This window comes from Rosa rugosa, chromosome 6, assembly GCF_958449725.1.
Source record: "Rosa rugosa chromosome 6, drRosRugo1.1, whole genome shotgun sequence".
In the NCBI taxonomy this organism is placed as follows: Eukaryota; Viridiplantae; Streptophyta; class Magnoliopsida; order Rosales; family Rosaceae; genus Rosa; species Rosa rugosa.
The window spans coordinates 47,695,591-47,836,016 of NC_084825.1; the positions used below are offsets into that span (position 1 = coordinate 47,695,591).

Below are 140,426 nucleotides of genomic sequence, written 5' to 3' on the forward strand. Positions count from 1 at the left end.
CCTCTTCCAACTCACCTCACGTCCGGCTTTGTTCATTGTCTTCCCGATACTTCAGGTATTAGCAAAACTACATCCGTCACCATCTCTTTCAGGTTAGTATAATTATTTGTTCTTGTTGTGAGGTTTGAATTTAGTAATTACTTTTCTCAGTTTTGAACCTTTTATTGTGTATTGGTTTTGGATTTTATTTTTATTTTTGTGAATTGACATGAGCTGTACATGCCTTTGCTGAAGTGGTCTCAGAAGGATTTTGCTGCAGTTGGCTTGACTTAGAATATAAGCAAAGGAAGTACAGAAGAGGATGTTGGTATACTCACTGCACAGAAAAAAAAAAAATTCATGTTCCTTAGTCTTTACTTTTCTCAAACATAAAGTCATTAATTATAATTTGAATAATCTGTTGCTGTAAAACAAATCAGAGTATTAAGAGCCTTAATGATGCATCAACTTCACTAGGGCAGTTGAAGCTTGTGTTTGTTGGGGACAAAGAAAGCTCACATGCTAGGCCAGGAATTCTACCTGTATATATGGGAATTTCGAAAAAATATATATATTAAGTTTCTCCAAGCAGCACAACTTACTAGATTGCAATACAAAACGATTAGGTGCTGTTTTGTTTTAACAAGGATGATTAGATGACTTTGTGCAAACAAACGATCATAATGATTTCTAGTATAATGATACCATTCTTTCTGCTGGAGGCCAAGTGGCCAACTTTTAGCCTCCGGCCATAAGGGAAAAAGGAAAATTGCATTGCATCTTTGGATAAATTATTTACTCATTTTATATTAGAGTACTTTTAAATTATTTGATGTTTTTGCATAATCGGGAGGGTTCATTTTCTAGAGCACCGAATATCAATTATGTGAAGGATAATCGAACAATAAGTTGTTCGTTATTTCTTCTTATGATCGAACAAAGTTGTTTGATAATTCTTGTTAATAAATGAACGGTTTTATCGTAGTAAAGTGATTGTATGTTTGTTCAAACACAGTTAATCGAATTGCTATAATACATATAAACAAATTTTGTTCGAAATCCAACTAATATTAATTGGACTTCTATACTAAATAGGCGAGGCATTATTACCGTATATTACGTATTTCCATTTGTGCCATGTAAATGACAAACAAGTTCTAGATACATGCTTCTCTAAATAATAGCAACAAAAGAATTTCAAGCATTCTTTCAAACAAAATTTAATCATAGTCTATGAGCATTGATTTGTTCAATAGTGGAGGATGATAATCCACATTTCGCACGCATTCATGTCCTATATTAGTGAAATTTTGACTTGTATGAGCTTGAGGCCTTTTCCTTTTAACTTTGTGACTGTTGAAGCTTCCCTATCAAAATCTATAGAAACGAACAGACTGCCCACCTTAGAGTACTTCCATATCACCACCACAACCAGCTTCATATCACCCTCATGGCCTCATCTAACTCAGACCAAGACCCCAAAACTTTAAAATTACTTCTCTTTCCCTCTAATACTCTTTCCTGGGCCAATTTTGAATGAAGGAATATGAAGTAATTAGCAGTGGCTTCTATTAGACACAAGCAATTTGCACCTGAGAAAGACAAGTCTCCCTACACCAAATGCCAAGACAATTTCTTCGAAGACAAACCCATTTCACCAAACCACTCAATTAATTAAAAACAGAAACAAACTTAACCTAATGCACCAAATTCACAAAGCTCTCTTTAAGCTAGCTTTCATGTTTGTTGCTGCTCTTATATTTCATCTTCTTTCTTTCTCTCCCTCAGTTCATTTCAATCATTTCCAACTCTCTTTCTTGTTCTTCTTCCCCCCTCTCTCTCTCTGATTCATGCAGATACCTCGCAGAAAAACACCCTTCTCTTCTTCACCTGAAGCTTTCGCAATTATGAAGAGCCGCAAGAACAATAATCTACCAATCTTCGTCGTCGTCTTCTCGATTTTTCTGTTTGGGATTTTCATGTACAATGAGGACGTCAAATCCATCGCAGAATTCCCATTCTCTTCAAGCCCAAAAGCGCAAGAACTCCGAGAAGAGCAAGAAACGAAACAGAGTTCCTCTGTTTCGAAACAGAGCGACTCTGTTTCCGAAATCCCGAACAGGGTTTCTCTAAGCGCCACTTCAAGAACCCAATTGGAGGAAACCCAGTTGGAGAATCCGGTTTCTGAAGAGACCCAAGAACCTGTGGAGCTGAAAACGATCATGGAAGAGAAAGACGAAGACCTGGACAAGAAGATTGAGGTGAATGAAGAAGATGATATGGAAGAGATTGAATTGCCTCCTGAAGATTGTGACTTGTTTAATGGGGACTGGGTTTTCGATCCTGTGACTCATCCTTTGTATAAAGAAGACGAATGTGAGTTCTTGACGGCCCAAGTGACTTGTATGAGGAATGGAAGAAAGGACTCTCTGTATCAACATTGGAGATGGCAGCCCAGAGATTGTAATCTTCCAAAGTAAGCAATTACTTAAATTAATCAAATCCCTTAACTAAATTCATCCTAAATTTTGTTGTTAATTAGTTTCATCTTAATTTCCTTTTTAGGTTCAATGCAAGATTGTTGCTAGAGAAACTAAGAAACAAGAGGCTCATGTTTGTGGGGGATTCATTGAATAGAAACCAGTGGGAATCAATGATTTGTTTTGCGCAGTCTGTAATTCCTCCTGGGAGAAAGACCTTGGTGAAGAATGGATCCCTCTCTGTTTTCAGAATTGAGGTACATAATCATTTTCTTCTATGCCTTTTTTTTCCAATTTGTTCTTGATTGTTTTGACTTGGAGAGCAAACTTATTCAAGCATGACCCACCAAACTTTGTAATCAACTAGATTATATAACTATGACAGCAAATGAAATCCCATTTTATTGTAAATAAATTTAGAAATGGGGTGCAGGTATTTTCATGTCCTGCATGCTTGTAGTTTTGTATTCAAGTACTAATCACAAGAAATTGACTAAACATGAGGTATAGGAAATTGGCATAGATTACTAATGGGGTTTGGGTAAATAGGTAATAATTTGATAAATTTTCATTTTTTACATGTACCGATAATATATGGATCAAAAATATGTCGACTAATATTGATATTTAATACCTTCGTTTTAGGATTATAATGCTACGGTGGAGTTCTACTGGGCACCATTTCTGGTGGAGTCAAATTCAGATGATCCATTGATGCACAGCATACAAAACCGTATAATCATGCCCAAATCGATTAAGAAGCATGGTAAAAATTGGATAGGTGTGGACTACCTCATTTTCAACACATACATATGGTGGATGAACACTTTCAACATGAAAGTTCTGTAAGTAGCTACCTAACTTGCTGAATAATTTCATTAGTTAAACATCAACGCCATGGAAATTGATCTCATTTTTTCTTTGTTGGGTTTACTCGAAAAGACGAGGATCGTTCGATCAAGGAGCAACGGAGTACGATGAGATCGACCGGCCGTTGGCTTACCGGAAAGTTATGACAACATGGGCGAAATGGGTGGACAAAAATATTGACCCCAATCGTACCACTGTCTTCTTCACCAGCATGTCTCCTCTCCACATCAAGTAAACTTCACACCTTACCATAATGCTTCAAAGTTTAGCATAATTTGCAATTTTTTCAAAAAGAAAACGTAAAACAAAAGCATCGATGGAAATCATGACGTTTCTGCCACTAGGGATTTTGTATAAACAAGTCATTGTCTCATTGGTTAAGACAGTAACAAGAACAATTGGAAGTATATGTGTACACAACATGGATTGTGCACAGGTTAGTTTAGTCGTTCTTGTTGGCTTTCTTATGTCTTAATTTGTATTTGTATTAGTATTAGATTAAGCACATCCAGTTGTTCTCACAGCCAAATGGCACAAAATCATTGCAAACTGTAGGCCTAGTACATTCGTTGAAAAAGTGCCTTTTGCTTAGCTAATGATCACTTTTTTAAGGATTTAATTACTATTGGTCAATGTGTTTTAGGTAAAAAGAACTCATTCCTACATCACCGATTCAATTTGTTTCTTCAATTATTCTATAATGATTATTCACTTAATTTCTATCAAATCAATGTTTAAGCACAAATTGCACATGAAAAAATTCTTTGAACTTAATTTAAATCAATTTTAGAAATTTAAGCATCCCTTCATACATACATGATACTTTACAATTTATTTTATGTATAAATTTTTGACATAAATTAAGGGAAAGTGTGAAAAAGAATATAACGACATCCCATTAGGTGAGGATGAGCCTTGGTGGTTGAAAGTGGGTGTATGAACCATGAACCTCAAAGCTTTGATTTGAAACTAATATTTGGTCGGTAACCACTACACATTTTCCAAATGACGCTATCATATGTACCTTGGTGCTTTTTCACATCCAATGTAACATTAATGAAATAACGTACTGTTGTTGTGCATGTAGGAGCTTGGATTGGGACAACCCAGATGGCATAAAATGTGCCAAAGAGACCACTCCAATCCTGAACAGAACGACACCGTTGGAAGTGGGCACAGACAGAAGGCTCTTTGTGATTTCAAGCGACTTAGTGAAAGCAATGAAAGTGCCTGTATACTTTCTCAACATTACTACTCTATCCGAGTTTCGTAAAGATGCACATACCTCGGTCCATACCATCAGGCAAGGCAAGATGTTGACGCCGGAGCAGCAAGCTGACCCGGAGAATTACGCCGATTGCATCCACTGGTGCCTCCCCGGGTTGCCGGACACATGGAACGAGTTTCTTTACACGCGTATCATCTCGCGGTCTTGACACATAGTAGATCATCATACAAGTCTTGTTGTATAATTTTTGTTTTAATTTTTTGGGGTTCCATAATCACTACCTCATCTCATGTAATTTCTGTTCAGTTTCTTCTTTCACTGTTTTATAGCTTCAAACCTAGGACTGGACCTTTTTATTTTTTGGTTCTTTGCTCAGCCAAATTGACTGAGTGAGAGCTAAGTGAGAACACCCACATTCCTGCAAAACCTCAATACTTGCCAAGGTCGAAAAGGGGGCAGTTTGATACAACAGTTTGAATTGTATAATTCACGTGGAAAGGAAAATAATGAAAATGGAAAATTGTATATTAGATGTTAAATCTTATTTCCCCAAGTATTCATATGGTAATAACCAAGAATAACCATTAATTGAACCAATTCGAAAACAATTTAATAGCTACGGCAACTGACAACAAAGCTCTCATACTGCCGAGTATTTCAGTTATATTACTTATATCTGAATATCTAGTCTATCTAGAAGTTATTTGTAAAATTGGTGCCAGAACTTCTAAAGACACAGCCAATGATTACCAAGATAAATAAGAATTCCTATTTTAGTTGTCATTTTGCATATATAGCTTGAACAATGTAGATGTTACATTGGTTATACAAACAGAATAGAACAGATCCTACCTGGAATCTGGACATCAAAATCTCTGAACAAATCTCCAGCGTACCATCTATGCCTTATCTACCATTAGTGGATGAGAAGAGCTTATCTATCTCAGCAATAGCATTGACATGAGCTTTCGGAAATAATAACCGCAGAAAAGGGACCAAAGATGAGGATGACTTGAGCTTGGGCTTGACTTTGTCCACAGCTGTCTTAATTGCATATGGTGCTGGTACACAAAACCATTGAAGGTACCAAGAAAGAAGTATTGAACGTTTATTTCCCTGGGATTCTTCCGCATTTGGCCACTTCCCGGAATACATATAATTACAAAAATCATCCTTCAAGTCCTGAGAACAATCTAGGAGTGCTTCCACCTGCTTCCGAAGACATGCTATAAAGTTGGATTGAACAATGCCACCTCTCGAAGAGGTCAATCTTCCACTCAACAAAGCCTCATTGTATGCTAGTGCAAGCTGTAAGTAGAGGAAGTAATTGAATTCTTATGAAATGGCTTATGAGTTAAGTGCCATGTGCTATGCAGGTAACATGGATACTGACTCTGAACTCTAAAGCAATTAATACAATAAGGTCATTGTAATCTGATTACATTGCATTGAAAGTTATCGGTAGAACAAAAGTAAAGGTCAACAATCTACCTTAAGATTGGAGATAGATAACGAGTCACATAAAACAACAGTATCACTAGTTACTTGACCTGCCATTGACCCCATTGTCGTGTATAATGACAAATAGACCTGCATAAGTGTCGGGAGATGACTATGAGTTTAGTATTCAGAATACATAAATGGAACACCAAATAATTTTTGGATCAAGATGAAAAGCATATCCACTTGTGTTGGAAAGTGTCACTTGTAAACCTGTCAATCCATACATCTATGGTACCAAAAAACAAAAAAACAAAAAACAAAAAACAGAAAACAGACTTTGTGGTTACCTGTAAAAGAGCAGGCCTGTCCTTGCTCACACACTCAAATAACACTTGCAAGCAAAATTCCTGGAAGTCAATATCAGATCTGCAAATACATTTTGAAACTGATTATTTCACAGACCACAGTATGGAAAATAAAAAAGGAAACAAAACCACTTCGCATATATATATTTCTTTATTAAACAAAAAACGACTATCATTGAGAACTGATTATCAGAAGGAAAAACAAAAGAAAAAAGGATTATCTATGCTCAAACATACATAACAGTAAACGACCCTGTACAGGACTATATGCTTAACTCTACAAATTCAGTATAATAACCAAGTATGACTAGCATCTCTTTACTTATTTATCATCAAATGCATCACTGGAGTAAGGATTGGAAAACATAATATAATATTTAGCCATCAACATATAAAGCTACCATTTCCTGCATTCAAGAAAAGTAAAATTCAGTTTCCCTGAATAAATCTAGTGACCATTGCTGTATATCAAGGAAAATTAATTTCCAACCATTTTAAAATGGAAAGAATTAGTTTATTCTAATTCATTCAACTTTAAGGTATATAGACGGGGATGTGAGATATTTTGTCATGGCACCAGAGTATGCCAAAGGGATAATAAGTACATTTTTTTTTTTTTGTTTCTTTGGGTAGAATAATTTTTTTTTTCTTTTCCAAATCTACCAAACAGAGCAGGGCACATCATAGTAAATATTAATGTGATCTTACCAAAAAGGTTTCAACGTTGACAAAGAGAGGATTTATTGACCAAAAAAAAAAAGACAGAGAGAGGATTTAAGGTTATGGTACATTAAGGGATGGTTGACAGTGAGAATAGATGGATAATGTCTGAACCTAACTTCAATACCAGACACATATTCTAAACATAGTCAAGGCCACAGAGCAAAATGTGAAGATAAAAACCGGAAAAAAAAAAAAAAAATCTGTAAACTTGCCTGCTCTTCCAGGAAGGGTCACAGCAGAGTTGTGCAAATGCAATTAAGCTAGGATTGGAGGAGAAGGTACCAACCAACTGATCAACTGTAACTGAACCAAGTCCATGTTGGCCACTAGAGGATGGGCTAGGTGCTTTTAAACTTGTCAAACCAAACACCTGGATCAAGAATAATTTGATAACCACAGTATCATCCAAGGAAAATTACAAACATAACCAGCTGTAGAGAACTATTAACCTTATGCATTGCACGTGACAGCAACGACTGACACCCTACGGGATCATCAATATATGAACAAGCTCCAACCTTTCTCTTGATATACAAAACACCAGAATTAAATGGGCTATTCTTGTCCCCAGAGGTCCACCAAGGTTTATCTGTTTAAACGCAATGTGGATTAAGTCAAACATTACAACTCTATGAATTAACTATCAAAGAGAGCAAAGACTAAATTAAATTAATTGAAACATCATAGCTTAGCAAAGACAAGTCACTGAACAAGTGTATACCTTCAGGGACGAGATCTATGACTTGAGGCCAGTACCGAGGACCACAAATACGTAGTGTCTTCAACTGCAAACAGCAGCATATCAAGTTATCAGTGAATCCCCAAAACTGTAAGTTCTCTACTTGACATATGCAAAAGGCGGGCAAATTCATTCCAGGATGAACTCGACCATAGAAGTCTCACAGGAAAGTTTAAGTTACATATCCGTAAAAGCTCTACTGAAAAACTTTATTTAGTTAAAAGATGAAAAAATATAATCCAAATTTTATATATTATATTTTTTTTCAACTATTTTTCTTGAGAACTACAGTAGGTGTGGAAAGTTTTCATGCAGAGCCAGCAGCGGATTTATCTTCTGAATGTCTCAAGTTCATTTCAATAAATATCAGAGAGAGAAGGAAGATGAACAACTATTGATTTCCTTATTCCCGAACTTTTGAAGCTTACAATGGCACGCTCTGGCAGAAGGCACGGTGTAACCTCACAAAAACTTGTTTCTGCATAATGCTCAGTTTCCCTTATAGTAACTTCAAGGGGGGCATACACTGGTAGACCAGTGTCAACATCAACAGTCTGGATCCAGCGAGCTTCCGTTGCCAGTACGTACAAATGTCGAAATGCCTGAAAAGTACACTCCCCTCAGAATTCATAATACTAAATGAACAGACAATCAGGTATCAAGGAGTGAAGGAGCAATCTATTTCTATTGGCATGACCAATAAGAAAGACTTGAAGCTGTGGAGCAAAGTTATTTGACCAACAAAAAAAAATATTTAGTTCTAGACATTCTATTCAAAACCTTATAAGGGAAAATCTTCATATTTTCAGGACTGTCCAAATGTACCAGCATAAGCATTGTTGCATAGGATTAATAAAAGCCAGTTGACTGCACTTATCAAATCAAAGCCAACTATAGACGTATGTGAAGCCTGACCAGCCCTTTCAACTTTACTGTACCTGGAAATGGCATCTATTATCATTTGGTCCAGTTGGCAAGCGTGGGTAAAGAGTAATCAGCAAAGCGGCAACTGAACTGTTGCTTGTTGAAAATGTCTGCATTCCTCCACCAAGGAACAAGAAACCAATTGCTAGGCTTACCTAGAGTCACCGGAGTCACAAAGGAAACAATACTTAGTAGAGAATACAGCGGAACACAGTTGACTTTCAAAATTCAAAATGTTTACTTGCAACCACATAAATCTTGATTTCATCTCAAGTAACCTATGTCATGCATTCTGCATTCAGCATTCAGCAAGTCAAGGTGACATATAGGACAACTTCCAATGCATTTCACATTATTCTACTATTGAGGATCCCTCATCAAAAATAATAAGAATTTGTTACACATTACAGGATAAAACTAAGCAGCTTTTCTTATCAACGTATGTTCTGCTGATAAAAAATGAAAAGAAAAAAAAAATTCCTTATTTACTGTGGCTTAATGAACTTTGCATCATTTTTAAGGGGAAATGTAAACATCATAGATTGCATTGCTTGTCCCTTTGCAGTGTGTAATTATATGGAGTGAAAGAAGAACATGAATATTTATGTTTATATGGAGTGCAAAAACTTACAGCCATCTGAACGCCATAGTTAACATGCCCATCAGCAGAATTTCTGCTGCGGAGAAATCTCAATAGCTTAAAGGTTTGTAAATGCCCAGAACCAGCCATTACCTGTTCACTCAAAGCATTAGCACAAGACATTTTTCACATATCTAATAGAAGACAGAAGATGACCAAAATCCATTTACCACACACAAGGAAAGAACAATGAGATGCAGGCATATTTCCAGAGTCCCCCGATCAACATAGCGAGACAATCCCTTTGGGAAGCTTCCACTTGTAGCAGAAACTGGCTTGATCTGCAAACACATAAATAAACTAGTCACTACTAATTCACGGTTAATTCTAACTTTGACCAGTCTTGCTTTGTCCGACCTCGTTTAAAAAGTAAACAGCATAGTTGTAAAGTAACTCCTGTGCGTGCCCATCCTTTGTACCAGCGAATCTCAACCCTGCCCATGATAAAAGATAATGGAATTCAAGATAAGATACGTGGCCATTTCTGTATAGAAGTTTAAATTTTATAAAATTTTTGCAGGAATATACAAGTACAAATAAAGTACCGATTAAAGGCAATATTATATTTTCATGAAAAACAAAAGAAGTAATAGTATACAAAAAGCTAAATGTGCCCAGATATCTTATCATTGAACAATTTGAACCAAAATCTGCAGGAGGCAATATTCTTTCTAGCCTTCCCAAAAAAGCTGCATTAGATAAATTACTTCCCGCTAAATAAAAGTAAAAAATCTGATCAATATGCCTCCAATTTTGATACAATCATATATAAACTAGCCCCTTAACAAGTGCTCCGCACATGTCAATTGGCTTTTGCCTTTATAAATAAAATATAAAATATAAAAATTAAAAAACTGAAAACCATGTTTATAGTCTTTCCCAATCCTATATGAGGGAACTTCTCCATATTTTGTGGGAGATGTTGTAAATTTTTAGTATTTTACTATTGCATCCTGATTATTAAATCTTTTTTTATCACATAGCTTATTATTATGTGAGGGTATTATTGGCGTTTCAAAAATTTAACTATGTTAAGGGGAATTGGCTTAATATATAAATTATCAAGTATAAAAATAAAAAAAATAAAAATAAAGATGAAGAAGTTATCTTCATAACCAATTAAAACCTATCTAGACATCTTACCAAGAGAAATGCAGGCTCCAGCCACTATATTGACATATGCCTGAACAAATGATTCAGCATCCATTTCATCAATATCATCAGTATCATCCCCAAGGAATTTGACACCATTTTTGATAATATCCGGAATCTGAGACTGTACCCAATCTTGGGAAGGATGAATCCTATAACAAAAGGTTGTCAAATCATGTCTGAAGACTAGCTATATACATCTGGCTTTAAAAAACAGTGGTTCTGCAGTACCTGCTCCACATTATCAAATTTCGAGCAATGACGCGAAGCATAATGAAATCAGGCCTCACATATTGCAGCTCAAATTGTGTACGAGGAATAGAGAGCTTAGACACAATTGCCTGTGATTCGGTCTACAAAAATAAAGCTAGGTGAGAAAATTCTTCATGCAGACAGGTCATTTAGTGGAAGTATATAGTATTCATACGAGTATCATATCTAGTGGAAGTTACCCTTAAAAACATTAAAGCAAGAGCAATTGTGGCTCCAGGTGCTGTGACATCAACATTCACTGCAGTCCCTTCCATCATCTACAAGACAATATTAACATGGGAAAGAGGATCATATAAGCTGCTACAGAGAGGGGGGAAGGAACAGTATACATGTATGTTAAAAGAAACATTGCTATATATTGGAGTCTAGTGAAGCTAGTGGGAAGAAATCAACCTGCGCAGCAGCACGATTGTCATCTACTGATAGTGTTGATGAAATGGATCTATCCTGCTCCAGGTGAAAAGTTATATCCCAAGTTAGAATCAAATGGCACTAACATTAGGAAATTCCAGATTATACACAACTAAATAAAATTCACATAAAAATAATAATAATAAAAAAGATCCATTTACCAACATACATTAACTTCTTTTCCACCAATATAATGGAACAATTTGTCGACCACTGTCTCCATGAAACCGAGAGCATCTTCTCCCCGACCTATATTAAACATCCATAGTTAGTCATGACTCATGACCACATTTCATAATAATTGATTCAATTATCTAACTGTGCATACCCAATGCAAGAAGACCCAGGGAAAATCCTGCAGAAACAGCATAACCTTCCCTTTCTAGTACATTATCACCTGCAGTTCTACGTCCTATTTCCCCCTGCAATGTAATGTACAAAAGTCAGCTCCAAGGAAAGTTGAAGCAAGATACAACAATAGAATTACAATCAATCACCGAGAAAGAGACTGTAACAGAAAAGCACAATGACATGCAAAGCAGGAACACATCTTGTAGAACGCACATACATTCATAAGATTTTAAAGTTATCGACATTTAACTGCAGAGACACCAACAACATACTGTCATACTATATGCTTTTCACCATACAAGTAAAAGAACAGTATGAAAATTTATAAAATAAAATAAAATTAAAATAAATCAAACTAGTGAAGCAACAAGAATTAAACCAAGAGAATCTGCATTGTTTGTGCGTGCGCTGATCCTTCATAAAGAAGCCCAACTGACATTAGAGCTGCTGACTGTTAACAACAAGAAAAAAGAGTTCAGTGTTAGAATAAAATCCTGAAGGAATACCAAATTATCCAAACACACTAATAAGCAAAGCATCATCATCATCATGTGAAACAAGATAAGAAGCTGAGGAAAGCAAAATTAGCAAATGTATGTTTGCCAATGGAAGGGATGAGTTTACATATACTTATGAGTTATGATTGGTTAAAAAATATCCCAGGATACATAGGAGGCATATTCTGAGTGTACCATAATGATAATTGCACGACAAAATACCTGTAGAAGCGTTGGTAACTCCAATTCTGGAAATGAAGATGGATGTCGAGCAGGTATATGAACAAAAAGACACTGTCATGGAATTGTAACAAGATAAGGTTATACCACAGGATTATAGGCATATCAATAGAGCATGAAGAGAAGGAAGCTAAGAAAAACCTAGCTACATTGATGAATGACTAATCCATGCCTACAGATTCAATGGAAATAATATCCACACAGCTTCAGATCTAATCCGGTTCAATTAGCTCATTTAAATGCACCCCCTTCCCTCCCAAGTAGATTAAAAAATAGTGATGCTCCGACTACTAATACTCAATAATTGAAAGTATATTGAAAGACAACAAACACAATGCAGTTTGAGAAAACAGCAAGAAAGGAATTGAGCCAACTCACCCAACTATAATGACAAGCAAAAAACAGTTTATAGACATCATATTGAAACCTTTCAATCATACATATCAACATATGTATGGAGAGAGAGAAGGGGTAATTATAAATCTGATGTTCAACTGATAAGGCACAAATAATAGCACCCAGCGCTTTAATTGTGGAGCAAGAAAATAATTCACAAACATATGTCATACCTTAGATATTTCTGGTTGCATAGTCCCTCTATAGGTAGCTGCCAGGCCAAGCATTAGTCCTAGAGTTGTGATTTCATGTTCCTAAGAAATTGTCGTGTGGAATCAGACACTTAACTATATACAAAAGTACAAACAAAAGGCTAGGTATTCAACTTTATCAGGAGGAATCAAATGCAAATGCAGGCAACTCAAGGAACTGAAAAGCAGTGAAAACGGAATAAGAAAGAATTGGAAGTCATGGAATACAGTACCTGTCGAAAATACTGAAATATGTCAGTAATATTCAAAACACGTAGGTAACCATGTAATCCTAAAGCAAAGAGAAGTCCGGCATGAACAGCATTTGGCTCCTCTGGTTTATTATATTTGATCCACGTCTTTGACATCTTTCCCTGGAAATAATAAGCCAGGAATATGAGAGGAAACTTGAGAAATAAAATATAAATAATAAGACTGTATCTGTGTGTATCGGTTATGTTATATGGGGTAATGAACAGAAGCATGAAATTAGATGTTGTTGTAACCATAAGCAGGCAAACATGTCTATCGTCTATGTATAGTCCCAAGGTAAAAAGTACATGTACAAATGCTAGTATTCAAAAACAGAGCACATCTCGTAACATATGCCTCTGGATTTATAAGTACTATATGAAGTAATAAGGACATTTGGGGAGGAACCTGAAGAGGAGCCAGCCTTAGTCCAGCAGCAACAGCATTGTGGAATTCAGGCCAAGTTTTAATTTCTTCTACATTCCTCACATTCGGGTCCAGATTAACCTTTCATAGAAATACGAATCATCTAATATATGAGAGAATATACTTAAATGTCTTTAAAATTAATAAAGCTACAAGGAGAGAGGAAAAGTATATGACATAGAAACATTTAGTGTAATAGACTATTAATTATAGATGTTTCTCATAATTAGCAAAATATTTATACTCGAGATAAGAAGACCATGTATATCCTAACCATTCTCTCTGTTAACTATAATCTAAGATCTCAGAAAACACATTACAATGTCATAAAATTTGAAAAGTGGAAATATGAAAGTGCTCTTAAGTATAATATCATCGAATAAAGTTTCAATGGTTGATAGTTGAATTTGGACTCATAAAAACTCAACTTACTCCATGCATATTAGTGAAGTATGGTCAAGGTTGTGTCTAAGGGAAAATATGGAAAGAACAATCGCTTAGCAGGCAGGATTTTTCTGTGCTATCGGCTTACTCTTATGAAAAAGATAATAAGGAACCTAGTTTATAGTTCATACCAATTTCAGATACCAACCATATGTAGATATAATATTCGGGTGAAACATATATTCTCAATAATTTTGTAATAGATGAGACAATAAGTTAGTAAAAGCAAACTAGAATTCCAAGATCATGGCATGAAAGATACATTACGCTACTATAAGAGCAGAATCTGAACATACAGTTGCATTTTGCTGGGCAGGCAATCGACCTGCTAATACAATCTTCGGGACTACAAAGGCCTGGAAAAGAGAGAAGGGAAAGGAGAACCTGTTAGTGTATTCTTAAGCAGTCAGTATAATAAAAGTTATCTCATATGTGCAGGACAAGAACAACCAAAAAAAAAACAACCTCTGTCAGAAGTGTATATATGGTTGCAAGAGTGAATGCTCCACGGCCAAGAGGAAGGGCAGTAGTCCTTTGTGCAAGGTGCCATAGCTGGGCCTTCACAACAAAAGAAGAACATTTAAAAGAAAAAAAAGGAAATTAAAAATTGATTGAAATATAGAATAACAGAGAAAGGTGTACCTGTTGGAGGTCCTGATCAGACGCACTAGGATTAACAGATGTTTGAATTGCCACGGGTCTTGCAGAGCACAGGAGCCGTCTAACCTAGTAGAGGAAGAAATGCTCTCAGAAGTACATAAAACAATTGGATTCAGGAAACATTCGCTAACAATCATAACAAGAGAGAAAATCTGAGCAAAAACAGGCAAGACATAACCCAGCCACCTAATCACTATTACTGAATGACAATTGAACTGTACACACAGTAAGATATAACCATCAGTTGTGATGGTAATTCAAAAGAAGAAAACCTCAGAACTACAACAATGAGCATAAACACCAGAGAAACCACTCCAACAGTATAATTCAGGCCAAGTGATAGCATATCAGAAGGGAAAAATAAAGTAAAACGAAAAAAGTTTACCTCATTCAGTCGCAAATCACGACCATATCGCAACTGTGTGCTTGAGTTGAAGATATGCTCCATACCATCTGTCATAGACCCGTCAATCGAATCTGTGTCCTCAAACTTAGTATTGTCCAATCCATTTGTATCAGAAACTGCAGAAGGAATTGTCACCGGGTGCAAATGTAGCATGTAAGGTGCAGACATAGAGATGAAATTCACATTAGTTTCAGTTTCAAGTTCCTTAGAATTGCATGTTTGTGCCAAACATGACAAAGCCAAATCTTCACGGCCCAGAAGAACATATGCAGCTGCAGGCCAACCAGTGGGAGGAGATTCCCGACACTTAGCCAATGCCTGCAGAATACAGAAGGAAAAAAAAAAAAAAAGAGATCGTTTGAAAATAGGAAATTGAAGTTAAAAAAATCTAATAACATGAGAAGAAAAGAAGAGACCTAAATAATCTTTAATTGCAGAAACAAACAAAAGGTATTCTTCCTCATAAAGGTAAAAGAATATAACAGTTACTAGTCCTATACATTCGTCAAAGACATTTTAGGATCCTAGTGGATAAAATGATGATCAACAATCTGATTGTAGCCTTACGTGTCGCAAAGGAAGAGACATGCCAGAAGGCAGTGAGTCAAGCTGTTGCAGTCCAAATTTTTCCCCAACCATTGCTAGAACTGTGAGTTCCTCATTTGTGCAGTATGATCCCGTGGCAATATTACAGTAAATACCAGACGAGAGTTTCTTCCCTATTTCTTTGGCACCGGTTAACAAACTATAGAATAACACTATCTTCCGGGCCCAGTTCACGACAGACTTTCCCTCTTTACAAATCAATGGTGGAAGATCATTGGTATTAGCTGAGTTGTGTCCATATAGCAAACAATTTTCAAGCCATCTGAATAAACTTGGAGGAGATTCCTGTGAAAAGGATATTTCACATGTCCCAACACTTCCGGAAAGGCCAGGAAAGTCACGAATGTAATGGTCAACATAGCTTTCCTCACCCAGAAACCTAGCAATATAGCATAACAGAGATCCGAGGAGCTCCAAGTCCCTACATCGCAATATTATGGTTTAAGCAAATTAAAAAGCCACAAGTCAATAAATTTGTATTTGTGAGGCTAATAGGCAACATGTTATTGCAGTTTATTAAAGGTGAAACAGATAAAGTATCAATAGCTTTTCATATCTAATGCAACCTCCAGTGAACGAGTAACAAACTGAAGCTGCTTAACTCAAATGCTTTATCCTAGTGATGAATCTGAGGACCCGGCATTGCTTAATAATTTAGCATGGCAGGCACATATACTATCAATTCTACATAGAATGTTTGAGAAGATTCTTCCAAGTCACTTAGAGCAAGAATCACAGCATCTCCAGTGAATGCAATATCATAATTGTAACACAACATGCCACTCAATATTTACATTTGTCAAGCAGCACAGATCCCTAAAGTAGTATTTTTATGTGAAGATCTCAATATCAGAAAACTAGATTCAAGGGAGGGGCAGAAAATAATAATTAAAAAAAAAAGTTAAAAAAAAAAAAAGCAACAAGAAGATTACAAAACATAATACGCACCGCTTGCGAAGACTATTTAGTTTCAGGCTTTCATATACTGCATGCAAACAATGTAAACTCTCCATCAAGAGCTCAGAGTAAAAGGTTTTCTCTAGCCTTTGGGTGCTATTTGTATTTAACCGAGAGGCGTCCAGTCTTCGTACATCCAATGACATTACAGAAGAATTTTGAGCAATGAAGTTATTTTTGCAAAAAATTTCGTGAAATTTACTGCTAATAAGAAACTCCCAAGATGACTGAGGTATTGGGTTCGCGATCATTTTAGAAGTGGTACTTGATTGACACATTTCCATGATAATGCTGCGAAAAGAATCCCATTCTGAATGAACACTAGAATCAGCTTCTGATAAATAAGCGAAGTCGCCATCTTTCCATAGAAGACTAAGAAAATGGCTGTAGAAGCTGGAACTGAGTCCCTCAGCCATAGCTGTGATGCAATCATTTGCCAGAGAAGATGTAGGGCTTCTTCGTAATACACACCGATATATCTGGACAATGATGAATAATCAAAACCAGTATGATAGCTACCATGCAAGTATCTTATATTGATAAACATATCAGCAGGCTACAAATACCGAGACTACACTAAATTACGTGTTCCATCAAAAGGAAGTACAATAGTTTGACTATAAAGTACAAAATCTGAATTTGAGAAGTAATGACAACAATAAACCTACAAATCGAATTACCTGCCCCTTATTTACTGTAACATTGATACGCCCCTCAACAGCATCAGCCAATCCCACAATCTTCATACCCTGGGAAACGGATGTTTCTGGAAACTCCATACTATGTGAAAACCGGCCTTTACTAAAACAAGAAGGCAACATATACCTACACAGGCATTGCTTCCCTGACTGAAAATAAATAAATAAATAAATAAATTTCATGTAACGTTGCAAACTTATACAGGGCTATTGAGGGAGGGACAAAACAAAAATACAAGAAAAGACGAGAAAAAACTCACATGAAGACAATCATAGTATAGTTGCAAATCCAATTCTCAACAATATCAGTAGCTATGAGTAACTAAATTCAATAAGCTATCAAAGTTGCATCGCTTACATAGAGAAGAAGGGCATTTTCAGGTGCCAAAATGAGCATGTCCGAATATGGCAGCAGTCCTACTTTTGCTCTGAAAAAAGTAAATAGTGTAAGATGAAACCATCAAACAGACACAGCGAAAAAAAGAGCAAAAATCATGAATGCAACCCTACCTAGGGCGGGTAACAATTACAGGTACGGCTGCCACAGCAGGTATGCTCCAGCTCATGTCAGGTTTAATGTCAATGAGAAGCTCATTATTTATTTCAACAATTTGAAGCCTTACAGACAGCAACTTTTTTTGTTCTTGGTGAAGAAAGCAAATAATAGGAGCTGCATCGTCATCAGTCGCGAGGAAAACCTGGAATAAATTTCACAGCTGTTAAAATCAGAAGAAAAGAATCAACATATCACAAATGAAATACCATCACATCTATATAAACTCTGATTTTAGTGAGGTAGTTATCTCAAAACAAGGCTTTTGAACCTAACTTTTCCTATATTCTAAAACCAAAAGACAAACAAGCACCTTGCTAGCAGCTGTCTTCGCACCCTTCCCTTGCCATATTCTACGAAATGAGAAGTGTTTTGCTACAATATCAGTAGGAACTGCATCTACTAAGTTAGCATTTGCCAGATCAAGATTAAAATTACTGGTTTCCGCGACCCACACAGAATGTTGCATCTTTCCTATAAAAAAAAGGGTGACACTGTTACTATGAATGCAACAATGACAATAGAGGGTATCTGAAAATGTACGCATCTAAGCAACCTGTATTATATGATGCCATAAGGGGAATCCGATCACTTGTCCAGATAGTTTTTTCATCAAATTCCTTCATTATGTTTGACTTTCCTCTTTCTTCAATATATGCCGACTGAAATATTTGGAGCAACAAAAACATACATCAACTAAAAGGACAAGAATATCACAAAATAAAGAAGCTGCCATGTATAAAAAAAGATCCATTATCCACAAAGACAATAACATACTTGCGGTTCTTCCAATGGATCTTGCAGAATTAGATGTGAGGACATTGAACTTGTTTCTTCCTTGACAACATGATCAATTGCACTCACAAAACTGAAATTATGCTGTGGACTTAGTCCAACTTCTCTTCTCGTATGCAGTACTTCTCGTCTTAGAGAAGACACAGAAGGACTTGCACCAAACAAAGGGCTTGAAGATAACGAAGGAACATATGTAGTCAAACTCGGTTGAGCTGCTTGCTGGAGTAGTAAACCAAATGGTAGAGGCCATATCGATGTAATGGTTTCCGATACAGGTATTGATACTACTTCACCTGGTATACAAAACAAAAGAAAAATGCATTGTTTGAACTTTCTTTGAACTTATCTACACTAATATAATCGAAAATCGACAAGTTTCGCTCACCCGAGGTGTTGCAGATTGTTAAACAAGCCATTTGTAATACACAGAGACTAGCTTTAGTCCTATCACCCAGACGACACCAGCAAGCCTGGAGTTCATAGACAAATAGTTCTCAAAGCCAAACCAAATCACTGTACCAAATCAAATCCTAGCAAAATTGAAGTACCTTGATTACTGGAGAAGGCAAGGTGAATCTCTTACAGACTCGTGGACCTGTTGACCATAATATCCTGAAACAAATTGAGGAATTCAGATTACCTAACACTTCGAATTTTCATTTCTAGTGAGGCGAAATCAAAATCGGAGAAATTACCGATTGCCTCGAATGAAGAGCTCGTGGTCGCAGCGGTCGCTGAAGGCGGAGCTGAGAACGTCGTGGTCGTCGGTCTCGTCGCGATCTCGGACGGTGTCGGGGTCGAAGAGGAAGTAATCGTACTTGTCCGGGACGTCATCGGCGGGCTTGCCGTCGAGAGCTTCGGCGATTAAGCCGAAGGGCTTGAACTCGCCGAGCACGGTGAGGTGGCGGACGCCCATTTTCGGTTTGGTTAGAGAGAGAGAGAGGGAGAGAGGTCAGTGAAGTGAGAGAGAGAGAGAGAGAGTGTGTGTGTGTGTTCTCCGGTCTCTCCCGCTCTTTTTTTCGAGTGAATTAACGGGATAGTTTTGAACCCTAAAGTTTTCTCCGTTTAGCGGCGGGAGTATTCCAGCTAGGATCGATTAACTTTACTCTTATTAATTAACCGTTTGGTTAAGGATAATGCTAATCGAAAAATTACATCTGAAATTTTTTTTTCACCTGAATTTTTTTTTTCACAGCTTAATATAAGCTATGATATGTAGTGGTACAATTAAATTTGAAGACTTCAATATAATTTGGTCTTCATTCGTTACTTGTTAGAGGCTCAATATAACCCTCATTACTAAAGATGGTGTTTGTGGCTATAAATCAACTTAATACAACTTAAATTTGTATTTTTTTTTTAATAAGAACTTAAATTTGTGTTGAATTTGACTTGTCTCGAGTCGTTTTATGTCTAGTAAAGTACCAAACCGTTAAACACATTACAGTAGTATTGGTAGCTAAAATTTATATTTATAACTCAATATAGCTCTCATTACTAAAGATAATTTTTGTAGACTAGACATATTTCATTCATTACTAAAGATGATTTTTGTAGACTAAACATATTTCAATTCAATACAACTTGAATTTATATTAATTTCGACTTAACGTGTTACATATCTAGGAAGATATCAAACTGTTAAATATACAACATAAAAATTGGTGTTAATATGTTGGTGCGCGCCATTTTTTCGAATTTTTCATGAAGCACGAAGCTCTCTGAGCATTGCCTTCAGCCCTTCAATGAATGAGTCTAACCAAGAGATCATCAACCAATAAAGGAAAAGGACCTAAAAGCAAGTGTCGACCTCAAGGCCGGCATTTCGTTATGTTTGATATGAGCGTGCAAATTTGAAAACTTACTTTGCTCTGATCTTGAACGTTCATGCCAAAATCGCCTCTCTAGCTTTTCTAACTTGGGTATTGTTGAGACAAAGATTTAAGTGATCTTGGTCATCGGCAAACACGTACGCCTAGTTGTTACTACGTAAGATTCAAGTGATCGGCTACTGGTCATGGCCCGGGCGCGCGGCACGTACGCATACGTGTGGAGATCGAGCATGGAAAGACTGGAAAATGGAAATGATTACATTGCCAAGGTTTAAAATCTATATATACTCCCATATATATCAACTGATCTTATGTTGATCGAATAAGGTCATATTTTACTTGTCCTTATCTTCGAATCTCTCAACTTATATATAAGCTGATTAAAGGTTTATTTATTTTACGTACGTCGCTCAAGAAACTAAGTACCGTGCAATGACAGGATTCACAGCAATAGCTATCACAGGACCAGTTTATACATTCCATTATTCCAACTTCCCAAAACCCTAGAGTACTATCCGATACTGATTAAATACATGCACAACTTACTATATGCATAAGCTGCATTAAAAGTTTAAAACCCTCCTAGTCCTTGCTTGGTCTTGTACTTGGACTCGTCAATCGGAATACCCTCGATCCCGAGCGGCGCGTTCTCCGCCGGACTCGTCCCCAGTGCTCAGCCCTCCCTTGCGGCCCATTTCCTGGTACCCTTCCTGCCCTATCTGCTCCTTCCTCGTCTGCCCTCCTTTGCTCCTCCCTTAAACCATTCCAAAAACACGTAATTAATCAGCACAAACAAGGCAGAAATGTCATTCAACAAAAGCTAGTTGAACTAACCAAGTACCTTCAGCAAGGTGTTCCTGAGCTTCAAGGCTTTTGCCGCCAGTCCCGCCGGGGATCACAGTCTCTCCTCGCCTGGCCCTCTCGTCCAGCTCAGACCTTTCCTGCTGCGAAGTCATGCTTCTGATTCCTGGATTCACCTCGCGAAATGCAATGTCGTATGCTCGAAAACCTAATCTGTAATAACGTCGATGACCTCATGTGCTTTAGCTGCACAATTACGAGGCGGAGAGAATTATATAGGGCATGAAGATAAAGGAACAGAGCAAGCGGTGGAGTGACACGTGAGAGTGACGAGGCAAGCAATGGAAAGGCTCCTCATGACACGTAGATCCAAGGGCCCACAGAGTGTGACACGATTGTGCTGCTTGTTTGACAGCGATTTGAAACATACTTTTTTGAGGGAAATGGAATCAGGTTCCAATATATTACGACGTCACAGCATCAAGCTAGAGGGTTTTAAGAAACCACTCATAGTACAAGTACAAGCACAATACAAACTGCGCAAAGCAGCCATAACAAACTGCCAAAAGCAGCCAGATTATTACTAGCCAACAAAATAAAAACTTAAAGGAACTGCAGAAAAGAAAAGCAAATGAAAAACTTCCCTAACCCTACCCTATCTGAAGATGGAACCACTGTCCTGAGCATCTTGACGCCTAAGACCCAAATGGTGTACGTCGCAACACAACAACACAAAGCACGGTAACATCCAGAAGACAGAAATAAGGCTAGAAAAAAATGACTACTTCCACAAAAGCCCAATCCAACCCAACTAAGTGAGAAGGAAGAGGAGAACTGGGCCAAGGCCCAGATCACCAGACTGCAACCACAACCCAGTAAGGTAGAGGCCCAAGCCCACTACCAAATCCAACTTCCTCACACTAGCCGGACCAGACCAACCTTCACTGAAGGCAGCCCCGCCCTTCACCATTCTGGCGGCCTCCATCTCTCCTCCACCATCGTTGGGTCGCCTAGAGACCGGGCCGAAAGCCTATTTCAAAAAACGATCAACGGAGCCTGGTACCCGACTGAACTGCACGAACTCGCGTCACCCCAGCGACCAGAGCCTTAACAGACTGAACCACCGAACCCTACACCGGAGCACCACCACGATCGACTGCTCAGATCCCGATCTGCACCAACCGAGAGAGCCCCAATTGGAACAAACTCGGAACAAACCCCCTGCTGCCGGACCAAAGCTTGGAACGAGCCCAGACCGCACGATCCAGACCAAAATCCGCACCGTCGTCGCACACCACCCGAGAGAGCGCCGCAGCCTTGCCTGGTCGGGGGAGCGAAACTTCACCGCCGCCAGCAACACGAAACCCTAGGTTTCGTAAACCGAGGTCGCTCCAGATTTGAAACATACTTGAGGTGACGACACGTCGATATATTTGATGAACTTTTCCTATTGTTCTCGAGAGACTTGATGGATCTTGAAGTCTAACTAGAAAGTAAATTAAGACTGTTTAGTTTGAGCAGTGGCCTATTCTATGGATCAACACTACTTTGTTGTCAAACGTCGACAATTTGAGCGTTGATTTACTAGGTTTCCTATATATTACTATATCAACTTTTATATATTGTTCAGCGAGAATATTACAATAGTCACTGAATTATGACGTGTTCGACACTTTGGTCACTCAACTTTTGAATGTATCACTTTGATTACTCAACTTAAACATCGTCTATCACTTTAGTCATTACCGTTAAATTTACTATTTTAAGCCGTAATTTGAGGGTAATTGTGTCTAATCACTACTTTTTATAAGAGAAAATAGAAAAATTCTAAAATATCTATTGTTTTCTTTATTCAAAAAATTATAATTGAGGGCAGGCTTTTTTTTTTTTTTTTTTGAAAAGAAGATAAACTTAGTCAACAACATTTTCAATTAGATTTTTGTTCATGCTAGTCATTCATTCAAACAGATGGAGGATATATAACGGGAACCAACATTCCTGAGCAATATAGTTTCCTCGTCATCTCAATTCACGAATACTTCAGATCCTGAGCTATTCCGGATTCAAGGATCTCTGCTTCATCCCTTCGAATTATGGCTTGGGGCTGGAGAATGGTGTCTACACTCTACACAGTCAAACGCCGGTTTGCACTTTGCAGAACAACAAATCCTAGATACTCCAAGGAAAAATCTTGGGGGACGTGTATTTGATATATATATCCAGGTCTGCATCATGTCTAGGATTTCTTAATTAAACCATTTGTCTGGTAAATGGCTTCTTAAAGTTTGAAACTTTGAATTGAGAATAATTCCCTAATGGATTGATTCTCCTCTCCCCCATTGAAGGATATAGCTTTCCAACTTCATTTATCGATATCTGAGATCCAATTCAATATTTGAGCAGATAAACAAAAAAGCAAAACATGTATAGTCCCATTGGGTTTTCCTCCAAACCCAGATTCCAAATCCCACTTTTGCATGATTGCATCTAAGCCAAGCCAAATTGGAGAAAACGAAGCTCCAATTCCAAATGCCCAGCGTCATATTCTATTGGTTCACCAATTCAAACAATAAGAACTCAATGATGATGATGGAGAATTTGAAGGGTTCTCTTTCTAAAAAATCAAGTGGCTGCAACAAACTGGATCTGAGATTGCAGATGAATTTTTGGAGGAAGAGTGATCGAGTGAAAGAGAAGGGGTGTATACTGGTTGAGTTTTCAGATTATTGAGTGTATACTCGAGTGAATATTTAGATTCTTCTTGTTGATGCCATTTATCAGGATCTGATCATTTGTTTTAATGATCATGCAAGGGTTTCTGAAAATTTGGTCAAGCATGCGCAGATCAAAGAGTTCAGGCCGGGAGAGAGAGAGAGAAACAAATAAAAAGCAGTTTTTTTTTTTTTGATAATGAAATTAAAAAAAATAAAAAAAGCAGTTTAAGAAAAAAGAGAAGGAAAAAAAAAAAGTTTAATTTTTTTAGTAATTTGACTAAACTATCCTTGAGATAATATATTATTTACAAGATGTCAACAGATAAAATGGATGAAAATAGACGGAATGACTAAAGTGATAGTCGATATAACTTGAGTGACTAAAGTGATATTTTCAAAAGTTGAGTGACCAAAGTGTCGAACAGGTCATAGTTTAGTGACCATTTATGATATTCTCCCTATTGTTCAAGAATGGTTGTGTCTGCCTAGTTTCTCGAACATCATTTTCCTTCCGAAAATCAATAAGGATAGTTTTCTAATTTTCTTATATGGTTTTAGTGTTAGACCTTTAAATTTGATATTAATTTAGATCTATATTTAAATTTTTATTTCTATTATGCCCCTATAGATTACTGAGAATGTCAGGAAAAAAGAAAAAAACCAATTACACTCATGTCTCTTAAGAACAAGAGCTCCTCTAGCAAATCTATCTCTCTCTCTCAGCGCACACATCTTTCTTGGCATTATTGGTGGCCAATTCAATTTGCAAGACGATCGAATAAGACGATTTGCTAAATTTAGATCATAATGTTTCGTAAGATACTAATTCAAATAGTCACTAGCGTTTGAGTTTAAATTCAAACACCAATTAATGTCTCATTAATCTTGTAGAATGTGAGTAATGGTTTGATCAACAACTAATATATTGTCCAACATATTGAAACCATAACTCTATTACTTCGCCTTTTAATTTTTTAAGTAAATAACAATCCTACGTGCATGGGCACATGCTTTATTCTTAGTTTGTTTTATGTCTTTATCTGATGCCAATACCCAACTTGTTAGTTTGGGCCATCATCTAGATGGAATTGAATTCAAACCAACTGATAGCATGTTCATGAATATGAGCACATCCATGATCGATCTAAACAAAATGTAAAAAGGATGTAAAAATGGTAGTTTGGTGTGAAAATATTGAAGGAAATGTTCAAATACCAAAATTTGGAAGTCTGACTATAAGTCTATAACCACTCTATATATGATAATCCTAGCTTTCAATAAGTCCATCCGGTATTTAGGGCTATGTAAACGACAATAATAAGTTGAAACTAGGGCTGTCAATTCCGACACGACCCGATAATATGACTTGAAACCCGCATGAAATAAAGCGAGTTGAACCCGCACGATTAAAAAGCGGGTCGGCCGCAGGTCAATCCACCAACACGAAATCACAACCCGATTATGCTATACTTCTTCTTGAAATTTTGGACGCTGGGAGTATTTGATCATACGATTGGACAATTTGAAATATTTTACTTCATCATTATTTGATTTAATTATTTATGAATTATATATAATTATTTATATTCTTCGTCTTGTGAATTTTTTAGTGAATTTAATCAATTTATGCATTTTTTTTTAGTTTATGCCTTTATGGGTCACAATGTTAATCCCTAAATGAGTCATTTGATCCAACATGACACGACCTATTTATTAAATGGGTTAAACGGGTTGAAAACGGGTAACCCGTTTAATAAATAGGTTGGGTTTGGGTTTAAATTTTTGACACGATTATTAAATGGGTTGGGTTTGTCTCTTGTGACACGACAAATACCTTGACCCGACACGACCCATTGACAACCTTAGTTGAAACATGGGACATGATTTGTCATGTACAATATTCAACATCGATGTTTAGGGTTTTAAACAAAATGATGATAAAGATCAAATAAAAAGTTGTGGATAGATGTCGGTTTTAGGATAAAATAATCAATTTTTCGTTATTGCGTGCCATGCACTTCTTTTATTTGTGAGATATCATTTTATGAGATGAAGTGTCGATTTCAATATACTTAGGAAATCTAAGATTTAAAATATCAATTTATACGTATTTATTAAAACTTTTTTTTAAAAATGAGATATTATAAATATCGAGGATATATCAAAGATGTTATAGAAAAGAAACTTTTTTTTTAAAAGATTGAATTTATTGAATTTATATATGAATGGATATAAATATAAACTTCATCTATATATATTTCGAGGACTTCGGTGGCAGATCGGGGATGGAACTAAAGTGGAGATTTGGAAGCATAATTGGATTCCTGATGTGTATCCTCGCTGCCCTTCATCTCCACCTTCACATGATGCGCCCAGATTTGTAGCAGAGCTTATTGATCCTATTACTCGGATGTGGGATATAGACATGTTGCAGCGACATTTTAGTCCAGCGGATGTGGAGTTAATACTCACCATACCACTCAGCCAGGTTCCAAGAGATGATACACAGGTCTGGCATTTTAATAAGAAAGGTTTTTTTACAACTAACAGTGCTTATTATGTTGCGAAAGATTTAGCTTTGGGTTTGGTTCTTGCACCTAAACCCCCTATAGATCCTTTGAGGGTAGTTTGGAAGACAATTTGGAGTGCAAACGTGCCTGGTAAAGTGGCTCTACATGCTTGGAGATTGTTCAGCAATATTCTGCCTACTCGGGTGAGTCTTAGCGCAAAAGGATATACAGGTCCATTGGACTGCAGCTTATGTGTGCATAATTACGAGGACAGTAGACATTTATTTATGGACTGCCCTCATGCTACTGAGATCTGGACTCAGGCTGGTGTGCGTTGGTCGGGCGGGAATGTTGATTCTATCCAAGCGTGGGTTATGGCTTTAATACCTACTTTATCCAAAGAAGAATTGAATAAGGTGCTGATGATGTTGTGGGGTATATGGAAGAATAGAAATGCTCAAGTTTGGGAACAGAAAGGTAAGCATGCTTCTGACACATTGTTGTTGACGTTGGGATGGTATGAAGAGTACAAGAAGTATCATGTGGTTTCAAGAAGACAGAGGCCCCCACCTTCACATTGGATTGTTCCAGCTCCAGGCCAGTACAAAATGAATTGTGATGGAGCTTATCAAGCATCTTCCAGACGTGGTGGAGGAGGCTATGTCATGCGTGACAGTGCAGGCAGCTTTATAGCGGGACAGACGAAGCCATATGGCTTGCTTACATCACCTTTTCATGCTGAATTGCTAGCTCTTAGGGACGGTATATTGCTAGCTCGATCGCTGCATCACGAAGAGGTGGTGTTTGAGAGTGATTGCTCACTGCTAGTCCAAGCTATCCACTCTCCTTCGCAGGATCTAACCACTATGAATATACTAATTGAGGAAGTTAGACAACTGCTGCAAGATCACCGGGGATACAGTGTCCTGCATGTCCGGCGCGAAGCTAATATAGTTGCACATACCTTAGCGACCCATGCGCTAAGGTCTAGAGAAAGTCAAGTGTGGTTTGTACTAGCTCCCGAATTGATAAGGGATGCCATTCGAAACGATGTAATCGTTATCTGATTTAATGAAATTAATTTTCAAAAAAAAAAAAAAAAAAAAAAATAAACTTCATCTATATAAAAAAGAGACTCTAGGTGGTTGAGAAAATGATCGCTGAGTTACGAAAGTACAATAAACATATGAACCATATAATATAAAATGTAGTGATGAACATTATAGTCATATATCTTTTTGGAGCTGCCGACTATCCCCTATAAGTAAAGATGAATCCAACTGGATGACTGGTCATGTAATTCTCGACATTTATTATATCCATTAGCATTATAGCTAAATTGATTTTTGCATTCATGAGATTCATCTGAGGTCACAATATGCTATGTGCCTAAATTGATACAACATTAGATGGGGTACTTTGATCGTCTGAAACCTTCATATAATCGAGGGGATTTCTCCTTACGACCTTACCTGAATTTTCCTCAAGCAAATTACTCCTCACTCAGATTCGCTTTGAGGGGATTTATCCTTATCCGGATTTCTCTTGAGGAGATTCCTCTTCATGCATCTGAATTTTCCTTGAGGAGATTTCTCCTTACACAAATTTGCCTCGAGGGGATTTCTCACCTTACCCGAATCTACCTTAAGAGGTTTCATCTCACTCAAATTCCCCTTAAGGAGATTTTACCCCACCCAAAACCCTTCAAATTGTATCTGATTAAATTCAAGTATTGTAGATATTGCCTCATTTCCACCCCCAAGCATTTATTTATTTATTTCCTGTTTATAGACAAAAACCCATTATTTGCATCCGCCTTGAGAGATTTCACCTTGAAACATTTTTCCTAAATAGATGTGTTGCCTCTCTAAGTCTATATTAGGTAATTTCTATACTAAAAACCGTTCTTAAATTTTATACCCCCACATTAGTTCCATACTGTATGTTTCTCTATTAATAGTCGAGTAACTTTTTGAATAAATATATTTTTTTCTTCTAAAATTTTACAAATATTTCTTCATTAATTTTATCATGATATATTGTAATATGTCATAAATATTTGATGATATCGGGAAAATTTTGCAAAAACAGTGGAAGATGAGATATTTTCTCTTTATAATATGTCGGTCTCTCTAAAAAAAATATATCAGAAATTTTAATAGTCTATCTCTCTTCAATACAATTTGTACCCTCGTGTGAAAACAATCGATTATTTTATCATTATCGAGAAATTCAACAGCATCAAGCTAGGTTAGTTAATAAGTAGTTGTGGCCTACTAATTTGCTGACCAGGTGACTATTCTAGAATAGTTAACTTGTTAATTAGTTTCGTACAGACTACTTGAACAAACCCTAACCAGACGGCTAGACCTGTAAATTGAGCGGATTTTGCTCCGGATCCGTGGTTATTGGACCGATTTGGATTGAAAATTTTGATCTATTGATCCGTTAATTCGTTAATCAAACACGAATTTAGGTTGATCCGATCAGTTAATGATCTCGTCCGTTTTTATAATAATAAAATATTATTTTTTATTTATATGTTATTTTAAAAAATGTATATATAAAATATAAAATGTTAAGAATACTTTGGAAATTTAGTATTTTAGTTACCTTAGTTTATTGTTTTAGGGGATATTTTGATAATGTAGTTCAACTTTTAGCGATACCTAGCATCTTCATATTGTTTTAATATTTTATTAATGTTTTATGAGGTTTCATGATAAAAATTTAATATTATTATTTAAAATTAATATATGTTCGTAATTATATATGAATTGGATTAACGGATCGGGTATCCATTAATCCAGCGGATACGGATTTGGATTGAGCCATCAACGATCCGCCGGGTTAACGGAGCGAGTCGGGTTGAAATTTTTTATTACTAAACGGATTTAGATTTAGGTCGATTCGCTCTAAATCCAATTCATTTACAAGTGAGAGAGGGTCCTCTCCTAACTTTCTAATCTTCCTAACCTACCTAAACTTTTCATCACAAGATGCCACGTGGATAAAATCACATCTAATGGCTGCTATTACTTGAACTCAATTTTGATTTGTTTTTTTTTCACCAAAACTCAAATACAAATTAGACTTGGACTCTCTCTCTCTCTCTCTCTCTCTCTCTTCATTCATCGACAGAAACCGCTCCCAACCCAGCCATTCAGGAGCTGAGATTTTCGTCCAAGATATGGAGATTTTTGGTTTTCTAGCAATTAGTTGAAATCTACATGAGATTCTAGCTTGATTTTGCAGAAAGATATTTGTTTTTGTATATACCTGTTAAGTGTTTTGGATTGGAGAAGCTTTGATTGGGGAGAGTTTGGATTAAGAGTTAAGGAAATTTGATTAGGGATGTTGTAATTGCTCGGAGTTTCAAAACTTTTCTGCATTGAATTGACTTCGTGGTTTCTGGGTTAGGAACTAGTGTGGCAATTAGTAGGTGTGTAAGATTTAAACTTTTTTGGGAAATAGAAAATTGCTGGCTTGATTTGGATGCGGAGATGGTTTATGGGTTTTGTGATTTGAGCTTGGAATGGTGATTGTTCAATTGAAGAGTGTTGGTTTTGTGGTTGAGGGCAGAAGGAGGTTGTAGTTTGTAGTTGGGGATATACTGCTTGAAGTATTATGAGCTGAGAGAATGAAGACCAACACTTGCCGATCGTGTAAGTGAAAGAATAAGAGGAAAATAATAAGGGAAAGAAAGGGAAAACCTAAGCCATTATATGTTACATCTGGACACGTGTCAATTTGTTGTTCAAACTTCAAAGCTTAGGTAAGTTGGGAAGATTAGAAGGTTAGGATGTTGGCGTGAGTCCTACCGACAAGGATGGCCGACAATGCTGGAATGCTGGCGTGAATCATGCCATTATATTAGGAATATTTCTTTTGTAATAATATCCTTTTGTAATAGGATTTGATGTATGTGATGTATATATACTCTGTTCTTAGAGAAGAAATAAACAAGAAAATCTCCCAATCCTCTCGTTCTTTCTGACTTGGTATCAGAGCAGGGATCATCAGAGCAGGGATCCAATTTGGACTCTGTTCCGCTGTGGTTTTTTCTTTTGTTTTTTGGGTTCTTTTGATTAATACAGATCGGGTTCTTTTGAGTTCTTTTGTGTTCTTTTGCACAAAGCCATTCAAGAAGCTCAACAACTGAAATCCCAACCAAACCAGACACCAGAAACACACTATGTTCTTTTGGTCAATTAATCGTTTTTAGATCATACCTCTTGCTTGGTTCCGTTGCCGGTGTTCACCTCTTGCTCACCAAGCTCAACTGACCGCAACTGCTGCTCGAGTACGAACTGCTGTTATACTCAGAACTGCTGCTCTCAAACCGCAGCACGATCATCGCAGCTTCTTTCTGCCTTCAAACCCGACGTTGTGCAGAGCTCGATCCATAGATCTTAATCTCCGCACGCATCCAGCCTCCTGCAGCGCAGCCCAGCGTGCCGTGCACCGTGCAACACCGAGAGATCGTGCCTCCACCGGTCGCTGCATCGAGAAATCCCGCCTCCCTGACTGCAGCAGCCCTCCCCAGCGCGCGTCTTCACAGATTCCCGCGCCTCCTCAGTCCGCACAGCAGCGCATCAGCAGCCCAGCTCCCCACCCGTCACTGCCGCTACTAGATCACAGCCCCCAGCATTCACCGTCGTTGCTGCACCGGCCCCAAACCCAGAAATCGAAGGAGAAAGAGAAGGAGAGCTGTCGACTCAGCAAGAGAAGAAAGAGATTTATTCTGAGGCTACAGTTTGCAACCCGTGCAAATCAATGAAAAAGAAAGAGAGAGAGAGACAGAAAGAGAAAGTGAGAAAGTGAGAAAGAAAAAAAAAAAAAAAGTGAGAGAGACACAGTTTGCAACCCGTGCAAATCAAAGAAAAAGAAAGAAAGAGAGAGAGACAGAAAGAGAAAGTGAGAAAGTGAGAAAGAAAAAAAGAGAAAGTGAAAAAAAAAAAAAAAAAAAAAAAGAGAGAAAGTGAAAGCAAAAAGAAGGTGAGATTTTTTGCCGTACACCACCTACCGCACCTCCCAATTTCTTTCATAAAAAAAAAAAAAAAAAAAAAAAAAAAAAGTTTTTTGCATATGGCTTGTAACTATTGCAAGGAAGTTGGTCATTTCAAGAATCAATGTTCTAAGTTGCAAAGATTTCATTCCAACAATTCTGGTTGGAGTGGAGGGAGCAATACTGGAGGGAGCAATACTGGAGGGAGTAGAAGTCAGAGAGGCAAAGTTGCAGTCCAACAAGTACCAGAACCTGATTTCTACAGTGTTGAAGGGCAAGACCTCTCTAAGGATAATGTTTTCTTGACTAAGAAAACTCGAGGTAAAATTGGTATTGCTTTACATGTTTCTGACTTTACTGGTAGTGATACATGGATAATTGATTCTGGTGCGACTGATCATATGACCTACGACAAGTCTTTCTTTGTGTCTATGTCATCTCCTTCTATATCTCATGTCTTTAATGCAAATGGTGCGTCTTTTCCGGTCCTAGGTATTGGGTCTATTCAGGTTACACCGTCCATTGTTTTGCATGATGTCCTTTATGTACCCTCGTTGTCTCATCATCTTTTATCTGTATCTCAACTGAATTCACAGAATAAGTGCTCTGTAACCTTTTATCCAATGTATGTTGTTTTTCAAAATCTGTGCAATCGGGTGATTATTGGCAAGGGAGACCTGAGGGGGAGATTGTTTCACTTGGATTACATGTACGCAGGACAAACACAAGTACCGGAACAGCCTTTGGCCCTGACATTGAGTTCTGATCGATTGAGTGAGGTATGGTTGTGGCACAGACGTTTGGGTCATCCATCTTTTGGGGTTATGAAAAAGTCTATGCCTTCGTTATTTTTGGGAATAAGTGATTCTAGCTTGCATTGTGAAACTTGTGCTTTGGCTAAGAGTCATAGGTCTAGTTATCCTTCGAGCTTTCATTCTAGTATCATGCCTTTTGAGTTAATTCATTCAGACTTGTGGGGTCCTTCAAAACATTCTACCCTTTCTGGAATGCGATATTTTGTGTTATTTGTCGATGACTTTACCCGACTATCCTGGGTTGTCTTACTTAAGTCCAAAGATTCTGTTTTCTCTGCATTTACAGCATTTCATAGTCTTATTCGTACTCAATATGATGCTAATGTTAAGGTCTTTCGTTCCGATAATGGAGGTGAGTTTGTTAATCATTCTTTTCATGAATATTTCCAACACCATGGCATAATCCATCAAACTTCTTGCCCACAGACACCTGAGCAAAATGGGGTGTCTGAACGGAAAAATCGTCACCTTCTGGAAATGGCTCGGTCCCTTTTGCTTAGTGCTAACATGCCTAAGTACCTTTGGGGAGAGGCCGTTTTGTGTGCTTCTCATCTTATCAATCGCCTTCCATCCGCCCCTCTTCAAGGTCGGGTCCCACTTGAGGTCTTGTCTGACTACGTTTCTATCCCATCCTCTAATACTCTTCCTGCTCGTGTCTTTGGTTGTGTTGCATATGTTCATCTGTATAAGAATCAAAGGTCAAAATTGGATGCTAGAGCCCTTAAGTGTGTCTTTGTTGGTTATAGCTCTCATCAGAAAGGTTACAAATGTTATCATCCTCAATCCCAGAAATTTTATGTCACCATGGATGTTACTTTCAGTGAAGATGCTTGTTATTTCTTGCCTCCTGTGACTCCTCCTCAGGGGGAGAGGTCTTATTATTATGAAGATTTGTTCAATGGGCAAGATGAGAGTCTGGCATCTGAATCCTTAAGGTTAGAGTGTTTAGGAACAGAGCTGGAAAAGGAGGATAGAAGCTCTACCGACCCATCGTCTGATTTGGAAACGGAAAACAGGGGTTCGGCAGGAAAAGAAACCCCGGGCAATGTGTTACGGACTGGTCAATTGGATCAATCTGACCGGTCGGTCGAGGAGGCCGTTTCAGACCCTGTTCTGCAGTCTTCTGATGGTGTTTTGAATAATTCTTCTGTCTCTCCCTCTCCTTCAGCGGTCTCACCTGCTCAATCATCACCCGAGGTATGTCCTAATCCTTCCTTGTCTAATAGTCCTTCTGTGTCTGGTAGTGTTCCCACCAAAACCTTGCCCAGTCGTTCAACCCGTGGTCAGCCTCCGAAACACTATGAACCTGTTCTAAGTGCTAAAACTAAATACCCTATTGCTAATTATGTGTCGACCCATAGGTTATCTAAACCGTATGTAGCCTTTGTGAATCAATTATCTTCTGTGTCTCTTCCTAGTAAAGTGCAGGAAGCCATGAAGGATGAGAAGTGGATGAAAGCAATGACAGTCGAGATGGATGCTCTTGAGAAGAATCGTACGTGGGAGTTAGTATCATTACCACCCGGGAAGAAGACAGTTGGTTGTAGGTGGGTGTATACAGTGAAACATAATTCAGATGGTTCAGTGGACCGATACAAGGCAAGATTAGTGGCTAAAGGCTATACTCAGAAGTATGGAGTGGATTACGATGAGACATTTGCACCAGTGGCCAAAATTAACACAATTCGGGTACTTCTTTCGTTAGCTGCTAATCTTGATTGGTCTTTGCAACAATATGATGTTAAGAATGCATTCTTGCATGGTGACCTGCATGAAGAAGTTTATATGGATTTGCCTCCTGGATATGGTACTTCCACTGGAGAACAGGTGGTGTGCAAATTGAAGAAGTCGCTTTATGGCTTGAAGCAGTCTCCCAGAGCTTGGTTTGGCCGATTCACCAAGTTCATGAAGAAAATTGGATACCGACAGAGCAATTCAGATCACACCTTATTCCTTAAACATCGGTGTGGTAAGGTGACTGCCTTGATTATTTATGTTGATGACATGGTTGTGACAGGTGATGATATTGAGGAGATTCAAAGGTTACAAGGTCAGTTATCTTCTGAATTTGAGATGAAAGATTTGGGTAATTTGAAATATTTCTTGGGAATTGAAGTTGCTCGTGGGAAGGATTGTATTGTGTTGAGTCAAAGGAAGTATGTCTTAGACTTGTTGGCAGAAACAGGTATGCTGGATTGTAGACCTGTTGATACTCCTATCGAGCAGAATCATCGGTTAGCAGAGTACTTGGACCAAGTACCTACAAATAAAGGGAGATACCAGAGGTTAGTTGGACGGTTGATTTATTTGTCCCACACTAGACCAGATTTAGCCTATGCAGTTAGTGTGGTGAGTCAGTTTATGCACAATCCCAGTGAGGTCCATATGGATGCTGTATTTCGTATTTTACAGTATTTAAAGTCTGCTCCAGGGAAAGGATTAATCTTTTCAAAACACAATCACTTGGATGTTTTTGGATACACAGATGCAGACTGGGCAGGTAATATTACAGATCGTAGGTCTACTTCGGGATACTTCACATTTGTGGGTGGTAACTTGGTTACTTGGAAGAGCAAGAAACAAAAGGTGGTGGCTCGCTCCAGTGCAGAAGCAGAGTACAGAGGAATAGCCCGAGGACTTTGTGAGATGTTGTGGTTGAGAAATTTGTTGAGAGATTTGGGGTTCAATCAACAAAAGGCTATGCCGCTTTATTGTGATAATAAGGCTGCAATTGAAATTGCTCACAATCCAGTTCAACATGATCGCACGAAACATGTGGAGGTAGATCGACACTTCATTAAAGAGAAGCTGGATGAACATATCATTTTGTTTCCCTTCGTTCCTACTGAAGAGCAATTAGCAGATATTCTTACAAAGGCTCTATCAAGTAAAGCCTTTTATGACTCACTTGACAAGTTGGGCATTTGTGATCTGTATGCACCAACTTGAGGGGGAGTGTTGGCGTGAGTCCTACCGACAAGGATGGCCGACAATGCTGGAATGCTGGCGTGAATCATGCCATTATATTAGGAATATTTCTTTTGTAATAATATCCTTTTGTAATAGGATTTGATGTATGTGATGTATATATACTCTGTTCTTAGAGAAGAAATAAACAAGAAAATCTCCCAATCCTCTCGTTCTTTCTGACTTAGGAGAGGATCCTCTCCCTTCACAAGTCTACAGACAACTAAGACAACTATGATTATCACGTGCTACCAGAACGTACAGCTATAGTCTAACTGCTCCAATGACGCAACTGCTGACTGGATTCGGCTGCTGCGTGTAAACTCCATGGCCGAAATCCAATTCTTGTTCTGCGTGTAAACTGCGTGGCCGAAATCCAATTTTTGTTCTTCAAAGTCCACAAGCAGACTGTTATGTCCAATACAATCCCATACGTGGTGCTTTTGGATTGGCAGGTCATTGAAGCACGTTTCTTTGTTTTATCAACAAGATTTGAATATATGCATGGGTCTGTATGGTCTACATGACATGATGCCACTTAAACTAAGATTTAAGGGCACTAATACGAACATTAAGAGACTAGCTAGTTTGAGCATGTTCAACTCATTGTCCACGTTTTTATTTGTCTTATGGCGAACGCATTATCCACATTAAGGATATATATGAAAATATCTTTCTTTGAGGGAGAATAAGTGAAAGCAAGTGGGAAATCAATTTAATTATTACGGTCTTCATAAATACAACGCAAAATCAATCACCATGGGCATGATTTATCTTGTATGTTCAAGATCAAGGTTTAGATCGATCGGCTATATATATATATCATACTTGAGTTTCCATCACATACAAGTTTTTACAACCTTACTGATGACAAAATGCGTGCCAAATGACGTAGTGACATAGTGCGGCACATCATTTGTGTGAATTTGTTTTTAATATATATTTTTTAAATTAGGGTTTAAAATTTTAAGAATGAAGTAGATTTTGAGTTTAGTTCTTACTGGAAATTAGTTTGAGAGTTGAATCCTAAATATTTTGGTATACTATTCTATTCTTCAATATTTCATATTAAAGACGTTTCTAGCTATTGGATGCATGCTTCCAAACTAAATGAGTTATACGATTGAATAGTGATAATTTTTAGTCAATCCGAAAGTACGTGAAAGTTAAATCCAATGTGTAATAATTGACCTCTCTTAATTGTAATCAAAAACCTCTAGTGTGTATATAATTGGGATATTTTTTTTCTATCGAGAGTAATTTTACTCTCATCCCCAGACCCTAAGCACAGCCGCCGGGGGCTTTCTGCACGATCACTTTCTTCGTCCGGTGGTGGCTCTAGGCTGGCCTTTGGGCCTCGTCGACGCCGCTGCCGGACGGGGATTGCACTATACGATCGAACTCTGTGCGGGGTTGCTCGAAAGTTTTTGCAGGTGGGTTCAGATTTCGGTTTCTGGTTTGCCTCTCGGATTCTGGTGGCTTTGCGTCTGCGGGTTTTGGTGGAACTCGGTTCGGGCTTCTTCGACGGACGGCGGTTGTAGGGGTTTGAGTTTCAAGATCTGCAGCGGCGTGGGTCGGCGGGGTACTGGATTGAGGTGGCTTTGGTGTGAGGAAGGTGGAGGCGGCATGTTCTGCGGTGGGTCTGTTCTGCGGCGGCGGGGATCACAGCGGAGCGGCCTCATGCAATGCTTCACTGGAACTGCGTGCGGGGTTTCAGGAGCGGAGATGGCTGCGGGGCTGGAGTCCAGCCTGGCCTGCTGGGCCTTTGAGTGGGCTTTCCGTTGGAGTTCTTGGATCTTGGCTATTTTGGGCTAGGGTTTTGGCCTGAGCCCAACTCTATGTTAGTAGCTATGTTTACTTTCAATAATTCCCTATATATTTAGGGATCCTAGCTTTGGTACTTTGCCTACTGAATGATCGGTGATTCTACACATCTAAGTGCAAAGTTCTTTGGTGTAGCATTGGCACCGGGACCTTTGTCTGCTATTGTTTTTAGTATAGAATTATGTTGTTCTGCTAGGCTCCGGAAAAGGAGCGGAATTTTTTGTAAGTGTGATGGTACCAATGTATCGTGCCATTCTGGCCTGAGCCTCCTATTAATGAAACTATTATCTTCATTAAAAAAAAAAAAAAAAAAAACCTCTAGTGTGTATAAGTTTATTACTCATCTACATTTACGAATAAGTTTTATTGAGTTGACCAAAGTTGTATTTTCACAATCTACCAAAAACATTTGAAATTCAACAAGTCAATTAATAACCTTAAGCCAATATTGTGTATAAGCAATCATCATGTTTATGCATAGAAGTTTTATTGGGTTGACCAAGTTGTATTTTTACAATCCACCAAGAACATTCGAAACTCAACAAGACAATAACCTTAAGCCGATATATATTGTATATAAGCAATCATATTTGTCTCTCATCCATCCCTAGAAGTTTTATTGGGTTGACTAAATTGTATTTTCACAATCCAAGAAAACATCCAAAACTCAACAAGACAGTAACATTAAGCCAATATCGTACATAAGCAATCATATTTGCCTCTCGGATTGAGCTCCTCTAAGGTGCAGTTACTGTAAAGTTCATTAATCACCATCCTCTAAGTAATCCAATGCATATAATTATGCCACATCATTGTGTTTCTTCTTTTGTAACTGACGTTAAATTGCCGTCTTCTCCATCCGTTAAACTACCGACTTGCATCCATGCACTGTCAATCTTCCTCCTTTCATATATTCTTCTTCCTCTGCTCTTTTCTGTTCCTATGATTAATTGTGTTGGGTAACTGTGATATGATTATCCGAGAAAATAATTAAAGAACAAATAGGCTTTGATCAAAGGATCATGTCACCTCTGCATTTATGCTTATAAATTTATTTTTGGATGTTGAGCCTTGAATCTTAAAGATTAACCCTAGTAACTTATTTGTTTTCTACCAAAAAATTTCAATTCGATGATGTTAGCTTTCCGGTGAATTCAATCCCTTCAATGGCTAACGATAGATAAATAGGTTGTAGTGAGGCAGATGCATAAAACCTTTGGGTTCTTCACACAACTTTGGAGCTCCTTTTGGGGCTGACAGTTAACGCATCATCAATAATCACTACGGAGCCGAACAACATATATTAGAGATTTGTTAGACGTGGGTGCTTGACTTAACCTGTTGGATGAGAGCTAGGGGCCAGCATAGTAACAGGGTCCGCAGCTGCACCTCTTGAACTCAATAAAATCTTGAGTTCATAATGGTTGGTCGAAGCGTCTGGGGAGTTAGAGAGATGGCAGGTTGGTTATGGGTTTGGTCTCGATCGAATATCGGCCTTTTGCTAAAGTGAAATCCTTGGCTTGCAGTGACGCACCATTGACTACCTCTACCTCAATCATGTATATAATTATGATTTCGTAGTTGTACATTCCATTAAGATCGCACATCAATAATTTTGTAGAGATTTTTCTTCAACTATGGACGAGTATCCATGGAAGCACAGAGAAATAGCAAACACATGGTTGCAGCACAGAGAACGAATTTTGAAGCCTAAAATCACGTAATTTTTTTTTTTTTTTTGGAGTTAATGGTGTTTAGATTAAAATTTCAAAAATTAGTAGTGGAGTGAGGTGTAAACTATTAGAACCCTAGTTCTTGTAGAGCATCAAGATTTTATGAAATTGAAGTAAATTTACAAGCTCCTCACTTTAGAGGAGCCGGATCCTTGCCTCTCATCCATACATATTACATAGAGAGAAGTTCTTAATTGGGTTGACCAAGTTGCATTTTCACAATCCACACAAAAAATAAGAAATGAAACAAGACCATAACTTTTTTTGTTGTTCGACTAGGAACAAGACCATAACTTTGTTTAATTCAACAATAGATAATGATGTGCTTTAAATACAATAATAAGCCGGTCTCTTGAAGACACATCCAAAATTATGACTAATTCTCTCTAATTTGCATCTTTGTAAGTTTCAAACAATGCAAACATGATACAAAAATGTATTAATACTTGTACATTGCAATATTCAATGATAAATACTCAGTTCTGTTTTTAAACTCATTCATTGGTTGTACAATGCGACTATGTCAAGAAAAGTATTTTTTATATTTCGTGTGTCACTTTTATCTATTTGACTTTTGAAAAATATATTTGTGCAGACATAATTTATTTCAATCTTAAAATGAGACACCAATTGAAAACTTTATTGACAATAAACATTGTAATTTAAGTAAAATGTTGAAATTAATTATTATGTAGCTGAGAAACACAACTATTTTCTTTAACCAGAATAAAGAGATACTATATAATTGATATTATTATAACTCAGAGCATATAGGAGCCAAAGTTTGACAATCCCATAAAATTTATCATTCAAAAGACCAAAAATGAAATTATCAAAAATAAATATGATTTATATTTTGAACTAAAATAATACCATAATTTATAGTGAAGCATGAAAAAGCAAATAGTAGATTATTAGCAAAGCATCCACCGACTGTGGACTATAGACTGTAGTCCGCACTCCGCAGTCTTGTCCGTAACAGATAGCTTTTAGCTGGAGTTGGGAAAAATTGCATAAGCGATGATCACCGACGAGGACAAATAAGGGTCTGCCACGTGCAACCCAATAATGCAAGGCAGTATCTTTGAAAATCCATGAAATAATAATTAAAAATTGAAAAAGGAAAATCAAAAGTGGGAAAAACGGAAGAGAATGACGGAAATGCCAGTCTTAAGTCTTAACAATTTACTAACGTGTTTGACCGTTGAACAATGGCCATACCACTTGGCAAAATAGGCAAATACTTAGGTGGGGGTTTCCCCACCACGTGGCCGTAAGGCCACCCAATCAGAACTGCCGAAATTTTTCATCTCTGCCGAAAATGCCCCTGCTTCCTAAAGTGAAATACCCAAAACACCCCCCCTTCTGGGGGGTGATTGGCCCTCCCCACCATGTGTCCCTACGGGTGCCCCACGCAAGATCTTCTCGGCAAAATAACCGCCACCCACTCACCGTCGCATAAAAACTCTTTTCTTTATCCTTTCTTTTGTTAGTAAAACTGTTAAAATTTATACTATGCTTTAGAGTAAGTATATGATATTCTGAGTTTTTGAACCGTGTTACAAAATCAATAAAAGAAAAGTGGACTTAAGAGTTGGTTGGACTTTAACAATTAAATGCTTCGAATCATCATATTATTTTTAATTACCGTATTTCATTAGGCAAACTCATTTTTAGGAGTGTAACGAACTTTCACATTATAGAAGGTCTTGGGTAGAAGAAGTATACATGAGAGTTATGTTGCTTATACCAGCAAGTGATAATATCCACCTGCATTTGAATAATGAAATTTTGTATTATAATCTAAAGTTAGCTAGTTTTTCACTCGTTACAGATTTGCAAATATGAGTGACCATGTTGCCAAGATCACCTAATAAGCGTTATTACCTATATTAGTAATTGACAAAAAGAAGTTGAGTTTGACTCATACTTAATCGTTCGCCAATTTATCTAGAAAATTATCATACTTAATCGTTCGACAATTTATCTAGAAAATTATCAAACGGTTAAATATGAGTCAAACTCATATTAAGTAAAACCCCTATAAGTACGGTTGTAGAAAATTATCGAACGGTTAAGTATGAGTCAAACTCATATTAAGTAAAATTCATATTAAACGGCTCTATATACTTATATATAACCTAATAAGGTAAAACCGTAAATCACCATGCAATGGATCTTTCCCCTATATACCCGTTAAAGGGGAGAATTTTTCTTGCACACCCACTACGACCTAGCTTCTTGTGCAAGACCCAAACTTAGTCAATAACAAGTAATTACCCAATTTTTTTTTTTTTTCCAAAAAACAAAAACTCAGACAGTCACAAGTCAATTCTCAAATATGACCACGTCGCTCTCCGGCACCTCTCCACTACCATATATATATATCACCCAAGACCCGCCCTTGGATCAAAAGCAACACAAACGAACCGAGAGAGTTTTTCCGAAGCGAAAAAAAATTCACCGGAAAATAGAAAACACAAACGAAATGCCTTGCGCTTTAGCGGTACCAAACTCTCCGATCTTCTCACCGTCGAAAATTCCGTCCATTTTCTGCCGGTCATCTCCTTCTTCATGTTCTTCTCCTAGAGTACTTCTCCATGGTCCACCTCCAACGCCGTCGTCACGGTCCAACAACCCACTTTCGTCGCCGAAGGCTTTCCCGGCAAGGTTTCAGAGTCAGAGGCATGTGATTAGTAACTGCAAGAAGGAGCCGTCGGGTTTGGGCTCGGGTCCGGCTTTGGCTTTGAAGAGGAAGAGGCCGATGAGGATTGATATTCCGGCTGCGCCGGTGAGTTTCGGCGTTGACTCGCCGAAGGTTGAGGAGAGAGTGGAGGCGGTGGAGGTTGACGAAGATGGATACTCGGTTTACTGTAAGAGAGGGAAACGAGGTCTCATGGAGGATCGGTACTCCGCCGTGGTTGATCTTCATGATAATACCAGACAGGTAAATTTCATAAATTCCTGTTTATTTTTGGGTAAATTATATATATTTTGATTGTTGCTGAGAAAATTATGAAACTTGAAATGAATTAAAAGGTAACAACTGAAGTTGAGAATTAGAGGGTTTAATTCTGAGAAATATATATAAAGATGGAACTATGTTTTGAGGTTATTTTGGTGGGGGAAGTTGTGCTGATTATATGTTATGTGATCACAGGCGTTCTTTGGTGTGTTTGATGGGCATGGAGGTTCAAAGGCAGCTGAATTTGCAGCAAAGAACTTGGATAAGAACATCGTGGGTCGTTTGGCGAGCGGAGGAGAAGAGAAGGTCATGGAAGCAGTGAAAGATGGTTATTTGGAGACTGATGTTGAGTTTTTGAAGGAGGATGTTAGTGGTGGTGCTTGCTGTGTGACTGCGTTGGTACAGAAAGGTAATCTGGTGGTGTCGAATGCTGGTGATTGCCGCGCTGTTATGAGCCGAGGAGGGGTTGCTGAGGCCCTTACGTCTGATCATCATCCTTGTAGAACAGATGAAAGAGCCAGAATTGAAAGCTCGGTAAGCATTCAAATCTCGAAACTGAGTTGGACATTAATTTTCTCACATGGAAGATAAAAGATTTAGAATGAAAGTTCGTAGACCTTGTGACTGATTGGATTTTGCTACTTATCCTTTGCAGGGTGGTTATGTGGATTGTTGCCGCGGTGTTTGGAGAATACAAGGGTCTCTTGCTGTTTCAAGAGGAATTGGAGATCGACAGCTAAAGCAGTGGGTTATAGCAGAACCAGAGACTCAAGTCCTAAAAATAAATCCTGAATGCGAGTTCTTAATGTTAGCTTCTGACGGTCTTTGGGACAAGGTAATTTCAGAACAAGTCTTATTTCAATTGTTTTTGTTTGAAGCAAACTTTCAAATTGTTTGAAATTGGATCTAAACAGAACGTTTTTTTCGTTCTTCCAGGTTACTAATCAAGAGGCAGTTGACGAAGTTCGCCCTCTATGCGTTGGAATTGATAAGCCAGAGCTGTTTTCTGCTTGTAAAAAGCTTGTTGATCTTTCAATAAGTAGAGGTTCCATGGACGATACAAGCGTGATGATAATCCAATTAGGCCGTTTTGTTTCGTAATACGCTTTTAGGGAAAAGGAGATTCAGATTATGACAGGTGACTTTTCTTTCGATGCAAGTGGGTTTTTGACTAAACTTGTAGCGTTAGAAGCTAGAAAGACTACTCTTCTGTGAATGACCTTTAGATTATGCTGCTGATATTGGCTTTAGTACTGACAATATACAAAGAAGCATTGCCGGTACTCGTGAAATTAATCTTAACAGTAGAACAGAAGTATCAGAAACGCATTACAGATTGTGTTACTTGTAAATTCACTTCAAATTTTATAATAAATGATCATACGCTATTACGCTTACCCTTGATTCCAATTTTCGTTCTTATGGTCTTATATTCTATTCTGTTGCACATTTTTGACAATCTTCTTTGCCTTTGTCTTCTTTAAGTCAACCCCAAGAGCACATGCTTTTTATATAGTAGTTGGACCTGGTCAGTCCTGTTTGGCAGCTGCAGGCTTAACATTCTAGTCTGCTAGAACGTTGTTCAATAATTGTTTTGTAGTGATTCTTGACGCAGTCTCCACCAGTCTTATTGCACTTCGCTTTCAGTACCTTATAAGTTAGAATCTACTGTTTCAAATCCTAAGTGACTGCGTTGTTAATGGACATCAGGACATGCCAAACGTTGATGAGCCTAATGTCTAATGGATAGTAAGCGAACACGGAACACGTGATAGTTAGTAGCGAATGCAAAAACTTTTCTTTTGAGGCGGTATTTATAGCCTGAGACTGTTTTGCTTGTTTTGTTCACGTTGTCTTAGTCTCCTCAAGACAATTCATGGAACATCTTTCCTCGACCTATTTACATGTCGCCTACTCGCATTTTATCCCCCCGTGCCTAATCTCTATTTCGTGCAGTTGACCAGTTTCTTTGCTGCGGTACATGCTTATGGAATCACAAATGTCTACTTTGCTGTCTTTGCAGAACATTACCAAATGCCGATAGATGCATGACTGGACTGGGAATAGTCAATATTGGATAGGTATAACGAACTTGTAGCTCTTTCTACAAGCTTGTGCTGCATGATAAGTTCCGTACTGATAAAGATGCTTAAACATGAGCAACACATTGCCAGTCTAGCGACGATTTGGAAAAGAAATGTTTGACTGGTTCAGAGACTAAACAGCAGCATGCAATGATGCAAAAGAAGCTTCATGTTGATATAAATTTGCAAAAAGCCAAATACAGTTAAACATCGATCATTTGATCCGATGAGCAGCCGATCACACCATCTTTTTCTTTTTGTTGTCTTCTGTACATTTTCCTCCGCCAATCACGTTACATCAAGAACAAGGGCAACGACAATAACTATGGTTATATGTGCGCTACCAGGATAGAATGATAGATAGACGTACTTCATAGTTCATACATTTAAATTCATGATTTCATGCTAAGTAGCAGGAAGTCTTGTGTTATTCTCATGTTAGTTTCTTGATTTCGGAGGAATAAATGTTTGAAGGAAAAATTTCAGTTTAGTACCCTGAGGTTTGATGGTAACATCATGTCAATCCGTGCCATTTCAATTTGATCAACAACACCCCTGTGCTTTTAATTTCAATCAGCCGTGTTCAAATTTTACTGTGCCGTCCAAATAAGACGTTTAGTTTGACGGAGGGGCCCACTTAAAGGGCTAAAAATGTCATTTCAAAAATATTTTCTTCTTTTCTCCTCCTCTCTGATGGTTTCTCTCTCTTTCTCTCTTTCTCTCCTCCCTCTCTGTCCTCTCCTCCTCTTGTCTTCTCCGATCGAGCTCTCTCCTCACCTCAGCCTCCATCGCCTTCTTCTTTCTCTCCCTCCTGTACTCTGCATAGTCGTTCGACTTGGCTAGATCGTACTCTTCTGGCATCTTCATCTTTGTCTTCTGGGATTTTTCGGTTTCGTTTTTCCGTTTTGGTCTCTCCCCCTAGGAATGGATCGGAGAATGGCCAAACTGATTGGAGGTGTTTGGCTTGGGATTATCGATCTCCATAGACGACATCGACTTGGGATTGTCGATCTCCATAGACGACATCGTCTGGTTCTGGTTCTCTGTTTGGCTTGGGATTGTCAATCTTCGATGTTTCTGCATTTTCCGGTGACTCCGACCACTGTTTGACTTGCATGTGGTATGAAAATTGATCCCCTCGTCATGCACTCCACTTTAGTCTACTTAGTTTTTCAATTCGATCGATTTTGACTGATTTTGGTTTTGGGGTTGCTTCAGCCTCGTGGCTGTCTTTGACGCCGGCAAGTTTTTCCGGCACTTCTGGGCTTGTTCTGGCTTGACAACACTTGTGGATCAAACATTGAGAAGCTTGCGGGGTTGCAGCATCAAACATCATCAGTTCATCATCAACCCAGTTTCGGCAGTGAGTCAGGGGAGCTGAATTCGGTTGATCGATCGATGTCGATTTTCGAAGGTATTTCCCAAACTTTGAATCAAAGTGTGGAAGTTGAATGTATTGTGGTTGATTAAGTTCAGATCGAGTTCTCCCTGGTTATTGCTTTTATCAGATTGCAGTAACTATACTAGTTATTTGAGTTGAGAAGGAAATTTGGATGAGTTAATGAATTTGTTATTGGTTTTTGGACTGGAATTGGTTACTTGCGTTGTATGCTGATTGTAAAGTGTAGTAGAAAATGGTGATTTGAGTTTGTTTCAGATTTGGTGGTTAATTTGCAGGTGAATTGGGATATGTATCAATGTTAGGGCTTGAATTTTTGTGATGCAAGAGACAATCAGATTCGGTGTAGTGTGATCGCCGCTCGTGGCGGCGAGCAAGGAATCGAATTCAGGATTTGCCAAAAGTTGGCGGAGGCCACCTCAACATTCCCTTCATCTTCATTTGGATTTGTTGGGCGCCGGAGATAGTTGCGGGGAGAGGAGGATCAGAGGAAGAGAAGAATAAGAGTGTATTTTTTTAATGTGGAAATTAAGTGAAATGTCGAATTTACCCCTATATCTGGGCCCACTAGCTGAGTTTGTCGCTGCCACGTCAGCATTTAACGTCTAATTTGGACGGCACAGTAAAATTTGGACACGGCTGATTGAAATTGAAAGCACAGGGGTGTTGCTGATTAAATTGAAAGGGCAGAGACTGACATGATGTTACCCCCAAACCTCAGGGTACTAAACTGAAATTTTTCAATGTTTGAACTTAAGACTTCATTCAATATTAGGTAAAACAATACGACCAAGTGATTTTTGTGTTAAGAGTTAATTACTTTACTTAATTCAAGATACTATCACAGTGATTATGAAAATCTTAAAAAAATTTGTCATAAAGAAAACAGTTGTATTGTAAAGTATTATGTGACTTGCCATAGTGCTGTAATTAAACAGACGTTTAGGGTTACGGTTACGATTACTATTACATTTTCACTGTTCTTGTGACATATGCAGTGCAGCGATGTTGTTCGACATCAAGTCACATCCTGGTTACCTTTCATTCTAGATGCGTCTGTGCATCTTATTATCATTTATTATTTTTTCTTTATTATAGATGCGTTTGTGCATCTCGTTATGCTTTATTGTTTTCTTTCGATGCTTTTGTATCGCTCCATGTAACCCCCTGTTATCACTTAATATAGTCTGTCGTCTTTCTTTAAAAAAAAAAAAAAAAAAAAACAGACGTGCTAAAGTAATTTTGTTGAATAACTTGGTCTTTTGGTGAGAAGGAGAGCTAAAAAGCTCGGAATAATAACAATCTAAGTAACTATCCGATGTGACCTTAAGATGACATATTCTTTCAACTTAAACTACATGTACTTCTACATTTAACTGATTTAAGATTGTATACACACATATTGTAAGGAATATATGAGGACACATCAGGAGGCTATCTTGTTTTTTTCTTTCTCTTTTATGATAAAAGTCAGGAAAAATCACTATATTTCTTATGCAAAAAGAAAATATAGAAGGAAGGAAGGAAGAAAAAATGACCAAGAAATACACAAAGAGAAAGATTAGTTGTAGCACTTGAGTTGTTTATATGATCCAAAAAAAAAATATATACCTCCCAGCTAGGATGGGTTCCAAACCCCTTTTCTTTTCTTTTTTTAAAAAAGAGGAACGCGCCTCACGCTCTAAAAACCTAGAAGCTTTGCCCGTGTTTTCTTTCGTTCTCATCTGGATGTGCAGCTGCGCAGGTGCCGGCTTTTGGCCGCCCCGGCGCAAGTTGTGTGCGGCCAGACGGGTTGCCTGTTTTATGAGCGTATCCATTGCTCGGAGGCTGGAGTCAGAGAGTGCATTTCATCTCTCTCGGTGTAAGGAGGCCGTTGTATCTAGAGCTGTGTCGGGGTTGAGGATTGAGATCGGACCGACTTTGGATCTTAGTTGGATTAGAACGGCGTCTTGCTGCGGTCGGGGGTGTACCGAGATCGACGGTTTGCTGGTTGGGATCGTTTGCTTGACGGCGATTCTCTGTTGTTCGAATAGGGTACTGATGTAGATCCATGGGTTTTGGGTGGTTGGGACTGCGGCGGTGCGCTGGGACTGGCAGAAGGAGGCGTGCTGGTGGTGGGGCGACGATTCTGGTGCAGTGGTCGACTTGGGCCGAGAGGGGGATGCACCTTGCTAGCCTAGTTAATTGGGCCTAGGTATTGCTAGTGGACCTGGAAGTTGTCTTTAGGCCTCTTTTGGCCTGGTTTTTGTTTTATTGCTTTATGTTGCTGTTATTTTTTAGTTAGAAGTTAATAAGTCCCTCCCGAGTTGGGGTAGGGCGTAGAGGGCTGTGTTCCGAGCTGCACACCTTGTGTGCCTTGTCTGCTCTAAGTAGGCGGCGAGTTCCTTGGTTCGTCAAATGGTCGCAACCTCCTAGTGGTAGGGTGAAACTAAGTGTCGTCGGATTTATCTTCGGGCGGCAACATAGCGAGAAAGCTGTGCTTATGGTAATTATGCTACGTTGTAATCATGTTATATATCGAGTTATCTTTCCATTATGTCATCGCTATGTCAAAGCAAATAGAGTAGCCATAAGAGCACTATTTGCTAGTTGGTGTCTGGTTGAATACATTTTTTTGATAGACTCCTGATATTATTTCGGGTCATTCTCTAGATGCTTATTATAAGGGGTTTAGGCTCAATGTCCCCTTCTTGTATTTGATGAAACTAAGCTTGAGGGCAGCCTCACCAGCTATTTATTTTTAAAAAAAAATGCTTTACCACAATTTGTGTGGATGAAAATAAAAGAAAAAATATAAAAGTCAAACACCACGGTCTTTTCAAAGTATTTTCTATTTTTCATCGCAAAATCACAAAATCCAAAAATATAAAAGCCACTCAAACAAACCACGAGAAGAGTCGCATTAGGGTCGGGTTGAGTTCAGAAACCCGGAGAACCCGGCCACCCATATAAAACCCAAGCAACAAAAACAACCAAGCAAATGAAGTAAAGCGCACTAAGGAACAATTTTTAACACGTATTATTTTCCCGAACCAAGATTATTATTATTTTATATTTTAGCCTTGGGAGAGTGGCCAACACCTTCTTCTTATTTTGTGTTAAGGAAATCCCATTTATAAAATCACAAAAACTTCTCCCTTCTTACCCCCTTTCTTAGATCTCTCTCCCTTGTTCGCTTTTCAGAGAGGGTTCCAGATCTCGCAGCGATTCGAATCCCACCGCAGGGTTCGAAGCGCTCTATCTCCCTCTCTCTCTTTCTCTCTCTTACTTCGCTTGTGGATTCACGGCTTGAATCGCACCAGTAGATCCGAGCCTTCGGTTCTGAGCCGTCGATCTGCGCAACCATGGCGGCGGCTAACGCTCCGATCACCATGAAGGAGGCCTTAACGGTTAGTTCTCGGCTCTGATTCGATGCTCGATTAGTTCAATTTGTTGTTACAGCTCTGTGTTCTTAGCTCAGATAGCTGTTTTCTGGTCAAATTGTGCTCGATTCGTAGTCTGAACTTCGTTTTTTATTGCTTTAGTTCGCGTCAAGCTTCAGATAGATCTGTTAGTCTGAAGTTTATTGTCTCTGTTCAGATCTGATAGTTTAGCTCACTAGGAATTGCTTACTTTAGCCAGTAGCTTTTGAATACGAGTAGATGTATACTTGGGGGTTTTGACTGTTATGAAAAGTGATTGATGAGTTCATGTGATCTGATCTGATTGCAGCTTCCGAGCGTTGGGATTAATCCGCAATTCATAACGTTTACACATGTTACTATGGAGTCCGATAAGTACATATGTGTTCGGGAAACAGCGCCGCAGAATAGTATTGTGATTATTGATATGAGTATGCCGAATCAGCCTTTGAGGAGGCCTATCACCGCCGACTCTGCACTTATGAATCCAAACTCCAAAATCCTTGCTTTGAAAGGTAGGTTATAACTTATTACTATGTATTGACATTGATAAATGGTCATGGTTAGCTTTTTGGTATTGATCTTAATGTGGTGGATGCACGATACAATATGCTTCTGCTTCAACTTGTTGAACCTCAGTTTACTTAATTATGAGTGCATAATTTGTGTTACATTTAGTGGAACCATGAGCAACTATTATATGCAGTTCAAGTGTTTGCATTAGTTAAATTTCTGGTTCTTGCGTCTAATCAATTTACATCAAATGAGTTTTGATATGGTCAGTAGAAGATATACAGTAATTTGTTGATCGTTGCTTTAGTTTGTCTTTCCTTTTTGTTTAAATGCGTTGTTGCTTTAAGCCACTTCACAACACAATTCTAGTGTTGCATCTGTTTACTGTCCTTTTATTGGCATTTCGGAAGTACTTTGGTATTAGGGATCACTACTTTACATTTCAAAAAATTAAGGTTATTTAACTACTTTTTAGATGATCATTGAGACTCCAAAAAACTATTATATGGACAGTAGTGATTATTGTTGTTAGTGCTGGATTCTTGATATTCTGTATTAGTAAATTTTGCTCATGTATTTTCTTATGCATTTGAAGCTCAAGTCCAGGGAACTACTCAGGACCACCTTCAAATTTTTAACATTGAGATGAAAGCAAAACTGAAATCACACCTTATGCCTGAGCAGGTACTCACTTCATTGCTTACTAATTAGTACATGTTTTCAAATTGTAGTTAGTTGCATGTTTTCGGATCTGAACATATCCTCATTACTTTCTGTGTAGATTGTCTTTTGGAAATGGATAACCCCAAAGATGTTGGGTCTTGTCACACAGACTACAGTATATCATTGGTCAATTGAAGGTAAATATGCCTTAATCCTCTTATTTGAGTATCATGTTTCATACTCTTTTGGTTCTGTTATTGGAAACATTTACACTTATGGTTTGCATCTCCCTTGTAGGTGAGTCTGAACCAGTAAAGGTATTTGAGCGAACAGCTAATCTGGCAAACAATCAGATCATAAATTACCGTTGTGATCCTTCTGAGAAGTGGTTGGTTCTGATTGGAATTGCTCCTGGTGCTCCTGAGGTGTGTTGTTAGGTTTATTAATCCCTGTGCACATAAGAGTGACCAGTTCTCATTTAAGGACCTTCTTATATCTGCTTCATACGTGAAACCATGTTTTTTTACTGAAATAATACAATATTAATTGCATGGTGGTGGGATGTGTGATCCAAGCATTTGAATGGCTTTAGCTAGTGTTGCAATCCCAATAAACATCAATATAGGCATGGTCTTGCAGATTTTGTGCAGCATTTGCTAAAATTTTAGGGTTTTTCTTCATCCTGATTTCAAATTTCTGTTCTATGAATCTTATGAATGTTCTGAATGTCATCCGTTGTATAGACTCTTGCTTAATGAGTGTTTGTGGCCAGACATCTAATTGTCCGTTTTTCTATCTGTAATTGAATATTTTGACTTCTGCTCATAATTGTTCAGTACAATACTCTGGCACTATATCCTCATTTCTGATATAAAGTTTGCAATATCTCTGGAGACTCCTGAAGAAAATGCAACCTTTATGTTCTAAGACAAACTTTGCTTTACTGCTTCTGATGTTTAATCTTGTTTTGTTTTCAGAGGCCACAATTGGTTAAAGGGAACTTGCAACTCTTCTCGGTGGATCAGCAGCGCAGTCAAGCTCTTGAAGCGCATGCCGCATCCTTTGCCCAGTACAAGGTGTGCAACTTTCCCTATCGCATTCCTACTCTTTATCTATTCTCTTCCCCCTTTGCACACATGGACAAATAGTTTCGTTGAACTTTATTGTTTTGAACAGGTTCCAGGGAATGAGAATCCTTCCATTCTGATTTCCTTTGCCACTAAGACACTCAATGCTGGACAGATTACATCCAAGTTACATGTTATTGAGCTTGGTGCCCAGCCAGGTTGGTGCACATATTGTACTAAAAGTTACATATATGCTAGCAACACCTGGATTATCGTTGTGTTTGAACATGCATTTGTTTCTTTATCCAAAGTCTCCCAGTTTGTGAGGACAGATCATATTTTCTTGTATATTGGACTAGAAAACCTTATTTATGATTAGTGGTAATCAGTTGATGAGATGTTGACTACATCTGCTGGGACTCCTTTTAGAAGGAATTTATAGGGTCATAAGATAGATCTAGAATGGGTAAAAAAATTTGAATAGATGGTAGTCTTTTTCCTACGTATGTATATCTCACTGATTTAAAAGAAGAAATAATGAGTTTGACTGTGTCTGCAGGGAAGCCATCTTTTACAAAGAAACAAGCAGATCTTTTCTTTCCTCCAGATTTTGCAGATGATTTCCCAGTTGCCATGCAGGTATGGAATTTGCTGATGCTTCGTACTCATCTTGGTTAAAAATTATAATATACGAATCTCAACAACAAATTTGTTAATTTTGCAGATGTCTCACAAGTACAGTTTGATTTATGTAATTACAAAGCTGGGGCTTCTATTTGTATACGACTTAGAGACAGCTAGTGCAGTTTACAGAAATAGAATTAGTCCAGATCCAATTTTCTTGACGACAGAAGCTTCATCAATGGGAGGGTTTTATGCTGTTAATAGGCGGGGCCAGGTGTTGTTGGCTACCATTAATGAGCAAACAATTGTGCCTTTTGTCAGTGGTCAGGTGTGTTTGAATTTTTCTCCTTCCTTTTGTGGTATCACATTAGCAGCATTATGTGATGTGCTTAGGTACTTTGTTTTGATTTCATTTGCAGTTAAACAATTTGGAGCTTGCCGTCAATCTGGCAAAAAGAGGAAATCTTCCTGGTGCTGAGAATCTGGTAAGCCATTTTAATTTTCGATGTTGAGTTGTGTAGGAAATAGTCTTCTATGACAACTTGGAAATCTTATGTTATTTCTGCTGTATCTCTTTTATTTTTTATTTTATTCTTATTTTTTTAATACCGTATGAATGAACTAATAGAGTAGGATGAGGGGGGTAAGGTAAGGGATGTTGGGCCTTAATTTCTAAGGTGGCCAGCAACTTCTCCTTGGTCAACTGGGTTATACTTGGCTATCTCCCTGATTTCTGTCAAATTCCTGATATGCCTACTTGAACATTACAGGTTGTCCAGCGTTTCCAAGAACTGTTTGCCCAAACCAAGTACAAAGAAGCTGCCGAACTGGCTGCTGAGTCCCCACAAGGAATTCTTCGTACACCGGATACAGTTGCTAAATTTCAGGTTTGTTTGCGTAAAAAGTTGTATATGTTTTTCTTTTGCTATTATTTTTGTAGGTTCAGATCATACTTCCTTTATGTTTCTCTGGAATGAAATTCAATATTTTCCTGTAATCTTGCAGAGTGTTCCTGTCCAAGCTGGGCAAACACCCCCTTTGTTGCAATACTTTGGGACACTCTTAACGAGAGGGAAGCTCAATGCCTTTGAGTCATTGGAATTGTCACGTCTTGTTGTGAACCAGAACAAGAAGAATCTTTTGGAAAACTGGTTGGCAGAGGACAAACTGGAATGCAGTGAGGAACTAGGAGATCTTGTGAAGGTATTATTTGCAATATAAATTAAGCACATTCTTTTAGATTTGTCCATATGTGGTCACTGTAGCCTTAACATCATGTCTGATATTTTCCTTGCAGACTGTGGATAATGATCTGGCTTTGAAAATATACATTAAAGCCAGAGCAACTCCAAAAGTTGTTGCAGCTTTTGCTGAGCGAAGGGAGTTTGATAAAATCCTGATCTACTCAAAGCAGGTGAAGAAATTTGTTTTATGTTGTAATGGCTTTTTAAGTTTTGTTTATGTGTTGATTTCTAATGATATCCATTTTTCCTTGCTTTAGGTTGGCTACACACCTGACTATCTGTTCCTTTTGCAAACAATTCTCCGAGCAGACCCGCAGGTATTCAAAGAATATTCGATACGCTTATAGTTGCTATTCTAGTCCTTTAAAGTTGAAGGCATAGTAAGATCTTTGGTCATTTGTTCTGTGAAGGTTCTGTTCACATTGAAGTAGTTTGTTAAGAACCCAAACAACTGTATTTAGGTTGGGGTAGAATTTCATGTTAGATCTTTTTAATATTTAATCTAAACTATGATTTTTGAATGTAGGGTGCTGTTAATTTTGCATTGATGATGTCCCAAATGGAGGGTGGTTGTCCTGTTGATTACAACACCATTACAGATCTCTTTCTTCAGGTTTGTATATTAATAATTAAGTCATATACTATGCTTTGTCATATTATATCAGAAGAATATGCCTCATGCTTTTTTTGTTTCTGTAGAGGAATCTGATTCGTGAGGCAACCGCTTTTCTACTGGATGTTTTGAAGCCAAATCTCCCTGAACACGCCTTCCTGCAGACAAAGGTTTCTATGCTCAAAGCTATGTATTACTTGATTGTAGCCATATCTACAGATGGTTGACCTTTTTCATTGGTCCAGGTCCTCGAGATTAACTTGGTTACTTTTCCAAATGTGGCTGATGCCATTTTAGCCAATGGTATGTTCAGTCATTATGATCGTCCTCGAATTGCCCAGTTATGTGAAAAAGCTGGTCTTTATGTGCGAGCTTTGCAAGTAAGATGTCTTCTTCTGATTTCATAGATTAAGTTTTTTCTCTTACCGTGTTTTACCTCAAAATGTCAGCGACACTAATTTTTTTTTATTCTGGTGCAGCACTACTCCGAGTTGCCTGATATTAAACGTGTCATAGTGAATACACATGCAATAGAGCCGCAGTCACTAGTAGAGTTTTTTGGTACCTTGTCAAAGGAATGGGCATTGGAGTGTATGAAGGATCTCTTGCTGGTCAATTTGAGAGGCAACCTTCAGATAATTGTGCAGGTACACTTTCTTCTTGCCACTGTCATGTTTAAAATATCTAGAGCATTAAATGAAGAAAACTAAGGCATGTCTGCACAGGTTGCTAAGGAGTACTCTGATCAGTTGGGTACTGATCAATGCATGAAGCTGTTTGAGCAGTTCAAGTCATATGAAGGATTGTACTTCTTCCTCGGATCATTTTTGAGTTCAAGGTATTCTGTTGTAGAATATAGACTACTGATTTACTGTTCCCTCCCTTTTTTCAGAGGAACATCCAGTTTATTCTTGATTTTGATGTACTTCCTAATTGTTGGACAGTGAGGATCCTGAAATCCACTTCAAGTACATTGAGGCAGCTGCCAAAACTGGACAAATTAAAGAGGTCGAGAGAGTTACTAGAGAATCAAATTTCTATGATGCAGAGAAAACAAAGAACTTTTTAATGGAAGCTAAGCTCCCTGATGCACGACCCCTTATCAATGTTTGCGACCGTTTTGGTTTTGTTCCAGATCTCACCCACTACTTGTACACAAACAATATGCTCCGTTACATTGAGGGTTACGTTCAAAAGGTATTATATTCGTCTTTTTTTTACTTTTAAAATTGTGGAGTAATTATTCTTATATTGATGCTGTTTTACTGATTTCATAGGTGAATCCTTCAAATGCTCCTTTAGTTGTGGGACAGTTGCTAGATGACGAGTGCCCTGAAGATTTTATCAAAGGCTTGATCCTTTCTGTACGTTCATTGCTTCCAGTGGAGCCCCTTGTGGAGGAATGTGAGAAGAGGTGTGATACTAATACTAATCTGTCCTTTTTTTTGGTTGAATTCTCACTCTTTGGATCATGTTTTTCCTCAATCTATACGGAATTTATTTTTCTTTTTTCTTATCATTAGGAATCGACTTCGTTTACTCACTCAGTTCTTGGAGCATCTTGTGAGTGAGGGAAGCCAGGATGTGCACGTCCACAATGCGTTGGGTAAAATCATCATTGATAGTGGAAACAATCCTGAACACTTCCTTACCACAAACCCATATTATGATTCTCGTGTTGTGGGTAAATATTGTGAGAAACGTGATCCTACTCTGGCTGTTGTTGCTTATCGACGTGGACAATGCGATGATGAGCTTATCAATGTTACAAATAAAAACTCTTTGTTTAAATTACAAGCAAGGTCAGTGATACTTTTTATCTTATATATATATATATATATATATATATATATATATATTTCTTACATCCGCGGCTTTTTTGTTTCGGCATTTTCATTTACGAATTATTTGTGAACAGATATGTCGTTGAGAGGATGGATGAGGATCTTTGGGCTAAAGTTCTTGACCCTGAGAATGAATTTAGAAGACAACTTATTGATCAAGTGGTTTCTACTGCCTTGCCCGAAAGCAAGAGCCCAGAACAAGTTTCTGCGGCTGTTAAGGCTTTCATGACTGCTGATTTGCCCCATGAATTAATTGAGCTTCTTGAAAAGATTGTGCTTCAAAACTCTGCCTTCAGTGGGAACTTTAATCTGCAAAATCTGCTCATTTTGACAGCCATCAAGGCAGATCCGTCTAGAGTTATGGATTATATTAATAGGCTAGACAATTTCGATGGACCTGCAGTTGGGGAAGTAGCTGTGGAAGCCCAACTGTATGAGGAAGCATTTGCAATTTTCAAGAAGTTCAACTTGAATGTCCAAGCTGTCAATGTCTTGCTGGATAATATCCGAAGCATTGATAGGGCTGTAGAATTTGCATTCCGTGTTGAAGAGGATGCTGTTTGGAGTCAGGTTGGAAAGGCTCAACTCCGGGAGGGACTTGTGAGTGATGCGATTGAGTCATTTATTCGGGCGGATGATGCCACACAATTCTTGGATGTTATTCGAGCTTCTGAAGATGCAGATGTTTACCATGACTTGGTGAGATACCTTCTGATGGTTAGGCAGAAGACAAAAGAGCCGAAGGTGGACAGTGAGCTCATTTATGCATATGCCAAGATTGATAGGCTGGCTGACATTGAAGAGTTCATTCTTATGCCAAATGTTGCCAATCTTCAAAATGTTGGTGATCGCCTATATGATGAGACCCTCTATGAGGCTGCAAAAATAATTTATGCTTTTATATCCAACTGGGCCAAGTTGGCTGTCACACTTGTCAAGCTCAAACAATTCCAAGGTGCTGTTGATGCAGCACGAAAAGCCAATAGTGCGAAGACATGGAAGGAAGTTTGCTTTGCTTGTGTTGATGCTGAGGAGTTCCGCTTAGCTCAAATATGTGGTCTCAACATCATTATACAGGTAATTTGTTGTGTTTATACATTTCTCTTATATATTTTTCAATGGATCCTCAGCTACAGTCATTGCATGCTCCGAGTTGGTTGGTGGCAAGTTCCCATGCTAATTGTATCCGTCTTGCAGAATATTTGCTCTTGCTATTCTAACAAGGCTGTGTGTTATTTCAATTTATAGGTGGATGATTTGGAGGAGGTCAGTGAATTCTACCAGAATAGAGGATGCTTCAATGAGCTAATTTCTCTAATGGAAAGTGGTCTTGGCTTAGAACGTGCACACATGGGAATCTTTACTGAATTGGGGGTTCTGTATGCTAGATACCGTCCTGAGAAACTTATGGAGCACATCAAACTGTTCTCAACTCGTTTAAATATTCCCAAGCTCATTCGAGCTTGTGATGAGCAGCAGCATTGGAAGGAGCTAACCTATTTATATATTCAATATGATGAGTTTGATAATGCTGCAACAACCATCATGAATCATTCCCCTGAAGCCTGGGATCACATGCAGTTCAAAGATGTGGCAGTTAAAGTTGCAAATGTGGAGCTATATTATAAGGCTGTGCACTTTTACTTGCAAGAGCATCCAGATCTCATTAATGATATTCTAAATGTGCTTGCTCTCCGTGTAGATCATACACGTGTGGTGGACATTATGCGAAAGGTAATTGATTTTGCATGCACTATTCAATGGAACTTTGGTTACTAGGGAAAAGAGACTGGAAGTAGTTTCTATTTGGCTATCATCTGATATTCTTTTGCATTTAAAATGTCAGGCTGGGCACCTACTCCTTGTGAAGCCATACATGGTTGCTGTTCAGAGCAACAATGTCTCAGCTGTGAATGAGGCTTTGAATGAGATATATGTTGAAGAGGAAGACTATGAAAGATTGCGTGAATCAATTGATTTACATGACAGCTTTGATCAAATAGGTCTTGCTCAGAAGGTACGGCTCATTTGATTTCTAGCCTATTATCTGTAAATGTGTTAATGTGCAGGAGAGTCAATTCCTTTGTCCTAATTTATACATGTGGCAAGAGCCTTACACCATTTCTTTGGTCAGATTGAAAAACACGAGCTTCTGGAAATGAGGCGCGTTGCTGCTTATATTTACAAGAAAGCTGGAAGGTGGAAGCAGTCCATTGCATTATCAAAGAAAGACAAACTTTACAAAGATGCCATGGAGACAGCCTCACAGTCTGGTGACCGTGAACTTGCGGAGGAATTGCTAGTTTACTTCATTGAACAGGTACAGTTTATTATCAGAAAAAGGCTGATGTTATCAACTTGACAATTTTGATGATTTATAAGACGCTTATGCTTATATATGTGTATGTACTTTTTTGTCAAATTGCAGGGAAAGAAAGAATGCTTTGCGTCATGCCTCTTTGTCTGTTACGATTTGATTAGGCCGGATACTGCCCTTGAACTTGCTTGGATGAACAACATGATAGACTTTGCCTTCCCATATCTGTTACAGGTAATTCTTGTTATCAACTATTTATTGGAAGTAAAAGGGGCTAATCAGTTGTCTGCTTTGTATGTGGCATTTGGAACAACCTTCTACGGTTCTACCTTTATTAATGATTTGTTATGATTCTGTTTTGCAGTTCATCCGTGAATACACTGGTAAAGTCGATGAATTGGTGAAGGACAGAATTGAAGCCCAGAAAGAGGTCAAGGAGAAGGAGAAGGAAGAGAAAGAAGTTATAGCACAGCAGGTACTCACTTTGAATTTCCCTTCTCCTATTCCTTTAAAGAAAGTGGCTCTTCTGTAAACTTCTTTTCCACTCTTCTTTCTTCCTTGGTTTACAATGTGGTTTATTGATTTGTTGTTGCAGAACATGTATGCACAGTTGTTGCCTCTTGCTTTGCCTGCTCCACCAATGCCTGGTATGGGAGGAGGGTATGGTCCTCCGCCTCCAATGGGAGGAATGGGGATGCCTCCGATGCCGCCTTATGGCATGCCACCAATGGGCAGTAGCTACTGAGATGTGTTGAAATATTGTTGTGAAACTTGATGGTGAATTTGGTGTTATAGTAGGGCAACCTGTCTGATAGAACATTGCATTTTAGTGTAATTTTATGGGGCTTCCCTGCTCTTCGTTTTTGTTTTTGTCGTCATTTGTTTTGATGGGTTGAGAGGGTGCAGTTTAAATAATTGTGTCAATAGGTTGTGTGGATAGGAAAGTCTTGTAATATTCTTTTGTAGCACAGAGGCATTGTTCTTTTTTGGATGGTCAATGAGGGCGAGCTTAGAATTTTCTCCTCTGTATTAATTTGTTCTGTTTTTCAATCTTTCCCGAGTATAATACAAAACAGTACACTGATGATTTTGGAATGCTTTAGTTCCACTATTCAATATATGTTCAAATTGATTTAACTGCAGCGTTTTTACTCATATACCTTGTGCTGCACCTTTCTTTTTGCGATTAAAGAACGAAACATGGAAATTTGCAGATAGCTTATATAACGATCATTAGGTAAATGGGTGTGGCTAGGGTTGTTTGCAGATAGAGTTATATAAGCTATCTGCCTCCATTGTAAGAGAATCTATCGATGAATGAAAAATCAGTTTTATCTACTTATTTTCTTTAGCTTTCTCTTAGTTCCTTTCCTTTGCAATGTCGTTTCTTTCTCTTAGTTCCTTTCCTTTGCAATGTCGTTTCATGGCTACGATCCCGGGGATCGTAACATAGCTCTGGTGGGTATTTCACCCAAGGCTCCAAGGTCGAAGTGTGCAGCAGAGAAAAAGGAAGGTAGAAGCAAATCATTATGAGGAAAGCCAAAGTTTGAGGGCGCAGCAAAAACAAACGGAGGTCCGACAGTCGAACCAACCCACAGCTGCTAATTAGAAGATACCAACACTCTAATCACGTGCTCGGCACGTGACCGTAGAATGAACGCAACTCAGTGCCAACTTTTGCAGATTTTGAAAGATTCTGTATCACTTTCTGATAGACTGATACAGAATCCGGTAATAAAATTATGTACCGTATTTGAACCTATGCCGAACTTGTAATGTCAATTTAATTCTCTCTCTTCTAATTTAGATTAGGAATGTCGATTTCATTTGTATAGAAACTAGGATAGCAAATTATTCGTTTCCTATTAGGAATAAGTTTGCACCTAAAACAACTCTCTATACAACGGAATATTAAGATTTATGTTCCTATAAATAGAGAGCTCCTAGCTTCAGTTATAGAGGAATCAACTCGAAGCTAGGATAGGAAACTGCATGCATACTAAACTTGATGTTACTCGATTTCGTGCTATTTGTCAACAAAAGCAATCGTCTACTCATATGGAGGAAATCAAGGTTCCCATCCAAGTTCGCATTCAGGATCAAAATTCGGTATACACATTTGTCTCATCCTTTTCAAAGAAAAAAAAAACTCCCAAATAATGAGTGATGGGAAGATATATATAGGAGGAGAGAGAATTGAAGGAAAGTAAAGGAATAGAAAAAATTAGTAGAGGATTGAATGAGTGTGAGGGGAAATAAAAAAAAAGTGTTATAACTATGATACACGGTGAATTTAATTTTAAATAGGAGTCACTGTCTAATTCAAAGTTTAGGGCATGTTAAGAGAAATATAAGGAACGATTCTTTCTGTCGACCCTAAAGGGGTGTTTCGTTTTTGTACTGCTTGCTGAATTTTAATGAAAGGGCTGACCTATTTCCATAAAAAAAAGAGAAATAGGTTAGGATAGGATCCAAATTCATATTTCTTCGTTTTTTTTTTTTTTTTTTTGACTTTGTCAAGGGGAACCCAAATGCTTCCTATGCCCAAGATAAACCCCTTCGTTCTTCTTACTTATATCTATATACATTAATGGTTCTTCAAAGCTAAGTAATTGCTTTAGTTTAAGTCTTTAATTCCTAAATAGATTGTCAACTATATACAAACTCTTCTACATTTAATTTCCACCTAAAAGGATACTATGTGATTGTATTCTTCACTTCTACATGGTACTTGGTGTTCCACATCCTAAATTTCTACAGCTGTTCTTAAATTTGTTATGTCATTGATTGTTCAAGAGAAGTTGCAAGAAACGGATAGAGAAATAGAAAATAAATGGGCATATGTGGATGGTAAAAAGATGGAGGTAATATTTAGTAGAGATGTCTTTGTTTTTTTTTTTTCCCCTCGACCGTGTTTGTTGTGATTTCTTATTATCATCTTAAACAGGTGTCATGCTATCGAATTGAACCACCTAGACTATTTATAGGCCGTGGGAAGCACCCAAAGGTTTATTAGTTTTCTTATTTTATGAGTTTTCATAATTTAGTGTTGTTAATATTCTTTTATAAACATGTATATGTGTTGGACTTGATATTTACTATTGTTATGGTTTCAGAATGGAATGTTAAAAAGACGAATCAACCCAAGTGATGTTATCATCAACATTGTATCTCCAATGTCAGACTCCACGCTGCCCCGTTCCTAGATGGTATGTATAAAGTTTTCCTTTACTATTCTACATATCAAATACTTTTATGAGACAACATGAAATTAATATGTGATATATATGTAGTTGGAAGAAAGTTGTACGCGATCCTCATCTTAAATGGCTCACATATTGGAAAGATTCAATTTCCGGGAGAAGAAAGTACATGAACTTGAAATATTGCAGCAGTATGTTTGACATTTCAAAATTTAACACCGCGAGGGAACTAAAGGTATTGAGATGAAAATAATATTTTAATATTTTCAAATAAATTAGAATTGTGTTGTTAACTTGTTGATATCAAACCTTTATTTTGAGTATAGATCAATCAAGCAAAGATCAAGCAACAATACACAGTGGATTTCACAAGTCCAAATCTTGTGGATAAGCAATGTGCAATTGTTACATATCTTATTGATACATTAGCTTTAAGACCTGGACATGTTAAGGTAACCGTTTCTATTCTAAGTACAAATATAATTGAAATTTGTTTTCCTTTATGAAGTTGAGTTAGTGCTTAAAGTTTATACATAATTATTTGTAGGACGAACAAATTACTGCACCTACTGTTGGATGTTGCACGTTAATGGTGAAAAACGTAATTTTACATGAACGTACCCTCATGTTTGGAGGTAATGTGTTTATAGGAATTTGAATTAAAGTTTATGACTTTATTTACCTCTTTTAATGGACATCCAACTTTGTTATTGACAAAAATCAGTTTCGCTTTACTGGGAAAACATCAGTCGACTACGAGAATGAGGTTGAAGTTGAAAACCTTGTATTTAATTGCATTAAAGAATTCCAGCTTGGTGAGTAGATATGTTACATATGTGAAATCCAAGTCCAAAGTTAACTTTTATTTCCTGGTCTATTTGTTAAAGGGAAATCTCCTGAAGACAATTTGGATGCCAAAAAATTGAATAGATATTTACAAAACTTGGGAAAACCTTTTGGCCTCCATTTTACAGCAAAGACATTCCGCACATTTCGAGCATCTGAAATGATGGATGATTTGGTATGCCATTGACTCAAACCTTTATTACTTGTCCTGATCTTTGTTGCTAAGGGAAAGTTTTTGCGGTCATCAGTTACTATATGCTTACTTTTTTTAAAAAAAAAAAATTTGTTTTATTAAGAAAAATAGAAGTCAAACTTATAAACAAAGTATCCACGGAAAGAGAAATTGGGGATACAAATCGCTTCACCCAAAACAAAGCGGTGGACAAATTTTGCTACTACTCCGACCAATTTTTCATTTTTCTAAGCTCTTAAACACAAAGTATTGCACAAAATTTGTCATTGATATGTTGTTTTGTAGCTATGAAGAATTTAACTGGCATTTCCAAACAATTTAGGCTTCACCAATGTTCCAGAGCTTGAATTGTCTGGGAATTCAATTTGATATAACATTACCCAAAAAAAAAAAAAAAATCTTAGGCAAAAGGTATCTAGTTCATTTAATACACTTGTTTTCAATTACAAATAATATAAAACAATGTTGTGTCAATTCGATGGTTGTCTTCTTATCGTACCTAGTTCTTTTTTTTTAGCTTTTGGGGATCTAGATTAAGATTTGTAAAATGATAAAAGAGTACAATATTATTGGAAACCAAGTTGAACTTGCACAATACATCACAACATGTCAATGGTTTTTTGTGGGGCATTCGCATGGATGTAGCCATGCTTTGTGCCAAACATGACATGATTGAGTTGTGTCTATACTCTAATATGAAGCATGCTTGGGATGAGATTAAGTGCTTAAGAGCTAGGGGTTTCAAGTTTACCAATTTAGTTTTGTTAGTAAGTAGTCAGAAGTCTTGGTGGAAAAATTGTTTCGTAAGAATTTGGAGCCTCTTGAACGAACACAATACTTTGGTGGCATAATAGGAATTAACTCGTGTTAGAGGTCTCAAAGATGCATAATTCAGAACCAACCTTACAGTAGCTGCAATACAAGGTATGTTAGCATTGGTGTCAAAAACTTCGTAATGTAATTTGAAGAAGTTTGGGTGTATATAACAAGTCAATAAGGTAGGGATCTATGCTCTGTAATACAGATTTCAAACTTTGCAATAGCCATGGTACAACACACAATAGATTATCATAAGATTAGAGTGGAGATATTATTTACATATATTCGATGAACACAGTATCGGTATTGGTTGTAAGTATCACCTAATGTTCTATATGCACGCTACAATGTAACTTTGGGGCGTAGGACAAGAAGAGTGATTTGCAAGTTTTAGATTGGTCAACGAGGTTTCTCCATCAAACACTTCTTCCATTAAAACAGAGTATATACTCAAACTTGAGTGTTTTACTTGTTGGATATAATGTAATGATGCTTTTTCATGGTTTTGATACTTTAGTTTATGTTGGATATTAATTTGGTAGGGTGCATCTCTTTTAAAGTATCTAGTAGCTGTACTTGTAGATTTTTCTGGTACACTCACTACTGATCTTGTACTACCAGAGGGCATCCCCTCTATCATAGTCCTTTGTGTATCGGTATTATATTATTGTGCAAGAGTGGTTTGTCCGTTTTGAAAAAATTAAATTTACTTCAAAGAGTGCTTCCCTAACCATATAGTTTCACAAAATTTGTCCTTATCCCCCTTGCCCAAAGTATTGAGTCCATGAGAAATATCCCTCCACAGATTTTGTCTAGAGGTTGCTGTTCATGTGGATTAGTGTTAATTTGCTTCGTTTCTTGACAGTTGAACAAGGAAGACTTGAAGGAGAAAACAGAAGAAGATAAGCTTGCTGTTTACTGGAATGCAAACAAGGAAGTTGCTATTTTTCTAAATCATCGGAGAGAAGTATCAGATTTTGAAGAGAAACAAGCTTGGGAGCTTAGCATACAGATCTTTGAACTAGAGGCAAGTATTATATCTCATTTTGCCAATTTTTGTCCATTCTTATCAATAACTTAACATACCAAATTATTTTTTGTGGGCTATAGGCGCAAAAATCAAAATTGGAGATTCAAAAAACTCATCCAAGTAATGAGTATAATGCCTCAAACCTTGGAAAACTCGAGTAAGTAATTGTTGTCTTCTTTGAGTTACTGTTGCATGGTGTCTACGACATAGGATTTCAGTTTCTAAGGTGAGTTTTATAATTTTTTTTTTCTTCAGAAAAATGGTACTCGTAATGATTGCTTTACTCATCTGATCGTTCCTACTAACATGCATCTTAAACATTGCCATTTACATAGATTTTTGACTCGTTTCTCCGAAACAAATTCATGTGGGCAATGAATGTGGAGTCTGATTTTAGATATTGAAAATGAAATCTCTTAGGTCTGTTATGTGATTTTTTGTTTTCTTTTACTAGAACTTGTTGTAGATAAAATTTCACAATTCGTTATCTCTAATTTTGTTTCTCATGTTGCAATGATATGTGAGCATTTCTTTTGTTCTGATCAAAGTAGTGGTTTTTTTTTTTTTTTTTTTTATCACATCAACAACTAGTCTTTTTGTGAGTCGAACTCACAACCTCACACTTACAAAGGGGAGACTTATGCCACTAGATCAAAGTAGTGGTTTATTGAATATTTCTTTAAAATAGCAAAAATATGAACCAAATCCAATTTTGCTTCAGAAACGCAAGTGAAAAATTGAACTTTATCTAAGAAAAGAGCATACCATTTTGACCGTTGGAGAAATTTTCAAAATTCATTTTGAGTTTTGAGTTTATTTGAGTGAAGTAATACGATAAAAGTTAAATGGTACAAATGAAAAGGTACCTTTCCATTTGAAGGGTACATATACTTCTATATAAATGATTCATTATCTACAGAATGAGAGAATCCCAGATAGTCCCAAGAAGATCCAAACCTCCAATATTCACCAGTTTCATGTTATATTACACATAAAAAACTAGTTTCTAGGGCACAATTAGTTTCTAGTAACCTTGAACCATCTTGTAAACTTTTTTTTGAATGTAATTTAGGTTGGTTTTCTTGAGTGCAAATCGAAGACCAACAACAATATGTTGGACTTCATTGTATCCTAAAGACATTTTCCCTTTGCACGCTCGATACTGTCTTAAGGAAAGTATTGCTACAACGTTCCTTAGAAGCATAAACTCTCTCATGATTCATACCCACAATTATATTCTAACATTGACTCATTGGTCAATTTTCAAAAACTTTAATGAAGGATCCTCTCTCTTCCATATTTGTCCAGGCTGTAATTGACAACAATATGACACACCACTTGCGTTCTTTCTCCCATCTATTCTTTGATTTCCTCTTCATAATCTTTCTTTTTAACAAGCAAGCTAGCTTATTTTAAAACACGTTATCAGTACGACTCTCGTATAAACTCCCGGAGATTCAAGAGTCATATGGTGCAACTTCGTTCCTACTAACCAATATCTTCATCTAAGAGTTTAACTTGCTTGTTCTTAATTTCTATAGTATTCTCCAATATTTACTATGTCAACCCAAGAGGATATGCACAATTCCAATAATGCAATAATGCAATTGCATCTACAACATTCATTGTCCCAGTCAGCATCAATAATCATGATGTTCTAAGCACCTTGCTAGACAGACATATCAATGAGGTAAGTATTATATGATTGTCGGTGAGCTATGATATGTTGGTAAGTTTTAATTCCAACATTATAAAGGTTATGGGTTCGCTTCTCACTGATATATGTAAGGGTGGGGTGGGCAAAATTTTTTTTAAAAAAAATATTTTTATAAGTTTAAATGAGGTTGTTTTTATATCCTGCCTATGTGTGTTTGAATTCATTTATCAGGTACCCATGTTGAGTTGTGTAGTAAATAGGTCTTCTACATATTGGATATATTTTGTTATTTCTGCTGTATATATATATATATATATATTTTCACCCTATGAATGAACTAAGAGGTTAAGGCGGGACTTCCCTTAAGGTGTAAGTGCCCAACAGCTTTTGATACACTGACGAGTGTATACTTATTCGGTCAAATTCCTTCTTTCTTCATACCGAGAACCTTATCAAATGCTTCCTTGTGAAGTTAACATAGAGAAATCATTGCATTCCAGGAGACTTGATTATGTTCTGCCATGGTATTAAACATCCTACATGACTCTTCAATCTCTCCGAACTTGGCACATACATGTTAAGCAGAGATCTACTAACAAACCTCGATCTCACATTCAAAGCCTCTCACAACAATTCGAGCATGCATGCACCATGCATTTTTCCCAATTCAACACAATCTAGACCAATAGATGTCTGGATAATCGCGGCATATACAAATTTGTCAGGTAAAACTCCATTGTTCACCATCTCCCTAAACAACTCAAACCCATCAAACAACAAACCATTTTCTGTAGACCCCAAAATCATGATCGTCCATGAGAACATGTTTCTCTCATACATTTCATCAAACACCTTACGAGCTGTGCCAAATTCCGAGCATTTCGAATAGGCATGGACTACATGGTTCAACAATACGAGCAAGTCTTGCTCCGAAAGATTGGATTTTGGCGCGAACCCATAAAAAGATTTTACTTGTTTCACCGAAAGATTAAGCTGATAATCAAATCTGCACGGAAGAAGAAGAATAGAAAAGAAAAGGAGCGGTATTGAGTAATTCTTTATGGAAGTTGAGGTAGGCAGAAGCAAAGAATGAGCAGGTTGAGGAAAGCCAAAGTTTGAGGGTGCAGCAAAAACAAACGGAGCTCCGACAGTCGAACCAACCCAGAGCTGCTAATTCCAACACTCTAGTCACGTGCTCGCCGTAGAATGAACGCAACTCACTTGGCACTTTGGCAGATTTTGAAAAGATACTCTCTGATACAGAATCTGGTAATAAAATTACCTACCATATTTGAACCTATGCCGAACTTGTACCCCAAGAAAGAGGGCAATTATATAAGAATGATGGTGCTTGGATCAAAGACAGCGCTTTTGTTTGTTCAGTTTTCGATAGCTTCAGTATGGTTTTGAAGTTGTCCGTGAGGTTTCTCAAATTTGCAGCTGATGTTGAGGTGACGATGGTGAAGGTGGAAGTCTCTAAGTCTGATGAGGTAGTAAAACTACGGAAGAAGCTAGAGATGACGGGCTTCCCTCTCCCACAAGATTATATTTTTATGCACAAAATGTCCGTGATGTTCGAGACGACAACGTTTGAGTGGCACAATATGTTGGACGACGAACATCATACTATAGATGTTGTTTCAGTGCCGAAGCAACCATCAACTATGGGGGACTCTATCACGGCGCTGGTGTCCATCCGTGGGAGTAAGAGTATTTCACAAAGAGACTATGAAGCAACTCAAAAGTCAAGCACAATCGTACCTGACTCCTGCCGAAAGAAGGGGGGTTTTTGGTCATTGTTTCATCAACTAGCGACAACTAGTGGCCTGTGCTTTGCTAATTTGCAGAACAACAGGAAACTATCTACGTATCCTGCTATTAGCGACAATGATACTATTTACGTTGTTGATATGTTCAAAAACAATAAATTTAAGTTGAATGTCGGTGTCATTGTCGAGGGCGAGGAAATTATGGTGAAGCTGAATCCTTTCAAAGAGGTGAAGCAGCTATGGGCTGAGCTAAAGAAGAAAAAGAGGTTATGTCTCCCACAACAGAATTGCTTCATCATGGTCCTCAATAACTGTCATTATCTTATGGACGAGGAAGTGCAGTTTGCGTGGTACTTGATGTATCATCATGGTGAGGTGGATTTGAGATACAAAGATGGTGTAGTGCAAGTTGGCAGTAGTCATACAGTTAGAGTAAAAGTCTGTCCATATAATGAGATCCTGAACAACAACTCAGAGAGCCCAGCTTCTTTTTTCGCAGTTGGACGATAGCATTCAAACATAGTATTTATTTTGTAATCGAGATAAAGAATTCCATTTACTTATATGTCATACAAATAATCTCTGTATTTTGTGATCCAATTTTTAGCTACAATGAAATAATCTCCATCTTTTGTGAATTACTAGCTACATATGTAGATACAACGTTGCTTTTGTCCTATTTTTGTTGCTCGAACAAACATAATGGCTTCGCTTGTTTGCAACGGCGTGGTTTTGCTGTCGCCAAAAACTGGCCTTTCTTTTCAGCGGCGCGAAATCTCACCAGTGAAGCACGACCTGGTGGTGAAAGTGATGGGCCGGACTGGATCCATAGGTCAGGTGACCCACGGACTTCTCAACTTTCTTGATGAGCAGAACCGGTTCGTCATGAGGAACAGATGCGGAAGCCAGAGAAGCAGGTGTGGTCCTGGCTGTGGAGGAGTGTGGTGGGGATTGGGTCAGGTTTCGGCCTGGGACGGGTCGGTTCGAAGTCGGAGGCCGATTTGGGTGGAGTGAGTTTCGAAGGATTGAAATTTAGAGGAGGAGAGAAAGAAGTCATTGTTTTGGAAATAAAAAATCTGTTTTGGAGGATTGAAATCTGGGATGCATCTGGTTTGAGCTCGTGGAGTCGTGGAGATGGACGTAAAAAGTAAAAAAAAAAAATGTTGGTTGGTGCATGCACCCCGTCGGTGCATATAATCCTCTCTCTGATGCAGAATCTGGTAATAAAATTACCTACCATATTTGAACCAATCCGAACTTGTAATGTCAATTTAATTTGTATAGAAACTAGGATAATTTGCTTTCATATTAGGAATAAGTTTGCACCTAAAACAACTCAAGCGAATCATTAAGATTTTATTTCCTATAAATAGAGAGCTCCTAGCTTCTAGCTTCTTAAGTTACAGAGGAATCAACTCTAGCTCCTAGCTAGCTTCATTCTAATATGATGGAAAAACTTCCTAATGAATTAATCGAGAGGATAGGGAACTGCATGCATACTAAACTCGATGTTACTCGATTTCGTGCTATTTGTCAACAAATGCGATCGTCTATTCCTCCATATGAGACCAAGGTTCCCAGCAAAGTTCGCATTCAGGGTCAAGATTAGGTATACACATTCGTCAAGAGCATCGTGTATCATCTTGTACAACCAGCTTCAAAAGCTTCTAGTTCCAGTTCAATGGAATGGGTTGTTAAAGTCCGAGACGTTGAACCCGAAAATCGTTGTCTTTTGTTACATCCACTTTCCACCTCGTTGCCTTTAGAGCCGAATTCAGAGTCGTTTCCAGATGAATTAAACGTCTTGGAATTTCAGGTATTGGAATTAGCAAGATGTTATAGTCTGCGTAAATCCAATTCCAATGAGGCAGAACACAAGGTGGTCGTATCCTCGGATCCTCATTGGCATGCGCCCATGGTGATGGCTGAGGCAAAACTATACTACTGGGATTTCAGTACCGCTAGTGTTGAGATTCAAGAGTGCACCTTAGTACGGGATATACTCTTTGAACACCACGAATTCGAAGATGTTATTTTTCATAAGAGCAAGTTCTATGTTGTTGCCAAGAATGGTACTACTGTATCCATTGATTCATCCTTGAAGATGACACAGGTCGCGTATCCAACAACTTGTTCTTGCAGTAAGAAATTGGTGGAGTCATTGGGGGATCTACTTTTAGTTGTGAAATGTGCGAGGACTTTGAGGTGGAGATGTCCTCATAATCCAACTCATCATGGATGCAAGGTTTACAAGTTGAACGAACCTGAGAAGCAATGGGTTGAAATGAAAAGCTTGAATAAAAATCGAAGTTTGTTTGTGGGTGACTACACCAGCTTCTCTGCTTCTACTCTAGATATTCCCAGATGCTTGGGGAATCACATTTTTTTCTCATCAGATCCATACTTAGGGTTTCATCGATCCAAGATCAAGTTGTTCGTGAGGCTTCTCATGGATGCGGAGGTGGTAGTGGTGGAGGTGATAGTCAACGAACACGATGAGGTAGGCCGGGGATCTCAGGGAGCATCTACAGGTGGCAGACTTCCTTCTCCCTCCACATTATCTCTTTATGCATAAAATGTCTGTGATGTTCGAGAAAACTCCATTCAGCCGGCATGACGTTCTCGAAGGTCATACTATAGATGTAGTTCCGGTGCCGCAAGTGCTGGAACAAGAAAAAGATGTAAAGGTGTTGGTGACCTTCCGTGGAAGTAAAAATTACTCTGAGAAGGATTTTGACACGGGAAAAATAAGTCGTCTCTTACCCAATTCCTGGTTCAATTCCTGCGTACTGCGTATGCCTGGGGTGTTCCATGAACTAATGACATCTAGTGGTCCACAGTTTACTCACTTGGAGATCGAGAGGAGGTGTAATACGTACACTAACATATGCAGCGGTGATACAGTACAAATTGTTAGTTTTTCAGGACTAAAATCATTACGGTCGTTCAAGGTGAATGTGATTGTGGATAATAAGGGAACTGTGGTGGATATGAATCCTTTTGGTAAGGTGAAAAGGCTGAGGGAGGAGCTGAAGGAGAAGAAGCTACATCTCCCGCGACGGTATTACACTACTAGAAAAATAGGTACTTTCACACGGATGGATTCTGTGTGAATACATTGAAATACACACGGAAATCTGTGTGTATGGGCAGTTTCACACAGTACAGTCACGGATTCACAATTCGTATGTGTTGCGAGCGTTGCTAAACCATTTTCACACGGAAAGCTTGTCCGTGTGAGCTATATTAAGTGGGTCCCGTATGAATCCCAATTATATTAACTTCCAAATTTACAAACATTTAATTGAACTGTAGCATCAATGTTTCACACAGACAGCATCCTACACACAGATGATATAACCGTGGGTTTCTTTCCAAAAAAATTAAAAAAAAAATTCTATTAAATAAAATTATACAACAGAAAGTTTAAAGATACAACCCATCTTCAAAAGCTTAACTATATTCTTCAATATATACAATGGTAACTGCTGCACTAGATTAATAACTAGAAATTTTTAGACAAAAACATACAGAATCTAGATGTCATTAAACCAGGATCAAAACAACAAAAACATGATTAAGTTAAGAGCAACAAACATCATGATGAAGTTAGATTAACTATATTCTTCAATATATACAATGGTAACTGCTGCACTAGATTAATAACTCCTAGAAATTTTTAGACAAAAACATACAGAATCTAGATGTCATTAAACCAGGATCAAAACAACAAAAACATGATTAAGTTAAGAGCAACAAACATCATGATGAAGTTAAAGAGCAGCAAACATGGCTGAGCAAATCATGTCCTTGGCATTTCCATCAAGTCTTGCATTTTTTTCATGTTCTCCAGATATCATCTGTAGTTGATCAGCTCTTATCTTATCCAACTCTGCCTCACGTTGTTTTTCTCTCTCAGCAACTTCATTCCTTTCCCTTGCAGATTCAATTCTCAATCTTTCAACCTCCATCAATGCTCTTGCAGACACACTTTTTTGTTCCTCCACAGCAGCCCTTAGTTCCTCCACCTCTTTTGAAATCCCTTTATTTTCTGTATGGATAAAAGGAACATCAGCCCATTTATATCCCGTTCCCATTCCTCTAACTCGGTTCCTCCTCTCAACACCAAACACGTCAGCATATATATCTTCTACAACCTTAGAGGTTATTTCTATGTTTTGGTTAGCTTTCTCTGCTTCTTTTTGTTCAAAGATAAGCTACAACCATTGAATACAAACAATCATATTAAGCTGCAGCAATTTCAATTATAATGCAAATAATTGTAGTCAAATTTATAGTACTAACCACAGCTTGCGTTGATGCTTCATCAATGTACTCTGTTTTAGATCCCTTCTTTAGGTGGGTTATCTTGAATCTCTCTTTACGGTTAGGCGGTGCATCCTTTTTGTTTTCTACTTGCTGCCAAAATCAGTACTAGTTAAAAATAGGGTGTTGGTGCAATTAATGCAGATAGTTTATTATATAATTAACCACACACTTACATATAGAAATATATAATAAACTGGTTTTACAACTGAAAAATTTAGAATTATGAAATCAATTAGGCAGTGACAGTGACAACTCAAAAAAAAAAAAGAAAAAAAAAAAAGGCAGTTACCTGGGAATCAAATGCTTTCAAGTTCAGATATTTGATCTTCACAGTCCATTGTGGATGAGACACCTGATCCATAAATTTCAGCGGTATGTTTAATATCAATAATGGACATGTAAAAAGCAATCCTCTATATAAACAAAAAACATAGTAATACATTGAAACAAGAGTGATAAGAAACAATAGATAATAGCAATTTATTACCTTTTCGAAGTACAGTGAAGCCGTCATTCCAAAAACTTTTGGCTTCATACTAGAACTGTGATAAATTCCTGCACCCAAAGAGAAAATATTGCCAAGTTGGTCGACTACAAACGACATAACTATGCATATCTCTTAACAAATCACAACAAAGAAATGGGAGGAATACAGCAACGAAATCAACATTCATTATCTTTGTATAAGGGTGGCTTCCGGTAGCCTGATGACACTCATCCATAATCATCAAGCATACTGCTTCTATGGTCAAAAATGCCTTTCTTAAGGCATCCAAAAGAATCTGAGGCGTCATAATAGAAGTATGTCATGTGCCTTATGAATAGTAAGATATTTTGAGAAGCTAGTTCAAACAAATTACACTTGTTAAGACTTTAGGGCAAGTTCACCCGTTGGGTCACCAGGTCACGGTCACCAGGTCACCAGGGCAGGAAACTATTCACTGCCACTGGATCTTTGCTTCCACCCGTTGGGTCAGGGTCACCAGTCAGTTACTGTTCATCGAATATTTTATTAATTTTTTTTTAGAAAATGAGAAATGTATAATGTAAATAAATAGTATTGATAAACAATTTGGAAATCCAACCAAAGAAAATTTTATGGATAGAAAAATGATATATCCACCGACGAGTCTTTTTTTTTTTTTTTTTAATAACTCCATTGACATTAAGTCTTATGCACACAACCGACAATTTGTTTTTAAAAGAGTGAAAATCTACCGACACTTTTATCTGCATGAAAAATTTCAATAAATAGACATGATCTTTACACTACATCATTTTTGTGTGAGAGGTAAAATAGGAGGTGAGGTATTTATACTTTTCCCTAAATTTTTTTTTTGCCCCTTTTTTTTTATCCGCAAACCTAGTTCATAGTCCATAATTCCATAATTGTAAACTGTCATCCCATAATTAAACAAAACAACGGTCCAGATATGTGGACCTTACATTCAAATTCCAAAGGAGACCAATGGCTTCTTGCCACGTCGGCCCCCCACATGCTGCTACATGACAAAAACCTGCACTTCACGCGCATCTGGGTTTCCCAGCACTACGCTCCAAGCGAGTGAACCACATGCATTTGTCCTAGCGCGTCTGTCCTCTTCGGCCACGTTGGAGCCCTGGGTCACGCCCTCAGTCACCCTGCTGCCCGAGCTCGTGTCCTGGGCCACGCACTGTTCGATTGCCCAAGCCCGGTGGAAGCTTCAATAGTTAGATTTTGGTGACTTTGGTCACTTTTTGACGTGGAGCCCGGGCATAATCAAGCCCGGTGAACTTGCTCTTAATGGCTCTTTTCAAATGTGGTTCTCACTATGCTAAAAACAGAAGGGGAAATACAGATAAAAACTCAATAATCATGCAGAAAAACTAGAAACAAAAGGATTAACAAAATGAACTGTGATAAATTATACTACATGATTTCTGAACAAATTAAGTAATTTCTCATAACTAGCTAATAAGCAAAGTGAGCACGGATCAGCTTGTTACTTCGTCAGCAATAAAAAAGATGCCATCTTTCAAATCTCAACGGACTAAGAATGTTGCAGACAGTGCAAAGATAAGGAGCACTGACATATAAGCATGAACATCAACCTCATTAATCTAAACTACTGGTCAAGATTTTCAAAAGAAGTAAACTTACATCACGGGTTTTAAATTCCTTTTCCCAATGCTCCTTATCCCACGCAACAACCCCCTTGGCTCCATAATACTCCTCTTTAAAAGTAGTGTGTTCTTTAATAACCTCAAATTGCTGGCAATACCAAAAGCCATTCAGTTCAACAATCTTTGAGACAACCAATGATCCACATTACCAAAAGGGGAACAGAAAAGAGTACCTGACGAACAAGATGAACAGTTGGGGCCAAGAATATGATCAATTTGTTGTCACCAGATGACTTGATAGCTTGACCAATTTCATCAATGAGCATCACAGCTATGTGGATTAATACCATCTGCTGACAATGATCAAGTGATTAACACAACCCACAGAGCATCGTCCACAATGCTTTCATATTCATATTTGGAAGTCTGATCAATAATGATTCATATCAAGCATCAGAAGCACAACATTACAACACAGTATGTATATTATTCTCAGTCCAACAACACCCCACAAAACAAGTCTACGAACAAAGAAAAGTACATTTCAAAACTACCAACAGCCAATTAAAAAGTTTGAATTCATTAGGCTGCATCACATGAACTCCAAGCTATTGCATCACACAAACTCAATACATTGCTAGACTGATCAAAATATGGAAAATGTTATCCGCCTCTAGTATTTTCTTTTAACAGTTAGTAACAGCCTTCACTAATTTGTCCATTGCTTAACAAAAGGAACAGCCTTTCAGACTTTGTAATCATATACTACTTCATGACCATGATTTCAACCTACTATAGGTCCAAGCAATTAAAATTTCACACCTTACCTCAGCCAAAAAAGCAAATCACAACTTAAAATTTGAATCTGCGAGTAAAAAATAAAAGCCCAAAACAGAAACCAAGTAAAAAGAGATCGAGAACAGACCCAAGACATGGACTTTGAAGAATCAGAAATTGAACCCAGAAAGTTTTCTGCTTTGCTGCTTAAGGAAGAGACCAACCAAGAGTTTGAGGCTGTTTGTCTGAAAACCCAGAAAATCATGGAGATGTTTATGAGAGATAGATCGATTGAAAACCTAGAAAGTAAAAACCTAGACAACTTCTTACTGAGTTACAGTCGAGGAGAGCGAGGGCCGTCGACGCCTCGACGGTCGAAGAGAGGGGCTGAGAGGGGGAGGCCCATGGAGAGAGAAAGGAGAGACGGCGACAGCGGCTTCGGCTTCGGTTTCTCGACTCTCAGTAATTGGCAGATTCAGTGGATTTCAGAAGAGAGATGAGAGAAGGAGGAAGAGAGAGGTCAGAGGCGTAGAAGGAGGAAGAGGAGGTCGGTTGTTGGAGTGGTGTCGCGGTGGTTAGGTTTTGGGAATGAAAATTGACGGAGTGTGGGAAAACGGTACTCTGTGTATAAACTGAAAAGCAAAATTTGATAAGCTGAACGCTGATATTAGAATATTATGCTTTTACATTTTCACACGGAATACAGTGGGTAAATTAAAACTACACTTATTTGACATGACTAAAAGCTGGTGTTGGAATCTTATTATTCATATTTTTACACAGATATCCGTGTGAAGCAATATTTCACACGGAAAACAGTGTGAATTTTTAATTTACACTCTGACAAATTTAGAAGATTCTCTGAATTGTAATTTATTTCACACGGACTCCGTGTGTAAATTTGATTGAAAAATATTAGGTCCCAGTTTGAACCTTATGTAGCCACAATAGTCTGTGTGGAAAATATATACACACTGATTTCCGTGTGTACTATAGCACTTTATACACGGATAATTGTCCGTGTGAACCTCTGTGACAACACGATCCGTGTGAAAGGACCTGTTTTTCTAGTAGTGTTACTTCATCCTGCTCGTCCAAAATGCTCAATATCTTATGGACGAAGAAGTGGAATTTGGATATTACTTTACCCATGATGTACGATGAAGATGGCACGATCAAAGTTGGCAATACGATTACTGTTAATATAAAGGTTTGTCCATACGTGATAATCAATAAGAACAAGAGAAGAAGGTTACGTTACAGCCTGTAGGGTATCCTGGTATTGGGTGTTTAGAGGAATGTTGTAAGAGTCTGTAATCTGTATCAACATATGTCGATTATTATATTTTTGCTCATTCGTATAATAAAAATTTCTGCTTTCTTGGAGTATGTGTTAAATTGTTATTCTTGAGTCGATGGCAAAAGAATCAAATACGTATATATGTACTTTTTTGTTCAAATCGCAGGGAAAGAAAGAATGCTTCTCGTCATGCCTTTTTGTCTGTTAAGATTTGATTAGGCCGGTTACTGCTAGCTCTTGAACTTGCTTGGATGAACAACATGATAGACTTTGCCTTCCCATATATGTTACAGGTATTTCTTATTCATAAATTCAATTCTTGTTCTCTACTGTTTCTTGCAAGGCACTTTGTTTTTTTTTTTTTTTTTTTTTTGGTTTTAAAGGTGCTAATCAGTTGTCAGCTTTGTTCGTGGCACTTAAAACAATCCTCTACTGTTCTGCCGTTGCTGAAATTATGCAATGATTTCTTATGATTCTGTTTTGCAGTTTATCCGTGAATACACCGGTAAAGTGGATGAATTGGTGAAGGACAGAATTGAAGCTCAGAATGAGGTCAGGGTTAAGGAGAAGGAAGAGAAAGAAGTTATGGCACAGCAGGTACTCACTTTGAATTGCCCTTTTCCTGCTCCTTTAAAGAAGTGGGCTTTTCTGTATGCTTCCCTCTCCACTCTTCTTTCTTCCTTGATTTACACGATTTATTGCTCTGTTATAGCAGAACATGTATGCACAATTGTTGCCTCTTGCTTTGCCTGCTCCACTAATCCCTGGTATGGGAGGTATAGGAGGAGGGTATGGTCCTAGCTCCGCCGCCTATTGGAGGAATGGCAATGCCTCCGTTGCCATGGCATGCCACCAATGGGCAGTAGCTGCTGAGATGTGTTGAACGATTGTTGTAGAACTCGATGGTGAACTTGGCGTTATAGTCCGTAGAGCAACCTGTCTGATAGAACATTGCATTTTAGTGGAATTTTATGGGGCTTCCCTGCTCTTCTTTTTTGTTTTGTCGTCATTTGTTTTGATGGGTTGAAAGGGTGCAGTTTAAATAATCTTGTGTCAATAGGTTGTGTGGATAGGAAAGTCTTGTAATATTCTTTTGTCGCAGAGCGAGGCATTGTTTTTTTGGATGGTCAATGAGGGAGAGCTTTGAATTTTTAGATAGAATTTTCTCCGATGTATTAATTTGTTCTGTTTTTCAATCTTGCCTGAGTATAGTACAAAACAGTACACTGATGATTTTGGAATGCTTTTGTTCCACTATTCAATATATGTGCAAATTGATTTTACTACCGCCTTATACTCGTATACCTTATGCAGAACCATTCTTTTTGGGATTATAGTTGCATGGAAATTGGTCAAGTCAATCCTATGTTATGTAAATTATGAATTCTACCTATGTTATGTAAATTATGAATTCTGTCATAGAAATGAACTAGCTTCCTTACACGTACCATATTGCTAATATGGTATTTCCAGAATGTTTCGTATAAAAAAGGAACTCAGTCATCTCACAACTCATTTTTCTCTCCCACCATCTTTTATCTGCAATAATCGTTTTCTTTCCACTACATTTTCTTTTTTATTTTCTTTCAATAAAAAAAATTACTTTACACATGCAGAAGGTATGAATGCTAGTACTAATTAGTAAACCCAACCCGGGTTACAAATAATTAAATATGAAATTGCTATTATTAAAACGCTAATTATTATAAAAGAAGGCCAAAGAACTCGTGCATACTCTGTTATACACAAAATTGCAAGGATCAAATTGAAAGAGCAAAGGAATTCGAAAACCAGTTTACTGATGAAACTGAAGTCTGGAAGCACATCTCGTGACTCTCGTCGCAATGATATACAGACAGACTAGTTCTAGTAGTCCCGATCCCAATGACATCCCCAGAAAAGAAGCTCCATTTTTGTGGAAAATTCTACTGGGTAATGACAGAACCGCCTGAAATTCCTCCTCCTCTAAATCGAAGGAGATTATTTTCAAACTATATATAGGTGCAAGAAAATCCGCATGGGACTCGTTCATCGTCTCGTTTATACCCTAACCAATGTAGAGAACCGTTTAATAACTAATAAGCACCCCTTCCCTCTCAAGCTTACATGCTCGAGACCTTTAACTCTCCTCCATGAACCAGTTTTCAGTGTACAAACGGCAACTTTGGTCGTACGGGAACCTCTCGCCGATGTAGATTCACTGCCCACTATGACCTTGTAATCTTTGGTGGCGAAATCATAACCGAATCCATAAAACATAGAATCTGAAAAAGATGTAAGCTTAGGTAACATCTTGGTCTCCTAGTACAAGGGTTCCATAAGAGAAACAACCTGCTTGAGACTTGTAGACACATCAACCCATCGTAAGAACCCACGATTGCCATTTCACTACCACAAAGCCTAAGAGAAAATACGTCAGCAAAGAACCATCTTGGTACATGATATTATTAGGGTAAGTAATTAATCCTATTATAATCGGAATTCAAGGCTTTACTCTGATGATTGGATTGTTCAAGTGAGAAGACACTTCTCTACGTACATCCATTGGAATTTGATACCTACTTTTCTTTGGAATTTGATACCAGGAGCTCAAAACAAGGTCCATGCCAGTTACTGAAAAACCAACAAGGAGAATTACAGCTCAACCCAAATCCACATGATAGAGCAACAGACAAAAATGGGTCAGAGGGGTAGTCTTTCGGGATGAGATAAAATGACAAGGAAGCGATCGGCGACGTGTTTCTGGAAGTGTGAGGTTGTGAAACTTGGAACCTTGGGTCACCAAAACGAACACGTTTTAGAGAGAATGTGGAAATGAATTGTAGAGAGAGGGAAAAGATGTTTAGAGAGAAAAAAAATACATAAAGACGTAGTAGGACGAAATTATTATTCAAAAAAACAATTCTTAAGTTCACCCCTAGGGTGAACGAGCATATTCATCTCCATTATCGATTAAGGCATAATAACTTTATAATTTTCAAATCCGACCATTCATGTTGTATAACGTAATACAAATATTAACTCTGTAAAAAACCAATCAAATTGAAGATCTTTTAGTTATTCATTTTTATGAAATACATAGACGGTTCATCATAATAGTAGTAAGTGTTGTTAGAACCATCCATTTGTTTGATTCAATTAGATAATTAAATGATTTTTGATTCGATTGATTTTTTACAGAGATGATCTTTAAAGGCTTATTAAGATATGAACCGTTGGATTATAAATTTATTAAGTAAAAGTATGTTAATCGACAATGGGGGTGAATATGCTCGTTCACCCTAGGGGTGAACCTAAGAATTGTTCTATTCAAAATATGCCAGCTGACATATGCCATAACGGAGTTGACGGTTCTAAGTACTTATGTTGGGTCGGAATCAAAACCTTAAGTATCATTGTGATATTTTTGAAACTTAAAAGATAACAAACTTACAAGTAACCTTTGGTTTTGTACGATTTTCCCGGTTATAATCGGAAGGTTCTTTAGTTCTTTTCATTAGAACTAAATTTCACAATTGGTCATGGACCGCATTAGCCTTGGGCTTAATTGCGAAACCCAAAAAGAGTGCAATGTCTGGGGAGCATCTACGTCGTCGTTTTGACGTTCCAGAACATCTCTCTCTTCAGGTTCTTCTTCTTCTTCTTCAAAGCTCTTTGTATACAAACTTCGGTCTTGTAATGCCACAGCAAGAGACCCAATTCTACATCGACTAATACCCAATTTCCAAACCAAAGAGAAAGATCGGCCTCAATGCCTTACCAATTCTTCCTTTGGCCTCTGATCACTGTTCTATCCGCCTTAATCCTCAGAATCTCTCTACAAATTTTCACCGCCAGAAGCAACCGCCACCGCGCCGTCGCATTCTTCCACCCCTACACCAACGACGGCGGCGGCGGCGAGAGAGTGCTCTGGTGCGCCGTCAAAGCCATCCAGGACGAAAACCCCAACCTTGACTGCGTCGTCTTCACCGGCGACCACGACTCCTCCCCTGACTCACTCACTTCCCGAGCCGTCGATCGCTTTGGAGTCAAACTACTTCACCCACCAAAGGTACGGTGCTCTCTCTCGTACTCTATCAATATCTCTAATTCAATTTCCATTGATACCTAATCCAATTGATTAGGTGGTGCTTCTGTACAAGCGGAAATGGATCGAGGAAGCCACCTACCCGAGATTGACTATGATCGGGCAGAGCCTGGGCTCTGTGTATCTATCATGGGAAGCATTGACCAAGTTCACTCCAGCTTACTATTTCGACACCAGTGGGTACGCCTTTACTTACCCAATTGCGAGGCTATTTGGCTGCAGAGTCATCTGCTACACACATTACCCTACAATCAGCTTGGACATGCTCTCTCGGGTTCGCCAGCGGAGCTCCATGTACAACAATGATGACTTCATTGCTCGGAGGTCTGTTTTGCACGAATGGTACATTGATGATGATAATGCAAATTTAACAAATATGGCTGAGTTGTTGGTTTTTTTTGTTGTGTTGTTTTGTAGCAATTGGTTATCGCACTGCAAGATTGTGTACTACAATGTGTTTAGCTGGATGTATGGGACTGTAGGCTCTTGTGCACATCTTGCCATGGTCAACTCTTCGTGGACTCAGTCCCATATACAGAAGCTGTGGAAGATTCCGCAGCGAACTAAGCGTGTCTACCCTCCTTGCGATACTTCTGGACTTCAGGTTTGTGATTATAATTTTGTTTGAGAAACAAGCTTAATTCGGTTATGGTTAAATTTTTAGCATACCTCATGTAGTTGTTAGAAAGTGCCTTTCTTGATCTTACAAATAATTTACACAAACATCAAAGGAAAATAATAATAACTGAAGAAGGAAAAAAGTAGGGAAAATGTCTCGAATTGAAGAAAGAAGTGAAGGTAGCATAGCATGGTAGGAGTGAGGACAAGAGTTTTCGGCTAGGCATACTAGTATGCACAATTTTGATTAAAGAAGTAGATGCTGCAGGCATAGAGCTGCATAGGACATGTGGACTTCAAATGGTGGTATATAGTTCACAGTGCAGCAGCTCTAACTCTCAGGTGAATGCACTATGCAGATCTTAATGAAAATTGCCAAAAAGAGTATGGAAGGATCATTATGAGAGCAAAAAAAAAAAAAAGGGAAGGAACAAGGTTACTCATGACACCATTACTTCTGTTTTGTATCCAAAGAGTTCAGAGAAATTAGTGTTGGTTTAAATAGGAAGCAAGGAAGGTAATGATTTCCTTGTTCCTCTAGGATTTTCTCCCAATGAGAGGGAAGCTGGAATCTTAGGATGAAGATGTACTGAATCTATTAAATCTTTTGAATTACAGTAAGAAGCATGAAAATGTTGAAACTAGAAAAGGTGATGACAGTGAGATGATATGAGGCCAAATTTGAAATCTGGCACTTTAATTGCAGAAGAAAGTTATTTTAATTAAAATTTCATTTCTTTGAATTTAACAAGTGGCTGTCCACAGGTGCTTCCTTTGGAAAGACCAGCTGATCCTGCAAAAATCATATCTGTTGCTCAGTTTCGGCCAGAGAAGGTGGGCATATAAACCTTAATTGAGCACAAGGTACTAATAATTTGTGGCTCATTTAAGGAGCCTTTATTTGTTACTCCTACTGGCAAGTCCTTTTTACCTTTATCTTTCTTTTCTCAGGCACATGGTCTCCAACTTGAAGCCTTTGCAGTTGCAATAGGGAAATTAGATGCACACTTGCCCAGACCTAAGCTGCAGTTTGTGGGTAGTTGTCGGAATAAATCAGATGAGGAAAGATTAGAACATCTGAAAAATAAAGCAATTGAGCTGAAGGTGGACGGGGACGTGGAATTTCATAAAAATGTCATGTACAGGTCTGTGCCGAGGATTTTATGTTCTGCATTATTTTAGGGTCATCAACCTAATCTAGTGACATGGTTATGTGGACATCTAGAGAGCTTGTTTCTGTCCTACATCTCTTATAGTGCATTGTGTATTAACAAGTTGAATAGCTTTGGCTGGCTTGATCTATTGATTGCTTCCTAATATATGCTTGAACCATATAAGTAGACTTGGTATATTACATAGCAATAGCTTCTGGACATATTTGCTTATGGAAAGGACTTGAGTTTTGTTTTCCACTTTTCTCAGTTCGTCAAATTAGTTAATTATTGTTGGTTTCTTACTGTACGTGAAGTCAGGGTTTATAGTTTTCCACCTGTACTTCTATGTAGAAATTTACTTCAACTTTTGTTAGTTAGCTATCATGCTTGTAATCATCACCCTATAATGGATTTGTAATTGCTTTCTTAGCCTCGGGTGGTTTTCAAATCGACAGGGACTTGGTGCAACTTTTGGGCGGAGCCGTTGCAGGAATCCATTCAATGACAGATGAACACTTTGGAATAAGTGTTGTGGAGTATATGGGTGCAGGAGCCATCCCAATTGGTGGGCGTCTCATTTGTTATTTGAACTAACAACCTTTGTCCTGCCTTAGTTATATCGTACACTGATATTTTTCCCTTCATTCTTCAGCGCACAATTCTGCCGGCCCACAGATGGACATTGTTTTAGCAGAAGATGGGGAGCAAACAGGATTTCTTGCCCGCACTGTTGACGAATATGCAGATGCCATCCTCAGTGTCTTAAAGATGCCAGAAACTGATAGGCTCAAGATGGCTGCAGCTGCAAGGCGACGGGCTGCCAGATTTTCTGAGCAAAAATTCTATGAAGATTTCAAAGCTGCAATCTCTCCAATACTACCCAGTAATTCCACATAATGACTTATCACAGTATACGTGTACCTTAATAGAAGAGAATTTTCACTAGCCTTTAGTTTTACAAATTTTGTAATCCAAAGTTGGACCAGTAATTGAGAAAAAGTTGCAATTGGTGATAAATATTCTTTTTACCAGATGAAATTTAATTAGTAGTCTTGGGCTTTTTGATTGAAATTGGGTGTCAATCCATTAAAGTGCAAATGAGGGAACATTACTCTTACAGTGTGTTTGGATGGGGGAAAAAGTGAGGGAATTTAAACAAAAATAAGGATTTCCCAATTTCTTAGGACTGTTTCCAGCGTTTGGATACTTATCCCATGAAATTAGCAATTTCCACGGGAAAAAAATCGTGGAATTTGAGGGCGCAGATTCCTGACTTGAATTCCTCTCAAGGTAGGTGTCATTCTTCAATTCCATCCCAGCGGGAAATCTCATTTTCCAAAGCGCCAAAATCAAAACATGCCGCGCTAAGTTTTGATCCAAAACCACTCTATATAAAGCCACAAAACTTGCAAGACCTGGACTCTAAAATTTGCGATTGTTCTCATATCTGAGTTTTCTTCTGCTGCTAAAAAGGTGGGTTCCAATCCATATCTTCTTATGTGTAATTGTTTTATGTATTGAAATTTAATTTTTCAATGGGACTTTGATTGTGGCTAGGTTTTGCAATCGTTCTTGTCGTTGAGTTTTCTTCTGGGGACCCTCTCTACTACCGCTAAAAAGGTTAGTCCTTTTGTTGTTTTGTTTTGTATGTCTGATTCTTTTCTTTTGCTTTCTCTAGTCTTCCGTGTGCCTTGTTCTTTTGAAGTTTAATTGTCTGTTGGATTGCTTCTTGATACATTTCGAGAAACAAAATAGCTAATTTATGTATAAGGTTACAATTGAGGTAAACTACCGGGTTCCCATTTTGTCATATTCCACTTTTAAGTTCCTTTACGTATGCTTTGCTAGAGTTTGATAGGCCTTAGGTATTGCAAATCTTCATCTGCTTATGTGCCTCCATCTATTTTATTTTTAGTTCCTGCATCAGCGGGAAATCTGCATCAGCAAATTGAGCACATATAATTACATAAAGAAGTGGTTGTTTTCTATTGTTTTCATTCTCATAAATTTAATTGCTGAGAATCCAAAATAGACATAGAGAAGTGGTTGTTTTCTATTGTTTTCATACTCATATATTTGTATATTAAAACGGTAAGATCCTTTATTGTTGTATTCTCCTTTCTCTGCATATACAGATCGTTCTTTAACCAAGTTGAGAAGAGATAATTGAACTTCATGAAATATAGATTGTATTAGGAACTTCTGTATGCTAATGTTTACAAATTGATATGTGAATATTCTGTGAGTACATAGATCAGGAAGACAGGACCTTGAATGCTTGCTATAGTTTGATTCATTTACTGAGTTGTCTATATCTTTCATATACTGAAAAGGACTATTGTAAGTTTTGATTACTGCATTGTAAGTGGGGAGTGTTTATGTTTCAGATACTGAGCATTGTCTATATCTTTCATATACTGAAAATGACTATTGTGAGTTTTACATTTTCATTGCAGTATTGATTATGGTATTTCTTCAATCAGTTTATCGTTTATTTATTTGATTCGATTTAAATTCCATTGACAAAAATTAATCCAAACACTAGAATTCATAATTCTTGTCATTTTAAAAATTCTACATTATGAAATCCAAACAATGGAATTCTCAATTAATGGAATTTAAATTCATGAAATTGTAATTCCCATGATTTTAGAATTTCTGTGGAAATTTAAATTACTCTATCCAAACACACTCTTACAGAAAAATCTAAATTACTAGGTTCTTAAGCCCGAACCGAGCAACAAAACCTAACCCTAGAATATATGAAGAATCCTTAGCCACCACAGTTTCGTGGCCTATATTTTGAGAATGTATGAAAGTACTAGTCTATACATTAAAACTTTGATAAATTAATAATTTCAATTAAATAATAAATATCTCTCATCGGTTCTATCATAGGTGCGACTCCTAGTTCACCAAGGATTAGTGTCTGATAAAAAGCACTAGCTAATGGAGATCTAGTCTCTGTAAGTTGAGAATTTGGTTAATCAAAGAGTTTCGGGATTATGATGGCGGACTGTAGGAAACCAAATTTGCCAGAACTTCCCATTGACATTTTTGAATTGATTTTATCAAAATTATCCCTGAGGTACAAACTGCGTTTGAAAGCAGTTTCTCGTTCCTTCTACAACGCTGTCGACTATGTGTTACAGACGTTGTCCTCATCATTCACTTGCTTAGCAGAACCTGTAAAACCATAGTTACATGCTCACAACATATGCATAACAATCATAATAGGTTTAAGGCTTACCTTCTGCAATTACTGTCATGGATTCCATCTTATGCAGCTGCTAAACACGATCACTGAATATGGTCTTCTGTTACTTACCAACTTGCTTCTCAATGGACAGAACAATATGCAATAGTCGTGGTAGTAATCAGGGACCAATTCATCTGTATATATATGAGACTTAAACCTCAAGAAGCTTCCCATTAAAGCATTCCTTGTCGGTTTAGGTTTCACTATTAGATTCCTAATGTATCACAACTTGTAGCCTTTCTTGTCGACTAAGCAATGGATTACTATCCTTAATGAATTGATACACTATTCATTAAGTTACTAGTATTGATTTACTGTTTGTATCCATGTTAAACTAGGATTGATATTAAGCTAATCATCAATTACTTTATGATGATATGTGTTATGTCCATATTTGATCTTACAATCTCCCCCTTGGACTCACACATATCATGCTCGATGATTTGCACCAGAGAACATCAAAACCTACTTAACTTACTGAAGTGCGCGCCAGATAACAAACTCAAATCGAAAATCCATTCCAACATGGTCAGATCACAGTTACTTATGCAGAGCAAGAAACAGTATACATTTTAACAAAAATGCAGAGTTTCAAAACCACTAACACAAGCTTCTGCAATCCACATATGTTCAACCAGAAGTGATACAATATATGTTAATGTGTATCAACAAGTAAACATATATTAGGTCCTACTTTATGTTTCTAAAACCAGAAACTCAAGCAAATTCACTGAACACTGATGGCTTAAAAATATTGCTTGAACCTTAACATCATGCTTCACATGATTTAAGCCATCTGATAGCAAGTATAACTTTAAACACAAAATCGATAATTTTCAGAACATTCAACAAAAACTGCAGCAATAACCAGAATCTGAAAATACCTCAAAATTTATTAATAATAAAATCTGTCATTACAAATAAGTTGTGATAAATAAAGTCAAAAGATCACAACTAAAAAATACAAGAACTCAAAAACCTTAGAAATTTAAATTGCTCCAACTGGATTAACTCTATACTGAACCTAAGCATCTAGATTAGCTAAAACTCCAATGCTGGCTATATGTTTCTGGAATGCTGCTACTGACAAGGCCTTGGTGAAGGGGTCTGCTAGCTGCGAATTCGTGTCAATGCTCAAAACAGCTATCTCACCATGCTTAACCCTTTCTCTAACACTGTAATACTTTAAATCAATGTGTTTAGAATTATTTGACCTTTTACTGTTCTTACTGAAGAAAACAGCTGCTTCATTATCACAATAAATCACAAGTGTGTCTGCCACAATGTGACTTAACACTTTGGTCTGCATCAAGAAATTCCTGATCCAAAGTCCTTCACACACAGTTTCATATACTGCAATAAATTCAGCTTGCATGGTGGAGGTTGAAACTAGTGTTTGCTTCATGGTTTTCCAAGCAACTGCACCTCCTGCTAGCATGTACACATATCCACAAGTTGACTTATTGGAGTCTGGATAGTTCCCTGCGAAATCAGAATCTGAAAATCCAACGAGTTTCAGATCCTCCACTTGCCTATAAACTAGCATGTGATTCTTTGTTTTCTGCAGGTACCTCAACACTTTCTTCCCAGCTACCCAATGTTCATGGCCTGGATTAGATTGGAATCTCGATAAAATCCCTACTGCAAAAGCCAAGTCTGGCCTAGTGCAGACTTGTGCATACATGAGACTTCCTACAAGTCTAGCATAAGGCTTTGACTCCATAATTTCTTTCTCAACATCACTATTAGGACTCTGCTTCTTGGTTAACTTATCACCTTTGGACATGGGAACTTCTCCTGCTGCACACTTCTCCATACCAAATCTCTTCAAAACTTTGGTAATATAATTCTGTTGAGACAAACCAAGTAGTCTATGTGCTCTATCTCTTTTAATCTCAATGCCTAGTACATAGGATGCTTCTCCTAAGTCTTTCATGTCAAAATTCTTTGACAGAAAGCTTTTGGTGTCTTTAAGCAGTTTAATGTTACTGCTAGCCAAAAGTATATCATCGACATAAAGTACTAGGAAAATAAAATTGTTCCCAACTGTCTTCAAGTAAACACACTCATCAACAAGATTCTCTGTAAATCCAAAAGTAGAAATCACAGAATCAAATTTCTTGTACCACTGTCTAGAAGCTTGTTTAAGGCCATAAATTGATTTTCTTAACCTGCATACTAAGTTTTCACTTCCAGCTTGCACAAAACCTTCTGGCTGCTTCATATAAATCACTTCATCTAGTTCACCATTCAAAAAAGCTGTCTTAACATCCATTTGGTGTAGCTCCATATCAAAATAAGCAACTAAAGCCATGATTATCCTAAACGAGTCTTTTGTAGAAACTGGAGAAAAGGTCTCAGTAAAATCAATGCCCTCCTTTTGTGTAAAACCCTTGGCAACTAATCTTGCTTTATGTCTCTCTACATTGCCATTTGCATCTCTTTTGGTTTTGAAAACCCATTTACAACCTATAGGTTTCTGATTTGGGTCAGGTTCAACTAATTCCCAAACTGCATTTTGACTCATGGAATTAATTTCTGCTTCCATTGCTAGCTGCCATTGATGAGATTCACTACTTTCAATGGCCTGGTTAAATGTAGTTGGATCATTGTCCTCTGCACAATCTATTTCAATTTCTGCTTCTTGCAGATAAACAATGTAGTCACTATCTTCCCCCCCATAAGTTGGTTTTCTTACTCTCTGTGATCTTCTAGGCTGAGGGTTGTCAGTTACGTGGTCAGTTACCTGACCAGTGACAGTTACTTGGTCAGTTACTTGGTCAGTGACATGACCAGTGACAGGTACTTGACCAGTTACTTGGTCAGTGACATGACTAGTTACAGGTACTCGACCAGTGACTTGGTCAGATACTTGACCAGTTACATGGTCAGTGACTTGTCCAGTGACAGTTACTCGGTCAGTGACATGGTCAGTTGCTTGACTAGTTATAGGTACGTGATCAGTTACTTGGTCAGTTACTCGACCAGTGACTTGATCAGTTACTTCTTGTTCTAAAGGCAATGCTACGCTTATATTCTCATCCGACACAATTTCCTCAAAATCTGAGGATAAATCCTCAAGGTTTGTATTGTGAACTTTTTCACTTAGAAACTTTACTTGATGTGTTTCAAAAATTCTAGGTGAATGATAAGCAGAATATAATTTATAGCCTTTAGATTTATCTGGATAACCTATAAAATAGCAACTAATTGTCTTAGGATCAAGTTTATTCAAGCTTGGATTATAAATCCTAGCTTCTGCATGACATCCCCAAACATGGCAGTGATGAAGACTAGGTTTTCTGCCACACCAAAGCTCAAAAGCAGTCTTTTCTATAGCTTTACTAGGTGTTCTGTTGCAAATATAATTTGCAGTTTTTAAAGCCTCACCCCACAGAAATTTAGGCAAACCTGTTGTACACATCATACATCTAACCATGTTCAAAAGAGTCCTATTCTTTCTCTCTGCAACACCATTCTGTTGTGGGTTATAGGGTGTTGTATATTGAGCTTTAATTCCATTGTCTTGCAAAAACAAGGCAAATGGACCCTTTTGTTGGCCGGATTCAGTGTACTTGCCATAGAACTCACCCCCTCTATCTGATCTCACTGTTTTGATTTTCTTTTCTAGTTGGTTTTCTACCTCAGACTTAAAAATTTTAAAGGCTTTCAATGCTTGTGCCTTTTCTGAAAGTAGATAAATATAACTGTATCTAGAAAAGTCATCAATGAATGTGATAAAATACACATTCCCACAGATAGTTTGATGCCTAAATGGTCCACATATATCAGTGTGTATGAGTTCTAATAAATTTTGGCTTCTATATGCAGTCTTCTTTCTAGTATTAGTTATTTTTCCCTTAAAGCATTCAACACAGTCTGTTAGATCAGAAAAATCAAGTTCATTTAGGATGTTGTTTTTCACCAAAATTTTCAGTCTCTCTTTTGAAACATGGCCGAGTCTTCTATGCCATAAAAATGCAGACTTTTCATTTAGTTTGGTTCTTTTAACACCTGTTAAAGTGCTAGTACTGTTGGTGTTATTTTCAACAAGTAAAATTTCTTGTTGAGCCATTGAACAATTTAACTGTAAATAATCATTCATAATAACACCAGAACCAATTTGAACAGAATTTTTAGAAATAAGAATTCCATTACTATCCATAACAAGTCTACAACCAGATTTTACTAAAAGAGAAACTGAAACCAAATTCCTTCTCATGGAAGGTACATAAAAAACATTGTCCAGAACTAATAATTTTCCTAATCCTAAATCGAGCTTTAAGGTTCCAATAGCCTTGACTGCCACTCTCATGCCATTGCCTACACACAGGTTCACTTCATCACTTTTTGGGATTCTCCTCCTTATGAATCCCTGCAAAGAATTAGTAATATGAATAGGTGAGCCTGAATCTATCCACCAAGACTGTGGTTCAACATTTATAAGATTAATTTCTAAGGAAAAAACTGTATTAGAAAAAATCTTACCCTTTTTGGCTAACCAGTTCTTATAGCCAGTGCAGTCCTTTTTCATGTGTCCTACTCTTTTGCAAAAGTAGCACTTGAACCTGAATGGCCTGTTTTCCTTGGCCACTGCAGCTGTTGAACTCTTAGTTATGGCTTTGATAGGCTTGAGCTTATTCTGGGGCTTTTTCCTTTTAGGCTTCTCAATAAGGTTAATGGTCGTAGCAGGTTCCTTTTCTTCCTTGATCCTAGATTCCTCATCCACACAGATGGATATAAGTTCATCTAAAGTCCAGTTTCCCTTTTGTGAATTGTAACTGGTTCTAAGATGACTAAAACTGTTCGGCAAGGAATGTAGTGCATAATGCACTACCTGCTCATCCCTAACCCCCATCAAGAGTTCCCTAAGTCTGCCATTTATATTGATCATCTTCATAATATGCTCTCTAACTCCCCCTGAACCCATGTACTTCAAATCATGAAACTCTTTAGTCAACCTAGCTGCTTCAGCTTTTTCACTTTCTTTAAACTTAGCACCTATGTGTTCCAGAAAATCTGATGCTAGCTCGGGCTCTTCAATACTTCCTCTGACAGTTTTAGACATAGAGGTTCGAATGAGGTTCTTAGCCATTCTATTGGATCTATACCACTTCTTGTAAAGATCAGTTTCCTTCTTAGTGCTCTTTTCAGTTAACTCTTCAGGTTTGTCCTCAGTGAAACAATAATCTATGTTCTCATGCATTCCCATATAGTTCTCTACAGAATCTAGCCAAGCTCTATAGTTGGTTCCAGTTAACATCAAGACACTGTTCAAGTTCATGTAAGAGTTACCTAAGGAGCAAAACAAAATTCAAGTGAGTTCTCAATTTTGTAAAGAAAATTAATTTTAAGTTTTCTGTGTTTTATTTAGCTTTAAGCAACCAAAACAAGAACATACAGAAAACCTAAACACCATACTTGCATTCATGTCAGTCCATAACAAAAACAATATTAAGCATCACTTTTGAGCAGAAACTTAATATCCTGGAGTTCTTTATCAATATGCCATGTTCAATGAAAACAAGTTATCCAAAGAAATTTATCCACATCTTTAGACAGAAGAAAAATTTCTAAGTATCCGTATTTATTTTCATCAAGCATGCATACTGCTGTTTTGTATTCTAAAACCATACTTAACCACTTCTTTGGAAGATAAAACTGAAGCATAGTTTTAAAACACAAAACACAATTTCAGTTTTGTTACTCGATCAGGTATAGTTACTTGGTCAGTTGCTTGGTCAGTTACTTGACCAGTTACACGTACCTGATCAATGTTTTCTGCCAACATCAATGAAGGATGCTTTGTGCATCATAATCACTTATGCCAACAGAAAACCACAAAACATATGAGCTCTTTTACTTTACATTCTATCCAGATTCATCCTTGTAAGAAAATTAAGCTCTTGTATCTGTCAACTTTAACGTGTAAACAAAATCTGGGAGATTTCTGTTCTTCATACAATTTTACACAATCACAGATACAATACCATATCATCAATCAATTCAACATGCATATTCAAGCATAACCAAAATTGATTCGATTCCAAGAATCCACAGAACAATCAAGAAATTGTAAATTTCATCCGGTCACCATCTACTCTAACCTAACGCACGCCGGGAATGCTTCTAGGGTTCTTGAGCACAATCAAAACTTAATTATCATGCTATGAATCGAAAACAATTTTCACAGAAAAACCTGTTTTTGCTTTTTCCCCAATTTGCTGCTTAAAAAATCATAGCGGAAGCGTGAATTTTATATTTAACCAGATGCAGCAATCGACTTAAGTAACTTACCTTTGATCAGGTACCTGACCAGTTACTTGGTCAGTTACCTGGTCAGTTACTTACTTGGTCAGATACCTGACCAGTTACATGACCAGTGACTTGGTCAGTAACCTGATCAATTACTTGACCCGTAAAGCAAAAAACTCTTAAAAAATTTTATGTTTGTTTTTCAAAACCCTAAAACGATTTTTCATATTTGTGAGCCTATGCTTTGATACCAATTGTAAAACCATAGTTACATGCTCACAACATATGCATAACAATCATAATAGGTTTAAGGCTTACCTTCTGCAATTACTGTCATGGATTCCATCTTATGCAGCTGCTAAACACGATCACTGAATATGGTCTTCTGTTACTTACCAACTTGCTTCTCAATGGACAGAACAATATGCAATAGTCGTGGTAGTAATCAGGGACCAATTCATCTGTATATATATGAGACTTAAACCTCAAGAAGCTTCCCATTAAAGCATTCCTTGTCGGTTTAGGTTTCACTATTAGATTCCTAATGTATCACAACTTGTAGCCTTTCTTGTCGACTAAGCAATGGATTACTATCCTTAATGAATTGATACACTATTCATTAAGTTACTAGTATTGATTTACTGTTTGTATCCATGTTAAACTAGGATTGATATTAAGCTAATCATCAATTACTTTATGATGATATGTGTTATGTCCATATTTGATCTTACAGAACCGCCATGGCTCTACCTTGGCATCGATGGTCATGGCTTTCGTTTTCAAAGTCTTCATCAGGAATTCAAGTTTTACCACTTGAATCAGAACAACATGGCCCAGGAGTTTCGCGATCACGTTTGCCTTGGATCGTCCAGAGGTTGGCTGCTTCTTTTGAGCAAAACCCTAGATTTAACGCTCTTGAATCCTTTATCCGCAATTCAACTTCCACTCCCTCCCAGTACCACTTTTTACAGACTTCATACTGGATACTGATTGCTTATATTATCGTGCAAGGTTTAGCACATTTAATGTATTGTCTTTGCAACCTTCTCTGGTTACAATCATGTACAGTGGCAAACGCTTTTATGCAGGGCCATACAGCATTGCATTTTGTACAACAGATGCAGATGGTAAGTGGACAAAGCTGGATGAGCGTGAATGGTACTTAAATAATTGTTGCCATCATGATCAACTCTATGCATTACGGCAAGACATCAGTACGGTTGAAGTATGGGATTTCTCGACTTCCTTTCCCATTAAAAAGATGGAAATCCGAGCGGATCATGCGCTTGGGGAACGAATAAACTATCATCAAACATGGCGGCAACCATGCTACATAGCCAAAACAGCAGAAGATCTACTCCTTATCGAGTTTATTCAGAAAAATTTGTGTTTTTAAGCTGGATTACAATTCCGATGGTAGCTACAGATGGATAGAGACAGAGTCCATTGGCAAGGGTGAATTGTATTTGAATAGGGACCAGTCACTACTAACCTCAACAGCCGATGATGCTTCAGAATGCAATAGGAACTCAATTTACTTCACAGACTTGTTGAATTCCGGCAAAGGTGCCCTTTGGTTTATTTGCGTATAGTTTAAGAAAGAAAAAAGAAGAAAAGGTCCAAGACTTGGTATTTTGGATGCCGTATGGATCTATTTTGTTTGATCCTAATCTTTCATTCTTTCTTAGGCTTTAATTGAGAAAAAGTTGCCATTTCAATGATTGCAATTTTGTAATCTAGTAGAAAGATTTTGGTTAGAAAATGAGAACAAGAGATTTTAAAAAGTGTGTTGTAATCCACAGTTTCGTATGAGGGTTTAGGTGAGGAACCAATGGTTGTGGACGATTTTTTTTTTTTTTTTTTTTTGTTAACAAATAATAGAACTAGTTATAGGGAAGATAACGAGTGAGGTCAGGTTATCATGGTTGCACACACTACGTAAACGTGTCGCTCGAATTTCAATTTGCCCTTATAATCGTGGTTTTTTAGATGGATTTTGGAGATAACCTGTACGTAATTTAATGATTTAATCGAAGTCGAAAGACCTTTGGGCCCACAAACTATTGTCGGGTTGGGGCAGGCAAGGCTCAAACCCAACCCAAGCCCAAACATAGTTTTCTTTAGCCCAAACACTTTCTTTCGGAGTTTCGGGTTGTGGCGTTGAAATGGATCCAGCCCAAGTTCTATCCTTACAAGAGTAGGCGTGCTAGGCACGCGCTAAGATAGGCTGTGGTGCCATCAACTGATCAACTTCTCATCCCCTTGGATTACAGACCATCCACTCCATTGCACCACAACACAGACACAGTAACTCTCTCTCTCTCTAATGGTTGGGCCGTAGACGACCAGAAAATGGCTGTTTCATTCAACTCAGTACTTGGCTTCAATTCTACGGTAATTCTATGCTCCTTATTTCCACCATTTGTACAAACTAACCTCATTATCATGGTTGTGTTGGAAGATTGTCAATTGGGTGTATTTCTATTATGAAACTTTGGAATGAGCAGCCATGGATTGTTTTGTATTGAAGTAGATATTGGGTGGTGTTCGAAGTTAAAACTAAACAATAAAGGAAGAATCTTGGCTCAAGAATGGAACTATACATAAAACTAAGCTCAAGAATGAGTCTTGGCTTTTGTTTTGTGTCTTGAGGTTTGTAACTGTTAGGTCCTAATATCATACTTGTACTATATAGCTGCTTAATTTGCTTTGAGACAAAGATTCTGGCAGGAAAGGAAGGTTCCTTGGTGATTATGGACTGAGTTCCTGAAATTTACTTTGGCTGAACTAATATCACTCAAAAAGAAAAATTCAGAAAACCAATTAATCTTATCCTGAAGGTTGTTTTGGTTCAGATAAGTTAATTCAAGTTTTAAGGAAAATTAGGGCTGTCCTTCTGTACACATGTTATATTCCTATATCTTTATGTAGGCAGTAGGTACAGTTTTTTTGGTTAGTTATGTACTGAACAGTTCTGACAAAAAGAGAAGTACTCTAGTCCAGTAATCAGGAGGGTAAAAATTTCCAATCTTTTTACCTTTTGGAACTTGGTGTGCTTTTATGAATGGAGATAGGCTTCACTAGTAGACTTGATCTTTTGATGTATGCAGCAAATGCTTGTGTGTGCGCTATCAACTATGTTGTATTAGTGGAACAGTTCAGAAAACTTAATAGATGATTGTTCGAAAAATGGTTCTGCTTAGGGCAATTGGTTTTATATCTATATGAAAGGCTAAAATCTCTCTGTTTATGGTTATTGGGTTTTATGTGATCTATATATAAGTTGGCAACTTCTGCTTGCATTGATAATTTACAATAGTTTTGTACTCTCTATTTGAAGTTACAAGCCAAGTACCAGAATGTGTCAAGATTTTCTGCTGGAGCTTCTACACCAACAGTCACACAATTCACATCTTCGTTTGGAACATTTCGGTCAAGAAGGCATATAAACCAAAAAAGATGGGGTTTATGTCTTTCCGTTGCAGATAGCAATCAGCTTACCACAGAAACTGGTGATAAGGCTTCTGAAACCACTTCAACTTCTCCTTCTGAGGATCCATTACCAGCTGTGAGTTCTTCATCTTTGGGTACTTCTGCCAATGATAGTCAGTTCCAAACTAGTGCCATTGACGAGCCTAGTTCTCAAACCTCTAAGGCTTCCAATGGATCATCGGTTAATTCAAGTCAGAAACAGGAGGAAGCATCACCTCCACCAAACTCGCAATCTAAATCAAAAAGATCACCACTAACAGCCAGGGAGAGACTGAGGGCAGCCAAGGTTCTCAGCCGTTATAACACGGAGTCAAAGCCAGCTAGAAAGAAATCAGATAGGAGCAAGACTGTACTAGACGCTGCTAGAGCGAGCGACGGTGGGAAGAGAAGATCTGGACTTCCACAGGCCCCTACAAACATTTTCGACGACAGCAAACGAGGAATGCCAAAGGATGGCCTAACTTGGGATTTTCCAGGGGGTGCTGATTTGTTTCTAATCGTCTTCTCGTTTGTTTTCATCAGCACGGTGATGTTTGCTACCACTTACTTTGTCTGGAAAGTTGGTGCCATCCATTTTAATGAAAATTGAGTTGAAGAAACTGCGATTGGCTTAGTTTCATCCAATCAATCCACCTTGATGCATCTCAACATTTTTGACAAGATATACATGTCAATGTACAAAGATTTGCACGGTCAATATTTGTATCAGTTACTTGAAATTTACTGCTCCTACACTTTTATAGCTTTGTTTCTTTGAAGTGGAAAATATGATAGAAGCTATTAAATTCCTTTGAACCCTGCCTTGATTCTTTACCTCTACTGATTGAAAACGAACCATTTTACGCAAAATCTAGGTGAGCCTAATTTGTGTACTAGCTAGATTTCTCTGTTTGATCCAACATTCAAAGAACAAGGCCATGTGTATATCATCTTTATCGTGCTTGTGTACTTGTAATCAGTCACATGGTTCATTGTTATCATCCATGAACAGAGTCACCACAGTAGACTAAAGCTTAACCGCTTAGCCATTCGTCGATTTAATCATGGCTCCTGCCGACGATATAATTTTGCAGAAATTGTTGAAGGAATGGGACCCGAAAAGACTGCTGCACTTGATATTTCGATTTGGTGTAGACACCACACAAATTATGAGAAGAAAATGGGAACTCTGCAAAGCGAGTGGTTGATCAGATGTCGAATCAATCTTTAAAGTCCTCTTTATGTCGAATTACAATGTTTGAGTGAATTCGAGGGCCCTATATATCTCCGGCCGGTGATTTCTTATTGAAGCCTTTTGTCAGGTTGTGGAGTACAGCACAGGAAGAAGACAAACCAAGCCACTAAAACTGGTGGCAACTTGAAGCTTCAACGCATACAAGAAATTTTTTAGTTGGATTTGTGAAGATACAAAATTGATAAGAACTTGTCCTCTTCCTACATTAATTAATACATTATTTGCGTTACCATTCACAGTCTAATAACATAACATACAAGATGAGTATTGCAAAACGAAGAATAATAGAGAGGTTCATAGTGGTTCCAAGGTTACTACCTTAGATACTTTGGAATGCATACCCCAAAGAAGATAGTACGGGAAGAAAAATGATGCATATCCTGGAAACAGGCTTGTTCTACCAGTACAAGAGGTTTTGCCCCAGTACATCAGATGATACAACTCATCGAACGGTGCAAAACCATATTGGAGAGTGGAATTTTTCTGTGTTTCTTGGATTTCAGACGGCATCTAGTTCTAGTATATTGAAAATCTACTTGTCGGGATATCAATCCCTAAGTTCATGATCCTTGTTACTCACAAGTCACAACTATTACCAAGTCAATGTATAGACAACAGTTCCTATACAATTATTTAGTGTAGTATTTCTATGTCATTTTCACTCTTTTCATTTTTATCCAATTTTCATCAGCAATATTCGCATTTGTGCCTTGGCAATGCATAACTCTCTTTCTTCTAAGAGCTAGCACTGTTATTTGTACTGCAACTTTCATTGGTTGAGACGGTCACTTTCTGAATTATGTCATAAAATCTCAACAACTATATCATTTTCTAAACCCAAATCAAAATACAGTGAAATTAAACTGGTGATTTGAGAAAATACAGTAGAATTTATAGTGTACTAAGCAATAAAGGAAAAGAATTCATATTGAAATGACAGGCAGATACTGCCAAGAAGAATTTTCATTTGACAAATTAAAGGGGTTTATGGATAACCACTAGAAATCACTTTCAAGATGTGGAGATCACACATTATTTTCTTAGTGCAAGGAACAGTAGATCTTGATTGTATGAAATAAAAGGGGCAAAGAGGGGTGGGAGGTTCTAACTTTTGGCCATGGAGAAATGTTATTATGCTGAAGGGCCAAACTGGGTTAATCAGCACCAGACTGCAACAGCAGTGAGCAATGAGTCTTCTTCTTTCCAAGTTCCATGGCCTCATGTGAGTCATGTTTCTAAGCCTACTCAATTCCAGTTCTCTGGACGGTTTCCACCTTCATGGTCTTCAACGGCCGAAGGGATTGCCGAAGAAGATAGAGCTGCGAGTGCTTCTAAGAGCCATAGCCAAGCCGAGAAGCGGCGCAGAGACAGAATCAATGCGCAGCTTGCAACTCTTAGGAAACTAATTCCCCAGTCTGACAAGGTAAATTGATCTCATCTCCCTCTCACACACCAACATGGAAGATCTTGCATGCGACCGTTTTATATAATCCGTGTCTTAAGTTTTGAAGGAGTCGCATGTCAGTTATATGACCAAGGTTGTGAGATAGAGGTTGTATGCATGCATCGATTACACTTTTCATATTTGCTACTTGAATAGTAGGTTTATCATCTCTAAAATCTGTTTGTCACAATTTTTGAGTGAAATATATAGCTTACAAGTGGTTTGATGCTAGGCTAGCTTTAGGTGTGTGTTTAATTATGTACATGTTCAACGCATTAGAAACTGATATGGAACCTTGATTTGATTGTGAAGATGGACAAGGCAGCTCTATTGGGAAGTGTGATAGATGAAGTCAAGGATCTTAAGCGAAAAGCTATTGAAGTGAGCAAAGCCTTCATGGTTCCAACTGAATTTGATGACTTGACTGTTAGTCAATGTGATCCTGCCCGTGAGGGTACTCTTATAAACTCCACCAGCATCAACAAAATCAAGGACAATAGTATTATGATAAGGGTATCTGTTTGCTGTGATGACCAGCCAGAGTTGTTCACGGAGCTCATTCAAGTACTCAAACGCCTAAAACTGACTGCAATTAAAGCCGATATTGCCAGTGCCGGCGGCAGGATCAAAAGCATTTTAGTCCTTTGCTCCAAGAACAGCGAAGAGGCCGTCTCCATAAGCACTCTCAAACAAGCTCTTAAGTTGGTCTTAAGTAAAATCGCTGAATCATCCGTAACCCCAAATTGTCGAATTAGAAGCAAGAGGCAGAGGTTCTTCTTGCCCTTCCAATACCCAAAGTAGATTTTTCTCAAGATTCTCGAGTCCTTTGGTGATTTAATGTGTTGCAGTATTACTCCCTATTGCTCATTGTGTTCTTCCCCCGGGAGACATGATTCAATTATGCATTGTATGGACAGGTGGAATGCACAAGGTGTGAGACATAAGACATAAGGCAGTAGGCACGATATATACTGATCATCATATTGCTTCCCTACCACATGAAGAAGTGGAGTTCATTCTAGGACCACTTATTTTTTTGCTTCATTGAGAGCAACTATGCCTTTCCTCATCTCAACATCATTAGAAGATTGAACAACAAGTAGGTGATTTGCTTAGTTCATTATCTTCTAAGAAGTTTTGCTTTCTGACAATTTTGCATAAATTGTGATGGAAATAAAAGAACAATGTTATTTGCACTCTTTATTTCTTGTTATGCACTCTTTATTGTTTATATAAATTTAAAATAAAACTCTCAATTAAAAAAAAAAAACAAACAAACAACTTCACACGACCATTTCTACTCAAAATTGTGGATTATAGCACACGAATTTTGGCCAGAATTACATATTCTAATTTTGCTCCAAAATCTTTTCACCCTCAAATAATAATTTTTAAACACTTCTCAAATTGGCGGGACTCAAAATTTACTACATTTTTATGATTTTTCAAGGTTAGAAAATAGTAAAATTTATATAAAAAAATTCTTTCAAGGTTTCAATATTATATAAATTGGAACACATTCTAAAAATCATGCCTAAGAATTTTGAGTGTTTTTTTTTATATAGGAAAATTTCAAGAAAAAATAGTGTTAACAAATATTTATGGTGGCTTTCTCCGGATACCTCACTCAGAATGCTATACCGCCTGGGGTATCGATCCAACTCTTCAATCCTGTACCAGGAACACAGCGTTAGAGGGATAAACCGTGTCAGAAGGTTTATGCCCCTCCGATGTCTGAGTAAGATACTAATATATAAATGAATTATATAAATAGTGGATAAATAAGTTATTACCCGTAAAAGGTGGTTGTGCTGATGCCTTTATACTTGAGCATGGGAAAGGAGTTTCCCCCATCTTCGATGTGGGACGCAGGTTGTTCCTCTGACGCCATATCAGCCTTCTGTCGTGTAATTAGATGGGTTGTGCTGGCCATGCCCCGGGCCTCGGGTGCCCGGGGTGACATCCTCATGGGCCCCGTCATGGTGGGTTGTGAACCCGGCCCATGGCATGGTACCTGGGTATCCCTACGGGCCCCAGCAGATAGTGCCAAACCTAATGAAGATTTCTCTAGTATGTACAACAAAGTTTAACATATTTCGTCATGTCATTGCATTCCACGGCAACTCTATATGTTCTCATGACACCTCTCGACTATAGTTCCCTTTATAGTGTTAACAAAGTTATAGTGTCCTCATGAAACCTCTCAACTTACTAAACCATGCAAAGTCCATTTCTAATTTTCCTTTTCAAATAGTCATGTTCCTTAAATCACCATTGGAAAGCATGACCTTTAGAATGTGTTCAATTGACAGAATATCAAATTCTCATACGGATATTTTTTTATGATTTTTCAAAATTGGAAAACAAGAACTAGTAATAAAAAATTAATTCAATATTTCAGTGTTCCGCAAGTTGAGACATATTTTAAAAGTCATGCTCTATAAATACTACAGCTAAATTCAACTCATGTAGAAGTCTCACTACACCCTTATAACTAATTTTTCTTCTCTATATTCCTATTTTATTGTCTCCCCTCTCATTATCAACAAGCTGAAAGTGTGAATATAATGGGCCAAGCTAATTGATCTCTAATGGGCAGCATTACTTAACCCAACCTGGCCATGTCAGTATGCCACACATGGTGATCCAATATAGCTTTAGCAAAGACTAGACCACCAAGCCTGGTTTTTATAGGCAAGAGATAAAACAGATTCTAGATAATGAGAACAAAAATCAAAATGAAAAGGGAGAAGAGGATTAAAACTTATTAACTAGTCATGTTTACCACAACAGCTATTTTCTCTATTCTCTGACTACTTAACTAGAACACATCTCCTAGTCACAGACTTTGGATCAGATTTTTAGTGGGTAGTAGTTAAAAGAATAATCTAGTTGTAAAATTAAACTAACATGTTATACCTACTTTTCCATTCCAACTCCATTTTTGCTTTGAAACTATGACCTCAAACATATCAAAACAATGATCAATAAAAAACAATACATATTTTATTTACTTTTTAACCGCCTAACCAACTCCCCCCATATGAGTCCATTTTAACTGAACAGTAGGCTGTTACGGGTGACGACACTATCACTGTCACTCCACCTAATTCCCGCCGTAACGGCGTACTCTCCGTTTGGTCAGTTGCTGGGCGCGCACTTAATGAGTTCGGTTCCGTTTTGCTTAGAAACCGACGACCGTTACACCTCCTCCTCTACTCAAACTCTTCTTCCTTGTCATCACCACCGTCATGCAGAAACAAAGTCATCAACATTGACGGATAAGATGAGTCGTGAAAAATTGAAGAGGAAGTTATATATAACCTCCAGATACCAGAACCAAAACGGCAAAACCCACTCCTTAAACCTCGAGTACTCCTCCTCCATCATGATGATGATGCAGAAAATGAAAATGAAAATATATAAAAAAATGGAAACAGAAATTGGGAAACGCGTTTGAAGTTAATTTCTGTTATGTGAATAAGAGAGCGGTTTTACGGTTCATGCATGCCAACAACCCCTCCATTCATTCATCAAAAACGGTTAAAAAACTCATCCTCTCTCTTCAACTCCATCCCCCATTTCTTCTTCTTCTTCTTCGAAACTCACAAAGGGCACCATCTAAATCTTCTTCTTCGTCGAAACTCACAGACGCCATGAGCGGCGGTGGTGATAATAGAGTGAAGGGGTCGTGGAGTCCTCAGGAGGACGCAACGCTGATCAAGCTGGTGGCGGAGCACGGCCCGCGCAACTGGTCCTTGATCAGCTCCGGCATCCCCGGCCGGTCCGGCAAGTCGTGTAGGCTGAGGTGGTGCAACCAGCTCAGCCCCGACGTGCAGCACAAGCCTTTCTCGCCGGCCGAGGACGCCGCGATCGTCCGGGCACACGCGCTCCACGGCAACAAGTGGGCCACCATCGCCCGGCTCCTCCCCGGCCGCACCGACAATGCCATCAAGAACCACTGGAACTCCACGCTCCGGCGGCGGAGGCTGGCCGAGTCGAGCTCGGCCTCTTCCGAGTCCAACTCGGCCGCGTTGAAGCGGTTGATTGGCGCCACGTCGGGCGACCCGGAGATGAAGCGGCAGTGCTTGCGTGGGGCGTCGGCGGAGGAGGATAGTTTCAAAGCGGTTGCGGCGGGAGTGGAGGGCGTGCTGACGTCACTGACGCTGTCGCCGCCTGGGGAGAAAGTGGAAAACGAGGTCGTTTTGAAGAGTGAGGAGGTGGGGGAGGAGGACGAAGAAGACAATGATGATCATCAAGACGAGGCGGTGGATGACGAGGAGAAATGTACGGTGGAGATGGAGGAGACGTGTCTGATGACGATGATGCAGCGGATGATAGCCCAGGAGGTGAGGAACTACATCGAGAGCTTACGGGCCGAGAATGGGCTAGCATTTGGGCTACAGTCGACGGTCCAAAATGATCCAAAATGTTGACGAAAGGTCTCATCGGAATGTTTCAGTCTTTTGCTTTAGTTCTTGTGGCGTCTTTTAGTTATGACTTGAAATTCTGAAATTGTTGACTTAAGCATCTCCAACAGTAGAACTTATATTTTAGTTAAATTTAGCTAAAGTTAAGAAATATAGCTATTTAATTTAACAATGTTGCTCCAGCAGTAATAGTTATTTGTAAATGATATACTATATTTTATCGAATTATAAATTGACATGTGGACAAAAGAGAAGCTATTCTTGATTGTCTAGCTAAATATAACTAATTTTAGCTAAAGTTAAATTTAAGGGACAATGATAAAAGATGTCATTTTAAAGTACTTTATGATAATCCAGACACCACAAATGTCCTCGTGATAATTAAGGTCAGCTATTAACAACCTACCACTAGAGTTAAACTTAATTACAAAAATTGCCACCGCTGGCTCTCTCGCCCTCCCTTCCGTTAATATGTTATCCGTTCAGATTCAACCCTTTACCAAAATCTCTCTCTATCTCTCTCTCTCCACAAACCCTTACCATCCCAAGTTCCCAACCTCCTTGACCGTGACTCCTTGAGACCTTCCTCGACTTCTCCGACTCGCCGCCCTTCACCATTGATCTCTCCTTCGAGTGGATCCTCGACTCTCGTGACTCCGACACCGATCAGATCAAGCTCATTGATCGCGCCCTGCAGTTGAGATCGGTGCTCCTCGAGGTCGGTAAGAGCTCGGCGAGACGACGAGCCTCCAAGCACAACTCCATCTCCTGGGCTCTCCCTCTCGACCTCACCATCAAGGTAAGCCCAGGTTTTATTGTTGAAGTAAAATTTGAACTGTAATTGTTGCCGGAAACTGGTTTGATCGTGTTAGTTTTTGGGCATTCCGATTCTTTCGTTTCGAAGCTGTACTTTTCCGTTTTCAGTAGCAAAGCAAACTTGCACAACTAATTTTCATGCTAATAGAGATGCAAAAACCAAGACAAAGGCAACGAACACCACAAGTGTTAAGGTAGTCTTCATGATCTTAGTTCATAAACCTGTAATTTGAACCACATACAATTAACCAGAATATTAAGTACAAAATGATCATTTTTGGTTTACATTTGATCTTTTAGCTTCCTCATTTCACCTGTATTTACATTTTCAATTTTGGAGGTGCAGTGCATTATTTCTCATTTGTAGTAATGCTACTTTGAGGATATGATACTCTCATTTTGATTGTATCTTTGATTTTCTATATCTGATTTAATTTTGATTACAAGTTGTGGCTCAAAAATTGAAGGAGGCAGAAATTACCGAGCAAGACTCGCTTCTGGTTCCACTTTCCTCTTCTAGTTGACCTCTCCTCCTCCTCCGGCAACGATGACCTCAAGAACTGGGATGCCGACTTCGTCAAGGTCGACCAGGCCACCCTTTTTGATCTCATCCCGGTCCGTATTACTACTTTAATCCTATTACTACTGGTTTCTCGTTTATCGCTGCCGTTGATACTCTTTAATTCGCTTAGGGTCTCATGTAATTTTATAAGAATTTTGTTGTTTGATCATGAAAAATTGATTTTCTTAGATTTTAGGACATTCGGTTCTCGATGAATTGTTGAATAAATTTATTGATAATAGTTCATATGCGTAGCATGATTAGTGATTTCAATATATATATATACCGCCGCGAATTTTATAGGAATCTAGGACAGTTTAGCTGTATGTAATTGGTGAGCACTAGTCCTTTTATTTGTAGAGATATGGTGTGAAAATGCTATTATTATGATCAATTAGGTTCGTTATTATGATATCACTTTATTGCTTTGAAACTTGAATTTTCTTTTCATGGGCATCAGTTGGAAACTTTGTTAAATACTGTAACACAAGTGAAGGAAGAAATATGAGTCTGTATTGTAACTCTAGCATGATTTACAATTAGTCAATCAATGAAAAACATGACAAGTTCATCGCAAGTAAAGTAGGAATTGAAGAACAATAGTCAGTGAATTTGAGTTCGAGTTTTATGCTATTGTCATTTGTCAGTAAGGACTAAGGAGTATGCTTCTATTATATTTCACCTTTACAATGTGTGTATTGCACTTGTACTTGCAATCATTACGGATTTGAAATTTCTCTTCCCATTGTTGTTGTTATTCATGTAGTGCACATGGTTCTTTTGAGTTACTATAGTGTAAGTGATTGACTGATGAAGGTGGGAGATGACCATAAGTGAATCATTTGTCAATTGGTTTTCAACTGAACCATTTCTAGGGACTTGAGGCAGTTGCCTCATATACAGCCATTGTAACATGTTCGGAATATTTATTTGTTTTGCATGTTTCATTTCCCTTTCTAAACATAACCAGTAGCCCTAGAAATCTGACATCACGAAACAAATCTGGGCTGATATGTACTTGGCTTAAGTATGTAGAACATTTGATTATATATATATATATATATATATATATATGTTCAAATGGGTTTTTTTTCTTATTGTGCTTTAGGTGACTTCCTCTCTAATAATGTGGGATGATTTGATTGCAGTTTAAGCAGTAGAGGAGTTTATGAGCGCAATGGATGAGCAAGGAGGGCAAAAGAGTTAGTAGCAAACAAGAACAACATGAGATACAGACCCCAATCATATAATCAAGGATCGCTGAAATGGAAATTGGGGACTTCTTATCATTCATCGTTTCATTGAAATTTATTATAAAAAATATTAAGATTCAAACACGTGTAATTATAGAGTATCTCCTCCTTTCCAATTCATAATCCAAACACCAGATTGGTGCCTTAGTTCGTCTTTGTAGTGAGTGTGAAGTATTTTGCTGTTGTATTAATTCTTGATTAGTTGTGTTGTAATACTACCACAAGTCATTGTTATACACATGTCAGTGGCCAAGTCACATTGTATGTCACTGGTCATGTCACCGGCCAGTGTAGTTATTAGTCAGGCCAGGTCCCTAGTTTGTGAGATTATTGGTCAGGTCACTGTTAATATTAAGGCACTGGTTATGTCATTGGCCAAGTTACTGGTCAGGTTACAGTTTGTAAGGTTATACACATGTCACTGACCAAGTAACTGTCAAGTCACTGTTATACACGTCATTGGCTAGGCCAGGTCCTTAGTTTGTAAGGTTATTGGCCAGGTCACTGTTAACCTCAAGGCACTGATTATGTCATTGGCCAAGTTACTGGTCAAGTTACAGTTTGTAAGGCTATACACATGTCACTGACCAAGTAACTGTCAAGTCACTGTTATACACGTCATTGGCTAGGCCAGGTCCTTAGTTTGTAAGGTTATTGGTCAGGTCACTGTTAACCTTAAGACACTGATTATGTCATTGGCCAAGTTACTGGTCAGGTTACAGTTTGTAAGGTTATACACATGTTATTGACCAAGTAACTGTCAAGTCATTGACCAAGTCACTGTCATATTGCATGTCATTGCCTAAGTCACTGACTATGTCACTGGCTAAGTCAGTGGCCATGTCCAATATTGATCAAGTCACTGACCATGTCACTGAAATTGGCAAGTAACTTGCAAAATAACATGTCACTAACTAAGTAAGTAACTGACAATGTCACTAACCAAGTAACTATCAGAAGCCAAATCACATGTTAATAGCCAAGTCACTGTTAATCACATGTCACTAATTAAATAACTGACCATGTCACTAACCAAGTAACTGTCAGTAGCCAAGTCACAAGTTAATAGCCAAGTCACTGTTAATCACATGTCACTAACTAAGTAACTGACCATGTCACTAACCAAGTAACTGACCATGTCACTAACCAAGTAAGTAACTGACCATATCACTAACCAAGTAACTGTCAGTAGCAAAGTCACAAGTTAATAGCCAAGTCATTGTTATTAGCCAAGTCACAAGTTAATAGCCAAGTAACTGTCAGTAGCCAAGTCACAAGTTAATAGCCAAGTCACATGAATAAAAAACATTAATTAACTGTGAACATATAGGAGTATTATGAGGGTCCTGACTCTATAAGTAGAAGAGCTACATCTGTTATTGAACAAAGGGAATACAACAAAAGGCAGAAGGACTACAAATGATATAAATATTGCACATATGCATAAGGTTAGAGGCCATAACTAAAAGCAGGCTCAGCCAAATGGATTCCTGGAACGATATAACGACCAATGAATCACTGGCTACAAGAGAACTAAGTTGCAGAACATAAACTCCAGCATCTAAGGAGCATTAGCATATACATATCTAATTTCACGCAATATGACGGCCTTAAGCTATACCATCATTTAACAAAAGCTCCAAACAATAAGTTACCACATGACATCTAATATTAACCCTACTACCAGTAAAGTGGGAAGTGTGAAACAAGATACTTCAAAGCGTCAACCTTTCCATCCAACCATCCATGTTCTTTCATGAATCTACAGAACTCCTGCGTCAAACAACAATCACATTATGATTAACTTATTAACCCCAGTTACATGAATTAACTCCAGTAGGTAAGTAAGTAGAATTCATTTTACATCAAACATATCTCTTGTGAGGTGCAAAAAAAGAGTAATCAGGAACTTAGATTGCACGCGTGGAAGCATGCACAGTCAACTGGGTCTCATATGCCAATACAATAGGTTACATAAAAAGCAGCTAATAAAAGGAAGGGTGCCACACTGAGATCCTAATAAAGTGGAGATGACTGTGCAAGAAAGTTCGATGCCAGATAGGGGATTTAGCAGAAAAGGCCAACAGAACTTACTAGTCATTAGTTCACAACTCATGCAAGAAAAAGGGTATCAGTCTCATCTCATATAACGACACATATCAACTTAGAATTAACACTGCAATAGAGCAAAGTTGACCATTTAACTTTAAAAAAAAAAAAAAAAAATCTAAATAAACTGCAGTTAGTTGGTAGTATATCTTTACAGAATTATAGAAGCTGACGTACACAATACGTGACCTCTACCTTTTCAGCAAGATCAACATCAAGGCGGCTTGTAGCAAAGTAATCAAGGAAAAATAATGGCTTGGCTCCAGAAGTGACAATATCATCGACACTCATAGCAACCTGAGAATTGAAGTTGATCAGTACAGAAATCAAAACACGTACACAACCACATGACTCATCTTGGGTATTAGTATTACCAAATAAATACCAATGGTCTCATGAATTATGCAAAACGCTAACTTCATGGTGACATAAATCCTTTGTATGAATTCCAAAAAGGAAAAGGTTTGTTTCATTTGAAACCTGGGGATGTCTAGTTTTGAAATGCTGGTTCCTCCAAGCATGATTGAATAGGAAGCTAGTAAAAGAAATACCAAGAACATGACAGTGCTGCTGTCTAAAACAAAAATCATGCAACAGACCTGTAACTTTGAAAAATCATAACTAATTCTAGAAAAATAGTTTTCAAGAGATTCGAATTTTGAAATGATCTATAAGATGTCTACTGCAACTTTTATGAAGACACCAACTTCAAATACCCAACCAAAATGTACAGTTTTCAGTAAAAAGGCAACTACATCAAAAGCCCAGAAACACAATTTCAGATTTGCATATCTTTGTTCTACCTTGAATTTACCCAATGAATTGTAAATATAAGAGCTGGAACATAATGAAACAAATCAAAGAACATAGAATCAATTAAAAGACATAACAGAATCAATGAACATAGCATGGATTATGGAAAAAAAAAAAGAAATTTATAATACAACAAACACAATTATATGGATTACAGTACAAACTTTCTTGATAGTTCATTATTCCCACAGAAATTTCAAACCTATACTTCAAAGGCAAACTACAAACTGGCAGCCCAAATGCAAGCTTAAGTTTAGTTCCCACACCATCAGTACCAACCAAAGATATGAGTCACTTATTCACCATATAACTTGATCATCCCAAGAACAAGCTCCAGCTTACAGAGAACCACAACTGTTACTAATTGCATACACACATAATCAATACCAATGGTCTCATGAATTCCAATATCAAATGCAAGCTACATTTAATGGGAATTTAATTTATATCATGCATGTTAAAGCTTGATCTGTTTAATTTGAGATGTTTCCGTTTGATTTGCAGGATCAGAACACGCTTACATGAAAGTTAATTCTTCTCTCATATCACTATGAAAGCTCTAGCGATGTTAATTTTTCAACTTCGATTGTAAGCAAGTCTCTGATTCCGCTTAAATCCCAACCAGTACAAATTGAAGCAAGCAAGCAAGCTAGTGCAGAAATTAGTGGTACTAGTTCATCATCACATATCAAGTCTGAATGATGCATACATATAAAAATTGGAACATAATGAGAAGTGTTGGATTCAATTAAGCGATTCGATTACTCTGGTCATAGGGATTCCTTTGTTGATCGCCATGTACGGCTACCAAATCCCGGAGTCCGGCAGCCTTATGGTCCAGGTCATCGTGCTCTAGTGCATCATTTGGTATACTGCTCTGTTGCTCTTCCTCTTCGAGTACCGCGACGGCAAGCTGCTAATAATGGAGCAATTCCCGGAGACCGCAACCTTTATCGTCTCCTTCAAGGTCGACGCCGGATCGACCTGAACGATCTGGAGCAATCCGATTACCGGCGAGTCGGTCCCGATACTGTAGAAGTAGGTATCGACTTCGCCGCGGTGATGAAAACGAAGAGATCGGAATAAGCTTCGGTGCAGGTGAGGTCTGTGTCTGTGTGGAAAAGGAAGAAGAGAGAGAGAGAGAGAGAGCTCCGATCAAGATCGAATCAAGCTTTTAGGTTTTGGAATTTTTGATCAAAATGGGAGGTCAAATTTGAATGCACGGTTATAAACGTGTATTAAGCTTAAGGGTAGAATGAGAATCAAAAAAATTAAAAATTGACCTTTTTTAACATCACTTTATTAATAAGGACTAAATTAATATTACTAACAATTTATAATGGATTTTTTAATCAAGTGAGAAACTATGTGACCTTTTTATCATTTCACAATCTAATGTGACATTTTCCATTATTTCCCCTAAATTTAACTTAGCTATAGCTAATCTGTTGGACTTGAGTTTTCCTTCAAAACTAGTTATATATAGCTAAAAATTGAATTTAGCTATTCTGTTGGAGCTGCCCTTTATCTCTCTTATGTAGAGCTTGTTAATGACTAGGAGTTGAATTTCAGGTTAGCAATTTGCTAACTGTAGCTCAAGTTTCCCATTAGAAAGACAAAGACTGTCTGCCTTTCAGACTACAACGGCAAAGATTTACTCATATAATGCGTGTATTGACTACAATAGGGCGTATCAGCTAAATGAATAGCGAGCACAATAGTCAAATTTCCAAAACTAGGTTACATAATGATGTTAATTGCTTCATTAAACAAACCGCTTATTGAACTGTGCCATACAGACTTCAAGTGAGGTTCTCTGGACATCACAACGATCACATTAGTATTAGTGTTCCATAGACGTAATAACTACTGATCGCTTCACTTTTAAAAGTCTTATATACTAGCCAAAATGGTAAAATTTCCACTTCCCATTTGGAAACAGTGCCTTCTGAAAGACTGAAATGACCAAAAATAACATAGATGCAGGCAATTATGTGTTAATGCAACAAAGAATATCAAGCGATCATGCATTTTCCAAACAATCACACCACATATAATTGCATCTGTAAAGGGTGCATAAACAGCTGATAGGATCATCTGAGTGATCAACATTCGGTCACCATAAACAACCAGACAATGCTCAATTAAGTACAAACACAGATTAGTTCTAATTCTGAAAGAAGACGGGCAGTTTCCAAATTTTGCATTTCTGCTGAGCAACAACAAATATTTTACCTAGGCAGGCAGCTAAGACACTGAAGAAAACTATGCATATCAGCTGGACAAGATTCTGAAAAGAACCCAAAAAAAAAAAAAAAAAATTTGTCTACTTCTAGTATCAGACAAGCAGCTTAAGACTCTGAAAACAACAATGTGTATTTTCGCTGAACAAGACTCTGAAAACTCCAGCATTCAAAATTGACCTGCTGCAGGTCATTCTATTTTCTTCAAACACAAAACAAAGCAAGAACCGCATTAGAATACTGCCTAGGACACAACTCATTCAATACTCTAAACGGAACCGTCTTCACAGAGCTATTAATGGAATCAAACTCCGTTTCCTATACCTATCAGAGCGAAGATGACACACAATAACCTCCATCAGCAGAACCAATACACTGATAACTCAAATCTCTAAATCACAATAAAATCCCATTGGCAATATAACACGAGATCCACCCATCATCACAATCAAAAACACAAACCAATATATCATGCAGGAGACGGCAATAGATATCACAAAAAGCAAAAGTAAGTTCAAAATCCGACTGAATTAAGCAAAATGTGTTCAAACACAGTACAAATTTATAAAACGTTCTACTACAACTGAACTAATCGATGCTGATTACTTGATTAGAAACACGAAAACAAGGAAATTCCGGCGAGCTGAACGTCGATCGATGAAGGCAACTACTTGGATCTCTGTCTCATCTTTCGGCGCTTCCTCTTCAACCTCCTCATACGCTTCTTCTTCCACTGAAAGACCACAAAAAAACAATCATGAACAAAGAGAATAGCAGATCAAGATGAAAAATCGAACAAGACAGAGAAAGCTAAATCACTGAGCTAGAAAGAGTTTACCTTGGCCCTCATGGCGTCGCTGAAATGAGATTCGCTTCCAAAACCCTAGTTGTGGAGAGAAGGCTGCGCAGAAGGAAAGGAAGTGATAGCGGCTTTGGGAGGGTCGGGATGAGGGAGCGTTGCGACCATTTATATTGAAGGAAGAAACCCTAAAGGGCTTAGTCGGCATTAGATTTGGGTTGGGCCAGTGCTTTACTACCCGCCTAAATTCTGTTACGAAGTCTTGGCCCAATATTTCAACTCTGGGCTAATGGGAAAGATGTGTTGGACCATCCTAATTCCTAATGGAATATTAGGCGGGTTTTGAAAGTGCGAAATTGGTGGCAGTAGTGATTGGGCCTAGGCACTAAACGACTCAGTTTAACCCGGCTTCAAGTCGAGGTCCGAATGAGTCGGCATCAATTTTCAGATTCTATGGAGAATTCAACACTCATTGTTCGGAAAAATTGTCTTGGGCGAGTTACATATTGCGAACTTCCCGTTTGTTTTAATATTTTGAAAATTTTATTTATGTTGTATTTGTTTTATTGAACTAAATACGGTTGCAGATTTCTTCGCAAACTTGGGCCAATCATCTTCAAAAAATTGTATTTGGTTTACCGATTACACTTCTTCTGTAATACCGCTAGTGGTTTTGGATGCTATGATGTGCAGGATCCCTAGAAGATCTTCTCTTCAACGTATTCTCTTTAAAGGAAAAAAAAAAAAAAAAAAAAGTCTTTCTAAATCTACCCAGCAAATATCTAAATACACACAGCATTCTAAATATTATTATATATTTCCCGTTTTACCCTGATTTAAACAAACCCAGCAACCTTGTTTAAATAAACCCAGCAAACACAACACAACAGCCAAAGTCAGATCAACTTGAGTAGCTGAAAATGTTCAAGACAATGCTGGAGCGCCTTATAACAGTCTTATAAATTTCCAAAACTAACATATCACCTGGTTTGAAGGAGAAGTTAGGTTTATACGAGAAGCAGATAATAAATTTTATTAATACAAATAGACACAGGAAGCATGTTTCTTCTCTGCAGCCAGGGCAGCTCCCCCACCGTATATGCAGTCCATGCAGCAGTCACAATCCCAGATTCCTCAAAGTGCAATCTCATGAAAATCAGATGAACCCACAATTGCAATCCCTGAACTTGCAAAGTTCTGTGCCAACAATGCAGCAGAACAATATGACTAGCTTGCAGCAAAATTCTATGTCTTCTTTATCTCGGTGGAAGCCATTTTCAGTTTAAGGGCAATAGGAACTGCCTCGATCTCAGTTGTTTCTTTTGTTTCGGATTGTCATCGGTAAACAATAGCAACCGCTACACTTGTGGGTTTGTGTATGCTGGGTGTATTATAATGAGGGCAAAATTGGAAAATTAGGGACAATTTTTAAGCTGCTGGGTCTATTTAGAAATTTGCTGGGTTCAAATAGAATTGGTCTGAGCACATGTTGAAAATTTGGAGTCTAACTTCTTTGCACCGAATTGGTCTGGTTTCCATAATGAGTATATGATTTTTGGGACAAAAAATCAAACTAGATTGTATTGATTTTTGATTCAATATCTCATGTTTTCTTTGTCTACGTGTTCCGTTATGATATTTCTTTCTTTTCGTGCAAGTGTTCATTGTACGTCGACCAAGAAAAATCATAGTTGATAAGATAGACAAAATAAACGATTAAGACACCTGTTATTGGAAATTATACATGTCACTTGAGAAGTCAAATTTGATGTAGCCCTCTTAGGCATACTATAACAACTTGCTGAAGTTGGGGAACATAGACTATTCTGTGTATGGGTTAGGTTGGATCTAGGTAAACTTGGAGGGGCACAAATATAAATTGGCAAATCAAGGGGCTGTGTAGGTCAACAAAAACCATCGAAAGGAATAGCACACCGGATTGGAAACTTTCCTCTGGCTACAAAACACCGGCGCATTCGTTTTCTTTTAAAGCAAGAAAACGACTTTGGGTTGTGACTTGGCCAGTTGGCCCAGTAGCACACTTGCATGCATATAACAAACTAGTCGCTAATCATAGATTCCCTTCAAGTTTATATTCAACAAAGCGGTTTTGGACATTCTCAAAGAAAAAAAAAGCAGTTTAAACAAGAAAAATGGCAATAATTATACCAGAAAAGAGATACTATTACAAGAATTTAAACTATGCTAAGATAATAAAGAATTAAATTGAAGTCGATGAAATATACAATTAGTCACTGTACAACAATTTGCAGAGCGTCATCGGAGGTTGACCGGAGAGAAGTACGGCAGAGCGGGCAACTGGACTGAGCGCTCAGCCACGTATCGACGCAGTCAGAGTGATAGCAATGGCGGCACTGAGGGAGAACCTTAACCTTCTCGCCGTCTTCGAAAACTCCGAGACATATAGAACACTCACCGCAGCCAGCCGTCTCCGAATTGCCGGAGGACTGGTACAAGATTATCGGCAAGCCTCGAATCAGGGCAGCGTCGAGGCCGCGCGGCTTCTGCGGCTGCGCGTTCGGCGCTTGTGAAGAGAAAGGTGAGTTGGAGGGGCGGTAGCGGCAAACCCATCTCGCGTAGAGCAAGAAGACGGTGACGAGGAGGACGACGGTGAAGAGGATCACGACGAAGAAGAGGGTGCGGCCCTTTACTTGGAACTCTTTGTCGTCGAGGACGGTGTAGTGGCCATGGAAGGGTCCAGAAGAATCTTTAGTCGACATTTAGGGTTTTGGTGGTGGTTTTTGATTTGGTTGGAAAAGAAGTGGTGGTTTATATAGGCAGTGGTGGAGGCGGCATTTTGTAGTAGTAAAGCTACAAGTAGAATTAGCTGGTGGCTTCACACAGTTCTTGGATGAGTGTTTAATTTATAAAAAGAAAAAGAAAAAAGAGATAAGTTTTTGTAAGAATCTTGAGAGGGGCTGGGATTTCTACAATTGGAGGGTCCATTGAGTTGGAAAAGATATTTTCTATTTTCCTAACTTTATCCTCAAACTCAATCAATTTGTGTCTCTGTGTTTTCAAGGGCCTCCTTTGTTGATTAATTTTCAACGGGATAGGGTTTGTTTTCACAGAAAGAGACATGCTAACTCATCTTTATTAGCTTTTGGTCTTTTCAGTAATGATTGCCCCATCGGTTATTAATCAAAATAATTATACTCAATCACCTTTATATGTAAATTCAAACAGTAAAAAATAAAATAATTCAACTTAAAAATAGTTTTTTTCACCATTAAATTAACATTTACAGGTGGTTGAATATAATTTTTTTAATTAATTACTTATCAGTGAACATTATTATTAATCTTGTAGTGTTCTAACAATTGATAATTAAACGGTTAAAATTTAAATTTATGTGGGTGATTTTAGTTCGTTCGAAGAGACTAAGCAGTTAAAAAAACTAAATTTGATTTATGTGGTAAGAGATAAGATTTGGATTGATAGCTGTGGTGATTTCTCCTGCCAGCTACCTCTTTCATCGGAGGGTGTGTGGATGTTTCTTAATTGCCTGGTATTCTCATTGCAAGGAACTGAAAGAAGTGATGGAAATTGAGTGTTACTCATGATTATTGACAGAAGACTACGTAGGCCTCATCAAAAAAACCCGCGGATCAAGTGGGCCGATGGAGGCCCGCCGACCCTGAGGGCTAAAAGCCCGGCCCGGCCCGTTAAAAAACCCGCAAAGCCCGCCTCGGGTGGGTAGTGGGCCGGCCCGCAAAAAGCCCGGCCCAGCCCGTAGGCCCGGCCCGTAAAAGCCCGTAAAAAATTATATATATATATATATGTATGTAGATATGTGTGTGTGTGTGTGTGTGTGTTATATATAGATATATCTATATATGTGTGTGTGTTTATATATATATATAGATATATATATATTTGTGTGTGTGTTTATATAGATATATATATATATATATATATATATAATAAATATGTGTGTGTTTATATATATATATATATATATATATATAATAAATATGTGTGTGTTTATATATATATATATATATATATATATATATATATATATATAGATACAGAGATATATAGATATATATATATATATCAATATATCATGTGTGTGTGTGTTTATATGTATATAGAGATATATCTATCTCTATATACATATAAACACACACAAACATACATGATATATTGATATATATATTTGTGTGTGTGTTTATATAGATATATATATATATATATATATAATAAATATGTGTGTGTTTATATATATATAGAGATATAGAGATATATAGATATATATATATCAATATATCATGTATGTGTGTGTGTGTTTATATATATATATATATGTGTGTGTGTGGAAGTTCTTATACTTCTATATAAAATATGTGCATATATATATATATATATTCTAAATATTGGTTGACCAATTCGATCGGATTCGAAAATATGGTCAAAATTGGCTAAATTTTTTACCACACTCATAATTTATTGTAATAAACTCATCTAACGGTCGGTTTTTCCATTTTCTTTGAATTGATAGGAGTTGCTCTTAGGAGTGTATGATATATAAATATAGGTTTATAAGAGTAACTACGTTTGACCTAGTTGATCGAATTTGAAACGATAACCAAATTTGCTAGATTTTTTACAACCACCATAAAATATTACAATCTCTCAATCGAGCGATTGGTTTCTCCAAATTCATCTTCCACTTCATGGTTGTTTTAGAATGGACCTCAACAATTTAAATGCAATGTACAAGTCATACAACTTTAGGAGACAAATTAGTATAGGTCAACGTATTTGTAATTAAAAATTAAATTTTTTATCTTATGTCCACACACATCCATCGATGAAATATTTACAAACGTGATGTAAAAAAATAAGCAAGTTTTGCGTTCATCACGCCATCGGTCAACCAAGAAAACATGCAAGTGACTACGATTGACCAATCCGATGGGGTTTGAAACTATGGTGAAATTGACTAAATTTTTAAGCACACTCTTATTTTACTGTAATAATCACATCCAACGGTCAGTTTTCTCATTTTCTTTGAATTGCTATATGTTGCTCTTTGGAGTGTATGATGTATAAATATAGATTTATAAAAAATTAGTGCCTTTAAAAATTTATTTATCAATAAATTAGTATCTATATATAAATAAATATTTTTTTTTGGTACAATATAGAATTATAGATATGTTATCTTTGATTGTATTTGATCATTATCCAATGAATTTCCAAAGCTTGATTAAAAAAAAAAATATTTGTGTCTTTAAATATTTATTTATACATAAAGCCCGCAAGGCCCGGCCCAAAAAAGCCCGCAAGGCCAAGCCCGGCCCGGCCCAAAAAAGCCCGCAAAGCCCGCTTTATATGGACGGGCTTGGATCCGTCTATTTTTAATAAAGCCCGGCCCGGCCCGGCCCGCTATTATTTAAAAATATAGCAAGGCCCGGCCCGTTGACGACCCCTAGTTTACACCAGATAGGAAAGTAAACAAATCTTTTACATAATAAAAAAAGTAGCCGAATCCCACGCAAGACATTTACCTGCTAACTTTTTTGATTTCATCTTTATATCTGCTAGAAGATTTCAAAATTTTGGATGAACCTCGGTTTCCATTCTTTAATACAAAATGGTTATATGCTTTTTGATCTGATGTTAATAGTTATTAACATTTTTTCAGGTCGTATTTTGGCATCAACTTAATTTCTACTGTAGGGATCCAATGTGAAAAGCTGTTAGAACTTACAAACTAACGACTTAAACAAGAGGAAATAAAGTTAACCAGAAGAAAATTTTGTTGTGAATATACGAGTTACCCGTGGTTCTAAAAGCATAGTCTGGAATCTGGATATATGTGTGTGTGTTCGACCGTTTTCTTGTTTTACTTTTTTTTTTTTCATCTATACTATTATTATTTTTTTTTTTTGAAAGGGGGCTGGTGCGGCTGCTCTCAAGCCTTGATTAATGAAACTGCAGAATACAAGAGGAGGACATAGAGCCTAAACCCCAAATTACAATAAACATCGGAAGAACATCTTGAAAAATTTTCAGCCAAAATATATACTATACTATTATTAAGAGAAGAGAGTTTCTCAGCCAAAACAGAAAAATTTTACCAAAATATCCCTTAAATATTAAAAAACATTTGAACTGAAATATTTGATAAAGACAAAATGATCAATTCACAAATAAAAGAAAAACAAAATAAATTTAACAAAAAAAATCAAAAATAAAAAACAAAATATGTGCTGTAATTTTCTCCACATTCTGTGGAATAACTTCTCACGTAATTATCCACACCCATAGGGTGTGTTTGGAGTCTAGTAAAACGTAGGAGAACAAATTTGCTCACCATCCACACGTGAGCGGTACAACCACCCGTTTACACAGCTGTTTTGTGTTATAAAACTATAATTTATGTTTGATACCGCATTACAGCTTCATTAAAAGATGGATGTATCGAATCACTACGATACTGGGGTGATAACAATTTATTTTCCGAGTCCTGGGGCATGGTGAGAAACTGTTTAGTATGTTTCTGGAAACAGCAAGAATTTGATCACTAATAATTTGCATGTTTGGATGTCTAGTTGTTTTACCATTTCCTTGTTCATTGTTATGTGCTTTTTGACCACCGACGTCGTATATAGGAGCCTCGTAAGAATGTCACTAGCTGCATGGATCACTAGTTAGTGACTAATTGGTGGTAGCAAACTACTTAAAAGTAGTACTAATTAAATTACTAGAATGTGGAGGGAATGAGTACGTATCATGAATTAATCCAGCCATCCGGATAACGAAAGGTCAGATAACTCGGATTAATCTTCGAAAGGACGTTTTCGTATGAGAACTACGTATTCCATCTCCAATATTATCCGACTTATATATACACACACATACACAGTTAGTTTGCAATTGGTGATTTGGTTCCATACATGTCTTAGAACACATAACTACTATTGGGCACCAAAGAATATGATCGAATTAGTGCTAAGCTGGCAACAATAACAACATGGGTTCCAATAATTAGCAGCAATGGATTATATATCTTAGATAGTAATTTATCGAATATATGCTGTTGTTGCACTTGTTTGTTTTCATTGTCCTGTTCTGAGTTTGAAGTTCATCAAAATTAAACTAGAAGTAGCATGTAATGTAACCAAGAAACAGTAGACATAAAGCTCCAGCTCCCATTTCCTGCGATGCTTAATTGATTGGAACAAGAAGACAGCGTGCATCTTATGTCTAATGTTGTTTAACTTGGTTGGTACTCGTACGTAAATAATTGTTGCCACTTGTAAGCAGCTGCTTTTATTTTTCTTGCGTGCTACTTTGTTTCTACGATCTTTTTCGGATACGATTAATATTTCTTTACCCAATAACCTTATATCTTGCTCCGACAGATTAAGATTTGCACTTATAATAGTAGCCTGATCACCATAGCACTAGAACCAGAAGTAGGCCTTTGATTCAATTGTACATTGCAAGCTCTTATAGTCTTATTAATTATTGGGTTGGAACTAGTTGGGTGGGCACGTACTCAATAGTTATCCGAAATATTTGGTTAACATTTCAAAGACTAAAAGGAGGGAATCACAGACCTAGTTGGGGATTTTAAAAGAAAAGAGATCATCGTTGCTGCTTGTACTTAATTTTTACGCTTCAAAAAGGACAATAAAATAAACACAGTTGTACAGTGTGGTACTCTCCAATAGTCCAATTCCATCAAAGTAGGAGGTTCCTATCACTTGAATGTTACGTCTTTACTTAATTGATCTTAATCCACTCCATACCATGTATTGAGAATAAGATGTTCGATGTTTTTCTTTCTCAGATGAATAAGATACTAAAAGTTGCACCGTACCTAGTTAGTGTTTTTGAGAATCAACCAAATATTTTAAATCACTTCAGGATTTAGTAGATAATTCTTCTATCCAACCGTCAATATTTGTTGGCACAAGTGCATGTCGGTGTATTGAATACTCTCTCGACTTTAATCCAGCTAGCTAGGTGAAGACTGTTGGCATATGCTGATCAGTTTTAATATATATTCTCACGTCAAATGTTGTTTATGTTGATCAATTATAAATATGTAGATATTTGTATGTGAGTCTGCTTAAGAAGTAACGACATCCTCCTATTTCTTAGGCCATCTCCAATTGTCAAGGTCTAAAATAGACCATGGTCTAAATTTTTAGACCTTTGGAAGGTACTATTCATCCAAATAGTAAGATCTATAATTTTTCTAACTCCAATCGTCTGATGTGTAAATTATTTTTTTGAAATAAGGGCTGGTGCAGCTGCCCTCAAGCCTTCATTAATGAAACTGCTTAATACAAAAGGGGGGACATAGAGCCTAAACCCCAAACAATTAGTAACGAGAGGACAACCCAAATAATAACAGGAGCTCCACTAATCCTATGTATTCAACCATGCACCAACTAGCAAGATTTGACATACCAGATATCTGGGCAACTGTCTTTGCTTCACAACAGTGACATATCAAAAAGAGAAATCTCATATAAAGCCATAGAACAATTAAACCTGCTTTCCCACTATGTTGTCGGCCAAGAACTCTGGCGACACTAAGTTTCATCCTGCCACTAGTATGTTGCGTCTATTTGATAAAGGACACGCCTCCTCTCTAGGACAAACAAGGCACTGTGAGTGCAAATACAGGCATTCAGCCTGACTCTCCCTACAATAACTCTATAGGGAATTATTTTAAACAAAAACCTAACAACCATGAAATAAACATAACAAAATAAACACATGAGCCAAAAGCCCACCAACAAAGGCCCAAAGCCATAAGCCCAACCCAACAGCCTTCATCTTCCCCAACTTCCTGACTGATCGCAGAGGGCAGCCAACCCTAACGCCGTCGGACCTGCGTCACCACCACCCACGAACCCTCAAGCAGCGGCAACCGATTCACTCCGGCTGACGTCAGCGGTGAGACCACCAGACTAAACAGATCCATTTCGGATATGTGTCGTCCAATTGATCGGACGTTCCACCACTGGTCAGATCGTTGAAACTCCCTTGTCGATAGCAGGGACCAATCCACCGCGCCCAGTCACTCCGATGACTCCATATCCAGATCCCATCGCCAGCCATCAACCCCCCTCGCAGTAGTCCAAGACTCCAGGAACATAGATCGTACCCGATCCATCTAGCCTGAGATCTGCCCAATCCACCGTCCCTAAACTCGCTCAAGCCAAAGAGTCTTGCCGGTGGTCTTTGAACCCTTACAGGCGCGTCCGACGACAACACCCCAAGGATGTCGCTGGACGGAGTATCACTCACTCAATCTCTTACCAGAACGTGCGGCGCTAACCCTAAACACCGAACGGAGAAGAAAATTTCTGATATCTAAATTATAGATTCTAATATATATTATTCAAGTTTGAATTAATTGATCAATTAATCATCCAAAGGTAGGCCAGCAGTTTGCCGGGATGAAATCAGCTGTTCCCATTATTCTATTACAATTCTGTCCCCTCAACATGATTGATCCACAGAGATTAAAAAAATATTTTCTTAATCTTTTATTCCATTTTTTAATCTCTATGGACCAATCATGTTGAGGAGACAGAATTAAGACACAGAAATCTGGGACAGCTGATTTTATCCCGCAGTTTGCCATCCATGGTCTAAATGTTGGTCTATATATATTTAGACCAACTTATAGACTTTAGCCCTCCATTTGTGTTTTTTTGTAATAGACCAAATCCATGATTGGAGATGGATTTTAGACATCCATGATCTATAATATAGACTATACACCTTTGATTGAAGATGGCCTTAGAAGGACGATGTCCTTGCACCCTCTGACTTGAAATATAACCCTATCTTAGACACCCTACATCTTTTAAGTTTCCTTGACGGATTGTCCTGGCAAAAGAATCAGCTAAATCGGAGATTATTTGGTTATCTATCTCATACTGGGTTTATAACATGCAAAGTTGCAAACATAGTTCTCGGATAAATCATAAAACTGAAATAATGATTATGGTAATTAAATAGCTAAACAATCTCAATTTGGATCAATTTTATACAACAATTCTTAAAAGATTCTTAACATGACTTTGAAGATGGGGCGGTTCCGATCATTAGCTTACAAGTCTGAAATGAAACTGAAAAAAAAAAAAGTGCCCTCTCAGCTGAAAGCTTTGTGTCTGTATGTATATATATATATGCAACAAGAAAACGAAGATGTCTACGGAAGTGCTAAGCTAAGTTGACGGAAATGGCTGGGCGGTGTCGCCAAAGATGAGTGGCCCCTCGCCGAGGGTAGATGCTGTGGAGGTGCAGATAGAAACAGAAAGGACATAACAGAATTGAAGGTAATAACAATAACACGATGATCAGATCGGAGATTGGAGAGTTTAGTAGATCAACTAAACACCAAACACCGATTATTCACCATCAAATACTCGTGTTTAGCAGTCTAGATAATTTAAAACTTAATATATCATTGAAAGAGCATGACTACTCTTCTTCTTCTTCTTCTTACTTAATTACTTGAGATTAGATCATGAGTTCATGACTATCTCTTGGTAACCTATATTTATCAATATTTGAAACATCAGTTGCCCAAATCCATGAAAGCAAAATAAGTTGTCCCAACACCCAAGGCATTTAAGACTTAGTGTAGACTTGCAACTAGGTAATTAGACGTCTTCCTGATATTTACACTCAACACTAATAAAGTAGAAGATTTGATCGGGGTTATATCATTGATAAGACTTCACTGTACGTTCAAAGAAAAAGGGTTGAGATTTGATGTTTTCTGCAGACTGCATACTACAGGGAGCTAGCTAGTATCATTGGAATCCTCAGATATATATTTCTCATAGATCAAAGTGAACTAGTTAGAGCATAGAATCTATGTTTCAAGTAACATTTGATCAAAACCCAAAAAAACAAATCTATACAGTTGAGAGTTGACAGTGTGCTCAAACTAGTTGTCTCGCATAAATCCAGTCCTTAATAATTCGTATCTAATTCTAGCGATAAAATACAGTCATTTTCACCTGAAGAGCACGTCTAAGCTACTAAATCCAACAGAAAATGAATATATGAAACAAGAGCAAATTCATGGAAGCTCGATCCACAACCGTGGCACCATGTTCAACATGTTGAACATCACATATTTTCCGCAACAGAAGAACCAGCTTTATATACCAGTAACTCAGTAAGGTGTCTAAATAACTGACTGTACAGATGTAGAATGGAGGGTTTAACCCTATTTTATGTAATACATTAAGCTCACTAATGAAATCCAAGTACCAATTCTGGATCTTCTCAAAAAAAAAAAAAAAAAAAAAAAAAAAAGTACCGATTCTGGAGGATTATGAATGACAACAGACAAATACTATCCAAGTAGTACAGCAGTAGTGTATGCGATCACATTGTTGTATTCAAAAAGAGAGAGACCAAATACCTTGATTTCTCCAATTAATAATCATAAAACCCAAAGCAACAATGAGGACGGGATGCAAGCCATCCATCAAAAACTCCCATGAAATTGGGGATCTTCATAAACTGATCCATACATGAAAGCAGCCTCCGCTGCTTGGATCTATTATCTATAGATCTATCGAATACATATAAAGAAAATATTTTGATATATATAATAAATTCCTTGATAACCAAAGATGATCTAACAATAACACTTCTAATATCGCAACCTTCTAGATCCAAGGCAGTTATTCATTGCCTTCACAATCTTCCTGAATCCAAGTCCAGAATAAAGACCAAAATTAATATGAAATCTTGCATGCAAGCTAGCTAGAATCCATCTATATATATATAGCTTGAAAGGTATTAATAATTGAATTATATATTATTTATATTAATTCTAGCTCGATCTCTCTTGTTCTTCAGAGAGACATGCAAAGAATCAATCAAATCCTTTAAAATCCAAAAAGAAAGGATCACCGTAGTAGTCCCACAGACTCTGGGCACACTCTTCCTCGTTCGTCAGCGGCCACATCGGCGACATGGGTCCGCCTTGTGCCATCATCATCGGATCCGAAACCGCCGGTGCAACCACCATGGGCTGCGATGACATAGACAAACTCGAACCCGCGGACCCAACAATCGAGTTCATATCCTCGTAAGAAGTACAACTCTGATTCTGATTCTGATTCTGATTCAAATCCTGTTGCTGGTGTACTTGGTATTGCTGATGAGCATGGACACTAGGGTTTGGGTACGAGGTTGGTGTGGTGTTAATGACGTCACCGCAACCATCAGATGATAATGGATAATGATGAAACTGTTGTTGCTGCTGTTGCTGCACCACAACTTGCTGTTGGATCTGTGGATTTAAATTTTCCAGCTGATTACTCATCTGTACGGACGAGTTAGGGTAAACCCCAACAGAATTGTAGGGAACAAATCCGTAAGGATGGGCCGAGGAAGCGAAGTTACAGTTGAAGCCTGTGTAGCCGGAGGGCCGAGGGAGCAGGGGTCTTAGGGTTTGGCTGGAAGAAGAAGACGATGATGAGGAAGAAGAGCCGCGCGTGGAGGACTGAGAGGAGGAAGAACCGGAAGGCTGGAGGTTGAGCTGAGCCCTGGAGCCGTAGAGGATGATAGCGGCTCGGTCGTAGGCTTTGGCGGCGTCCTCGGCGGTGGCGAAGGTCCCGAGCCACTTCCGTGTGCGCTTACGTGGCTCACGGATCTCCGCCACCCATTTGCCCCAGCTCCGCTGCCGCACGCCGCGGTAGCGGAACTTGTTGTTGTCCGGGCCACCTTTGCCCTTGCACTTTCGATTGTTGCTGTTGTCTTTGGCTTCTGTTGTATTCGTTGTTGGTGTGGCGGTTGCGGCGGTGGTGGTTTCAGCACCGGTTTCGTTGTCGTTGTTGCGTTGGAGAGGGTGAGGTGGGGATGTGTCGTCTTCGTCCATGGTGCAAGCTTTAAAGGGGGTTGTGGTGGGAAAGATGGAGACCACTACCACCTCGTTCAGTGTTCTTGATTAGTCGAAATACAAGATGAGAGAGTGTGCGTCTGTGGTCGGATTTTGAATGTCATCTTTGTTAATGGTGGAATAGGGCGGTGCTCTCTTTTATATACATATTTGCTTTTTCTACTGAAGAGGAAGAGGAAGGGGAAAGAGAGAGACCGTGATTGCTGTGCAGTGAAGAAAACAGGCTCAGTGCTTGCACATTGGTTTTGGAATTTGCATCCATATATTGCTTATTCATTTATTTATTATTCATCTTGCTAATTTTCTTCTGGTTTAATTTCCATTTCTAGTGCTGATCTTCTACATAACCTAATGTTCAAAAAAAAAAGAAATACTTGATAGCCGTTTCAAAAAAAAAAAAAAAACCCTTCGTAGCAACATCATTATGCAAATTTTTATAAAAATAAAACATAAAAGTCCTACAGAAGAATTAAAATTCGTAGTTCAAAAATTTCTATCGATTGATTCTAGACCTAACCCTAAAAACTCTCTCTCTCTCTCGCGTTCCATCCCTGTCCGGCGGCGAGCCCTGGCGCCGTCGTCGGACAGGCTTTAGTTGACTGAGTGTGGGTTGAGGTAGCAGTTGCTGCAATGGGGAAGGAGGAGATCACAGTAGTTCTCAGGCTTGGTTTCACCATTCGATGGTTTCAGCGGCGGACTAGTTCGGTGTTGGGGGATCGTAGGTCTGACGGTGACATGCTTGTGGTGGCGTGTTGTCGTACCGTTCGGAGGTTGGTCAGTGGTGGCATGGCTTGGAGGCACAGCTTTCTGCCAATCGGATCAATCCGTTCTGGGTTGGAACCCTTGGATCCGGCCTGGGATTGGGTTCGTCTGCTTGGGGCGGTGATTATTCATGGTTCGTCGGGAAAGGCAGTGGGTTCAAGTCGGCGGTCCTGCGAATGCGGTGTGGTGCGGTGGTCTGGCGAAGGAGGCTGGGGCGGGGATGCGAGGCATGGCAGGCTTCTTGGGGTCGTCCTCTCTCCTGGGTCAAAGCTCGGGTTTGGTCCATCTTTTTGGGCCAGGACTGGGCTCTCTAGTTTTTTGTTCCAGTTTTAATTTAGGGTTTGTTTTTTGGTTTGTTTGTTAGTTTAGGGTTTGGTTTTATTTTATTGTTTGTAATATGTCGCTACTAAAGGTGTGGCGGAGACAATCTTCTTTTCGCAGTCTTGGGGGTCGTTCCTGTTCTGGAGTTGGGTCAGCAGCGGTGGCTAAAAGTCTGGCATAGACAATCATCATTGGCCTTCTAGTGGGTCCTTCCTGTCTGGGATTGGGTCGGAGGAGTTGGCGTTTTGGAGCAGTGGTGGATGGATGGTGTTGACAATAGGGAGGTGATGGTGTTGGTGTTTTAGTCCCATGTTTGAATGTCCGGCAATCCTTTTGGTCGAGTTTAGGTCACAACGAGTGTTGGCTTGGTCGATCAAAAGCTGGTCAGGAGGACTCTGGTTGGTGAGTTAGTGTCGACACAAGTGAGTTGTCTAGTTTTAGAGTTGTTACTGGCTGGACGAGAGGTGAGATGTCAAGGATTTACTGCTCCTGCGCTTGTTGTCTTTGTCATACAGTTGTAGTGCAAGTTTAGAGTCAGTATATAGGTTTCCAGTGGGAAGTCTAGTGGCCATTTCTGAGTCAGAGATGTCGCCAAAAACTCGTTGTAAGCAGTTCATTATTAGTGAAGTTCTTATTTGAAAAAAAAATAAAAAAAAATTTGTGAAAATATATAATGTGATTATTGACATGTTATTGTCTTATGGGTTATAATTTATAAATCAGAGCAGCTCCAACAAAAATTGTATTATAGGGAATTAAAAGTCAAATTTTTAAACAATTTTTCTTCTCCAACTCCAATAGATTCCCTATTTTACAGCAATCTCTAAAATCTCTATAATTCTTCCTTAAAATTTTAGACATTGCTTCCTTAAAATTTTAGACATTGCTGTAAATTTAGGGAATTTTGTTTTCCCTATAATGGAGATAATTATAGAAACTTTGTCAGAGTAAAAGAGTCTTATTTTTTTCTAAAATAGAGATTTAATATGAGGAAGCTGTTGAAGTTGTTCTTAGCGTTCATCATCTTTGGCACTTTCAAGTTTATACCCAAAAATATTTTTCAACGAAAAAGAGTCCATAAAAGAGTTCACTTTTTAGTACAGTATTCTTTGTTTCTTCGACTATGTTTTTGCTTCATAATCTTAAAGAAACTATACTACAAATTAGTTATTCTAGAGCATGCATTATTTTTTCTATGGAGGTACTCATTCATGGCTGCCTTGATTTCACGATCAGAATCAGTCACCTTTCAAATGCGTAACCAATACTGAGAGTGTCCTCTTGTTTCCACTGCAAAAAAGAAATAGTAAAAGTTATCTGGTCCGTTTGAAATAATGATTATAGTTTTGAGACACTCTAAGGCTAGGTTTTCTTCAATTTGTTATCGAAAAAAAAAAAATTTGTTTTATTGATTTCATTTTGTAATCGTAATCCCTAAGAATTGACATGATGTCTCGTATACGATACATGATACCCGCACGCCTAACGAAAAACATGTAAAAGTTTTTGAACTTGTTCATGGGATTTGGTCATAGTTTTGGGTCTTCTGACCTAGAAACAAGAGGCCTCTGCAGTCTGCGCAGCTCTAGTCCCTCTGTGCTACTTTTTAATGTTTTATTGTTTTTTGGTCACTTCTCATAATGGCAAGAGATTTTTTGCTATCTGATCATAGATCTTTAACTTACCAATTACCTAACTAAATTAACCACGCATATTTTCAAGGTAGTCAAAGTCTTAGCTTATCAAAGTTCAAATTCAAAGTACTCCTTTTGAATTGGTTATATCAAAAACCCCTTTGAACGAATTAATTGGCCACCCATGATCTCTTATTCCTTTTCCTGAAATTTGAATTGGTTAGTCTTGTCTGCGACATATTCTTCACAGATGGTATAAGGTCACACTACTGTCACAGTAATATTGTTCATACCTGGAAATTGTTGGAAATTATTCTATGCACCACGGTGCAAGTGACCCAACCCTTATAAAATAATCTCAATCCTTGATATTTATTATCAATTTTATTTTTAATAAACAAAAAGTGTATTTAATGCAATCTAACCATTCATTTATGTTGGTGCAAGTGCACGGCGGTGCTCTGAATAATCTCTCGAAAATTATTAACTATTATAAGTTCATTCAGATATTTAAATATCATTATACACGAGTATACGTGATCATGTTATGGATTTTAGTATGTATAAATGAAAAATATGCTGTCGTGGATCTTTGTGGAGATGAAATTATCGACAAGGAGGTACGTAAGAAGCTGATGCATGTTGAAAAATATAATTTTGTGAAATTTGGAAGTTGGAACAACATATTCCTTCAATTGTATATTTTCACTATTATATATTTGAGGGCATTGATCAATGTCTTTCATGTAAAGTAGTACTATCGATCCATAAGAAATCACGAAGTACAATACTTTTGATGAGGAATTATTATGCCAATTATCTTTTAGAGTTATGTGCAGCAGTCATTATTCTTTTAGGGTTCGAACTTTGAAGATCAGAATATTGATGGTGGAAATTGGAAGAAAAGAAACGATGAGGTGGAAGACGTATTTGCATGGAGGAACGACGTGTCTGAAGAAGAAAATAGGAAGTGCAGGAAGGGAGTTAGGAGGGGGGTCGCTGCAGAAAGCATGTGGTGGCCAGCCCAGCAGCGCATTGGAACTCGCAAAGGTTGCAGCAACATTACCAACTTGGACCCCAAATAGGCTCATTAACATTACACAGAGACAATTTCTGTGCCCTTCTGATACGATAGTATGCCTTATTCAAAAGGTAATATTAGGTGAGTTTTTGCCCGAGTTCCTAGCAATGGAGCTTGTCCTCCTTTTTGGACTTTTAGTTGGAATCGGCATTTTCAGCTGCAAATTGTGGGCGGAATTGTATTGTAAGTTTAGAACCTTGGATCGAGCTGTTCCGTTATCAGCCACACAACCTTTATCAATTCATTTCTCTAGAGTTTACCAAGCAGATCGACAAACAAGGGCTTCTCCATTTTTATACCTCTTTTCTGAATTCTTATTTCTAGTGAGGCTAATCATAACAATGTTTATGATAATTGATCGAGCTAAACGTTGTCTATGTTAACGTTACTCGTATATAACGAGAATAATGATGCCGGTGTCCATGTCCGAAAGTAAAGCGAGACTAGGGCACCCGAGACGATTCCTTGTACTTTTTCCAACCAACACTGAAACATTCTCTCCAAATTGAAAAATTTAGCTGTTATTATAATTTTTCACCCAAAATAGATTATAGCACACAATTTTTTGCCAAAATCACATTCTTATTTTTTAACTATAATCTTCTCATCTCAAAACATAATTTTTAAGGAATTTTAGGATGGATGAAACTCAAAAATCTCAACTAAATTATTTTTTATCATTTTTCAAAGTCAAACAAACTGTAAAAATTTTAAATAAAAATTGAGTCGATATTTTTGCGGTCTGTCACTTGGAATAGCTTTTAAAAACCATGCTTCACTAACAATGAGATTATGACACATGAGAATTTAACAAAAAATAGTGTTGACAAGGTTTGACATGTTTCGGCATTCCACAATACCATTAACACATCGAAACTTGTAAAACCATGTTAATACCGCTTTTATTCAAATTTTTCCTTACCAAAATTTAACCATTGATAAATCATGATTTCTATTACTAGTTCCGACAAGTTCATAAGATAAATAAATTAATTTTTACTTTGCTACTAACCATAAATGAATTTTGCGACAGTTTTGTTTATATATTTTTTAGTTCTATTGATCCCTTAATTCAAAGGTACATTTGGTTCTCGTAACCTAATGGAGAGATATTTAATTTACAAGGAAATTAACAAGGGGAAAGAGTTCCTAAGAGCAGGTGCACCCGTAGTCAAGAAAAGGCAAAGTCGAGAAGTCAAGAATTCGACCAGTCAAGTTACTATTCACTGCCACTGGACATGAGTTTACACCCGTTGTTTTTCTTGCCCGGTCAACACTGTTCATTATTATATAATTTTAGGGGGTCTCGAAAATCGACTTTTTACACATACGTAATTTGGGAAAACTTCCTTCATGAAAGTTATAGAGATCGTCGATACGATCTCGTGCATACATGGAACGCAATATTCGGAGTTCGTATGAATTTATTATGAATTTTTGAAATCTGAAAATTTTCTATAAATAGCAAAAATTTCTGGTCCTTTTTCATAAGGACAGATTTTTCTTCTTTCTTCACTTTCACCCCTGAAACTCTCTCTTCTCTCTCCTCCTCGTCCCCTCAGACCCGTCGGGTCCCGACCGACCCGACCCGAGTTTTCCGGCGCCGTCGTGCGTCCTCCGGCAGCGGACCCGGGCCATACGGGCTCGCCTCGGCCCGCTCGTCCTCCCCACAGTGGTGCCTCACCTCACCACTCAGCCCAAAAGGAGATCGAAGGCCTCCCACACGCACTGCTGCTCGCTCTGCGTCGTCCGTGCGTTCCACGCAGTCTTCCGGCGCGTCTCTCTCCGCGCGTCAGTGGGTGACGTCAGCCATGTGGGTTCCTCGAGCCGAGCTGGCAGCTAGGCAGACTGGTCATGGAATTAGTCACGGGCTTGTCCGTTTTTATGGCTTTGGGCATGGAAGGGCAAGACTTGCCCGGTCAAGCTTGGGCCGGTGGAAACTGGTTTTCTGCATACCCCGGCAACCACATCAACATTCCTTCTTTTTGCCCGGGCAATCCAACACCGGTGGACTTGCTCTAATGAGGACTAGTTTAGGTCTTTTTTGTGAGACCTACTTTTCAATCATATTTCCGCAAATTAATCGTTATATATTTAGATATTCATGTGTAAATCATTTAAACAATTTTTCAACCAAATTAAGAACTATTAAGACATTCATAATCGGGATTTATCAGTTATGAACATGAACGGTCCATATACACAATTTTTCAACCAAATTAAGAACTATTTAAGACATTCATAATCTGGATTTATTAGTTATGAACATGAACGGTCCATATTTGATATATTTGGTTCGTCCATTGATTTGATCTAGTTCGATACCTTAACGATTAACAATTGGAAAGAAAATTTTCATAAGTGATCTACTTACTCATGCATACATAAATATCTAATAGTTGGTTTGCCATAATGTAATCAAAAAATAGATCTCCGAAATCGTTAATTAGAAAGTCCTGAACTAGTGCTCACGAAAGTGATCCTCATTAAAATGGTTCCCTTAATAAGGGCGTTTTTTCTGTTCAGAAAAATAACAATTATAGTATCCTTATTAGGGTATTTTCGATATGGACAATAGAAAATTGTGAAATGATTAAAATATTTGCATGTAAAAAATTGACATATGCAGGGGAGGAAGATTCTTAAGGATGTATTGAAATATTACAGAGCTTCAAGAATTGCTAATACCAAAGTTGTTAAGGTCTTAAGGATGGTTTTTTTTTTTTTTTTTTTACCTTTGGAAAACACAGGCCAATTGGGTCTTTCTGAGGGGAACGCGCCTCACGCGCGAGAAAGAAGAGAAAAGGGTGAGTGCGATCTCTCCCGGCCGAACGCCGGCGGTGCCCTTGCCGCTGCGTTCCGGCCCGGGAGAGGATGTTGGTTTGGGTGTACAGCGAGTCTTATGAGCGGAAGCGTGGTCCACGGGGGGAGAAAGCTGGTCCGATCTGGTTTTGGGAGGATCCATGTCGACCTGTCCCTTCCGGATCTTGGTTGTGGGGTTGCAGGAGGGGTACCGTGGTGTCTCTGGAGCAGTTGGTGTGGCTCTGGGACGCGGATGGCCAGCGGCGTGGTTCCGCGGTGTCTCTGGAGCAGTTGGTGTGGCTCTGGGCCGTGGATGGCCGGTGGCGTGGTACCGTGGTGTCTCTGGAGCAGTTGGTGTGGCTCTGGGATGCGGATTGCCGGCGGCGTGGTTCCGTGGTGTCTCTGAAGCAGTTGGTGTGGCTCTGGGACGCGGGTGGCCGTCGGCGGTTCGTGGTGGTCCTGCGACATATGCGGGCTGGGGGGCGGTGGCTGAGATCTCGATCTCAGGGCGGTGTTGAGTCCGGCGTGGGCACAGCTCGTTTCTGGATCTGGTTTCGGGAGCTGATCTGGTTGATGAGTGGTCTGCGTGTCGTGGTGGTGCGGCGGTGCAGTGTTGATGCGCGGCGGCGGGGTGTTCCTCGGGGACAGTCTGGTGCCGGCAGATGGTACTCGATGCTTGCTTGGTGGGCTTCTGCGTTGGGCCCTTGGGAAAGATGGTGGATGGGCCGGGCTTCCGCTTTTGGGCTGTGCTGCTGTTTTTTAATTTCTGTTTGTTTTGTTTCCAGTTGTTGCTTTGTTTATTTAGTTGTTTGCAGTTTGTGGGTTGTTTTGCGCTTTTTGCGCGTAATAAGTCCCTATACTCGTTGTGTAGGGATAGTTGGGCTTTTTGCCCGTGGGTGCACTCTTTGTGCCTTGTCTGCTCTAGGTAGGCGGCGATTTACTTGCGTTGTCAAATGGTTGCTGCCTCCTAGTGGCAGGGTGAGACTTCATGCCACTGGATGTAGATTCCAGTGGCAACATGATAGGAAAGCTGGGAGAAGTGACATTATGCTTTGCTGTATTAGAGTTACAGATCAAGTAATCTTTCCGTCATGTCACCACTTAGAAGCAAATAGAACCGTCTGGAGCGTGTTCTTTGCTAGTTGGTGTGGATTGGAATACAAGTGTTTAGTAGAGTCGTCTATTGACTTCTTTTCAGGATGTACTCTTGATGCAGATTGTAATATGGGGTTTAGGCTCTTTGTCCCCCCCCTTGTATTCGTTGGTTTCATTTATGAAGGCCTGAGGGCAGCCACACCGGCCCTTGTTTCAAAAAAAAAAAAAAAAGGATGGTTTTTGTTCTGAGTAACCTGTGAGTCAATCTCTACCTCAACGGCTCAACCATAATCAAATGCCATCCATTCCATAGCAATCAAAGCCCAATTACCTGAACTTAAGGAAAGCCCAAAATGAAAACATCAAATAAGGCAGTCAAATGGGTTTGAGTTTGAAAACATGGGGAGCTAACGACCCAATAAGGTATCATAAAGGTGGTCCTTGCATATGTCAATTTTTTACATGCAAATATTTTAATAATTTCACAATTTTCTCTAATTAAAATGTCCAGCAAAGTACATCGGTCTCAGAACAAAAATAACGTACATCTCTAACAAAAAATTAAACATAACAAACTATATAGTAGTCTTTAAAATGAATGAACTGGAAGTTTCTGTGCCAGTAGTTTAGTTTTCGAAATGAAACCCATCTTCTCAAAATATTAAGGACCAACTTTTCTTTCATCAGTAGGAAGGACCGACATGTGTGTCCCCAAAATACAGAAATTCCTCTACTATAAGCATATAGTATAGTCTAGTAGCATATATAGTCCGCAGAATACAGTTCATGGTCCTCATTGATGAAAAAACAGGGATCCAATTTTAGGGTTAAGAAAGTCAGAAACTAAGAAAATCTGTATATACAAAGTCATCTAGAGTGTGAGAATGAGATCATGAGAAGCAGAAAATCTCGATGATTTGTGCTGAAACTCCAACTCCAGGATATTCTTATCCCGGTTCCCAATACTCCGAAACACTATAAAATAACGAGATAAAGTCAACGAGAGTTAGGTCAGGAGCAGAGAATCATGTACTGTAATGGTCCAATCTCTCACCTCACGAGTAAGGACTGTTGACTAACAACTCGTATTTGTCAACTGCACTGGTGGGGACAGCCACCATCACCTTCACAGATTCCCCCTGACCGCCATTTTTACCACCGTCGTCGTCGTCGTCGTCATTCACCGGCAGAAACAAGCAGTACCTATCGCTGCAAATGGGCCCCACGTGGACGGGCCTGCCCATCCCGAAGTCAACCCTCTCCAGGCCCAACCTTGACCACTGCGACACTATCAGCACCCCCACCGAGTCCGGACTCGCCTTCGTCTCGCCGCTCACCGACTGCACCACCCCCCTCACGTACTCCTCCCCCACTCGCTCCTTGGCGCGTCGCACCAGCCCCGCCGCGTACCCCAGCCTCTTCTCCGTCAAGTCCTTCACGCTGCTCTGCGCGCATCCCAAGACGAACGCATTGCCGTAGTAACCCCCCGGAAGACTCGGCTTGACTCGCTGACGTACGTTGACGCTGAACAGCAGCTTTAAAATTTGGTTGGACGGTAAGTTCAACGCTCTCGCCCAGCTCCTCCATACGTGACCGGAAAGTGCCTCGAAAGATGTGAAACCTGACTCGCTACTGAGTCGACTCGTCGACCGAGCTAGATTCTTTAACTCGGTTACGTATGTTTTGTTGAAGACAACAGAGGTCGGACATAGTCTTTCGTTTGTGAAGCGATTCATGAAGCCGCAGAGGTCCGGGACTTTGTTGAACACGGGGAGGTTTTGCTGACGTGGAGTTACGTTTTTAGGGTCCATGAGGTGGCGATCCCAGACGGGCTTTGGTCGGAACTCGCCGAGTCCGTGTTTTCCGGCGGCCAGCTCAGCGAAGTAGTTGAGAAACTCGGCGCTTCCGATTCCGTCGCAGACACAGTGGTTGAACCCCACTCCCAGTGCGGCTCCCCCGTCCTTCAGCCACGTCAGCTGAACCACGACCGGCGGGGCCCCCTTGAGGACGTCTGCCACGTGGAGCGACAAGAGCTTTCTCCACTGGGTTACGTAGCGTGGGGCATGTTGGAACTCCGAGACAGCGCGGTCGGAAACCGCCTCGATGAACACCGCGCCCTGCGCCCGACACACCACCTCGAGGCTCGAGCCGTCGGGCTTGGGCCTGACCCGACCGGCCAGCGGGTAGTACGGGACGAGGGCTTTGGCCAGTGCGGCCTTGACACTTGTAGCGGTTAGAGCCTGGTTGGTGTTTTGGCGGGTAGGGTAGACTAGGAGGTACTCTATAGTGAAGCGAAGGAAGAGCTGTGAGTCGACGGCGGAGAGGCTGAGAACGCAAGAAGGGGTTGGCTCGGAGGGCGCGACAACCACGGCCTCTTTCACACGCGCCAAGCTTGCCATTGTTTTATGGTGATGAAGATAAAGATGAAGATGAAGTGAAGTTGGAGATGAAGAAGAAATGGAACTCTGTATTTATAAGAGAGAGGGGGGAAGTAGAGAGAGAAAGAGGCATGTGTATCTTCTTTTTTTTTTTTTTTTTTTTTTTTTTTTTGAAATGAGAGGCATGTGTATCTAACTGTGTGAAAGATTTGTGCCAAGATTCTCCGGGCATTGCTTTATGGAAAACAAGAATATGAAAACAAATTTAATTATTGACAACTTGGCCTCTCTCTGGTTGCTAGCTGCTGTTAGACTCATCGGTCATTTCCGATTTTTTTTTTCTTTTCCGATTTTTTTTTTCTTTTCTGAATTTGTTTTTTAAATGAAAATCAATCATGGGCATAATATTAAGGTATGATATTGACATTAAGCTGGATTAGTTGAACCAACTATAATAAATCCTAGCTAAATCCACAAAATTTGAGATCTTAACTTCCAAGATCCTTCTACTATACTAAGTTTAAAATTCATTACATTTGGTGCACGTTTATGCATATAATAATTTTGCTTTCTTCCCACTCTCACATAATCAATCAAATTATTCATCAAAATCCTCCCATATTTAGTATCGTTGCAATTAACCTTATTAATTAGAATTGTTAATAGATCTCATGAAGAAAATTATGTGCAAGCAGGTTAGACCTAATCATATGTTCTTGTAATTAATCAGGTATATTGTTGTAGATAACGGAATTATGCGTTGTCTACTCTTAAATATAATATCAATATTATCCTCATTTAACTACATTGACGTCAACACAAGTATGTAATTTTATCTCAAAAAATCTCAATAAACCATGAATGATCTAACCGCTTATATTTCTAATTAGATGTTTTGAAATCAACCATGTACACAATGTAGGTCATGAACGTAAAACTTGCCTTACTATTAATAATATCCTTGGCCTCTTGATCCACCATGCATAGTCATCTAGGGTTTTAAAACGTTTAATTAATATCTAGCTTATAGAATAGAAATTCATATAAAATTAAAGTGCACAAATTGCTATATGTGTGTGTGTATTAATGAGTTAGGTTTATGTGTGTTTTTATATAGATCTTAATTATATGGGAGGCTAGGGAACTGATGGAGGTGGATACAGCTGAGAGCTGTCTAGGACATGTCTGCGGTATCTTTAGCAAAAAGATTTCATACAATCATTCAAGTGTTACGTAAAACCTGGTTGGTGAAGTGGATGAAGATTTTTTTTTGGGCAAAGAAAAGTGGTGGATAAAGATGAAAGCCCTTTTAAACTTCTGGCTTTTGGGGTGTGGGGTCTCAGCCAACTTGAGCACGTTAATCTTTTTCTTTCTCCTCTATTTATAAATCACGGTGAACATTCCGCGGACCGGAGTATTTTATTGGTGATATGGAACGACATTTTAGAAAGAGAGAAGGTCTTACGTACGGCACCCGCACCACGTGGCAGTGGGGCGGGTCAATCATACCCCAAGTAGGGGGGTATTTTGGGTATTGTATATTAAAAATCAGGGGCAGTTTCGGAAAAGAGAGAAAAGTTTGAGAATTTTGATTGGAGGGCCGCACGGCCCCACCACGTGGCAGCCCCTACCCAAAACTTTTTCTTAAGAAGGAGAAGGTCTTACGTACGGCCCCTACCCAAGATATATGATCGGACTGTCACATGGATCTACCTTGAAATTCAAGAAAAAAACCATGTGAATATATGTCTACCAGTTCCCTTTATGTTCTCTGTCAGGGATTACAATCCCATATCCATTACTATTTACTAGTGCATTGCAGACAGGAATTAATGTATGTTATCAAGCTATTGATTTTATTTTTTGTTCATCAGCAACCTAGTTAACAATGGACTATATATATATATATATATATATATATATATAACATTTCGACGAATTATATTCACCGATTTACTTCTCAAAATCGGAGACTATGTCCTTAATTATGGCAGTAAAACGAGGTGATTGCAGCTCACTCAAGGGATTTTGTAGTGATTTCATTATTTTCACTTTTTTTAGATAACTGAAAATACTTCATTAACAATCTTTTTTCATCTTTTACCTAATAATAATAATAATAATAATCAATTTGAAAATAATAATCTAAATGTAAGTAAATACTAAATAAGAGCACCTGTTAACCCCACTTGAAGAACAAATTTTCCTAGGGAAAAAAGAAAAACAAGAATAATCCCCGAAGCAAAACTCAAAAGCCAGCATTACACTAAGTTTTGTTGTTCGGTTCTAGTCTTCCAAAATTTTAGAAGGTCGACTTTGACAAGTACCGGAACAACAAATCTACTAGTTCTCTATAACTACATAACCGAATAGCTAAGAAAAAGTAATTAAATTTAAGCTAATTCTATTATATATGTAGCCCTACAGGTATCATTACCTCCTTCAACTACTTGAAGAAATGTATGATTTGTTTATGGAAATCAAAGTCAGGTAATTAGGATTAAGTGCTAATAAACTATGCTTAGTATAGTTTATTCAGATTCGATTCTTTGGAATATAACTAATTTAGAAACCAAGATTATGTGGAGAATGTCAATATATGATTATGGTGGAGCAATAAGTTAATCAAAAGTGGTGTTGATACATGCATTGTGCCTCTCACATAGTCGTGCGCGCTCTCTCTTTATAGGGGTTGAACTAGAGTAACATGTAACAAGTAGTTTATTAAGATTCCCCAAGAAAATTTCAGGGCTTGATTGAAGCTGTTAATCTGTTATATATAAACAGTGTGTATAGCTCTTTTATAATAAGAAGCTTTCGAACAGAAAACTGCATTATATATATGCTCTGCGAGCCTGCGCCCACAGATTCATATCCGAGAATAGTTTTTCTTTCCTTTTAGGGTTGGAGGCAATTTGGAAAGTGATCACGGACATGTGAAACAAACTAGATCGATAAATGTGCATTTTACTGATATATATTCTTGTGAAAAGCTAGGATAAAATCTAGCTCACTAGTGCTAGAATCTTAAGTGGGTGTGGTCTTATTACTCATATATTCAGATTCAGAGATTTTGTTGCAGGCAGGCTGCAGAGAGATGTATAATATTGCACAAATAAAGTTGATGAAGTCATGTACAGATTTGGCATTGATACTAGTCGATATTACTTGGGGGTGCTGAAATTTTGTATTAAATTAGATTGTTTCTACCTTTTGGGTTCAAAATCTCCATCCAAAGTGCAGAATATATGGTGGGTTACTGGGTTTGATGCACATAAAGTTGAATACCGAAAAGCTTAATTGGAATCTTAATCACGTACTCTTGAAAAGTCATCAGACTAGATATGATACACTGCAAAATACAAATGCATGTCTTCTCTTGTGTCGTTATTCTCTTTTTACATGCTACTATCATCGATGCATATCAAAATTATGAAAAGAAAATTTTAATTTTAAAAAAAATTAGAAAGAGATATATAATTATTTGTAATAAATTACACCAAACCGTGCCCTAATTTAAAGACTTTTGGAAAGACCTCATATACTCGCTTGCCTTTCACGATCCTGATCACCTGGTCAGCAACTGACCAGGGATCATTTGCACACTTACTGTCCGATTGAAATCAGACGGTTGACAGATCTCCTCCCCCAAAATCTAAATATCTGTCAACCGTCCGATTGAAATCGGACGGTGAATGAGCAAATGATCCCTGGTCAGTTGCTGACCAGGTGATCGGGATTGTGCCTTTCAAATGACTAGAATGGGATAAGTATTGGCATGTTGAATATACGAATTGGTGCTTTCCAACAAGTGGAGCAAGCTGAAAGGGAGTCATTCATAGATGAAATCATGAAGTGACTCATGCTACATGGAGTCAATCTCATTAATATTCAGTAACTCACTCAATCAAAAAGTAATTTGGAACAAATTCCTTTTTTAAGAAAATTTTTTGTGGTGCAAAGAAGTTTTGTTAGTTAAAAATCAATGAGTACATGTAATTAAAAAGATTTAGGGACTAAAACCACTCTTAGAACTTCTCAAAAAAAAAAAAAAAAAAAACCACTCTTAGAAAGGATGAGGGTTGCGCCAGGCGGCTGTATGGAATTTGGATCGGAACAGTTGGGGTTTCCCCCTTATCTGGACATTGTAAAGATGAGGGTGATGGGGTTCTCCATTGTCTGCTTCCTCTTGCACTCCTCAGAACTTGGTTCCAATTTCTTGTTATTGTTTTCTTTCTCGGAGTTGTCATCAGCGTGGAGGCTCTCCTTTCTCGGAGATCTTGGGTAGCAGATCCAGGGTGGATCTGGCAGTTTATGACGATGATGGCTGGGTCCAAAGCGGAGGCAGATAGATCTGTAAATAGACCAAATTTTGATATGTATCCACTCCGGATCCGTAATTATTTAACGGGTTTGGATTGAAAATTTGATCTATTGATCCGTTAATAATTCGGATCCGTTAATCCGTTTATTTAACGGATCAAATACGGATTTAGATTGATCAAATCCATTAATAATCCGGTTTATTTTTATAATAATTAATTTTTTTTAAAATATTAAATATTAAGAATACCTATTAATTTCACATATAAAATAATAAATATACGTATATTATAACAAAACTTTTGCAGAAACATAAAGGACGTAGTCTTAATCAACGAAGTATTGCTTTGGAAATTTAGTATTTTGGTTACCATAGTTTATTGTTCTAAAAAATATTTTGGTTATGTAGTTCAATTTTTTGTGATACTCTTCATTTTATTTTAATATTTTACTAAAGTCTTATAAAGGTCATAATAAAAATTTAATATTACTATTTAATTAAAATTTTTAAAAAATTGTTATTATAAACGGATCGGATTAGCAAATACGGATTTGGATTGAGCTATCAACGATCCGCTGAGTTATTGGATTAGGATGGGTTGAAAAATTTTGTTACTAAATGGATTCGGATTTAGGTCAATCTGCTTCAAATCCGGTCCATTTACAGGTCTTGAGGCAGATGCAAAGGTCTGAGAATTGACGGGTTGTTGGATCACTGCCGGTTTTGTGGCGACATATGATGCTAACCAGTTTTGGGATGGCGCGGTTGTTGCAGCTGCCATTAATGGTGGTGTAGCATGGTGGTCACTGGATCAAGATCCGCGTTCTCCTGGCGATGGTTGGGTGGCAGAAAAACAGTGCGGCTGTTGGCTTGCAATCGGTAAGCTGTTCAGGCGGTGGTGGTATGTTGGTGGATTTTGGGATTGTGTCACAGGTTGGGGGTGCTCTGTTGACACTATTCTGGTGGTTAGCAACAGCAGTGCGGACCTAGATGGCTCTTTTGTTAGCCTTATATAAGTGAGTCATTGTGTATAATTTGGCTCATCGGCCTATGAGTTGACATTTTTATTCATTTAAAAAAAAAAAAACTTAACTAATAGTACCTCTTTCTTTCTTCTTCCTTTTATTTATTTATTTATTTTTATATTTTTTTTGCAAAGAATTTAAACACGATGGCCGAAACTACTTTGAAGTTAGAATTACCTTTGTATCAACTATACACCATTTTGATATGATTCCTAATTTTGGCGAGGATGTATTGCTTCTTAAAATATTGCCAAAACCTATAACAAAAATGGCCACTCATTTCACGCCCTCACAATATTCCAAATTAATAAACTTTGCCCTTAAGTTCTTTCATCGTGATTCTTATTACAACATGCTCAAGTAAGTTGTGCTACTCTTAATCTCATTACTCCACACACTCCACGTGCTAAGGGTTGAACACTGATGACTTAAAAAGTTAAAATTGTAGCAATAAATATATGAAATCCCTATAAGTATTTGGTACATAATGTGTATACTTTAAGATGTGGTGGCTTGAGGAGTTGAGGGCTCCATGAAAGTCTACGTATATATTTGTTAACATGCATCATAAACTAGCTAGGGACAGGTCGTGTATGTCTATCCCACTAATTATTGGGATCCCGTATCTCCAATTTAGCTTATAAACAGATGATATGGTTAGATATTGGTGTTTAAAAAATCTATAATCTGTTCATCTATGTCTATAGCGACCCCTATCTCACTAAAAACTATTGTGGAAATGCCTATAGCCATGTGATCCATTCCTTACTTACATTCGAGATGATCTCAAATCATTTCATGGCCAATTGGCCATGCTTGTTTTCTACGAATTTGCATTATTGTTTTGTGGCCGGCCCTCTGACTTAATATTTTTCTTTTGGGTTGTCCATTAATTTGTCATTTGACTTTAATTAAAAAACTAACTAGTCACCAAATTCTATGTGACCTTTCAAAATCGTTAGGCTAGCTAGTGATTCTATTACGTACATAGGGCTGCTACTCTGTTAGGACTCTGTTAGGTTAAGTTTGAAGTAAGCTCTAGGTGTTGTGTCTGTATTCGGATTTCAGAAACAAATTAAAATGGGAGATTGTTGAAGGAGCAACAACAATCGTACATTTGTTGTAATTACATGACTCGAACAATGCGTCATTTGGTTAATTTCGCACCATACAACGAATAAAACTTTCCTTTCCGATTTACCATTGTGGATAGTTAATTTAAAAAACAATTGATTAGGTAACTTTGTCGATAGACGTTGATCGCGGAAGACGCGAGACTCAACTATATATGAAAACAAAAAACAAGCTGTACCATCTGTCTCTGGTGTTTTCTGGAAAACTGTTAGGTAGATGGGGAATCTACAACTAGAATACAAGTAGTAGTCAGTCATGGTGTATGTATCAATTAGTAGCAGCACCGATTTAAACATGCCATGGTCGACAAATTATCAAGATGTCCTATGTACCGACCTATTAATTTCTTCTTGCAAGATGCTCTGCGAGACTATGTAAAGTCAGAGAGGAAGAAAGAGATGGGAGCTAGGGCTTGATAGGAAGAGCCGAATGAGGGATGCGAATGCTATTGGTTTTGTTTACTTTTAATTCTTTCTTTGAGTTGTGAGTTTAGATAGGAAAATAGATGTGTCTCTTTGAGTTGCATTTTCTTCTGATCGAGCTGTTGTTGAAGCAGTGGCTTAGGTTAGAGTCATTGGAGTTGTGCGTCGGAATGGTAAAGACTGAAGAGTCGAGCATTAGCTAAATTATCAGCAATGGAACACTAATGCTGATGCATTTTGGAGACCCAACACCAGCTTGCCTTTCATGTGGCTAATTAGCTAAGGTGTG

At 38.1% G+C, this 140,426-nt stretch overlaps 16 protein-coding genes, 1 long non-coding RNA gene and 1 pseudogene across 19 annotated transcripts; 10 read left to right on the forward strand and 8 right to left on the reverse strand.

The window, feature by feature from the left end:
• The first annotated feature begins 1,349 nt into the window (after window positions 1–1,349).
• On the forward strand, window positions 1,350–4,862 carry LOC133714165 (xylan O-acetyltransferase 1-like). Its single transcript, XM_062140239.1, has 5 exons — window positions 1,350–2,455; window positions 2,545–2,716; window positions 3,105–3,304; window positions 3,402–3,560; window positions 4,417–4,862. The coding sequence occupies exons 1-5, from the start codon at window positions 1,830–1,832 to the stop codon at window positions 4,763–4,765; spliced, it is 1,506 nt and encodes a 501-aa protein (XP_061996223.1). The 5' UTR covers window positions 1,350–1,829; the 3' UTR covers window positions 4,766–4,862.
• A 438-nt stretch (window positions 4,863–5,300) lies between these two features.
• Window positions 5,301–19,767, reverse strand: LOC133714164 (anaphase-promoting complex subunit 1). Its single transcript, XM_062140238.1, has 37 exons — window positions 19,395–19,767; window positions 19,248–19,311; window positions 19,085–19,169; window positions 18,682–18,992; window positions 18,461–18,566; window positions 18,218–18,378; window positions 17,862–18,049; window positions 17,710–17,779; window positions 17,334–17,501; window positions 16,645–17,132; window positions 15,658–16,117; window positions 15,070–15,408; window positions 14,667–14,750; window positions 14,490–14,582; window positions 14,321–14,380; window positions 13,563–13,661; window positions 13,136–13,276; window positions 12,885–12,965; window positions 12,298–12,369; window positions 11,958–12,029; window positions 11,556–11,649; window positions 11,397–11,476; window positions 11,210–11,263; window positions 10,996–11,073; window positions 10,775–10,896; window positions 10,535–10,695; window positions 9,749–9,825; window positions 9,562–9,672; window positions 9,383–9,484; window positions 8,766–8,906; window positions 8,256–8,429; window positions 7,810–7,873; window positions 7,538–7,677; window positions 7,301–7,458; window positions 6,348–6,426; window positions 6,049–6,147; window positions 5,301–5,865 (listed from the first exon to the last, which is right to left on the reverse strand). The coding sequence occupies exons 1-37, from the start codon at window positions 19,613–19,615 to the stop codon at window positions 5,464–5,466; spliced, it is 5,499 nt and encodes a 1,832-aa protein (XP_061996222.1). The 5' UTR covers window positions 19,616–19,767; the 3' UTR covers window positions 5,301–5,463.
• Window positions 19,768–20,942: 1,175 nt separating this feature from the next.
• LOC133714861 (em protein H5) lies at window positions 20,943–30,929 on the reverse strand. The gene is made up of 3 exons (XM_062141122.1): window positions 30,789–30,929; window positions 21,373–21,578; window positions 20,943–21,285 (listed from the first exon to the last, which is right to left on the reverse strand). Exons 2-3 carry the CDS (start codon window positions 21,485–21,487, stop codon window positions 21,146–21,148), a joined length of 255 nt encoding a protein of 84 aa, XP_061997106.1. The 5' UTR covers window positions 21,488–21,578; window positions 30,789–30,929; the 3' UTR covers window positions 20,943–21,145.
• A 10,374-nt stretch (window positions 30,930–41,303) lies between these two features.
• On the forward strand, window positions 41,304–44,442 carry LOC133715226 (probable protein phosphatase 2C 25). Of its 3 annotated transcripts, none has more exons than XM_062141640.1 (5): window positions 41,304–41,850; window positions 42,064–42,402; window positions 42,524–42,703; window positions 42,805–43,006; window positions 43,825–44,442. In XM_062141640.1, the coding sequence occupies exons 1-4, from the start codon at window positions 41,392–41,394 to the stop codon at window positions 42,967–42,969; spliced, it is 1,143 nt and encodes a 380-aa protein (XP_061997624.1). In that variant the 5' UTR covers window positions 41,304–41,391; the 3' UTR covers window positions 42,970–43,006; window positions 43,825–44,442. The 3 variants fall into 3 exon arrangements, with proteins under 3 accessions (XP_061997624.1, XP_061997623.1, XP_061997622.1); XM_062141639.1 differs by having other exon boundaries at window positions 43,892–44,442; XM_062141638.1 differs by lacking the exon at window positions 43,825–44,442 and having other exon boundaries at window positions 42,805–43,265.
• Window positions 44,443–48,429: 3,987 nt separating this feature from the next.
• Window positions 48,430–58,774, forward strand: LOC133714939 (clathrin heavy chain 1). The gene is made up of 29 exons (XM_062141224.1): window positions 48,430–48,740; window positions 49,063–49,267; window positions 49,861–49,949; window positions 50,047–50,125; window positions 50,226–50,353; window positions 50,906–51,004; window positions 51,105–51,213; window positions 51,555–51,634; window positions 51,720–51,947; window positions 52,039–52,104; window positions 52,390–52,506; window positions 52,625–52,822; window positions 52,917–53,033; window positions 53,121–53,180; window positions 53,390–53,476; window positions 53,563–53,646; window positions 53,722–53,856; window positions 53,956–54,123; window positions 54,202–54,314; window positions 54,421–54,673; window positions 54,754–54,890; window positions 55,000–55,278; window positions 55,395–56,397; window positions 56,569–57,054; window positions 57,167–57,337; window positions 57,455–57,640; window positions 57,749–57,871; window positions 58,002–58,112; window positions 58,233–58,774. Exons 1-29 carry the CDS (start codon window positions 48,696–48,698, stop codon window positions 58,380–58,382), a joined length of 5,106 nt encoding a protein of 1,701 aa, XP_061997208.1. The 5' UTR covers window positions 48,430–48,695; the 3' UTR covers window positions 58,383–58,774.
• Window positions 58,775–59,050: 276 nt separating this feature from the next.
• LOC133716904 (DNA topoisomerase 1 beta-like) lies at window positions 59,051–61,663 on the forward strand. The gene is made up of 8 exons (XM_062143544.1): window positions 59,051–59,150; window positions 60,398–60,501; window positions 60,585–60,644; window positions 60,754–60,815; window positions 60,931–61,075; window positions 61,167–61,292; window positions 61,388–61,441; window positions 61,565–61,663. The coding sequence occupies exons 1-8, from the start codon at window positions 59,051–59,053 to the stop codon at window positions 61,661–61,663; spliced, it is 750 nt and encodes a 249-aa protein (XP_061999528.1).
• Window positions 61,664–68,835: 7,172 nt separating this feature from the next.
• Window positions 68,836–69,729, forward strand: LOC133716905 (F-box protein At2g17036-like). Its single transcript, XM_062143545.1, has one exon. It carries the CDS (start codon window positions 68,836–68,838, stop codon window positions 69,727–69,729), a length of 894 nt encoding a protein of 297 aa, XP_061999529.1.
• A 3,655-nt stretch (window positions 69,730–73,384) lies between these two features.
• LOC133714230 (endoribonuclease Dicer homolog 3a-like) lies at window positions 73,385–74,585 on the reverse strand. Its single transcript, XM_062140316.1, has 3 exons — window positions 74,512–74,585; window positions 73,820–73,936; window positions 73,385–73,734 (listed from the first exon to the last, which is right to left on the reverse strand). Exons 1-3 carry the CDS (start codon window positions 74,518–74,520, stop codon window positions 73,579–73,581), a joined length of 282 nt encoding a protein of 93 aa, XP_061996300.1. The 5' UTR covers window positions 74,521–74,585; the 3' UTR covers window positions 73,385–73,578.
• An 877-nt stretch (window positions 74,586–75,462) lies between these two features.
• Window positions 75,463–76,536, forward strand: LOC133716906 (clathrin heavy chain 2-like; annotated as a pseudogene).
• Window positions 76,537–79,222: 2,686 nt separating this feature from the next.
• On the forward strand, window positions 79,223–82,539 carry LOC133714863 (GDP-Man:Man(3)GlcNAc(2)-PP-Dol alpha-1,2-mannosyltransferase). The gene is made up of 7 exons (XM_062141123.1): window positions 79,223–79,714; window positions 79,788–80,074; window positions 80,168–80,354; window positions 81,134–81,202; window positions 81,320–81,513; window positions 81,978–82,087; window positions 82,175–82,539. Exons 1-7 carry the CDS (start codon window positions 79,415–79,417, stop codon window positions 82,417–82,419), a joined length of 1,392 nt encoding a protein of 463 aa, XP_061997107.1. The 5' UTR covers window positions 79,223–79,414; the 3' UTR covers window positions 82,420–82,539.
• A 10,724-nt stretch (window positions 82,540–93,263) lies between these two features.
• Window positions 93,264–95,323, forward strand: LOC133715105 (uncharacterized). The gene is made up of 2 exons (XM_062141465.1): window positions 93,264–93,430; window positions 94,377–95,323. Exons 1-2 carry the CDS (start codon window positions 93,389–93,391, stop codon window positions 95,115–95,117), a joined length of 783 nt encoding a protein of 260 aa, XP_061997449.1. The 5' UTR covers window positions 93,264–93,388; the 3' UTR covers window positions 95,118–95,323.
• Window positions 95,324–96,824: 1,501 nt separating this feature from the next.
• LOC133718640 (transcription factor bHLH51) lies at window positions 96,825–98,405 on the forward strand. Its single transcript, XM_062145509.1, has 2 exons — window positions 96,825–97,185; window positions 97,519–98,405. Exons 1-2 carry the CDS (start codon window positions 96,880–96,882, stop codon window positions 98,005–98,007), a joined length of 795 nt encoding a protein of 264 aa, XP_062001493.1. The 5' UTR covers window positions 96,825–96,879; the 3' UTR covers window positions 98,008–98,405.
• Window positions 98,406–100,100: 1,695 nt separating this feature from the next.
• Window positions 100,101–101,810, forward strand: LOC133718639 (transcription factor MYB73-like). The gene has a single exon (XM_062145508.1). It carries the CDS (start codon window positions 100,710–100,712, stop codon window positions 101,640–101,642), a length of 933 nt encoding a protein of 310 aa, XP_062001492.1. The 5' UTR covers window positions 100,101–100,709; the 3' UTR covers window positions 101,643–101,810.
• Window positions 101,811–105,903: 4,093 nt separating this feature from the next.
• On the reverse strand, window positions 105,904–108,196 carry LOC133713595 (phosphoribosylformylglycinamidine cyclo-ligase, chloroplastic-like). Its single transcript, XM_062139627.1, has 3 exons — window positions 107,955–108,196; window positions 106,572–106,673; window positions 105,904–106,040 (listed from the first exon to the last, which is right to left on the reverse strand). The coding sequence occupies exons 1-3, from the start codon at window positions 107,985–107,987 to the stop codon at window positions 105,948–105,950; spliced, it is 228 nt and encodes a 75-aa protein (XP_061995611.1). The 5' UTR covers window positions 107,988–108,196; the 3' UTR covers window positions 105,904–105,947.
• A 1,745-nt stretch (window positions 108,197–109,941) lies between these two features.
• Window positions 109,942–110,408, reverse strand: LOC133717215 (uncharacterized). Its single transcript, XR_009849465.1, has 2 exons — window positions 110,271–110,408; window positions 109,942–110,165 (listed from the first exon to the last, which is right to left on the reverse strand). It is a non-coding gene; the product is annotated as an uncharacterized LOC133717215 (long non-coding RNA).
• Window positions 110,409–112,370: 1,962 nt separating this feature from the next.
• On the reverse strand, window positions 112,371–113,130 carry LOC133717108 (RING-H2 finger protein ATL66-like). Its single transcript, XM_062143760.1, has one exon. It carries the CDS (start codon window positions 112,970–112,972, stop codon window positions 112,484–112,486), a length of 489 nt encoding a protein of 162 aa, XP_061999744.1. The 5' UTR covers window positions 112,973–113,130; the 3' UTR covers window positions 112,371–112,483.
• Window positions 113,131–122,055: 8,925 nt separating this feature from the next.
• On the reverse strand, window positions 122,056–123,250 carry LOC133713921 (ethylene-responsive transcription factor ABI4). Its single transcript, XM_062139948.1, has one exon. It carries the CDS (start codon window positions 123,136–123,138, stop codon window positions 122,131–122,133), a length of 1,008 nt encoding a protein of 335 aa, XP_061995932.1. The 5' UTR covers window positions 123,139–123,250; the 3' UTR covers window positions 122,056–122,130.
• Window positions 123,251–131,298: 8,048 nt separating this feature from the next.
• LOC133715500 (alcohol acyltransferase 9) lies at window positions 131,299–133,308 on the reverse strand. Its single transcript, XM_062142014.1, has 2 exons — window positions 131,909–133,308; window positions 131,299–131,829 (listed from the first exon to the last, which is right to left on the reverse strand). The coding sequence occupies exon 1, from the start codon at window positions 133,251–133,253 to the stop codon at window positions 131,910–131,912; it is 1,344 nt and encodes a 447-aa protein (XP_061997998.1). The 5' UTR covers window positions 133,254–133,308; the 3' UTR covers window positions 131,299–131,829; window position 131,909.
• Between the last annotated feature and the right edge of the window lie 7,118 nt (window positions 133,309–140,426).

Excerpts from the sequence above, each read along its gene's own strand:
- LOC133714165 (XM_062140239.1), top strand. The coding sequence starts at position 1,830 with ATGCAGATACCTCGCAGAAAAACACCCTTCTCTTCTTCACCTGAAGCT. Across the intron at positions 3,305-3,401 it reads ACTTTCAACATGAAAGTTCT|ACGAGGATCGTTCGATCAAG; the intron begins GTAAGTAGCTAC and ends TTACTCGAAAAG. Across the intron at positions 3,561-4,416 it reads ATGTCTCCTCTCCACATCAA|GAGCTTGGATTGGGACAACC; the intron begins GTAAACTTCACA and ends TTGTGCATGTAG.
- LOC133714164 (XM_062140238.1), bottom strand. The coding sequence starts at position 19,615 with ATGGGCGTCCGCCACCTCACCGTGCTCGGCGAGTTCAAGCCCTTCGGC. Across the intron at positions 19,170-19,247 it reads TGCCTTCTCCAGTAATCAAG|GCTTGCTGGTGTCGTCTGGG; the intron begins GTACTTCAATTT and ends TATGAACTCCAG. Across the intron at positions 8,430-8,765 it reads ATAATAGATGCCATTTCCAG|GCATTTCGACATTTGTACGT; the intron begins GTACAGTAAAGT and ends TGTACTTTTCAG.
- LOC133714861 (XM_062141122.1), bottom strand. The coding sequence starts at position 21,487 with ATGACTTCGCAGCAGGAAAGGTCTGAGCTGGACGAGAGGGCCAGGCGA. Across the intron at positions 21,286-21,372 it reads TCAGGAACACCTTGCTGAAG|GGAGGAGCAAAGGAGGGCAG; the intron begins GTACTTGGTTAG and ends GAATGGTTTAAG.
- LOC133715226 (XM_062141640.1), top strand. The coding sequence starts at position 41,392 with ATGCCTTGCGCTTTAGCGGTACCAAACTCTCCGATCTTCTCACCGTCG. Across the intron at positions 41,851-42,063 it reads TTCATGATAATACCAGACAG|GCGTTCTTTGGTGTGTTTGA; the intron begins GTAAATTTCATA and ends ATGTGATCACAG. Across the intron at positions 42,704-42,804 it reads CTGACGGTCTTTGGGACAAG|GTTACTAATCAAGAGGCAGT; the intron begins GTAATTTCAGAA and ends TCGTTCTTCCAG.
- LOC133714939 (XM_062141224.1), top strand. The coding sequence starts at position 48,696 with ATGGCGGCGGCTAACGCTCCGATCACCATGAAGGAGGCCTTAACG. Across the intron at positions 53,181-53,389 it reads TTCTCCGAGCAGACCCGCAG|GGTGCTGTTAATTTTGCATT; the intron begins GTATTCAAAGAA and ends TTTTGAATGTAG. Across the intron at positions 53,857-53,955 it reads TTTATGTGCGAGCTTTGCAA|CACTACTCCGAGTTGCCTGA; the intron begins GTAAGATGTCTT and ends ATTCTGGTGCAG.
- LOC133716904 (XM_062143544.1), top strand. The coding sequence starts at position 59,051 with ATGTCGTTTCATGGCTACGATCCCGGGGATCGTAACATAGCTCTGGTG. Across the intron at positions 61,293-61,387 it reads TAAGACCTGGACATGTTAAG|GACGAACAAATTACTGCACC; the intron begins GTAACCGTTTCT and ends AATTATTTGTAG. Across the intron at positions 61,442-61,564 it reads GCACGTTAATGGTGAAAAAC|TTTCGCTTTACTGGGAAAAC; the intron begins GTAATTTTACAT and ends GACAAAAATCAG.
- LOC133716905 (XM_062143545.1), top strand. The coding sequence starts at position 68,836 with ATGGAATGGGTTGTTAAAGTCCGAGACGTTGAACCCGAAAATCGTTGT.
- LOC133714230 (XM_062140316.1), bottom strand. Across the intron at positions 73,735-73,819 it reads CTGTTCATCTTGTTCGTCAG|CAATTTGAGGTTATTAAAGA; the intron begins GTACTCTTTTCT and ends TGGTATTGCCAG.
- LOC133714863 (XM_062141123.1), top strand. The coding sequence starts at position 79,415 with ATGCCTTACCAATTCTTCCTTTGGCCTCTGATCACTGTTCTATCCGCC. Across the intron at positions 80,355-81,133 it reads GCGATACTTCTGGACTTCAG|GTGCTTCCTTTGGAAAGACC; the intron begins GTTTGTGATTAT and ends GGCTGTCCACAG. Across the intron at positions 81,514-81,977 it reads CATAAAAATGTCATGTACAG|GGACTTGGTGCAACTTTTGG; the intron begins GTCTGTGCCGAG and ends TCAAATCGACAG.
- LOC133715105 (XM_062141465.1), top strand. The coding sequence starts at position 93,389 with ATGGCTGTTTCATTCAACTCAGTACTTGGCTTCAATTCTACG. Across the intron at positions 93,431-94,376 it reads TACTTGGCTTCAATTCTACG|TTACAAGCCAAGTACCAGAA; the intron begins GTAATTCTATGC and ends CTCTATTTGAAG.
- LOC133718640 (XM_062145509.1), top strand. The coding sequence starts at position 96,880 with ATGGAGAAATGTTATTATGCTGAAGGGCCAAACTGGGTTAATCAGCAC. Across the intron at positions 97,186-97,518 it reads TAATTCCCCAGTCTGACAAG|ATGGACAAGGCAGCTCTATT; the intron begins GTAAATTGATCT and ends TTGATTGTGAAG.
- LOC133718639 (XM_062145508.1), top strand. The coding sequence starts at position 100,710 with ATGCATGCCAACAACCCCTCCATTCATTCATCAAAAACGGTTAAAAAA.
- LOC133713595 (XM_062139627.1), bottom strand. The coding sequence starts at position 107,987 with ATGGCGATCAACAAAGGAATCCCTATGACCAGA. Across the intron at positions 106,674-107,954 it reads AAGGAATCCCTATGACCAGA|GTTGCTATGAGTGTCGATGA; the intron begins GTAATCGAATCG and ends TTCAATTCTCAG. Across the intron at positions 106,041-106,571 it reads ATGTTGATCTTGCTGAAAAG|GAGTTCTGTAGATTCATGAA; the intron begins GTAGAGGTCACG and ends TGTTTGACGCAG.
- LOC133717108 (XM_062143760.1), bottom strand. The coding sequence starts at position 112,972 with ATGTCGACTAAAGATTCTTCTGGACCCTTCCATGGCCACTACACCGTC.
- LOC133713921 (XM_062139948.1), bottom strand. The coding sequence starts at position 123,138 with ATGGACGAAGACGACACATCCCCACCTCACCCTCTCCAACGCAACAAC.
- LOC133715500 (XM_062142014.1), bottom strand. The coding sequence starts at position 133,253 with ATGGCAAGCTTGGCGCGTGTGAAAGAGGCCGTGGTTGTCGCGCCCTCC.